This window comes from Lycorma delicatula, chromosome 12 (assembly GCF_047948215.1).
Source record: "Lycorma delicatula isolate Av1 chromosome 12, ASM4794821v1, whole genome shotgun sequence".
In the NCBI taxonomy this organism is placed as follows: domain Eukaryota; kingdom Metazoa; phylum Arthropoda; class Insecta; order Hemiptera; family Fulgoridae; genus Lycorma; species Lycorma delicatula.
The window spans coordinates 21,007,770-21,110,056 of NC_134466.1; the positions used below are offsets into that span (position 1 = coordinate 21,007,770).

The 102,287-nt window shown below is 31.9% G+C and overlaps 1 protein-coding gene across 5 annotated transcripts; it reads left to right on the top strand.

The window, feature by feature from the left end:
* The first annotated feature begins 10,506 nt into the window (after positions 1 to 10,506).
* Positions 10,507 to 70,762, top strand: LOC142333236 (uncharacterized). 5 transcript variants are annotated; one of them, XR_012758562.1, is made up of 6 exons: positions 10,507 to 11,027; positions 20,214 to 20,282; positions 23,389 to 23,478; positions 25,177 to 25,320; positions 33,720 to 33,888; positions 36,604 to 36,747. XR_012758562.1 is itself a non-coding variant. In XM_075380221.1 (6 exons), the coding sequence occupies exons 4-5, from the start codon at positions 25,226 to 25,228 to the stop codon at positions 65,846 to 65,848; spliced, it is 468 nt and encodes a 155-aa protein (XP_075236336.1). In that variant the 5' UTR covers positions 10,507 to 11,263; positions 20,214 to 20,282; positions 23,678 to 23,899; positions 25,177 to 25,225; the 3' UTR covers positions 65,849 to 66,247; positions 70,690 to 70,762. The 5 variants fall into 5 exon arrangements, 3 of the variants coding, with proteins under 3 accessions (XP_075236336.1, XP_075236337.1, XP_075236335.1); XM_075380221.1 differs by lacking the exons at positions 23,389 to 23,478; positions 33,720 to 33,888; positions 36,604 to 36,747 and adding exons at positions 23,678 to 23,899; positions 65,476 to 66,247; positions 70,690 to 70,762 and having other exon boundaries at positions 10,507 to 11,263; XR_012758563.1 differs by lacking the exon at positions 33,720 to 33,888.
* The last annotated feature ends 31,525 nt before the right edge of the window (positions 70,763 to 102,287 follow it).

Sequence of the window (102,287 nt, forward strand, 5' to 3'; positions counted from 1 at the left end):
ATAAAAAACCCTGTTTTTTAGAGCATTTGACGAAAAATAACTTCGTTAAATGGATAATAAAAACAAAATTTACAGAGCGTTTAATTCTGCACAATTTTATGTAAGGTAAGTTGAATAAAACAAAGAAAAGTTTAAAAAAATCGAATTTTATTACACCTGCATAACTACAGTTGTCAGAAGAGTACTTATTTTATGTAAACAAAAACCAAATTGTAGAACCTTCAGTACCCTGCCCGGAAGACCAAAAAATAAATCGAATAATATCCACGTTGGTATAGTACCTTAGTTAGAAGTAATTATTCTTGTGTATAAATCTCTGGTTCAATATGCTAAAAAAATAGACATTGTTCGCTTTATATTTATATATGATCCTTTAATGTTTGAATGAATGATAGAAAAGATTATGTGTCGGTATACTTGACTATATAAGTGCTTAATTTGTCTATTAAATTGTTATGAAATATATATAATTTATTGTATGTATATATTAACATAATGAAGTGTGAAACTTGACTAGGGATATCTCTAAAGTAAAGACTGCTGGAAAATTTCTCTCCTTAAGGTTGGCGAACCTTAAGAAGATGATAGATATAAAGTGGAAGAAAATGTTAAAACCAAAGAAAGAATAAAAAGATTAAGAGAAGATGATAAAAATAAAGAGGAAGAAAACATTAGCAAGACCAAGGAAAGAATAAATTTTTTTTTTTTTTTTTTGTCTTCAGTCATTTGACTGGTTTGATGCAGCTCTCCAAGATTCCCTATCTAGTGCTAGTCGTTTCATTTCAGTATACCCTCTACATCCTACATCCCCAACAATTTGTTTTACATACTCCAAACGTGGCCTGCCTACACAATTTTTCCCTTCTACCTGTCCTTCCAATATTAAAGCGACTATTCCAGGATGCCTTAGTATGTGGCCTATAAGTCTGTCTCTTCTTTTAACTATATTCTTCCAAATGCTTCTTTCTTCATCTATTTGCCGCAATACCTCTTCATTTGTCACTTTATCCACCCATCTGATTTTTAACATTCTCCTATAGCACCACATTTCAAAAGCTTCTAATCTTTTCTTCTCAGATACTCCGATTGTCCAAGTTTCACTTCCATATAAAGCGACACTCCAAACATACACTTTCAAAAATCTTTTCCTGACATTTAAATTCATTTTTGATGTAAACAAATTATATTTCTTACTGAAGGCTCGTTTAGCTTGTGCTATTCGGCATTTTATATCGCTCCTGCTTCGTCCATCTTTAGTAATTTTACTTCCCAAATAACAAAATTCTTCTACCTCCATAATCTTTTCTCCTCCTATTTTCACATTCAGGGGTCCATCTTTGTTATTTCTACTACATTTCATTACTTTTGTTTTGTTCTTGTTTATTTTCATGCGATAGTTCTTGCGTAGGACTTCATCTATGCCATTCATTGTTTCTTCTAAATCCTTTTTACTCTCGGCTAGAATTACTATATCATCAGCAAATCGTAGCATCTTTATCTTTTCACCTTGTACTGTTACTCCGAATCTAAATTGTTCTTTAATATCATTAACTGCTAGTTCCATGTAAAGATTAAAAAGTAACGGAGATAGGGAACATCCTTGTCGGACTCCCTTTCTTATTAGGGCTTCTTTCTTATGTTCTTCAATTGTTATTGTTGCTGTTTGGTTCCTGTACATGTTAGCAATTGTTCTTCTATCTCTGTATTTGAACCCTAATTTTTTTAAAATGCTGAACATTTTATTCCAATCTACGTTATCGAAAGCCTTTTCTAGGTCTATAAACGCCAAGTATGTTGGTTTGTTTTTCTTTAATCTTCCTTCTACTATTAATCTGAGGCCTAAAATTGCTTCCCTTGTCCCTATACTTTTCCTGAAACCAAATTGGTCTTCTCCTAACACTTCTTCCACTCTCCTCTCAATTCTTCTGTATAAAATTCTAGTTAAGATTTTTGATGCATGACTAGTTAAACTAATTGTTCTGTATTCTTCACATTTATCTGCCCCTGCTTTCTTTGGTATCATAACTATAACACTTTTTTTGAAGTCTGACGGAAATTCCCCTTTTTCATAAATATTACACACCAGTTTGTATAATCTATCAATCGCTTCCTCACCTGCACTGCGCAGTAATTCTACAGGTATTCCGTCTATTCCAGGAGCCTTTCTGCCATTTAAATCTTTTAATGCTCTCTTAAATTCAGATCTCAGTATTGTTTCTCCCATTTCATCCTCCTCAACTTCCTCTTCTTCCTCTATAACACCATTTTCTAATTCATTTCCTCCGTATAACTCTTCAATATATTCCACCCATCTATCGACTTTAAATTTCGTATTATATATTGGTGTACCATCTTTGTTTAACACATTATTAGATTTTAATTTATGTACCCCAAAATTTTCCTTAACTTTCCTGTATGCTCCGTCAATTTTACCAATGTTCATTTCTCTTTCCACTTCTGAACACTTTTCTTTAATCCACTCTTCTTTCGCCAGTTTGCATTTCCTATTTATAGCATTTCTTAATTGCCGATAGTTCCTTTTACTTTCTTCATCATTAGCATTCTTATATTTTCTACATTCATCCATCAGCTGCAATATATCGTCTGAAACCCAAGGTTTTCTACCAGTTCTCTTTATTCCGCCTAAGTTTGCTTCAGCTGATTTAAGAATTTCCTTTTTAACATTCTCCCATTCTTCTTCTACATTTTCTACCATATCTTTTTTACTCAGACCTCTTGCGATGTCCTCCTCAAAAATCTTCTTTACCTCCTCTTCCTCAAGCTTCTCTAAATTCCACCGATTCATCTGACAACTTTTCTTCAGGTTTTTAAACCCCAATCTACATTTCATTATCACCAAATTATGGTCGCTATCAATGTCTGCTCCAGGGTAAGTTTTGCAGTCAACGAGTTGATTTCTAAATCTTTGCTTAACCATGATATAATCTATCTGATACCTTCCAGTATCGCCTGGCTTTTTCCAAGTGTATATTCTTCTATTATGATTTTTAAATTGGGTGTTGGCAATTACTAAATTATACTTCGTGCAAAATTCTATAAGTCGGTCCCCTCTTTCATTCCTTTTGCCCAGCCCATATTCACCCACTATATTTCCTTCCTTGCCTTTTCCAATGCTTGCATTCCAATCTCCAACTATTATTAAATTTTCATCTCCCTTTACGTGTTTAATTGCTTCATCAATCTCTTCGTATACACACTCTACCTCATCATCATCATGGGCGCTTGTAGGCATATAAACGTTAACAATCGTTGTCGGTTTAGGTTTTGATTTTATCCTTATTACAATGATTCTATCGCTATGCGTTTTGAAATACTCCACTCTCCTCCCTATCTTCTTGTTCATCACGAAACCTACTCCTGCCTGCCCATTATTTGACGCTGAGTTAATTACTCTAAAATCACCTGACCAAAAGTCGCCTTCCTCTTCCCACCGAACCTCACTAATTCCTACTATATCCACATTCACCCTATCCATTTCCCTTTTTAAATTTTCTAGCCTACCAACCTTTTTTAAGCTTCTAACATTCCACGCTCCGACTCGTAGAATGTTATTTTTTAATTTTCTGGTGACCCCTTCCTTAGTAGTCCCCACCCGGAGATCCGAACGGGGGACTATTTTACCTCCGGAATATTTTACCAAGGAAGGCGCCTCCATTGTTGCTATGTGAAAATGCAGAGAGCCACATTTTCTTGGAAAAAAAGCAGCTGTAGTTTTCCATTGCTTTCAGCTGCGCAGTACTCAGAGGACTGAGTGATGTTGATACGGCCGTTTAAGTCATTGTGACTCACGCCCCTAACAACTACTGAAAGAGCTGCTGCCCTCTTTCAGGAATCATTCCTTAGTCTGGCTCTCAACAGATACCTCTCCGATATGGTTGCACCTTCGGTCCAGCTACTCTGTATCCCTGAGCACTCAAGCCCCCTCACCAACGGCAAGGTCTCATGATTCATAGAGGAGGGAAAGAATAAAAAGACCAGGATATTTGTAATTGTAGATAATTTGCATAATGTGGATGTATGTGGTGCTTCCAATGCACGGTGAAGTATTCTCGTTGGTGATCGACACTAAATCTCAAACCAAAGGGTTAGGTGATAAATGGCGTTGCTGCAAATAGGTTGCATGATATTTTGAAGTAGCTGCAAACAGCCTAAGCAGTTAATTGAAATTTTTTTTTTGTAACTGGATTCACGTAAAGACATGAATGGATATATAATAAAACAGTGTCCTAGTGATAATGATTCTGAATTAGAAGTTGATATAAATTATGAATTATATTTTTGTCACAATGGAAATTGAAACCATTGTGAGAAAACACTTGAGCAGTTATACACTTTACCTATTATGAATCTTTTAAAGGTTGCGATAAATGACTGCAGTCAAGTCAGATACTAAATCCATATGAATAGTGTTGGTAGAAGACATATAAAGAGTGAGAGCCTTACTCAAGGTTTTAGATCTCTGCCTTTCTTTCTTTCTTTTCCTGTGTAGCCTCCGGTAACTACCGTTTAGATAATTCTTCAGAGGATGAATGAGGATGATATGTATGAGTGTAAATGAACTGTAGTCTTGTACATTCTCAGTTCAACCGTTCCTGAGATGTGTGGTTAATTGAAACCCAACCACCAAAGAACACCGGTATCCACGATCTAGTATTCAAATCCGTGTAAAAATAAATGGCTTTACTAGGACTTGAACGCTGTAACTCTCGACTTCCAAATCAGCTGATTTGGGAAGACGCGTTAACCACTAGACCAACCCGGTGGGTTTTTAGATCTCTGCCTGCCTTGATGAATCATAATTAAGCTGTCATGGTCTACTGCACACGAAGAGAATGTTCGGTAAGGGAATCACTATAAAAGGTGGTAGCTGACCAAGTTGTTGAACCTGGGTTCTAGACCTCTGCCTGCCATGAATAATTACAATTGGACAGATTTAATTATGCTTCTAGTTATGAATGAAAAATAATCGACAGTCTCATTATTGTCAATACCTAGTAAACTTTCCAGAATCACTAAAATACCAACCATTCAGTTTAATTTCAAACACAACAGAATCATGTTGCAATTTATAGTGAAGTATAATAATATTTATAAAAACAGATTATAGTAACAGTTTTATTATAAAACATACTATCTCTGGACCGTTAAAGATTCTTTGTTTCTTTTTGGCAATTTAATTGTTTACCACCAATCGCTAACTCTAATCTAAAGTCTACAATTATCTAACGTCTTATTAATATAGTCAACGAATCTTTAACATGATCACTATCATTCTTGTTTTTGTATTTTTTGATGTTGTATAAGTTTTAGAAGCACTGAAAGAATTGATAGTCAGGTAGTTGATGAAAATTGGGAAAGCTATTAGGGGATTATCAATTTGTAGACAAGTCTAGACTGAACTGTAAAGACGTATAATGTGATGCTATTTGAAAAAATAATCCTTTTTTTATGTTATTTACAGATGTCAATGACATTTTAATGAACAAACAAACAACTGGTGCAAGCTTTCTTGAATATTTCTAATAATCCTGAATTATTATAAAACAGTATTGTCTTGTAATAAATGATACAATTATATTAAGAAATCCTTTGATAACATTTATTGCAATAGGATGGCTTTCAACGTATCATAATTGCCAATAACAGTAAGTATTATAGCATTAAGAAATTGTTTATGTTCATTAGACTGCAACTGGACATCATCAGTTATATAAATGATAACTTTCATTCAAATCACAAATAGATTTTATTACCAGATCAGCATTATAATTATTCAGACCCATTTCTAGTTTTAATGATTTTTTATCATTAATTGTTCACCTTATTGTTAATTCATTTTAACTGTTTTCCTTTGCTTATATTGAAGCTCCAAAAAATGTTTTTCCTTTATTGTTATCTAAAAAAATAAGCAGACCTATATTGATTCTCTTGCTTTTCATATCATTCATAAATATTTCATAGTCAGAAATTTTAACTAAAATTTAAAGCAGATAAAAAATTATTTTCTTTAATGTTTATATTGTTCTTCATAATCGGTTGAAAATTATGTGGATTCAAACAAAATGGTAAATCCATAAAAGACCTTACATTATTGCAAAATATATAAGATAATATTTTATCAGAAAAAAGTTTTGTAAATTTAATAAAATAGATTTTTGTTTTGTGTTCTCAACAAAAAAAAATGTAATTTATATTTTCTTGTTAATGGATAGAAAACATTTAAAATCTCCTTAATTCTTTAAACCAATGGAATTTGATAAAGTCATTTCAGCCACCTTTGCCATGTTCTGATAATATCAAATAAATGATTGTGCTCAGTGCCCAAATTAGACTATTTACTGTGCATATATACAAATCAATGAATCAACATTAACATATTTAGACATCTTTGTAAATCTTGATCAAAATGTTTAAATTCTAAACTATTCTCTTTATTTAAACCATATTTTTAATTCTGAAATAGGCGTAGGATAATAATATGAAATATTTGAAGGAAATAAACTTGTCTGAAGAAAACTTATTTCCAAATAATATCTGATTATTAGGTATTAAGTCTCTTCTCAATATCCTGGTTTTAGTTTAATGCGATCTCTTTTCTGTTTCATGTAATAAGTTACTATTTGTTTGTTTTGAGTCACTCTTCAGTTTGATTATAACAAGAAATATCTGTTTCTGGATTACAATGTCTGACATGATAATAAATATGATGGCATAAATTACTACTGTAGAAAGGACAATTAATTAAAAATATCCCTTTGATGGCCCTCTATTGTTATAAACTAGTTTATTAATATTATTTCCACAATACCTGAAAAACATGTGGATAAAATAGTTGAAATAATGTTAAGTTTTACAGTATCCTTCTTCACTTATTTCACAATTAAGTTAAAGTTAATAGAAAGTACTTCTCTATATAGCAATTGTTCTTTAATGATAATAATATTAATAAAGATAAATTAAATATACTTAAAATGATATAATAATATGAATTGTTGCAAACCCAATTCCAGTGTTGAATAATGTCGGTATCTCTGTATTTCCAATAATTCCTTTCTCTGTTATTAATCATAAATTAAATTACTGGATTCTAGTACCTTCAACATCTGTGGTCGAAGGACCAAAAATATGTCGAATGAAAACCATCTTGGTGCCATATCTTGGTTAGGTATATTTATACTGTGCATTAATTTTGCCGGTTCATATTTTGTAGTAAATAAAGTACATTGTTCAGTTATGTTTATAGGATATATTTTCATAAGTGATAATGATCATTATATATTAACATATTTATGATTTAATTTGTTTTAGTATTACAATGTTGCAAAAATATATACTCGTATAATTTACTGTATATACCTGTTTACTTTATGAATACTTAATTTTGACTGAAAAGTATTAGAATTAGATATATTGTAACACACACAAATGAGTCTTTGAATGATGGGTAGAGATTGCCAGAATCTAGTGTGGAGCCGGCTTGTATAATGTATATGGAGCCGAGTGAATCGCCAGGAGCTGTGTGAATCATAAGGAGCCGAGGGAATTGTCAGGAGCTGTGTGAATGGTACGGAGTTGCGTCTGAACAACTATCTTTTATTTTTGACATCTTCATCGTTTTCAGTTTAATGTTATTTTTGTATAGATTAAATTCTCTACAAAATTTTATATAATTATTTATTAACTGGCAATTTAATCAAGCTATTTTATGTAAAATAAAGTTTTTGTTTTACATTATAGGAAAGGATCACATTTACTCCTTAATTTAAGTTCAAATGGTTTCATTTTACCCTTTAATCTGAAATCAAGGTGAAATTTTTATACCACGAAAACGAAGTGGTCTCGGAACTATATATATATATATTATGTTTTTCCTATATTTTCACTTTTAGAACGTGCCTTGCAAAATTATTTTTTTCGTGTAATACAAATACTTTTTAATTTTATTTATTTGTATAAAAACAACGAGTTAAAACTAATTAGATAGTTAAACGTGTTAGTACAATTTTGTTTTTACGTAAACGTTTGGTGGAAAACATTTAAGATATGTTTTCTTCTTTTTTTTTGTATTTCAAAAATGCTTAAGTCATCGTAAACAACTTATTTTACATTGTAGAATAAATTAGATTACTTTACCAAACAAAATATTTAAAAGAATATTCTTTTAAATTTTAAACTGTCAGAAAATAATTTTAATTTCAAATAAGACAAGTATTTTTCATATTAATGAAATAAAAATTACGCTTAGTTTAAAAACGCATTTAAAAATAATAAAATGGATAATGTTTATTACCTTTATTTTAATAAATAATAAATCAATTTCTCAAACATGGTTATCGCTGATATCTTCTTATATAAATAAAATGTAAATTTTCCTTTGTTCAAAATCTTAAATATCCGAACGTTCTTTACCGATTGCTTTGAAATTTTGACACGACGTTGTATTCAAATATACACGTGTTTTTATATGCCTACCATTTATATAACTAAAATGTCACACCTGTGATAGGTAAAAACATTCTTTTTTTGAAAAACAGGGCTATCTGTTGGACGTAAAAGCAACACACGCTACACTAAATATTTAACGATTCCATTTCAATGTTTCCGATATGTGTGTCCGCTATAGACTAAAAAATTACTGGACCGATTTAGGTGCGGGGATAAAGGTAGAAGGGGAAAAACGGAAAAGGGAAAGAGGGAAGAAGGGGGAAAATGGAAAAAAGAAAAAAGGGAAAAAAAGAAATGGAAAGGGGACAGGGAAATAAGGAAAAGAGAAATGGGAGAAGGAAAGGAAAATGAGGAGGAAAGTGGGAAAATGGAAACGGAATATGGTAAAATGAAAATGGGGAAAATGGAGAAAGGATAAAACCGAAAAAGGGAAAGGTTAAATTTTGTGTTCCGTAATGTTCATTTTGTTATTGTTTTATCAAACGTTCAATTGTGTTCATTTTTATATTCATATATATATATATATATATATATATATATATATATATATATAAACTCAAATTTAGCAATAGTGAAGCATTGCCGGGTCTGCTAGTATTTAATAAATTACTAAAAATTATTAAAAAATGAAAATTATAAATATTTTAACGTTTTAATATTTTATTTGCGCACGGAATTAAGGATAATTTTCTGTATATTTTTACTAATCCAAAAGTTGGTTAATAATTTAGGTAAATGTTTAAATTTGAAATCTTTTTCGTAGTTGTGTTTTACGTTTTCTGATATACATTTCAGTTTACTTTTATTTTATTTATATTTTAGAAAAGGATTTGTGAACTAAGAAAATACAATCAATTTCTAGTGACAGATTTCTGAAAAAGCTATAACCAAAATGCATTTATATATTTAAAAAAAAAATGAAATACTGAATATTTAAGCCGTACAAGATAATCAAACTAGTATTGGTTTTTGAATTAATGAAGTTGAGCGTAGTAAATTATGTAGTACATCTTTTTATCGGAAAATCTATTATAATTAATGAACACAATAATTACTTATTACGTATAAGAAAACTTGGGTGTTTCTTTAAAGACTGCCCAAAAAGGAGTGTAATGTATTTAGGGTGTATGTATATACGATTATTTTATCGTAGCAGCTTAACGGCCGAACCAATTTAGTTGTATAACCCCGCGTTGGAATTCTTACGTTACGGGAGTGTTATAGGCTACATAAATATGTACATTTAATGTAACTAAAAGGTCACAAAAAATCACGTATACGATTCTAAATGGATAATCGATAGTACTTTCAGTATCGATTTATTTGTGTCGAAAATAGTTGTGTTTTAAGATCTGCTACGACGTTCGATGAATGAATTACGGTACTAAAATTTATTAATTTATCTAATAATTATTATTACTATTGTTATTTATTATTTATAAACATTTAAGAAAAAAATAAGTCAAATGATTTTTAAAGGGCAGTATTTCCATCAAGTAAGCTAAATATTAACTAATATTCTCCTTTTATTAATAAAATTAATAAATATTAATATGTAAATAAAAATACAAATATAAAATATAAATGAAAATAATCTACGCTTAGAAATTAAATAAAATAATCTGTAAATTAATTGATAATGGAATGCTTCTAGCGGGAGAGATAATAATGTCTCAAACAAAATCAGGAAAGATAACCATTTATTTTCATATATATATATATTTTACTTGTACACGCGAGTGGTAATGATTTCTCATTTGTAAGCTCTAACGCATGTTTATGAATAAATTGTTTAATATTCGCTAGAAAAAAGTATTAATTGTTCTAAAATATACATCTTTTCTAATACTAGAAAATAGCTGTTATAATATTAATTTAATTTATAATTAACACATTAAAAAAGGTCTGTTAAAATTAATGAATGTAGATTCATAATTAAATCTGCATTTTAAAGAATAAGATATATAGGAATAGCATTAACAAATTCACTATATATCTAAATAATTCTATATATGTACACAATTATGTTGTAGTATATTATTCAGTTGTATTGTACATTTCAAATAATTAAATATAATTTCATTAGCCACACATATCCGAACTTGTACTTTAAGTTGAAGTTTTGCTGGTTAGAAGAGGCTTGTAATTGCTTTTGAATCTTTGAATTGGCAGAAATGCAAACTACATGAGAATTCTCATCTTAGAAGTATATAAATATGATTTCTTCGGTATTGTGATCTGTTCAAATATATTAAGTTTATAAAACACACACATACACACACACGCGCACGCACACACACACACAATAAGCAGAATTTCAAGATTATTGATTGATTTTTAAAATTCCATATTAATTCCAAATTAATTTTCTTTACCCTTTATATATTCATCTACTGATGAAATCAATTTATATTTGGATTATTTAAATATATGATAGTGTCCGATATGTTCGTGTGTTAACTACGTATCCAGACTATCTAAGATGTGAATTAAGTCTAAACTCAGACAGTGTTAAAAACCATCTTCTGGAATTTTGTTTAAAATCAGACGACAAATGCCAGGTAAAAATCATCTTACAGTATTTAGAAAAATACCGCTTAGCTTACGCTCAGCTCACTAAAGTTTCTCATTTAATATGTACGGTTTTTATTTTACACACACAGTAAATTTTACAATAAATATTTCGATTGCAATATTTGGTTTTCAGAATAATATTCTGAACATTATTTTTATTTTCTGGTCGAGTATTTTTATAGTAATTACGATGCTTTTCGTACTACAAAAACTGGTTACTAGTGTAAGTATATAATTTATTTCTATATCTATTTTTCCCTAATCTCTACTTATATTTAATATATAATGAATCGCTGTCAAAATACTGAATTTTATGTAACGTAGGACCTTTTAAAATTCACTTTACACGTTGCCGATTATTATTAAATCACCATATCTAAGACGTTAAGATGAATATAGTTTTGTTTTTTTATAATGTGTGGTGTTAATAAATTTTATAATTTTAAAAAAAAATCTATTACTTTAGAGATTTTATAACGTTTTTAATACTTCGCTATCGGTTTATTTATATTCACACTCAATTATTTAAACGAAATTATTTATACTAAACCTATTTGTTTAACAAGTGCGTTTAACTAAATGAATGATAATATATATTAAGGCAGCTGTAGAAATAAACAATTTTTAATATTATTTAATTCAAACGTACTTCCCTACCGAGCGGAAAGTTTTACAAGTGGTTATGATACAGAAATCGGGTAAATCTCTTCAGTATGTATCCTTATGCAGGTCAATAAACCTGTTGCCTAGTTTGTCGAAGGTTATTTCTTCAGAGGATGTGGCCTATTTTGGAGCAGAGTCACGTTATTCAAGATCACACGTTCAGTTTCCGTAGTGGGCGCTTCACTATTGAGCAAACGCACAGACTTGTTAACGTCATCAGCAGAAGCTTAGAGGAAAAGAAATTCGGCAGCCTTCTTAAATGTCCAGCGGGCCTTTGCCAAGGTCTGGCTGCCTGGACTTTTATACAAGTTGTAAAAAAAATTCCTTAAACTTATTATCTTGTTCTTCGCAGCTAGCTGATTGACGTATCTCCAAAGTAAAATATTTTGACACTAAGTTGGGGGTTCCGCAGGCTCACGTTTGAGAGCTGTCTATACTGTGTCTTCACTGCCGATCTTCCGGTTGAGAATGGAATCACTGTCGCTTTTTTTACCGATGATGCAGCTATTCTGGCTGTCGATGACAACCCAACTGTGGCCTCAACTAATCAACAATCCGAATTAAATCTAATTAACCGTGGCTGGGTACATGGAAGATAAGGGTTAATCAAGGTATGTCTATCCATGTGACGTTCACAATGAGAAGAGGAGACTGCCCACGGGTCCACCTTTATGGCATTTTAATTCCGCATAGTATAAGTGTAAGGTAGCTGGGTCTTTACCTGGACGTCGTTTGACGTGGAAGGTTCATTTGAGTGAGAAGAGAAAGCTACTTAACATGAATTTCAAGGAAATATACTGATTTCTGGGCAGGAGGTCTGAGTTATCTTCGTCTAATTATCTACTTTTATACTCAGGAATTTTGAAACTAATATGTAAATATGGCGTCCACCTATGGGGTACGGCAAGCTAATCAAATGTTGCAATCGTTCAGCGGTTTCAAAACAAAATTAGCGAAGTGAATAGCTGAGGCGCCGTGGTTTGCTAAAAACAGTGAAAGCCTTAAATATTTGGGTGTACGGTACGTCAAGTAAGAAATACAACGTTTCAGTCTGAAAAAGAACTTCGGCTAAATGACCCCTTTAATCACTTGTCCGTAAACCTCCTAGAAAACGGTGAGAATTTGAGGGCTAAAAGAACCTTATTAAGTCTATCACTCTCCATAAAAAAGGATGGTGCATGGATTTATTGTTATGTGCTCGTTTTTCTATTTTAGCTGCTATTAACGCAGAGCGGACCAATGATGGTCGAGCGCTTCTACGCTAGATCGCAGCACATTTAGTCTTATTAAAAGTACGTTTTACGAAAGCTTTTTATAAAATATTACTATTTTAAATATTAAGCTAATTATTTTGAATTTTTTGTCTGTATTATTGCTATAATTTTAAAAATAATGTTTATTACACATTACAATATATTTCAAAATAATTAGCTTAATATTTGATGTATATTTAAATGGAACTGTATTTTCTATGAAAGCATTAGTTTTAGTACATTAGATTTAATAGTGCATAACAGAAAGAAAAGACTGAAGATATAACTAAAAACCCCGTTTTTTGTCCGTAACGTTCGTATCAAGAAGCATAATGCGTTAGTTTGTTTGTTGTACGTGCTCACTTTTTTATTTTGAATGAAGCGCTTCTTGGCAAAATGCAGCAATGTAACGTATTGCATTTACTATTTTCTTGCTACGTTAGTACGCTAAATTTTATTTTATATAAGCAGTACGTTGTTTAGATTAACTTCTTCTTTTTTTTTTTTGTCTTCAGTCATTTGACTGGTTTGATGCAGCTCTCCAAGATTCCCTATCTAGTGCTAGTCGTTTCATTTCAGTATACCCTCTACATCCTACATCCCCAACAATTTGTTTTACATACTCCAAACGTGGCCTGCCTACACAATTTTTCCCTTCTACCTGTCCTTCCAATATTAAAGCGACTATTCCAGGATGCCTTAGTATGTGGCCTATAAGTCTGTCTCTTCTTTTAACTATATTTTTCCAAATGCTTCTTTCTTCATCTATTTGCCGCAATACCTCTTCATTTGTCACTTTATCCACCCATCTGATTTTTAACATTCTCCTATAGCACCACATTTCAAAAGCTTCTAATCTTTTCTTCTCAGATACTCCGATCGTCCAAGTTTCACTTCCATATAAAGCGACACTCCAAACATACACTTTCAAAAATCTTTTCCTGACGTTTAAATTAATTTTTGATGTAAACAAATTATATTTCTTACTGAAGGCTCGTTTAGCTTGTGCTATTCGGCATTTTATATCGCTCCTGCTTCGACCATCTTTAGTAATTTTACTTCCCAAATAACAAAATTCTTCTAGATTAACTTATTATTTCATTACATTTTGTTGAAAAAAGTTCATTGTATACATGAGTTTTTTGAAATTTTATAAAAATTAATAGTATAAAATAAATGTTGATGTAAATAACGTTCTGCTTATAGTACACAATACATTTTATTACACAACTGTTAGTTCAGTTTTTCCTCATTATTTTGCTTCAATTTGATTTTTTTATTATTTAATAAAAACATTATTTACGAACCATATAAAATGAAAGGTACTGCGCCAGCATTTGCCTAAATGCATCAAGACAAACCGTGATAAAACCTTGAGAAGAACAGCACTATAAAATACTTAATCCTTCCTATATTATAAAATGGTAAGAAAAAATGCTGAAAACATGAAAACTGCAATAATTCGAGACCTAATTGATCTACTGGGACAGGCAATGACTTAAAACACTAGGATAATCAAGTCATACCTAATGAGGTCTCACCCAAAATTTTTCCTCAACTCTGAGTTGATATGTGAGCGAACATTGGTTCTCCCTTTATGCTAAGAAAAACGCTGAAATACTCCCAAAGAACATTTTGTTTATAAAATGCTTCATTGGTTTATTGGAAAAAATGAATTTGAAATTTATTTGTAGTCCAGGTCGTATATGTTTTAAAATGGTCATATTTGGACTTTTTCTATTAATGCCTGCGGATTATCATCAGAAATGATTATTTCGTTATGCGCCAGTTGAAAAGATGTGCTTAAATTTTTATTAAACAAAATTTTTTAAATTGGAAAAATATCCATTCTTTTTCTCCTATTTCCCTGGATAACTTAATAACTGTTCATTTTAAAGAAAAGATCGTGAGAAGAAAAAGTTTTGTTTTACATTTTACAGAAATATCAACGACTGCAAATCGAAAAATACGTTGTTATTATTAATGCAAAAATAGCAAAAAAAATAATGCAATAACAAACGTAAATGTGGTCATATATACCACAAATTCTTTATCGCAGAATATGACTATTAAATATAGTTTTCATTGTTCAGAACATAGCAAGTTCATCAGAAAAAGGATTTTTATATTTTTTGTTAATATTTAAAATTGTTACGTATGATTTTCTAGTTATCGAACTCGGTATATTTTATTGGAATGCCTTTATTTTTTCTAATGACCTTATATTTTCGTTTTTCAGACAATGTCAGCCTTTAATTCTCTTTTTATGTACTTTCTTTAAAAGATTTTCACATTAAAATATGTTTCGTTTATTCGAAAATAAAGGGAAATCATATTTCTAACAGGTCTTGAATAAATTAAAATCTCTGAGAATAGTAGAGTTCGTGTTTTTCTCGTTCGTTGTTTTCCAATCGTTTTCTTTTATTATTATGAAATAAGTACGTAACCGGAAATTATCAACAAACGTAAAACTTTTTAATAGATCTTAAAAGTACAATTAATTTCTTAATAATAAAAAAAATACTTTTAAAAGAGTTTATTATAATTTTCATTAATGAATTCCGAAACGCATACAGATCACATTAAACCAGACGCAAGACCTGCCGAATTAAAAGTTGATTGATTAAATTTTGTAATTCAATATCATTACAAGTCGTTTTAATATTTATATCCTAACGAAAAGTCTTTTAATTTTCTTTTTATTTTTCTAGTTTTTTTAATTACAAATCGATACTAATGTTTATAACGTTTATTCTATCATTTTATATTGAAGAAAATAAATTGTAAGGGATATTTTCAAAGAGAAAAGTAGGATTTTGTTTAAGAAATTGGATATGATAGATTTATTTATTTATTGGACAAAATTAAAAACAAAAATATAAAAATGGATATAAAAAGGTAGTACAAAAATCTGACAGATTTAATATACGTAGAAGACAGACTTATGACCTTCTGTGATGATATACTGTCAAACGTATTTAATTCATTTATAATTTTATTCGGATTTTAACTCCTGTATACTGGTTACAACTGGCCGACTGTAAATATGTTTTGGCAATTTTTATAGACATAGAGGCAGCATTTCCTTCCTTGTGTTGGAGTTCTGTCCTCTATGAGTTGGAACGCCGCAATGTTTCCGTAGCCCTGCAGGCCGTAGTACGTGACAACTTGTCTTATCGCTCGGCTCTGTTTAAGGATGCGCACATAGTTCTGGAAAAGTACATCACCAGGGGAAGCCCGCACGGCTCCGTTCTCGGTCCCTTGCTGTGGAACCTGGTATTCGACGGATTTTTGGGACTGACATTCCCGGAAGGGATCACGGCCCAGGCTTTCGCCGATAACTGTCTCCTTTTAGTTTGTGGTAATTCACGACCGCAACTAGAAGACCGGGCGCAAGCGGCCTTGTCAACCGCAGAGGGCTGGATGGACATTCAAAATTTAAAGATTTCTGTGCTCAAGACGAAGTTTATGCTTCTCAAGGATGCAGACAAATTATCATACAGTCGTAACCCGGTATTAAGTATAAAGACTGTGTAATCAGCCGAGTTCGAGTTCATAAGTGCCTAGGTGTTTTGTTTGATGAGAAGTTGCTGTTTAGCAACCACATTAAGCAAATAGCGGCGGACGCCGTCTCTGTGTTGCACAAGCTTAGATGTTCGAAAGGATTACGGGCTGTCAGGCCGTCATTTGTACATGCTGTACCGAGGTGTCTTCGAAAGTATGACCTCTTACGCGGCATCCGTTTGGGCGCATAGGTCGGAAAGAAATCGAGCACTTATTCAAAATTTAAGGAGTGCATAGGCTTAGTTGTATACACTGGTGTTATTAAAACAATCTCCTACGAAGCTACCACTGTATTGGGAAAGGCTCTCCCAATCGATTTAGTGGTGAAAGTTCGAGTGGCCATGTGGAAATTGCGAAGAGGCAGGAAGGCCGAGGTATTTGGGATGCGGTTTCAAGCCGGGCCTGTACAGAAGTGGAACAGTGATGTCAATGCACCAGTTCTAAATTGCGAATAGTTACCCATCTCCCGCCTGCGGAGAAGGCTTTAAAGCCTTGTGATGGAAGCGTGGCAGCAACAATAGCACGCCACGACTAAGGGAAGGTCCTAGTATAGATTTATACAGAATCTGGGGGGATGGTATGCCTCGCCTTCGTTTTTAAGGGCAACGGGATCTCGAGTGCTCTCCAATCATGTAAATTTAAACCAATATTTGTTTCGGTTCTACCTGGCAGTTGATGAGCTGTGCGTCTGCGGGGAGGTCCAGTCGAACGAACACATGATGTTCGACTGCCCAGCTCTTGGAGGAGCCAGAACTCAGGCCACCCTGGGAACTTAGAAGTCAAGGGAAAAACTGGCCACTCACAAGCGGAGAGTCAATGTGGCAAGAGCCGCATTGTCGGACCGTGTGGGAGTTCCTTGATGCGGTTGCTTTGTTCGACCGACATCAGTAGTTTGCTTAAGGTAAAAGACTCCTACTGCGCTGCTGTAGGAAGCTAACCGAGAAATATGGCTGGCTACCAGCCAGATTAAGGCTCCAAGCGCTTTAATGGTGGACAAGTACTTGCTGGCATTCAGCGGCCTAGACGTGCCAGCTAATTGCTGTATTTGACGAGATAAATTTAATTATTGATAATCATATACGTTTTAGTAGTTGACGGGGTTCGCCTACTCATTTTAGTGATATATGACAATTGGGCGGTGGGACAAGCAAGCGAGTGGTATATGGTACCACGCTTATTCCGCTGACGCTTTTAGGTTAGCTCTAGGAGCTATTTAGGACACTGGTCGCTAAACTGTTTCGAGGCTTAGTAGCCGTTTGTGGCACAGATATTCGGTCTTATGCTTTAGGGCGACCGAATCGGGTGGTTGCTAGAGAAATGCCAAGCAAACCAAATACTAGTTACAAATGTAAATTTCGACCTTGGGTTGCAAAATATTAAATTTTTATTATTGAATTATTTGGTGAATAATCAAAAATTAAAAAGAAACAATCATACGCGAAAAACAAAGATAAAAGGAAATTAAACTAAAAAAATCCAAAAATAATACGATTCTAAATACAGTTTTCAATTAATATTAAATATTCATATGTTTCAGCAAATCTATTACACATACACATATGTAATAATGCCCTTTTAAGTTACATATACACATTTTTAAAAGTACATAACATTTTATTTCACTTATTACTTCGGAATTTTTTTGTTAATTTTTTTTTTGTTATTATTTAATAATTATTTATTGTAATTTTTTTTTTACAATCAGGGGTTCATAATTATTAATAAATCACCATATTTTAATTTTAAAAAAAGTTTAAAAAAAAGGAGACGAAGTCTGATTCGAGGGGATGTGCCTCTCCCGTGTCTTTTTTTTTGTCCTCAGTCATTTGACTGGTTTGATGCAGCTCTCCAAGATTCCCTATCTAGTGCTAGTCGTTTCATTTCAGTATACCCTCTACATCCTACATCCCTAAACATTTGTTTTACATATTCCAAACGTGGCCTGCCTACACAATTTTTTCCTTCTACCTGTCCTTCCAATATTAAAGCGACTATTCCAGGATGGCTTAATATGTGGCCTATAAGTCTGTCTCTTCTTTTAACTATATTTTTCCAAATGCTTCTTTCTTCATCTATTTGTCGCAATACCTCTTCCTTTGTCACTTTATCCACCCGTCTGATTTTTAACATTCTCCTATAGCACCGCATTTCAAAAGCTTCTAATCTTTTCTTCTCAGATACTCCGATCGTCCAAGTTTCACTTCCATATAAAGCGAGACTCCAAACATACACTTTCAAAAATCTTTTCCTGACATTTAAATTAATTTTTGATGTAAACAAATTATATTTCTTACTGAAGGCTCGTTTCGCTTGTGCTATTCGGCATTTTATATCGCTCCTGCTTCGTCCATCTTTAGTAATTCTACTTCCCAAATAACAAAATTCTTCTACCTCCATAATCTTTTCTCCTCCTATTTTCACATTCAGTGGTCCATCTTTGTTATTTCTACTACATTTCATTACTTTTGTTTTCTTCTTGTTTATTTTCATGCGATAGTTCTTGCGTAGGACTTCATCTATGCCGTTCATTGTTTCTTCTAAATCCTTTTTACTCTCGGCTAGAATTACTATATCATCAGCAAATCGTAGCATCTTTATCTTTTCACCTTGTACTGTTACTCCGAATCTAAATTGTTCTTTAACATCATTAACTGCTAGATCCATGTAAAGATTAAAAAGTAACGGTGATAGGGAACATCCTTGTCAGACTCCCTTTCTTATTACGGCTTCTTTCTTATGTTCTTCAATTATTACTGTTGCTGTTTGGTTCCTGTACATGTTAGCAATTGTTCTTCTATCTCTGTATTTGAACCCTAACTTTCTTAAAATGCTGAACATTTTATTCCAGTCTACGTTATCGAATGCCTTTTCTAGGTCTATAAACGCCAAGTATGTCGGTTTGTTTTTCTTTAATCTTCCTTCTACTATTAATCTGAGGCCTAAAATTGCTTCCCTTGTCCCTATACTTTTCCTGAAACCAAATCGGTCTTCTCCTAACACTTCTTCCACTCTCCTCTCAATTCTTCTGTATAGAATTCTAGTTAAGATTTTTGATGCATGACTACTTATACTAATTCTTCTGTATTCTTCATATTTATCTGCCCCTGCTTTCTTTGGTATCATGACTATAACACTCTTTTTGAAGTCTCCCGTGCCTAAGATCCAAATATTTCATCAAAATTTAATTTGGTTATAACTCTGGAACCAATGAAAATAAGTACCACTTATATAGTTGAAAAGCTTTCAATGAGGGCTTATTACTGCAGTTAAGAATAAGTGCAAAATCCAATTTTTTTTTGGATTTTGGGCTTTTTTGGGCACTTTTGATTCAGTCGATTACAATCAAAAGGGAAGGTGCACAACTAGATGTTACAACAGTCCTAAAACCAAAATTTCAACGTACAACGACAATTCATTTTTGAGTTATGCAAGATACATACGTACGTACAGACATCACGCCGAAACTAGTCAAAATAGATTCAGGGATGGTCAATGAGGAAATAATTGTATGGTCGTGCTTTAGTTACTTATAATTATTGCACCCTATCCTAGAATTTTTTAAAACTCAATTGCAGTTCTACTAATGACTATATATATATTACTATTTATAGACGCAGAGATTACTTCTTGCTGACCATGATTAAAAAATACCGGATTAGAGCTATCAAATTAACTGAATTTCTTTCGTTTCAGAACAAGTTAATACTGGAAACATTGTTTGAATTTTCTGAAAGAGATTTGGACACCAGCTTATAATATCAGGTAACTGAAAAATACGTCTGTAACAATTTTTTAAATAATTTTTTACATTAGAAAAAAGTTATTATTAATACATTTTTTATTTTAATTTATAGCTGCATCAATTAAATTCATTAGCGACTTATCAGTGAAATGTAACTGTACCGGTAAATGTGTAATCTCGAACAACATTAGGCCGACAATTCTGGAGACGTGTGGTTAATTGAAACCTAACCACCAAAAATACCGGTATCCACGATGTAGTATTCAAATCCGAATAAAAGCAACTTCCTTTATGGGAAGAATAGTATGAAACAGTCAACTGTTTTAAGAATAGGGGTTTGAGGGAGACCCTCATTGTTGCTTATTTGATCTACCATTGGCATTTGGCATAAGAAATAAAAGTTGTTTTCAATCACAGCTAAACATTAGCAAAAATGGACTGTGATGAAGCTTTTTTGTTATCGGGTGATTAGCCGTATTATTGAATATAAATTCCAGTTGAGATGCAGTTAATAATCTGGAAAAGTCTCAGAAAAACCCATCAAAAGAAATGAAAAACTGAGTAGTTTAAAGGAGAATAAGAAGAAGTAAAGAAGGGGCATTTCTTATCTCCAAAATTGTTTAATCTTCAAGTGCATGATCAAATTGCTCTACAAGTAGATAGTAAAATTAACAAAACAGGAAAAAAGTACAAGTTTCCATACTTCATAGTGCTTTTAAGAAATTAAGTCCAGGTTATTTAATGAATAATTACAAAATTAGATATTAACAGAATGCAGCCTGAAAACAAATATTACAAAAATAAAGTTAATGAGAAGAAGCTGTAATAAGACAATTAATGACTGCAGATAAAAAAAGAAAAATTAAGTAAGTAAAACAGTACAAATATTTATTTTTTACACATTCAAAATATTCTAGATGAATCTAAATTTAAAAACAAAATAAAAACAAGAATATCAATGGTTAAAGAAGTATTTAGTTCAGAGAAATATATGATTTCACAGAAATATGTTTATCAATAAATTGGAGAAAGAAAAATTATTACTTGAAGTTAAGTGTAGTTAGACTTGATAAAGTATAATAATGAGTTCTGTTTTTGGAGTGAAATTTTGTTCATATGTATAGAAACATAAACATATATATATATATATATATATATATACGCGCCGCGCGCGTTTGTAAACCACAAGATGGTAGCAATGTTTGTTTGTTCTCCACTGTGTATTAGATTTCAGCTACCACTTGTATAATGAAGATGAACAGTAAGGCAAAGAAAAGTAAGAATGTTGGATGTATTATAATGTTAAATAAAGGAGATTAATTAAAATTAATGGGGTAAACAAATTAAAATTTGGAAAAGGTCTATTTCTTCAGAAGATAATAAAAGACTTAAAAATGAGTACAATATGAATAAATGTGAATGAATGAAATGAGTATAAATTACAAAATGAGAATTACAATATTATAGTAGTTTAGAGTATTATTACACTTAATTTAATATGTATATGTATATATATTAAGACTATAATAATATTAAGGCTATATATAATATATATTATAGTTTAACCTTTGGTTGACCGATGGTACTTCCAAGTACGTTCATATTATACTATAAAATATTTATATTATGTTGGCAGTATCAGTTTTAAAATTACAGTTGAGAAGTAGCGCGTAGTTAACCTTTATTTACTATTGTGGTTTTTGTTCGAGTATTATACGATAACTTTTGAAAATGTGCTTGTAACTCTTGTTTACTTTATTCAAAAAGATATTAATAATCTTTACAGATACAACCAGTTATTATTACTCAAGTAGTATTTATTAATTTTTTTTAAACCTGTTGTGGACTCAGAAGTACCGTCGATCAGTCGAGAGGCTAAGTTGCACTTTATTGTTGGTTGGTTATAGGTTAGACGGTTGTAAGTTAGTACTATTGTATTTGTGACTAAATTTGTGTGATTTCATTTACTTTTTCAATATGTGCGATTATTCTAATATTATTTAAAATGATAGTGAATTAATTGATACGATGAACACCAGTTTTCCTCTGGACAACGAACAGTTTACCAATATTGGAGATTATGATTAAGATTATATTGATACTAACAGCGTAAACTAACATATTTGTGAAGGTAGGCCTAGTGTTTCTGTTTTTGATATAGTTTAGAGCGACTGCAAGTTATGAAGATGAAAATTTAATTTCTAATGATAACCTATAGTCTAGCCATTGTTTTGCTTGGCATTTCTCCCGCCACCACCCCATTCGGTCGCCCTAAGATATAAGACCTAATGTCTGTGCCACAAACGGCAACTAAGCCTCGAATAGTTTAGCGACCAATATTCTAACATATCTCCAAGAGCTTACCTAACAGCATGAGTGGATTAAGCATGGTGCCATACACCATTTGCTTACATGTCCCAAACGCTCACTTGTCATGTATTTGCTAAAATGGGTAAGTGTACCCCGTCAGCTACTTAAAATATATATGATATCCATAATAAAATTTATTTTGTCTAGGCAGGAATTCGCAGCCATGCCTAGGTCGCTGAATGCCAGCAAATACTTGTCCACCATTTTATAGCACTTGGAGCCATAGTAATTGGCTGGTGATCAGCCATACCCAGGGTAAGCTTCCCATGGCAATACGAGTCTTTCCCTTAAGCAAACTATGGATGCCGGTTGAACAAAGCAACTGCATCTAGGAACTCCTACATGGTCCCACAATGCGGCATGCGGCTCTCACCGCTTATGAGTGACCAATTTTCCCCTTGTCCTCTAAGTTTCAGGGTAGCCTGATCTCTGGTCGCTGCAAGAGCAGGGCAGTCGAACATCAGGTGTTCATTTGACCGCCACATAGACGCACAGCTCATCAGCTGCCAGGAGGAACCGAAACAGATATTGGTTCTTAACCATCTTCTAGCCATAGACAAAATGATGAAAATCGACCTAATAACTTTACTGAGACTTATAAAAAAACTATTGAAGGATGAGTTCCATATCAGCACCTCAAAAAATTAGATTGTAACAAAGAGGTGGTACATTTATGTTAGCCACATAAATGTCATCTAGTTAAAACGATTTTCTACTATTAATTAAAAGAATCATTTTTATATTAATTCTTTACAGGTAGAGATCATTTTATCCATCAGATATTCATTAATCCACCAGTATTCAAGGCTGATGGATTCTTTGCAATTGGGAAAGCCTGATATACCAGTAAGTAAAAAACATTTTCACAAAGAGAATGTTTTGTTGACCTGGCTTGTTTGTATGGATCATATTAAATGGGCTCATGAATAGGATCCTTTATGTTTTATTTTTGCTAGAGATATTTTAAACCAAAATATGTATTAATTAATGTATAAATTAGACACTTTCTGAGTAAAAATAAATTAATAGTATTCATTGTTTCCAGCAGAAAAGGATACACTAATAAATTGTTTTGAACTACCTATCCGTCTTTCTTCTGATTAAGATATTCACATCAACAGATCTTATTGTTACTGGTGATATTTTTTCTGAGATGTTCAGTTTAAAGCTAGATAAATCTTTGATGAACAAAAAACTTATGAATGTATGGCCGAATACCAGCTGCATTTTTGAGGACTTGGTATATTATTTGCAATGGCATATTTGGGTCAGTAAAGAATGAAATTGGAAACCACTTTCTTGGTAATCTTGCCATGGTATGCTTGTTATTATTAAAAATAGTTAAGTTACTGCCATGAGTAACTTGTGACTAATGTCCAATTGCATCCAACTATATGTTTATGACACCTTAAAAACTATGGTATAAATTGTTGTACAATATCACTTTTCAAAAGGAAAAGTGTTCTCTTTTACAATTATTTTCTATCAGTATAATATGCTTCTTACTTTTCTCAAAAATTTTTGGACATCAGATTTCATCGCTATGGAACACATGAAATCATAGTTGTATCAATAGTAGTTGATCACTTGAAAATATCTTAATGGTGACCCAAATTTATTCTATTATATTAATATTTGGAGAACTTACTGTTCAATTCAGTTGAACAAATTTCATCAACTATGATAAACTTCAGAAGCAAATGCCCATTACATGGCTGTAGAATATTGTTTAAATAAAATCCACATGTTAAAATCTGAGAAATAAATACAATGAATTCGATGTACTCCCCTAAGAATATTCCATCTTCTAATGTGAAAGTGGTCTCTATCAAAATAGTTTTCTACAAACTACATCACGTTGCTTTTAATTGGGTCATCTAGATTCTTGAATTCTTCAATCTGAATAATGAAGGGTAAATTTTATACCATTTGTGAAAATTCATCATATAGATAGCAGATTTATTTTTATGATGCTTCCTGTGTATTGTCTTCTGAGATCATCCTTTATTTTTGTTTATTTAAATAATATCTGGAAATTTTACAGGTTAGTATTACTTTACTATATCATCTTTTACGTATTTTTTTATGCAAAGATGTAACTAAGAGGTGTTAATTTTTTGTGTATTAATGACATAAATACATGTCATAAAACATAAATACATGAGATAAATTAAAAATCTGATCATCTGTAAGATTAAAGTTATAAAAATAATAAAAAAATACTTAAAATTTTACAGATGCTATTTGGTTGCCTGCAGTTGAAAACCAAGTACATAGTGACAGTGACAGCTTAGTTAAGCAATAATGCCCTTTAGGTAATATATGTTTATATTTACTTCCTGTTGTTTGTAGTGTTGATGAACTATCCTGAATAACAAAGCACAAGATCCGAAATTGTCAAGTTGAAGTGAAAGAGTTTTTGTTGAAGTAAATTAGATATTAAAGTTTTATAAACATTTTTTATTGTTTTAATTACTTGCTAGTTTATTGATTCTGAATTCCTACTACTTTTAATTTTTTTGTTCCTTTTCCATTTTGTTACAGTGCTTGGATAACATAGTTACATATATTCTGCTTGCAATTCAGATAGACAATGCATTCACCTAATTATTTTTTATGCACAAATCTATTGTGTTTTGATGTCAATTACATTTTAAATGATTCTACTACTAATGAGATTAGTTTACTGTAAGTAAATGATGATATTGTGTTAAATTTATAACATACAACTTTTAATTATTCTTGATTTCACTGAATGTGTATAGTATCAACTTAGACCATTTGTTGGTGTTTTCTTTTGATTTATTCATTATTAAGATGCTACTGGTTAATCAAGAGCGAATTATGAAAGTACTGACTTAACTATTTTAAAAATAAGTAATAATAATGAAATTAAAATTTATTTCAGTTGATAAAAATTTATTGTAATATATTTAATAATAAATTTATTAAAATAACAGAAGGATCATTTTTAGAACCAAAGAACTTTGCTCAGAAAAACGATTTGTCCAAATTTATCTGTTTAGTGAACAGTAAACAGCAATCCATGTTTTTGTATATACATTAAAGAAATCCAAACAGGTAGAAGAAAGAGGTCAATTGAAGTATCCTTCCTTTTTATTAATTAGAACAACTTGTTTTTCAGTAAAATTGGGTAAAAAAGGATATTTTAAAGACAACATGAGAAAGAAATAATGATTTTTAAAATTTCTTCCAACATGATTTTGGTGAGGTGAAATTTCATAGGAAAAGTGACTGAAACCTAATAATCTTTGGAAGTTTTTCTTATTAAAATAGAAAACCGTTGGATTATTTTATTAAAATAGAATAAATTTTTTTATTAAAACTTTATATACCTTTTTTGTTTTATAAATTTATAAACCGTATGTTTATGTTCGTACAAATAATTTTTTAAGGAACAAAATGTAAAATAGTATATGATGAGACTAACCAGAATTTTTTTTTTAATATGACAATTCTGTTTTGTTAGATCCTTTATATGTATAAAAAAAGATGTAGGCATCAAAAAATGGTCCTTAGAAGTGAAAAAATTAATTTAGGTTTTATTATGCTATTATTTTTCAGTAATTATATACATATATTTTACTAGAACAAAAGTAAAGCAATTAATGTTGAATGTTTAAATTATTTTATTTTTTTGTACAAATTAGAGTTGGTATTTGTACTAACTGTACAAATACTAATTTATGACTGGTCTAGCCAAAGTACATGGACTTGTTTGCCAGATTTTGCAGATGAGACCACACCACATCCCATTTGGATTTTTGCAGTAACTCCTTTGTCACATGAGCTGAATTAGGAGTAGTGTTGTCGTGAAGAAAAACGACCCCATCGTTCAATCTTCCGGGTGTTCGAACTTTAATGGCTTCACACAATTTTTTTAAACTCTCACAATAAGATTTGACATGGCTTGTTGTTCCTTGGGGCATAAATTCACTGTAAACAACTCCCTCAGAATCAAAAAGACTGTCAGCATAACCTTATGAACACATGGGGATGTTTTCACTTCTTGTGGCAAATTTTTGTCTCCATTTATGTGATGCTCGTTGTCTCAGGAGTGTAATGAAGCTCTTATTCCCTATGGTGATTTGTTTCAAAAACTCGACCAGTCCTGGAATAACATTGAAGAAAAGAAAGAGCAGACGCAAAACGTTGATGTTTGTGGTTGTCTGTCTACAGATGTGGCACCCATTGTGCACACATATTATGATAACCAAGCTGATCGTGAATAATCACAAACACACTACCATAACTGATGTTAAGTACACTCGCAATCTCTCTATCTCTCTAATTTTAATATGCCGATTACACAAGATCAAATCATTCATGCATTACTCGTCATGTTTACAGTTGAAGGACACTTAGCACACAGGATGTCACTCATTCGTTCTTCCGTTTCTGAACATTTGGCACCATTTTGTGATCATGGAGCGAGACATTGTATTCTCACCGTATACCTCAACAGTTTGGCGATGAATTTCGCAACAAATGTAATTTTTTGCCCACAAAAATCTACTGAACGCACTTTTATGCCGAACAAAACCTCTAGAGAAGACACCATATTGACGACACTACACACATACTGAATGTCGTACAGAATTGCTGCTGAGGGAGCATGAAGACATGCTCCCTCAGCAAAACAACCAATGCTGTCATCACAAGACATTAATATATCCCTTTCAGTTCAAGAACACGGCAAGAGCGTAACTTATTTTTTGATCCACCTCTTGTAGATTATAAATGAAAGCCCATACAGAATTACAATGATTTTTATGAGTTTCTTTGAGATACATGGATGAAATTTTTGCTGTTTTTTATTCTCATCATAAGTTATTTCATTAAATACTTTCATTAAAAGATAAAGATGCTACGATTTGCTGATGATATAGTAATTCTAGCTGAGAGTAAAAAGGATTTAGAAGAAACAATGAACGGCATAGATGAAGTCCTACGAAAGAACTATCGCATGAAAATAAACAAGAACAAAACAAAAGTAATGAAATGTAGTAGAAATAACAAAGATGGACCACTGAATGTGAAAATAGGAGGAGAAAAGATTATGGAGGTAGAAGAATTTTGTTATTTGGGAAGTAAAATTACTAAAGATGGACGAAGCAGGAGCGATATAAAATGCCGAATAGCACAAGATAAACGAGCCTTCAGTAAGAAATATAATTTGTTTACATCAAAAATTAATTTAAATCTCAGGAAAAGATTTTTGAAAGTGTATGTTTGGAGTGTCGCTTTATATGGAAGTGAAACTTGGACAATCGGAGTATCTGAGAAGAAAAGATTAGAAGCTTTTGAAATGTGGTGCTATAGGAGAATGTTAAAAATCAGATGGGTGGATAAAGTGACAAATGAAGAGGTATTGCGGCAAATAGATGAAGAAAGAAGCATTTGGAAAAATATAGTTAAAAGAAGAGACAGACTTATAGGCCACATACTAAGGCATCCTGGAATAGTCGCTTTAATATTGGAAGGACAGGTAGAAGGGAAAAATTGTGTAGGCAGGCCACGTTTGGAGTATGTAAAACAAATTGTTGGGGATGTAGGATGTAGAGGGTATACTGAAATGAAACGACTAGCACTAGATAGGGAATCTTGGAGAGCTGCATCAAACCAGTCAAATGACTGAAGACAAAAAAAAAAATACTTTCTCTCAATAAAAAAAAGGACATTACATTTACCTATTAATCTGAGTGTAGACATATTTTGCATATAAAAATTAAGAATCACCAAGCATTTTTTCATCCTATACAACACAAGATGGATGATTTACAGAGTAATTCGATATCCATGTGGTTTGTGTTCATCACGGACAAAAAATTTGTATTAAAGATACAACTGGATTTATTTATTTTTTTTGTCAGAAGCATGATTGATGCATAACTGTCACAGAAGATTATTGAAATTGATGTAGAACTTCATAACCTAAAAATTGCTTATGATATTAATTTGATAGAAATAATGGTTTAGGTATGTTTGAGCTTTAAATTTGTCAAAATTCTTATTAAGATTTTCAGACACAATAACACCCAACTATAAACAACTTTAAATTTATTTACGTTTCCATTTATCATTGATTTGCTTAAGGTTCGTAATATCTTTATCTTTTTTGAAATAAGTTTTATAGAGTCTACATTTTTATAACGGTTTATCTTATAAATTTAAACATAAGCCATTATTAAAGAATATTTACTAAGTAAATAAAACATACATAATAATGTATGATGCAGCATATGTATATTTTTGATGTAGTGGCGATAAGAAAACTTTAAGATTAATATATATATTTGTTTTTTGTAGGGCGGCTTTTATAGACATTGACTAATAATTGCAGACTTGTTATAATAAATGTGAAATGAATATGTGTGTTTTTTTGTGCGCTCATACAGACGAACTATATTTCAAGTATTAGGTAATAATAAAAATTGTTAACTTTAACAAAAAATCTACTATATACATAATCCCTCTTAAGTTTCTTTTTTGTCTCTTGTGAGGACAGCTATGTCAACCTTCATCTCATTCTAAGTTCCTGATTTTAAGACTAATACAAACTTCAGAAATGAATTTTCTGAGAGTGACGGCTGGTCTAAATCGACAGAGGAATGAGCAAATTTGGTGAGAATTACAAGTGATCCCGTTACTTGCTAATATAAAATTGTACAAGTCTTAACTGGTGTAGACATATGGAAAGAATGTCAGAGGAGCGACTATAAAACTATAGACCACATGGTTGAGGTAGACAACTATGTAGATTGGTGATGGAACTGGCTTTATAGTCTAACTGTGTTACTTATATATTCATAATATTAATATAGATAGTTAAATAAATAACAATTTATTATACTTCATTAATTATAGTAAGCATGAATTGTTTTTATTACTTTTTTCCACAACTTTTATTCCGGTTGTGCGTATTACATATGAGAAACTATCACCTAGAATTTTCAAATGAAATTATACTTTAATATAGAAAAAAGAAAAGTCTTTTTAAAGTTATATCATTCTTAGCGTATTTTATTTGGATAATTATTTATTCCTTAAATTGTTATTGATCTATTTGAAAGATTATTATTAATTTTTAATAGTAAACACGGAAGGTTTTTATCCGACTCTTTAAATCTATTGATGATAGAACTTTCCAGAATTTTGTTAAAAAAATGGTTTAGTATACTTTATTACCACTAGAGTAATGATATGCTGTATAATTGACAGTTTCTATAAAATGAATTGCTGAATGGAAGATTAAGAGAAAGTAGAAATTGTGTATAAAAAAATGAACTTCTTTTACAATTTTTCGTAAATAATTTAATATTTTTAATTGTGCAATAGTAAACAATTTATATCTGAATATAAAAGAGTTTATTATTACTAAGTTATTAAGTAAATTAAGTTACTAAATAATTAAGTTGTATTATGGGTATTACATGTTATTACAGTAATGTAATAAAATACTGTAATTTTTTTTCACATTCATATTCATGGTGTCTTGAATTTCGTTTGTATAACTTAAGGGACTGAATAAGGACATCAAAGTAAATGAAACATTTCACACTAACACACTATCTTGATTCATTTTCTAGTCGTCCATTTCTCAATCTGACAATTTTGTATCTGTTTTCTCTTTATCGAATAATTGAATTAAATTCTATCAATAAAAATAGAATAGATACAAAATTGTCAGACCGCATATCTCTTGCAATCTTTTCAGCCATATCTCACCTGGTTTATCAACAAATTCGAACAAAGGATAAGGTGTATTTTTGTTCACATTAAAAGAAAGACAAATTATTTAATGGGAAATTATTTGATAAACCTACTAATGACTGAGCTATTGCTGGTTAAAAAAATTTAATCGCTGCTATTTTGTAATTTCAAAAGGTAAAATTTTTAAAGTATAAAATTTTGCAAAATCATTTGTTGGGCAACACAAAAATTTATTAAAATTAGGTGTAGTAGGATAGGTCAAATAGTAGATATACTTTTACTTGGGACTGGTAACTGTGTCAAGTTTTTATCTTATGTTTGCAATTCTATATTTGAGAGGATAAATTCTGCATGTATATAGATATTCATTGTTTGAGTAAAAGCTGGAATCTCATTAACACCAACGATTTATATGCCAGACGTGATGGTGAAGGCAATATCATAAATCTTTATAAAGGTACATTCATGGCGATTTTAATCTGACTACTTTGAGATTTACAAGCAAAGCAATCAACCTATTTATTTATGTGTTTCAATTGATACAATGAAAAAAAAAGCCAACTAGAAGGATTTTACCACAGAAATATTTCAATAATTTATGCATTTTAGTTGTAATCTAAAGTTTTCGCTATTGTATTTCAAGTATAAAATTTTCTTTGAATAGAATCTAAAATTATGTGGCTAGTAGACCCTCAGGAATGTAGTAGAAAAAATGTCAGTAAACTAATTAAATTAAAGATGCGTAGAGAATATAATATGGTTTAAAAAATTGAAATAAAAAAACCTTAAATAAATTGCATAAAGAACATTAGATTACTGAATTAAAATCTTAGAAAATGTAAGGTAATTTTATGTTAATGAAAATCCAGTTTTAACAAATTTATGTTTAAAGCGTTATTGGTGACAAATATTAACCTGGGATCACTTGCGTATCTGAAAATCACATGGTTACTCGCACATTAGATTTTATCTGACATTTGTGTATACCTGAATAAAACTAGATTTTTTTCTCAAAACACAATTTTAAAAATGGGAACAAATTTTTTGTTTTAAAAAATGATAAATTGGCTATATCTTACAGTACTTGTATTTATAAATATAAATGAAATAGAATACTAAAAAATTTTCTAAATTTCAAACTTCAAAGACCATTTCAAAATAATGTAATTTTTTTTTATAATCTAAAAAACAAAAGTATACTAACATTTTATGGCATCTAAAAACTATAAATATAGTAAAATACATAATTATTGTATATTTAAATCTTTAGTTTATTGACCGAATCAATATTGTAACATATTATGAATTTAGCATTTAATCGATAGTGGCATATTCACTTCTTCATGTTTTTGAACAAACTGTTCAAAAAGCTGCCTAATTGGGGTTAAGTTATCAATAAGTTTTCTAGCAGCTCTGGTATGTTTTTCATCAAACCGTACAGCTTGAACCAATGTTTGAAATCATCTCTTTGACAGTACAACCGAAAAATTTGTGGACATTTTCCATCGTTGTTCCATAACTCGTCAACATTGAGATGACTAGCCTTTTTAACACCAGCTAAATAAAGATCGCCCAAGAAAGCCTTCAATTTAGTTACATCGGTTTACGGTTCATCCCTGATGCCACATGTACATGAGTGGCTTATTAGCAGTGACTGTTGGTTCATACAGTGAACCAACGATCATATATCTTCAATTATATCATCTGGAAAATAAAAAATCCAGCAATCCATAATTGTATTTTTTCCTTTAGCTACATTTTTTACGCCTGGCAATCTAGTAATTATACTTTCTCTAGCAGTTCGGCTAGGTCTTGGCGATGCTGGGTTGTGTGCATACCAATTACTTATGTCATCCATACCATGGTAGATTGGACTGAAGGCGCCACTATTCACTCTCGATTTGAGCGTGCTTCTGCTGTTTGTTGATGTAACAAGATGCCGAGCTGCAGATCATTTTCTTCATCTGACTGTTCTGAATCTGTGTTTTCTTCCTGATGTTCAGGCTCAGCATTCGTATCAGAAAAACTTCTGCTTGTAACTCAACAGCAACTTCTGCTTCCTCATCATTCTCAACTTGTGTGAACTCGTCCTCTTCCAACCATGCCAGAATACGAAACCAATTATTCTACATGAAAGCCAAATCATCAGATTCCAAAATACTGAATAAAATAAAAAATAAATATAAATAAATAAAAAATACTCAATAAAACTATGTCACAAATTATAAAAGTCATTAGATAACTTGTACGTAATCACTCGCGTGTTAGATATTTTCTAACAACTATACTGACGCGATCACTCGTGCATTAGATTCCAACTACCAGACCATGCACACCCCACTCCTGACCTTCAGGATTCACCCAAAGGTCTCTTACCTCAGTGTCCAACATCGCGTAAAAATATCCTCCTGAGACAATGATGAAGTTTCAGGATCATACGTAATGTAATAAAGTTTTTATTAAAGAAAGTTTCCAAAATGTTAGATTTTATCTAACATGTGAGTGATCCCGCATTAAATGATAAGGCCAAATATAATATTGGATTTAAAAAAAAAATCAAAAGTGATGTTTTGAAATTGATTTCTCTGAAATATGTTCTTTATTATTTTAATAATTATTAGCATATACTTCGATGACGGGTGAAAGCAAACAATTTTGTTTGATAAAGAGTCAACTTAAGCTTAGAATACCACAGACTTTATACTTGCTTGTACAAGTTCTGTATTCGTACATTTCAATTCTGTGAAGAAATTTTACAGTTTTTTTCAAATTGTAAAATTCATTTATGAAGTTGGCAAAGATTCACTGGAATTTTTTTATCTTAATATTTGAAATAATGATATTACATGCGTAACTTAATACTGTTTTGTAACTTACGATTCAAACCAAAATAACTATTTCATATTTATTTAACCGCTATTTTGAAATAAATAATTATAGAAAAAGTAAAATAATTTTCTCTAAATAAGTATTAAGTTATACAAAAGTGGCATAAAAATCAGTTTATTTTTTCAAAATACATCTAGAATTTTTTTTTAACGTACTATTTCTTTCACTACAGTTTGCACATATAATTTAAACAATCAATTATAAAGTTAATAAAAAATACTTTATACATTTTACACGTATATTTTATCTCTGCTTATAAATTATATATTAGAATCAAATAAATTATTTTTATCAGATATGACAATCAGAAAAATTATTTCATTGTTTTAAGAGCACAACAGAAGTACATAATTAACAAACTTGCAGAAGTAGGACTCATACACTCGTATTTAATATTAAAAAAACCCTTTAGATTCCTACAAATAAATAGATTATTGATATATTTTTTTTGCTTTGTCTTCCAGATGAGTTCAGCCATATACTTCATCCCAGAAAATAAAGTATGTCATTATCAGGTTTATAAACTGTAAAGAAAAGAAATATGAATCATTAGCATTTTTAAGTATAGAAAAACATTTTAATTTGCTTACATGTGAGAGATGTTACATGAATAAATGCCATTAGTTTACAAATGTAATTAATATACATCTTTTTATCAAAAGTAATATTTTAAAACTTTATTATTTTAAATTTATTATTTTTTTTAAAATTATTTTAAAAAATTATTTCATGTATATTAAAAATGTCTTATTATTCAAATAATACTTAAAATAAGAAAAATTAAAAAAAAAATTATAAATATATTAAATTACCTCTCCTACAAGAAATTAGAGTATGCATCTCCTGTTTATTTGTTTGGAAGATATCTATCAGGGTTCTTTCTATATGTGTATCTCCTACTATTCCTGAGAAATATTTTTGACATCTGTAATTTTAGCAGTTGATTGTCATAAGCCCATCATAAATATTCTAAAAATTAAAAATCTCATCTCTTGTAAACCGTGGTTCATCAATAAACAGCATTTTTGAAAAATATGGCATATAAACAATTTACTGAAAAACAGACAACTATAGGAAAAATCATTTCACAAAAAGTCAGAACCCTTTCAAGATGATATGGATATACTGTTGCTTGTAAAAAATATCCTAAACAGACATTTTATAAATTTGTTTGTGCAATACATAAATCCTTCACCCTACTGCCTGATTCCCTTATACTTGCTTCCATTAATCTCTACCAAATCTGCTTCAACATTCAAAGCCCTTCATCTGTGTGAACGGTAATAGAGATCTTCCTACTTGAGCGTTTCGGTAGGGGAAGGATGTTGTGTACAACCGTTAAGTTTCACAAGAATTTCTACTTTCTAAACAACAAATAAATTGCTTACAAACGGTTCTTCATTTGAAAACTTGTGTGTTAAATGTTGATTTATTTTTCACAAAGTTTTTCTGTAGTAATAAATAGAGGTGCATAATATTTGAAAGATGTTTTCCAATATAACTGTTATTTATATGGTATTAATAAAAATTTTTAAGAAATATGGTATTAATAAAAATTTTTAAGAAATATGGTAATAATTGTAACGATAAACAAAATTTGAAAAATCATGTAATTATTGAAAAATTAAAAAGTAAAATGTTTGAATTTCTGACATTTTTAAATTAACAATTTTCCAATGTTTTTTTACTGTACATAATATATCTGTTTAAACATATACTCAAGATTTGGTTCAAATATGTAAATAATTTTTTAAGATATGAATTTAAAAAATACCCTCAAAATATCAGACAGCTGGAAAACAAAATGAGATATCAGATTCTTCTAAAATGTTTTAATGTAAAATATTTGTTTATACTTTCTTTTCAATTATTTTGGTTATTTTGCGGTATTGAACTACTCTTCAATGTTTCCCACTCTATTTATGGAACATTCTGTATAATACACATCTTTACTGAAAATAATAAAATTAAGCTTTCATAATTTATTATTTTATGTATCTGTGTAACTAATCCATGTAGCATTTTTTGTTTACCATAATTCTTTAATTTTTTAAAGGTACAAACTGATAAATATGATAGCACACCACCATTAACATTTTTTAATGAATAATAAAAATTAAAGAAAAACACCATATGAACCTCTCTGTAATTTTTTGATAAAAATTGAAAGATATATCCTAAAATTCAACGAACGATATTTGATACCATTTGTGGAAAACTAAGAAACAACCAAAATATTTTGATATAAACCTGGGTAAGAAGTAACAGATTAAAAAAATTACTCAAAATGGTCTCATTAAAAAAATGAAATTTTGTTTTAATAAATCATTCCAAGGTGCTGTTACATAAGAAATTTGTTATAAAGTTATTTTTCTCCAGGCGATGAATAAAAAGCTCAAAAAATATTTTAAATTTGACACAATTTTACTCTCGGGAAATCGTTAGCAGATCGAATTTATGTGATACTGTATTGACCATCATTTGAATCGCACGGTAAGATTTAATCAGTTCAGTTGCGCTGGTTACAAAGCTCTCCTTTGAAGGTTTATACTTAAGTAAAATGTGAAAAAATCAAGCTACAATAAACTGAGAAGAGGATAACGGACCACAAAGTTTATTTTTTGTCATGTAGAAAAATATGCCCCACGTCTTTGTGAAGCTTGTTTGGAGTATAGTTTTCGGGAGTATGTCATACCATGTTGTATGTTCTTTGTACAGGTTAAACCAAGTTATAGCATTAAAAAAAATTTAATCAACTGTAGAGAGGGAGTTTTGAATGTTAGCCACAGTTATTTAAGTCACAAACTGAAATGAGAATGAAATAAAAAGGCACAATCATAGTCTATTACGTAATGAAGAGTTCACAAATCGATAAAAATATTTTTGTGTACTACAACAGAAAATTAAAAAAAGTAATGTATGAAACTGAAGATTTATCTACCTCCATTTAAGAGGAAAAATGAACTTTCCTTCTCATCTCTTTATCAGTTCTCATTTGAATTTTCTCATATGAACTGCAATCTCATATACTTCCATTTGGTTCATTTTTAATTATTGCTAATTGTACAGTTTACTTGAGATTAAAATAATATTGAATTTAAAGTTATCGCCTGTCAAAAAAACGCTTAATTATAACTTGATAAAAGTAAAAAGCTTAATTGTTGAAGAGGGACGATAAGACCCTATAGATCTTTAATTTTTTTATTAATCTTTTTTTAGTTTATTTTTACATTTTTTTATAAATTAAATTTTGTTGGGTGACAGGTAAAATTTTAATCTTTTTTTTTTTTTACATTTATTTATGAATTTATGATCCTTTATTTTGATTTTAACATTTGGATACCATAGGGATGGATAACAGCGTTATAAATCTGGAGAGTTCTTATTGATAGATTTGTTTGTGACATCAATATTGGATTAAAAATTTCTGTGGGATAGGATTTACAGTTTGAGGTCTGTTCGACCTTTAAAATTTTACATGATCTGAGTTCAAGCTGGCGTGAGCCAGGTTGGTTTCTATCTTTTAATTTATTCTAATTGGTACGAAAGGATTTTTGGTTATGTAACAGTTTATTTACTAATTTAGCAGATTTAAGTGCTTTAAATTTAGAATTTAATTATGTATTTTTACAGTCGGTAAATGTTTATTTTTAGTTCCTTTTTTTATTTATTTTTATTCTTTTGGGGGTTGATTTTTTTACTTTGAGTGCAGGATTTTTGGTTATGTTCACTTTCAAAAGGGTCCTAATAAGGTGGGTGTGTTTGGTTTATTACAGCCTTTTATAGATGCTTTGAAGATGTTTAGAAAGGAGTATTATTTTCTTACTTTTGGTAAATTATTTAATTTATTTTTTGTTCCTATTTTAGGTTTGTCAGTTTCTTTATTATTTTGATTATTGTTTCTCTTTTCATTTAATTTTGTTAGATTTATTTATAGTTTATTTATTTACTTTTTTGTTCTGGTTGGGTGTTTATTATAATTGCTTGTTGATCTTCTAATTTTGTTTATTCTTTATTAGGTTGTATGTGTAGAATTTCTCAAAGTATTTCTTTTGAGGTTGTTTTTTTTTTAATTATTTTTTTGTTTTGTTTCGTATTGTGAGTCTTTTAATTTAATTGATTTTTTTATTTTCAGTTGGATGTTTGATTTTTTCTTTTCCTTTATTTATAATTTTTCTTTCTTGTATTTTAGCTGAAACTAATCGTTCTCCATTTGATTTTTCTGAGGGTGAGTCTGAGTTGGTTTCTGCATTTAATGTTGAGTATAGATCTTTTAGTTTTTCTTTATTATTTTTGTCTGAATATAGAAATATAATATTTATAAGATTTTTGTCCTGTTTAATTTTTTTTTGTGGTGTATAAATTTTTTTTTTAGGGTTATTTTTATTATTTATTTTTTTGTCTGGGTTTGTGGATCTTTTCTTCGCTATCGTTATGATAAGTTAATATATTTATGTTGAAGGAGTTATTTACCTGTTGTTTGAAATTATATTTTGTTTTTTTTATTTTTTCATGGTTTTTATATTTTTCATTATTTTAAGGGATTTGTTTAAGTTAATAGTAGATTTTACTTTTATATAATTTCAAGTTATATTGCTTAATGATTATTAACTTATATCTCATAGTTTAATTGTTAATGGATTAACAATGAAGAATGAGAAGTAAATTGTTAAGATTTGTCCTGTTAAAATGTAAGGTTCTTCAACTGGTCGTGCTCCAATTCATGTAAGTAGGATGAATGTGTTTGTTAAGGTTCAAAATATTATTTTATTTATTGGATAAAATGAGCTTGTTTGGAACTTTGCTTTTATTGAGAATGGTAATGATATAATAATTATGATTGTTGTAATTAATGCTACTACTCCTCTTAATTTTCTGGGAATGGAACGAAGAATTGTATATGCAAGTAGGAAATATCATTCAGGTTGAATGTGTGGAGGAGTTTTGAGAGGGTTGGCAGATGTAAAATTTTCTGGGTCTATTGTCAAAATGGATTTCTGTTAATTATTATTATGAATAATGTTGTTATTGATATTCCTATAATGTCCTTAGTTGTGAATTAAGAGTGGAGTGGAATTTTATCAATGTTATTTTTTATTCGTAAGGGGTTTGAAGATCCTGATTCATGAAGAAAAATTAGGTGTATAATTACTATTATTGATAGGATGAATGGTATGATGAAGTGAAATGTAAAGAATCAATTTAAGGTAGGATTATCTACTGCAAATCCTTCTCAGATTCATTGTACAATTATTTCCCCTATATAGGGGATAGCTGCTGAAATTAAGTTTGTGATTACTGTTGCCCCTCAGAATCATATTTGTCCCCGAGGTAGGACATAGCCTATGAATGCTGTAGCCATTAATGTTAATATAATTATTGATCCTGATATTCATGTTTTTTTTAATTTAAATGATTGTAGTATATTCCTCCCATGTATGTATAAAGATTAAAATGAAGAATATTGATGCGCCATTTGCGTGAATATTTTGAATTATTCATCCGTAGTTTACTTCTCGTGTAATATGTACAATTCTTTTAAATGCTATGTTGATTCTTGGAGAATAATGTATCGCTAACTATAATCCTCAAATAATTTGAATTAATAAGCACATTCCTAAAAGTGAACCGAAATTTCATCATAATGAACTGTTAGACGGTCGTGGTAGGTCAATTAAGAATGAATTTAATGGGTTTAATTTTCATATTGGTTTAAACATTAGTTTTTTTTTAATGGTCCTTCAAATGTTCTTGCGATATTGGGTACTGAGATTATTGTGATAATTAAAATTATTATTATTGTAATTGTAATATTTGTTTTATATATTCTAAAGAATTTGCTTGTTAATTTTTCTTCTACTAGTTCAGTAACAATATTTTTTATTTCTTTTATCTTTAATGTTGTTTCTATTGTTGGGTCAATTTTATTAAAAAAAAAATATGGTTATCATGAAAGTTACTCATATTATTAATTTTATATTTGATTTAAATTTTTCGTTTGATGCAATTCTTGGTATGTATATGAATATAAATTATCAATCCTCCTACTATTGTTAAAAATATAATATAAAGGTATCATGATGATGATATTAGTGTTGATTGGTTTCTACATATCAAAGTGGTTTGAAAGATTATTATTGATCCTATTGATGTAAGGTGTTTTAATTTAGGTGATAAAATAATATTTACTATAATTATGTATTTTGTTAAAATTCATTTTAACAAGTACTTTAATATTAAAATATTAGTTTTGGATACTAAAGGATAATTTTTTCTTTACTGATTATTTGCTTAGATAACATTTTTTAAATTATGATTTACAAGATCATTGTTTTTTTAAACTACCTTAAACATATTTACTTATGATAATTATTTATTTTTTTAGATTAGTTATATTTTTGTTCGTAAGCATTTCTTGTGTCGTCTTGGTTTTAGAATATTTATTATTGTATTTGTTTTTTTAATTATTATTTTGATGGGTTATTTTATTTATGATTATTATTTTTTAGTTGTTTGTTTGGTTTTTGGTGTATGTGATGGCGTGTGTTGGGTATATCTTTACTTGTTTTTTTTTAATTCGTAATTCTAGAAGAGATTATTTAGATAGTTTATCTTTATGTTAAAGTTTATTTTATTTAATCCTTTTGTGTGTCTTAAATAATTGATTTATTTATTTAGTAAGTTTATTTACTTATATTTTTCATCTTTTGATTTTTTTGTATTTATTTGTTATTTTTTTATAGTTGTTTAAGAATTTGAATTTTTATTGTTTTAATTTCTGTATATTTTCATTATTATTTTGATTTTTTGTCTAAGATTTATATTTTTTGTTTTCATTTTTTACTATTTTTTTTTTTTTATTCTAAATTTTATTGTTATTGATTTTTTTTTTTAGAGTGTAGATTAATTTCTTTATTTTTACTTATTTTTGGCTGGGGTTATCAGCCTGAGTGTTTGAGAGCAGGTTTTTTTTTAATTTTTTATACTCTTTTTGGTTCTTTTCCCCTCTTATTTAGAATTTTTTATTTGAATAGTTTTTATGGTTATTTTAATTATTTTTTATTTTTATTTTCTTGTTAATAATTATTTAATATTTATTATTTTATTTTCTTTTTTAATTAGGTTTCCACTGTTTGGATTTCATTTGTGGTTACCCAGGGCTCATGTAGAAGGCTTCTACTTCGGGTTCTATAATGTTAGCTGGTATTATGTTGAAATTAGGGGGTTATGGATTAATTCGTTGTTTAGGTTATATTTATTATTTTTTAGTGAATTACGGTTATTTTTTTGTTCAAATTTTTTTGGTTGTTTTTATGTTAGAATATTTTGTATGAATCAGAGAGATTTAAAGGTTCTTGTTCTATTCTTCTGTCCGTCATATAAGTTTATTTACAATGACTGACTTAGGATTAATTGGGCTTTATCTTTTATGATTGCTCATGGATTTGTTTCTTCTGGTCCTTTTTTTTTTAATTGGTATTTTATTTATGATCAGTTGGTTAGACAAAGATTTTTTGTTGTTAAAGGTCTTTTGAATTATTTACTTTCATTTAGTTTGTTTATTTTTATTTATTTATTTTGTGTTATAAATATGTCTTGTCCTCCTAGATTAAATTTGTTTTCTGAAATTTGTTTAATTATTTCTATTTTAAGAGATTTTTTCTATTTTTTTTTCTGTTTGTTATAGAATTATAATTTTTTCTCTTACTAAGCATGGTTTATTTTCATGTGATTTGGTTTTAATTAGTTCTTGTTGTGTTCTTGAATTTTATGTATTGCTTCTTCATTGTTTTCCCATTTTTTATATGATATTTGATTTATTTTTCTTCTTTGTTTTGCTTATTTATTTTAATTAAAAATTTTGATTTGTGATGTCAAAGATCTTTTTGAGTTATAAACTTTTTTTGTATGTTTTTTTTTTTCTATAAGTGATTTTTTTTCTGATTGAATTTCTTGTTTTTTAATATCTTTTGTGTTTTTAATTAGAGGCTTTGTTTTATTTTATAGTCTTGGATATATATATATATATAGTGGTGATTTAGGTTTAGTTCGATTTTTAATTTGGTTTTTTTAGTTTTAGTTTTATTTGCAGCTTTTACTGAAAGTGCTCAGTTTCCCTTTTCAGTTTGATTAACTTCTGCTATGGCTGCTCCTACTCCAGTTAATTCTATAGTGCATTCTTCTACTTTAGTTACTTCTGGTGTTTATTTAATTATGTTATTTATTTTTGTGATACTTATTTTATAATGTTTTTTTCTTTAATTACTATTACTATTACTTTTTTCAACTTTAAGACTTCATTTATTAATTCATGCTGTTTTTAAATCTTTACTTTTTTGTGGTTTTTTTAGGTATAAAAAACAATGGTTTAGGTAGGTTGTTTTTTTAAGTTTTTTCAGGATATTCGTTTTATAGGTGGTATTATTAAGCAATGTCCTTATGTAAGTGTGATATTTTTTGTTTCTTTAATTTGTTTGTGTGGTTTTCCTTTTTTTTATGGGTTTTATTTTGGAGGTTTTTTATGTTTAATCATAGTTTTTTCTTGTGTAGGTCTTACTTTTTTTTATAGTTTACGTGTTTATTATTTATTTTTTTCTGATTCTTTTTTTCCTTACATTAATTTTTTTATACTTTTTATATGAATATTTCTTGTTTTTTGTTTATTGGTTCTTTTATATTTTGGTTATTTGAGGATGATTTTTTTTTTTATTTTGTCTTGATTTTAAATTTATTCCTTTATTTTTTTTTTTTTTTGTTTTTTTTTATGTTTTAAGTTATTTATATTTTTATTTAGGATTAATATATTTTTATTTTTTTAGTTCAATGTGACTTTTAAATTTTTATTCTTCAGGTTTTTTTTTGAATCGATTTTTTGGGTTTTGTTATTTTAATTATAGTTTGTTAGATAGTGGTTGATTAGAATTTGGTTTCTGGAGGTTTATTGGGATTTTTTTTTATAGGTATACTTTAAATGTTCTTGTTTTTTTTTTGTTCAGGTAGCTTAATTTTTAAAGCTTAACGTTGAAAGTGTTATTATGATTTATTTTCTCCGGACATTTATAAAATTTTCTTTTATTGATACATTGAAAATGTATTGTTTTTTTTTAAACTATATAAATAAGAATAAAGTTTAAAGATTTTCACTTAAAAGGTAGTTAGCGGCTCATTTTTTATTCTTTTAACTGGATTTTATAATTTTTTTCATTAACAGTGAAGATTTTCTATTTTAGCTTCGGTTAATTTGAGTTTGAGGATTATCCTTAAAATTAAGTCAAAATTAATTGTATTGTTACTTCTTTACTCTAAGAGGAATTGATTATTCAGTATTTTTTATTTGCAAAATAAATGTTATATTGAACTATCCTCCTTTATTTACTTCATTCTAGTATTCCTATTTTTCAATCATGGTATTAGTCCTACAATTAAGATTATAATTGTTGTTGTGGATGATATTAATCATTCATCTATGTTAATTATTTTTGTTGAGAATATTGGTATAATTATTGAGATTTCAATGTCAGAGATTAAAAAGATTGTTGCAATTTGAAAGAAGTGTGTAGAAAAATATTTGTGAGATATTTTAGAGAATCCATATTCAAAAGGTGAATCTTGTATTATTTTGTTTATTTTTTTTTTGAGATTGTTATTGTAATTATTATTATTATTGATGTGAGTGTTATTATTGGTAGAGTAATTTTAATTATCTTTTTAATTTTAGTTAATCTATTGGAGGCTAATTATCCTTTTTGTACTAAAAAGATTTTATTTTATTCTCCTCATCAGTAGATTGTAAGGAATAGTCAAATTCGTCTACGAAGTATCAGTATCAGGTAGCTGCTTCTAATCCAAAGTGGAGATTTCTGGAGAAACGTATGTTTATACATCATATTATAAACTAATAGGAAAAGTGTTCTGATAATTACATGGATTTCGTGGAATCCCGTTGATAAGAAGAATTATGATCCATAAATTGAGTCTGCAATTGTAAATCTTGATCGGTGGTACTCTCATTTTTGTAAGATTGTAAAATAAATTGTTAATATTAGTGATTTATTTGATATTGATAATTTATTTGATAAAATTCTGTGATGGGCTCATGTTACTGTAATTCCTGAGGAAATTAGGATAATTGCATTTATCTTAATCTCTCTTTTATATTAATGTGATTATTAATGTTTTGGTTGATGTGTTTCCTAATAGCGTTATTAGTAAATGGCCTGCAATTATATTTGCTGTTAATCGTACTGATAATGAGATAGGTCGAATAATGTTTCCTTTTGTTTCAATTAAAATTATTATTCGTGAAATAATTGAGGATGTTCCTTTTGGTAGGAGATGTTTAAATATTTCATTTGTAAATTTTACTCATCCATATAATGTAATTATGAATCATCTTGGTAAAACAATTGACATCGAAATTGATAAATGTCTTGTTGATATAAATACATATGGGATTAATCCTATTATATTTCTGTTTAAAATAAATGTGAATATTGATGTTATTATAATTAGGATTTCTTTTTGATGAGTTATTAATTTAAATTCATTTATTAATTTTTTACTGCTATTTTTACGATTAGGTTTAGTAGAGATTTTTTTGTTCAAAATCATTTTGGTAAAATTACCATTGTTATAATAATTATTCAATTTCCTTGAGAGAATTTTGTAGTTGGATCAAAGGTTGAAAATAGTATTATCATTTTCAATTTAATTTTATTTTTTTATTTTTTCATTAATATTCATTTATTATTTTTTTTATGTTTGTTATAAAAAATTTTCTTATAGTTATTATGATTGTTATTGTTGTTAAGCTTCATATTGCTGATGATATTTGTGATATCAAGATGCACATTTTATTTATTTTTTATTTGACAATTAAATTTTTTTTTAAACTAGATTCTTTCATTAAGAGGATTCAATATTTGCTATTTTTTGGTTTAAGAAACCAATTCTTTCCTTTCAGTCACTTAATTTTTAATTTTTTTTTTATGATTTTATTCATTTAATAAATGATTTCTTGTCAACTCTTTCTATTGTAATTGGTATAAATGTATGATTTATACTGCACATTTCATTAACCAAAAAAAAGTCCTGTTTTTTTTTTGTTATTATACTAATTTGATTTAGTTGTCCTGAGATTGTGTCTATTTTTACTCCTATCAATGGAATTGTTCATGAGTGAATAACGTCTGATGAAGACACAATTACTCGTATTGTTATGAATGGTACTGTTATTCGATTGTCTACTTCAATTAGTCGGAATGAGTTTAAATTTTCAGGGGTTTTTATACATGAATCAGATTCTAATTTTTTGGAATCTGATTATTCATAAGATCAGTATCACTGATGTCCAATTGTTTTAATGGTAATTCATAGTTTAATTATTTCTTCTATTAAATATAAATTTTAATTGATGGAATTGCAATAAATACTAAAATGATTGCTGGTATTGTGGTTCAAATTTTTTCTATAGCTTGTCTTTCTGTTAATAAGTTATTTGATGTACTGTTTTTTAATATTGTTAGTAGGATTATTATTGTGTGGTCGTCGAAGTTTATAAGTTGTTCTATAATTGGTCTTGCTCTGTTTATTATATTAAATTTTATTTGTGATGCTATTTCTAAGGAAATTAATATTTAATTTATAAATGAATTTTAAGTTCATGGCAAATTTTTGCCACTCTTAGAATTTTGATATTATTGGTAGTTCATAATATGAATGTTTGGGTGTTGGTGTAATTGAAAATCACTCAATTGATGATGATTTGTTGTTTTTAAAAATTGTGACTCGTTTAAATATTAATGATTCTCATATGATAAATATAAATATTATAATTCTAATTATTGAAATCAGTGATCCCATGGATGATGCTATATTTCATGTTATGTAGTTGTCCGGATAATCTGAATATCTTGATATTCCTGCTAGTCCTAAAAAGTTTTGTGGGAAAAAGTTTAAGTTTACTCCTACGAATATCACAGAGAATTGAATTTTTAGTCATTTTTTATTTATTCTTATTCCTATTATTAATGGGAATCAGTGAATAATTCTTGCTATAATATCAAAAACTGCTCCTATTGATAAAACGTAATGGAAGTGGGCCACAACATAATATTTGCCATATAGAACTACATCAATTGATGAATTTGCTAAAATTACTTGGGTTCATCCTCCGATTGTGAATAAAAATACAAATCCTACTAACAGATTATTTGAGGTGATTTTTTGTTGTTCATCTAAAAATTTTAATTCCTGTTGGTACTGCGATAACTATTGTTGCTGAGGTAAAGTATGCTAGTGTATCAATATCTATTCCTACAGTGAATATGTGGTGAGCTCATACAATAAATCCTAGAGTACCAATTGCTAATACTGCATAAATTATTCCCAGATGTCCAAATGTTATTATTTTATATCTTTCGTTTGTAATAATGTGTGAAATTAATCCAAACCCTGGTAGAATTAAGATATACATTTCTGGGTGACCAAAACATCAAAATACGTGTTGATATAGGATTGGGTCACCTCCTCCTGTTGGATCAAAGAATGATGTATTGAAGTTTCGGTCTGTTAGAAGTTTAGTAATTGGTCCTGCTAGTACTGGTAATGAAATAAGTAGTAAAATTGCTGTGATTAATACTGATCAACAGAAAAGTGGTATTTTTTATGGTTATTCCTTTTGGATGTATATTAATTATTGTTGAGATAAAATTGAGGGTCCTATAGTTGATCTTAATCCTGCAATATGTAGAGAAAAAATAGTTAGGTCTACAGATGGCCCTGAGTGGGCGATTTGTGCTGAGTGGAGGATACACTGTTCATCCTGTTCCTGATCCTAGTACGGAAATAGGAGTACGGCGTCACAAGTGCCTAGCCCTCCCGCGGGAAGTGCTAATGTCGCGTCCGCCATGTTGGTGGAGCGAAATAAGTTGTATATAAGTTGACGACAACAGCGGCGGGCGGTGGTTCAACCGCCATCTTGTGACGTCACACCTGGCGCGCAATACGGTAGTCTATTTGTTTTTTAATCTTAGATGATGGATATTAGTAAGTCTGCAAACAAAAAAAAAAATATTAGTTTGAAAATAATGATAATATTATTGTTGCATTTCCACACCACCCAAGAGGTAGCAACTACAGCGCGTTGAGTTTTTTTTTATTAGAGTGAAATCTCTCCCCGGTAGGCCTACAAAACACTCGTACAAAAAAAAGCAAATTATTTAAAATAGAAGCTAAAAATTAAGTTGGATACTTTAAAAATTACTCCGAATAAAAATAAAGAGAAACTTGTATTCTGTGTATAAGAAAAAATGGTTGCATTTCCACACCACCCAAGAGGTAGCAACCGCGGTGCGTTGAGATTTTTTTTTAGAGTGATATCTCTCCCCAGTAGGCCTACAAAACACTCATCTACAAAAAGTATCTTCATGATATGTCTTGGTCTTGTAAAGAAATACCATGAAGTAACAGGAAAAAAATGTTTCGCATACATAAGTTGTATAAATAAAAAAAAATATTTAAACACTCCTCACCATTTGCAACACAATCCGATAGTAGATAAATCTATTACCACATCATGTCGCGTGCCTTGGAACCACTGCATTCAATAAACGTAACTAAATATCGTTTTTTTTCTTGTTTTCTTTAAAAAAAAACATTAAAAAAACAATAGTTAGTTACATTTTTGTTATTGAATGGGGGTTTAAAGTGTTTTTTGTTTTGTGCTTTAGTGTAACTTTTTTTATGTTGTTTGTGTAATGTGTTGTAGTCCTTAAAAGGACTTTTTTTTAAAAAATCGGTTAAATTAAAAAATTCTTCTTGATGAATGACTGTTGTTTTCTTCTTCGTTGTCATTTTCATTGCGTTTTTTAGTCTTGTATAAAATAAAATAAAGAGAAGCGATATGACGTCCTCTCAGATATCGGTTGATTTTAACGTAATCGAATTTTGAATTTTCATCCGTGTCGTACGCGACCATCGGCGGTTGGGTATCATCGTCACAACCATCGGCAGAACAATCTACCTCATCGTGCGTCTTGAAGAAAAGTCCACAGTCCGACGCCACATTAGCGGCTACTCGTCGTTTTTCGTACGTGACATAAATGTTTACAGCGAGTACGTTGTTTTTGTGATGCGACGTATTGAGATCTTTTAACACCGATGCTGACAATTTCATATTCGACGATTGATTTAACTTGAACGCCTTTACGTTCCCGTCGTCACCGTAGAATCCGGAGAATAGAACCTCTTTACTGTCAATAAGTCCAATCGCTTTATCACCGCATTCAAATTCGCAATAATACTTTTGACCACACGCGAAATCATCTTTGAAAATTATCCTTACGGATAAGTTATCACCGTTTTTATCGAAATAGTGTTCAGATAAATCGACAACGTATGCAAAACTGTGTTTTAACTTAAAACACATAGGTGCCAGACGTTGGTTCCCGACACGTACGCGTATATCTTCTTCACTAACCGGAATCATGATGATGTTTACACTTCGTGCGGTTCTCAAAGAATAAACTAATTCGCGCGTTTACACTATATTTGTAAGTCAATCCCCACCACATCAGCCACACCCTATTCTCTACTATTTGATTCGTCAAATTCTCCCCTACACCCCCCCCCCCCCCACCGAACAACGTGGGGAAAAAAACAATGTGATATAAAATATCCTAACTGCATTTTGTATGATTGAAATTACAACCTTTTTTTTTTAAAATGTTAACGTTCTAAACCCGAATTTGTTAAACACACTCCTCACCATTTGCAACATAATCCGATAGTAGATAAATCTATTACCACATCATGTCGCGGGCCTTGGAACCACTAAATATCTTTTTTTTCTTGTTTTCTTCAAAAGAAAACATTTTTAAAAAAACAACGTTTAAAAACATTTTTAAAAAAACTTTTTAAAAAAGTTACAGTTTTTTATTGAATGGGGGTTTAAAGTGTTTTTTGTTTTGTGTATAAATGTGTAAGATTGTGTTGAATGTGTAATGTTGTTGTAGTCCTGAAAAGGACTATTTTTTTTAATACCTCCAAGTCTAGTCGAATATTACATCGTACGCATTGCCGACTCGACCCTTAAATACGAGTGTTAGTTTCTCTTCTATTATCGACTGGAACTCACCCTCTTCAATAGTCGATGAGAACCGCTTCGGTAGGAATACATTCAACGGTTCCTCTTCGCTGCTACCTTTTACAGTACACACAATACTTTTCCCATATTTTGTGTCTACGGTCTTCAACGCTAATATTTCATACGGTTTACCAACCGTCATCGCAGCCACAGTTTTAGTTTCGGTTAGACGAACGGTTTTTGTATTTAACCGTTCAACGAAAGCTTTTCTTGTCGATGTACCGTCTGTCATGATGTATCAGTAGTCAGCGTTAGAATGATCCTTATGCTGTTTAGGAACCGCTATTTATACTCACTAGATGACAAACGTTCCCCCTCTTCAACCAACCGCAAACGAACAAGTCTGAACCTGTTTATCATCATCCTCCATCCGGTGTTCCACGAAACAACGCAATAAATAATTATGTTTTTTTACCACATCTGCTATTGTGTAAACAGATGCAATAAATAACGGTTTTTCCGTTAAACCGCAAACGAACAAGTATGAACCTGCTTATCAACAACTCGCATCCGGTCTTCCAAGAAACAACGCAATAATTAATTATTTTTTATCAATTACCACATCGGCTATTCTAACAGATGCAATTAATAACGGTTTTTTCCGTTAAACCGCAAACGAACAAGTCTGAACCTGCTTATCAACAACTCACATCCGGTCTTCCAAGAAAACGCAATAAATAATTATGTTTTTTTTTTTTTTTACCACATCTATTCTGTGAACTGATGTAATAAATAACCGTTGAACAGGAAACGAACAAGTTTGAACCTGCATTCAACTGACACGATGTAAAAAAAAGCTATTACACCAGATCATAGTTACAAAAATATTTTTGTTTTGTAATTGAGTTGCATTTCCACACCACCCAGGAGGTAGCAACTGCGGCGCGTTGAGATTTTTTTTTCGAGTGAAATCTCTCCCCGTTAGGCCTACAAAACACTCAACTGTAAGATGTTACAAACTTACTTTTAAGTCTTCAGTCAAACCATCGTCTTTCTCTCCGTAATATGTTAACTTCATCGAATGTTGTCTTACAACAGACATCTCATCATCGGTAAATCTGTTTGTATATCTGGTCGGTAAATATATTTGAAAGCAACCCAATTCGTTTGCAACGGTGTCGTATAATATGGCACAAATACGATACTTAAAGATGTAAATACCTTTCTCATATCCAATATTACGTAGTCTACACCGGTGCGAAGATCAGTCAGTCGTTTCCACGGTAGTTTCTTGAGAAAACAAACTTCATCGTTGAAAGCGGTAACAAACGATATGGCATCCATCCTCACACTCGCAGAGTTTACACTCGACTGATCGGTTGACGACGATGACGGTACCGTATACATACTTTTGTCATCTGCATTACTCTTGTCGGCAATTTTACAAAATAACCGATATAGACCGCTATCATCCATGACTGAACAAGCGAATTGATTCTTCCATAACAGCTCATATTCATTATCGTGTACCATAGTGTACATCCTTTTTGCGTTTTCAATAATCATTTCACAGGAGCAAAGGTATTTCGGTAGTCCACGTCCGCTGTAACCAAATTTCTTACAATCGACGGTATGTATTATTTCACCGCAACAGTGAACAGAGTGAACGACAAGCATCATAAAACTATATTTACAAATATGCGATGCAATAAATCGCAATTCGTTAACCGAATCGGTAAACGTTTTCATCGTTGCAATAGTGAATATAATATTGTCTAAATATTCCTGTAATCCGTTGTGAAGTTCAGCGTATGTGGCTGCGTAACTGCGTAACTGTGTGTGCGTAATGCACTCTAACCGTATTGAATCGATCAACGTCCACACTTATACTTGTAGCGTGCGGAAACGCTGTAGATGTAAGTTTCGTCAAATGACGCAACGATCTTACACGATGACGTGGAAAAAATCTAACCACCCAAACCGATGCGGATATATCTACATCCATCGTTGAACTGTTAATGGAATTAAGTATTAGTTCCCTTTTAAACTCTCTATACATCTACCGCATTGTCTTCGTCGGTTACATTACCACACCACCCAGGAGGTAGTAACCGCGGCGCGTTGAGATTTTTTTTTTTTACACGAGTGAAATCTCTCCACGATAGGCCTACTATAAAACACTCGATTTTTTTTTTTTTATGTAGTTTCTGTCACAAACATTACGACAGATTGTTCTTTCTTCGTGGAACAATAGATTCGAACGAAAGAGGAACGTTTTCTTTTATGCAGTTTCGACATTGCACCAAGTGTTGAGACGAGTCAATCGTTTCGTTGCACCAACAACATTTGATGTGCATGTCATCGAAACAGTAGTAATAACCGTTTTTAGCCAGCTCGTCTATTTTTAGCGTCTGTATATTCAAAAGTACGCAGACGATCGGCTTCTCTCGCCAGATCCAACGACTTATTCGAGTACTTCAATCACTGCATGTATAAACAACCCGTATGCAACGCACATTTTCCACCAGCATGGAGGTTGTGGTACGAACAATTTACTATGTAACTATGTTTAGGTTTTGGTGCGTTTTCCGGTATCTCACGTACGTCGGAGTGAAATCGACGTAAGAAATCTGCTTTCTCCAGTCCTTTAGTGTATATTGTACCGAATTGTGAACAAAACGCCTTCATGATATCATCACTGTATACTGCCTCACCATAATCCCAATTGATTTTGTGAAAATTTCTCTCCAACCATCCAGCCATCCGTTTGTACTTAGATGGTAACTCAGACTTTGGATACGGTGATCGAAAGTGAAGAAGCATATAGCATTCTCCGACAACAGCGAGTTCTTTGATTATAAACTCTCCGCGTTTACCAAGAAAGCCGTGATACTCGATAACTCCTTCCATGACGACAACTCACTTGCGTATGAGGACTGACGAATGTTCTTTAGACGTTTATTAAGGTGTACTTACAATTGTAGTGGGGATACACCCCCCCACCATAAACGCACCAAATATTTACTGTGTGCGATCGTATAAAGATTCGTATACGTCATCAAAGGAACAGTAAATACCGTGTTTGGCTAATTCGTCCTTATTTAAGACCAATGGTGGTTCGCACAACCTCTTGTCTTCTTGTTTTTCGTCACTCCTCTCTGACAGTATCGTCTTCTGACTGCTAGGTTTTTTTTTGACCTTTTAGTGTTTTCACTCGTTGACGATCGTTCGTGCGGCTTATTACGCGGTTTCTTTTTCTTCTGTTCACCGCTGTTCTTTTTTGACGGCTTCGTAGATGTTTTCTTTTTTTTCTTATTAACTAATGAAGACTGATCTTCAATATCGTTATGTAATGTCTCTTCAACGATCGGTAACAACTGGTGATCGTCTGATGAACTCTACACTCCTCCTCCCTCCATGACTGACTCTCAACTGACGTTCTGCATCGTCTATCGTAACCGTCTTTTTTTTCTATGTCAGTGTGGAAGTGGAGGGGGTTACCCCCACCACCTCGTCTTCTTCATCCTCTTTTAGAGGACCATCATAGTCATCATCATCATCATCATCATCATGTGCATGTAACGTTATGTTAGGTAATGAGATTTTGGTAGCGATTACCTTCGGTAACACTGTTGTCCTCGCTGAAGGTAATGATGTCGTTACATTCACTATGGTTTTCTTCTTCAGTGTGGTTTTGTTGATGTTTACCTTTGGTAATACTGTTGTCTTCGCTGAAGGTGACAATGTAGTGATGTTGCTAACTATGTCTGCAGACAGGTTTTTCGAAGATGGTGGTGGTGATACGGTAGCGTTGTAAAAAATGGACAACACCTCCACAGTCGATGAACTACACCATACTAACGGTATGTTAACCGGCGATTGTGTAGAAAAAGTGACTACACCGTATCGGTTTCATCGTTGTACAAGATTCATGTGAAAAGTCATCCAATAATAGTGTTACAATTATACCAACTGCTATACCTGTTTTAAATACACTCAATGTTATCAACCATTTCGTAAACCGTCGCCACGTAGCTAATATTTGCTTTTTACCTTCCTTTCCCAGTCCATCCCCTCCGTCTAATTCATCGATTTTAAATACCTCCCGCATTACATAAGCTTCTTCACTATTTCAGTGAGTGGAGTGTATGTGACGATGCTATCATGTATAATGAGACAGTAGGCAGTCGTATTGGCTGGTATATTGTTTTTGGTATCGAAATCGATACGTACATCTACAGTTCCCTTTTTAAGCGATTCGTTCTGACGGGAACAGTCGATAACTATTAACGGTACACTGGTCTTGAAATCCGCCAAACTGTAAGCGGGACATTCGTCCTCCGGTTTGTTATAATAAGCGGACCGAAAGCTGGCGAACATTTCATACATCATATTCACATCTCCCTGTAGATTGTCGTACGGATAGTACTGCAAATTCAAATACAGACGAATGTTTACCAACTCGCACATATCGAAGAGTGTCAATGATTTTGTAGCTTTATCCTTTCTGTCCGTCTGTAAACCGAATATCACGTATCTCGGTTTCTCCGTTTGCGCACATGTTTTTACAGTCCATGAATGTATGTTTGTTTGTGGTAGAGCCGGATATTCGTGGATTTGCCATGTACGAAAAGCAATCGCTAACGGTCTATCTCGTTCTACAACCTTCAACAATTGCAATCGCATCGTATCGGCAACGTGAACATACGGAATTTTCCACGCTATCTTAGTCACTTTTAACTTGGAATCAGGTGCCTCTTTGGAAGACACTAATGCGTTCACGTCGCTGGAAGATCTAAGCAAGACCAATTCTTGTTTGACGTTCAATATTATGTGTTTGTAGTCTTCAGCGAAACCCATCAGCATACGCAGCGGTACGTAGAAGCAAAACCTTCCCGTGTTTTCTTCCAAATCGAACTTATGCAATGCTTTGAACTTCCCCCCGAAATTCTCCAAAATATTTTCTTCGCTTTTACGTAACGAAAGTATATTCTTTATCGTTGTCGTTATTCCTAACTTTTGTACGCGACACATTTCTGTGCCGTTTATCTCGTATCGTATCTCCTCGAAGAGAAACGGTATCGCGTTGTTTGTTTGTTGGTGTATCGGAATCCGGATTTCATCGTTGTTGTTGTTGTAAGTCGACGAAGCGTACGGTAGATGGGTATGATATTCGTACTGTGTGATCGTGTTGTCGAACGAAACACTTTCACCGACGTCCAACATATTCGCTCCTGCCATTACGATTCACCAAAACTGTGAAACCAAGTTTTCGAAGAAACAACACTTTACGCGATGTTAACGCTTTGGTGTTTGCTCGTCGACTGATCGGTTTGCGTGTCGTTTCGATACTAGTACCACCGCTATTGTATATTAACCCCATTTATTGATTTTCCTTTGTAGATGCAATCTCACCGTAATTATTTCACCGCGGAAATTTATCGGTTTTCCGTCTTGATCGGTAAACTTTATAACGATCTCGTCTAAGCTCTTCGTATTCACCGGTAGATAGATTATATTCTTCGGTGATTCGATTATTTTGAAACCAGGCGGTACGCTTAGCGTGAATTCGTGCAATACGTGTCCCTCTGATCCGTTCGTATAGGAGCCTCGTATAAGGTTGCATTCGACCCGTACGGTGTTCACGTTGTTAATGGCGACCGGCTTTGATGACTCGTGCCATATATTCGCCGACAGTTTAGTTCTCTCGAACCCCAACAGCGGTGCCAAACTATCCGTCGAGGTCAGATCGATCGCAGCACTGTATTTAAGTTCGCATTTTAACGTATTGTTATTCGGACGCATAAGTAAATCTATTTTGCTTTTGTGTTTTAGTTCATCGCTCAAGCGTTTAGCGATATCATCCACTTCATAAGATGCTGTCGCTAGTGTCAACATAATCGGTCTTTGAGGTCTCTCTGATTCGACAGTAAATGTGTTGTTGATTCCCTCTTCGACATTTGGAATTGAGTTGTATGTGGTTAAATTTATCAACGCCAATTCCCAATCGCCATCAGACAAATCCAATGGCGGAAAGAATGTAGCGTGTAATAACGTCGTATTTCCACTTATGCAGAACATGTTTACCTGTAGGCCGACGGACCACGACTGAGAAATTCAAGACATAAGTGTCCACAGATAACCGTGTTTATATTCTGTGTAGCGTTATAATTGAAATTTATAGTCGAATCGAGTGGAAAATAACGCATCAATTCGTTAGGTGGTCGCAAATTACCGAAACTATCGAAATAGTCCACCACCCGTCCACGTTTTATATAACATACCCAATGTGTTCCATGACCGGTACTGCGATCAAGATTAACTATCGCAGATTCGTTGTTAGAGTTCTTAACAGTCCACCGCCTCGTTTAAGACTGGCTATTCGTTTAGATCTTCTCACCTTACCCTTTCGAACACGAGACGAACGTTTTGACCTCCTCACTCTTGTCATGTCGGGCAGTCAATGAGCTTGTTAACTACATTCCACCATCTTACATTGGATCCGTGTTCGGCAATCGTACCATATTTTTATTCACATCATCCGAGACCGGGGGACGTATCATATTTTTATTAACATCCTCATTCTTCAATGTCTTATCAGTGATCGATGGACGCACCATATTTTTTGTCACATCCTCGTTCTCCATTGTATCTTTACTACTTAGAACTGTGTTTGCAGAATCGCTTTGGTGATGATTGTCAGCGGTTAGTACACTCATAAGCGTTTGTTGATTTAAGTTTCTGTTAGCGTTGTCGTTAATGTTTAATAGAAATTTGTAGAACCTAAATAGTGTGTCATCGATATATCCCTTAGTCGCAGTAAGCAATTTTTGTATATGTAATTCTATATCGTCCACGTAGGACTTTGTTGCGACGTCCGTCTTTTCGACAGGATCACCGACTCTACATATTCGCTTATTTTGATAATTGATTGCGTTGTCATCATCTTTAAATTTCTTCGCTAAAAATACACGATTTAGATCGCTATGCATTACGTACTCTTCCACCATCTTTTTCTTCAATTGACCCCTCATTATATCGACATATCCTTTAGTCGCGAGTTCAGTCAACTGAACAGGTGCCTTGGCGTTTGTTATAACACTTTTTTGGATATCCACAACACTTTCTTTACTCGTTAAAATCCTATTTGTCACTTTGTCTACGTATGACTTTGTAGTGAGATCCGTGCTATTAATTGGTGCACCAGCATTTGCGATAACGCACCCTCTCGCGTTAATTGTCTCATTTGTACCGAAAAGGTTTTTCCGTAAATAGTCGACAGTTACGGCGTCTGTTTTTACAATTGGATCGGCGATATCGCACAATCGCCTCTTTGAAAAATAGAGTGCGTTGTTGTCCATCGGTGAAACCGCTCGGTAAGTATTTATTATTCAATTCGGTTTGCTTTACGAACATTTTCTTAACGTGACCGATTGTTGCACCATCATCATCTTCAACAGGCGGTCCGACGTTGCACAAACGTCTTTTTTTGATATCGAAATCTCTATCGGCGGTTTTGTCAAACGTTTCGACAATCAGAGTTAATGTTGGTTGGGCGGTTGCACTCCCGACGCGAGAACGACCGAACTTGTCGATACGCATCTTCAAACTGTTTAAAATAAAAAGTTCCCTGTACTACCCTCCTTTATGTATCCGCCTTCTTGTTGTTCTTCTATGATCGAAACTATTTCGTTATTATGACCGGTATGACCCGCACGTTTCGAAGCCAATAAAAGTCGCAGTCTATCGCACAGTTCATTCGGATCGTCCCAGTAAACGTAATCAGGTCTAACCGTTTTCTTCAGTAGTTTCTAATATTTTCCCAGTTATTTAAATCTTTGGTTGTATAATCTACAGGCTCATTCAAAAAAATCAATTGATATAAACCTTTGGAACCGCTATACGTCTTGTTGTCGATAACTATTTTATTTCCTTTGAACTTGAGTGGTTTTGTTCCGATCATCCATTGATCGTCAATGTTTTTAACTCCGTAGACGTTGTCTATTTTTTTACCTTTATCTGTTACGGTAAGGTCCAAGAAATGTTTTGCACGAAAACCCATCGTTTTCGGTGTCGACGGGTCTACAGGTTTCACGAACTGCTTTTCCGACGTCGGTGTTTTAAAGAGTCTTCTCATAACCGTCGGTGTCTCTTCCACCACCTCCTCCTTTTCACCCACTCCATTTGCATTCTCTTCTTGTTCTTTTTTAACATCGTACTTTTGTTTAAACGATTGATTAAGTTCTCGGAGCGGTTCGACAATAGGCTTAAATTGCTTTTCCATAGCCTGTTCCGATTCCGTTATTCCTTGCGTAATAGCGCGATGTTTTAGTTAATGGAATCTCGTATTCTATCGATTTCCATTACCAACTTCGCAGACGTCGACGACGATGACATATCGACCTCGTTCTTGTTCGACATCGTGGTTACGAATGATCGGAAACCAGTCGACACATCACCATCCTAGTTCCACCAATCTAAAGAACACTGCATGTTTTTTGGTTCTGCGTAGAAAACGTATAACATCGATTAACGAAACATTCATTCTTGTCGGACGACGATTGGTATTGCACAATTCGCGGTAATATTGCGTCACACCCTGATCGATAGACGGTATCATGAGTTTCGTGCTTGTGTCTTTAAAGATCAGCTCTCTTTACATTTCCAACCCACAGTGGGATATCCACAACTGTTGAGTGATCGCGTTGTGGGACCTTTGTCAGGTACCGTGTGGAAAGTCGTCAGATCGGATAACGGTCACCTTCCGAATGTAAATGCAACAGATAGCTATTAAACAGCCAAAATTCGTCTGGTTTCGCTCCTGCATAATCGCACCATTTTCGCAACAGATCTTCGTTTTGGACTTCAAACAGTTCGCGTCGTTCGTTGTACCTCAATTCGAACACATTGGCGTATAATCGCAAAGTAGGTATCGCTTCGTTTAGAAATTCACCGGAAAAGAGCGCCTGCGCTCTGTTGTTCACGATGTCGAACGGTAATCCTCCTCGTCTTACCCGTAATGTCTCCGGTACTTCATCGGTAAATTGTACTCCGTAAGCCGTGTCCACAAAACATTTTCTACCGTATGATAACGCTAAGCGGTACAACGTTTTGGGTGACCTGATCGGAATAGTTCGTTCCGTGATCACTATACAACATCTCACTCCTTCTAGACGACTACCGTATTCCAACATGTGCATGTAAACGTTTGTGTAGTCCATAGATGCATGACGGTTCCGAAGTTCCAATAAAGGCTTTTTGTACATGAGCGGAGAGGGTCTAAATCTTGAAATAAAGTTCCATCCGTGTCGAACTGTGGTGTTGAACATATTTTTATCGTCCCCGACGGGGAGTCTTACTCTTTAAGACTTTGGGGGTTGGCGTCCCCACGGGCCTAGCCTCTGCAGCTATTCTTCCCACTATACAGTGAGCTGCAGAACACTTTACATTATACACATATACTACACCAAGAACACTACATAAATTACAACATACACACATACACAATTACACAACAACAACCTACACTGATATTTCTTCCATTTACACTCGGTGGTGTTGCGACATCTTACGAAACGCAACCGTAACCCAAGGTGGGAACAAATCGTGCCGATGGGTGAATGGCTCTACGTAATGAGTCTCGAACGATGTCCTCTGGGCACCAGGGCGAACCCAGTTGTATTTAGCTCTAGCTCCAGTACGCGTGCGCTCTGCTGGAGTGGTCCATTTTTCGCCGGTACTCGTGGGACCAAAATTTCAGTTCCAATAATAAACACTATGATGGTTGGTGGTCCATCTGAAAAAAACACCAATTTAAGTCTTGCGAAGAGACCTCGATCAGCTTCGTCTGACGAGGATAAAAGTCCTACTGAACAGAATTTCTTAAAATCAAAATATAAAAATATCAGATTCATTGTACTCAGAAATAGTCAGGAAGGTGGCTCCCTTCAAAAGGTCTCACCGTTTTTAATAAACAAAACCATAACAGGTGCAAGTGGCTCCCCGAAGAATATCAGGAAATTACGCGACGGATCGATTCTGGTTGAAACATTCAACGATGAGCAGAGTCGATCTATCTTACGTCTCCGTAATATGGGTGGCATAAATATAAGCGCAGAATGCCACAAAACGCTAAATACGAGCCGGGGTGTAATTTTTTGTAGAGACCTTCTGGATATAGATATCTCTGAAATAGTTGACGAGCTGTGCCACCAAGATGTTGTTGAGGTGAAACGTATAATGAAACGGCAGAACGGAACAGAAGAACCGACACCGTCTCTTATATTAACATTCAGTCTCCCTGTTCCACCAGAAAAGATCAAAGTGGGTTACCTCTCGGTTCGGGTACGACCATTCATACCCAACCCACGGCGATGTTTCAGATGCCAAGGTTTTGGTCATACTACAACATCTTGCACGAAAACTGAGATCTGTGCTCGATGTGGTAAAGAAGGTCACAACGACACTAACTGCGAAGAAAGTGAAAAATGTGCAAACTGCAGTGGTCCACATACAGCCCGCTCCCGAGATTGCCCAACTTTTAAAGAAGAAAAGGCAATTCTCAAAATCTGTACGGAGCAAAAACTATCTTTTCCGGCTGCACGTAGAGAATATAAAAAGATAAACAACTCACGGAACCTGGTTAAACCAGACGTATCTTTTGCCACCGCTACAACTAAACAAATTCCTACAAATGCTAATAATCAGCAGTGCGGATCCTGCAATGAGCTTAAAAAACTTGTTCAGATGCTATCTGATCAAGTAGCTTCACTTACAGCCACTATCTCAGAGCTGACAAAAATGAATAAAAAGTCCTCCATCGCAGCTAGTGAATCAAACAGTATGATACATACGAAAGTTCCTATTCCCAAAATCGTACCGCCACGAATAGCGACTATCACAGCTGGCAGTAAGCCACCTAATAAGCTCCCCATAAAGGGAACCCACGTAACTATCTCTTCTGGGATGTCAACTACAGCATCCCATTCAAATAAATCTCCTCCACCATCTCCTCATATACTGGAGGATATGGTTGAAGAACCACCCGACCCTAGGGCATCGGAGTTCTTTAAAATAAAAAATTCAAAAAAGAAAAACCGAATCACGTACAACTAATTTTTATATAGTTTCCGAAATTTATTTTTTTATTTGCTTTTTACACTTATGAACATTATTCAGTGGAATGTTAGAGGTATTCGGTCCCGCATTGAAGATATTAGAGTACTGGCGCACACACATGATCCACTAATCATGTGTTTCCAGGAAACTCACCTCCTACAACATGACCGAATTACATTTAGAGGATACTTCTGCGAGAGATACGACTGCCTAGTAGACAGTAGGGAGAGTGGTGGAGTAGCGATTTTCATGAAGAATGGGGTGTCAGCTACAAGAATTCAACTAACCACTGTCATTCCTGCTATTGCAGTAAAGGTCACTATTCCCTTCAAATTGCATATCGGCAATCTGTATCTCTCACCGAACACTGTGTTCAGTGCTTTAGATGTCTCAAATCTCCTTACACAAATACCATCTCCATCGTTAATAGTAGGAGACTTCAATGCCCATCATATTTCCTGGGGCTCAACCTTCTGCTCCACTCGAGGAAATATGATAAACAGATTGAGACAAGATTTTGACCTTTGCCTACTGAATAATGGATCACACACATTTATGTCCTTATCAACTGGTGCTGTATCTAACCTTGATCTTTCCATATGCTCACCGAATGTACTCCCTCATTTTAATTGGTCGATTTGTGATGACTATCACGGCAGTGATCATAGACCAATTATTATTAGTTTCGGTTTAGACTGCGAGATTAAAAGAATGCCACGGAGATGGATTGTTGAAAAGGCAGATTGGAACGGATACTGTAAAGCATTCCAATCTCAGTATGACGATGGAGCGAACATCCTCGACCAATATTCTTCTTTTACGTCCATGATACTTAAGAATGCCAACAGATATATCCCACAAACATCGGGTAATCCTAGACGTCCTTTCGTTCCATGGTGGAACGATGAATGCAAAATTGCTATTAGGAATCGACGGCAGGCACTACGTAAATTTAATCGTAGGCCCACAACAGAACATCTAAATTTATACCGCAGGGCTAGAGCGGTGTGCCGTCGAGTATTCTTGGACGCTAAGAGGAATTCATGGACGAAATACGTGAGCACAATCTCGCGCACTACTTCCACGTCTACTGTATGGAAGAAAATTCGTGCAATCTTCGGATCACCGAAACAATCTATTCTTGGTCTTATTGATGAAGGAGAACTCCTTTCATCATCCTCGGAAGTGGCAAATAGTCTAGCAAAATCTTTCCGCTCGGTGTCTCTCACCTCATCATATAATTACGATTTTCAACGGTACAAGATACAAATGGAGGTGTTGTCGTTAAACATTGGTGATTCGGTTGGTGAATTAAACACTCCATTCGTATTTAAAGAATTGTTACATGCACTTAAAAATTCACGGGACACTTCCCCTGGACCGGACAACATTCGCCTTTCCATGCTTTCACACCTTCCTAATTCGGCACTACAACAACTTTTGAATATTTTCAACGGTATATTCTCCGAACAAGTCTTCCCACCTGGCTGGTCAGAAGCATTTATTATACCAGTACTAAAACCTGGTAAAGACCAAACGAACCCCTCAAGCTATCGCCCTATTTCATTAACAAGCGTGTTGTGTAAAATAATGGAGAGAATGGTAAACCGCAGACTTACATGGTACTTGGAGAAACATGGCTTTCTATCTCCAGAACAGTGTGGTTTTCGACAAGGACGATCTTCCATTGACCATTTAGTGTCACTAGAAACAGCCATACAAAACGCTTTCCTCAATCGGCAACACCTCGTCGCTATCTTCTTTGATATAAAAAAGGCGTATGATACAGCCTGGCGACGTGGTATTCTTAACACTCTCCAAAAATGGGGAATCAAGGGCAATATGCTTGCTTTTATCCGGGGATTCATAAATCACCGAACGGCTCGTGTTCGTGTAGATGATTCGCTCTCAGATAGTGTCATCTTGGAGAATGGAGTGCCCCAAGGTAGTGTATTAAGTGCCACCTTATTTTCTGTAGCCATAAATGATATTACCAAATGTGTTCAGGCTCCTGTCTCATGCTCTCTATTCGCTGACGACTTTGCTATCTACATTGCAAGCCGTTCGGCACCTACAGCAGAGAGACTACTGCAGAACACTATATATCACCTTGAAGCTTGGTCCAGGATTACTGGTTTCACATTTTCAACCGAAAAAACAAAATGTGTAGTTTTTTCTCGGCTACGAAACCCTTCTATTCCGCAAATTTTTCTGAACGGTGAGACTATTACTATCTCTAATTACGTTAAGTTTTTAGGTTTAATTTTTGATAGTCGTCTTACTTGGGTCAAACATTTAAAAGAATTGAAAATAAAATGTTCCAAAATTTTAGATATGATGCGAGTCCTTACTAACACCAAGTGGGGAGCCGATAGATCATGTATGATACATTTTTACTATTCCTTTGTTCGCTCCCGTTTAGATTACGGTTGTGTGGCCTACTCATCAGCTCGTCAAACCGTGCTTAAAATGCTGGATAGTGTACATCATGCTTTCCTTCGGATTGCTACAGGCGCGTTTAGATCAAGTCCTGTCGCAAGCTTACTTGTAGACTGTGGTGAACCATCACTTTGGGATAGACGAGACCAGCTCTTATTATCTTATTTTGCTCGTCTCAGAGGACAGCCAAATCACCCGGTTCTTGAGTCAGTCCTTAAAAATCCTAATCTAGGAAAGTATGAGGATCATCCACGTCGTACTGCACCTGTAGGTATCCGTACCTGGCGTCTGCTGCAGCATATAAATGTTGACACACCGTCACTCTTTCCTATGTACCCTTGCTCATATCCTCCATGGGGAATAAACCTCATAAATTTTAATTTTGACCTGACTACATGTAATAAACAATCAACACCATCTATCGTCTTTCAGCAGATGTTTCAGTGTGTTCTCTCCAAGACGAAACCAGACGCGGTTGTATACACTGATGGATCGAAACAAAACGATACGGTTGGGTGTGCTTTTGTTGTCAATGAGAGAACTTATATGTTTGGTCTCCCCAGTATTACGAGTGTGTTTACCGCTGAACTATATGCTATAAATAAGGCTCTAAACATCATTAACCCTAAATATAGAAAAATTCTTATTTGCAGTGACTCGTGTAGTGCTCTCCAAGCCTTAAAGAACTTTTATTCCAAACATCCTATCGTCATTGAAATTTACAACGCAATCGCTGAGTTGAATAATCGCAACACAGAATTAAGTTTTTGCTGGGTCCCTAGCCACGTAGGGATTCCAGGTAATGAACATGCAGATTCCGCTGCCAAAGAAGCATGTAACCAGCCTCCTTTCACCACCCGAGTTGCTACTTCTGATTTCATTAACTATGTAAAACAATTATTAAGAACAAGGTGGCAAGGTGATTGGACAGCTACTGTCGATAATAAACTCCGTCAGATTAAAGATTCTGTGTTACCATGGAACTCCTCATACAGAAAACCCCGGCGTGAGGAAGTAGTACTCTGTCGATTGCGGATAGGACACACGAGAGTCACACACGAGTACCTGTTTACAAGAGGACAACCACCTCTATGCGCAAGATGCAACTGCCGCGTGACTGTGCGCCACATACTCGTGGACTGCATATGTTATGCGGCATTGCGTCGTAAATTTAAAATTCCTAGTAACATCCGTGGTATCTTGCGTGACGATAAGGAGGTTTTAAACCGCATGTTTATATTTTTACGTAGTATAGGATTAATGCAAAAAATTTAATAAGTATGTATTCTTTAGTAATTGTATGTATTGTCCTATGTATTGTTTTGTTATCCGAGTAGGGAGCCTTTTACACTCCCTATCGGATTTTTTTGTATTTTTTGTATGTTTTTTAAATTCGTCTGTGATATTAGTTATAAGATTTTTGTGATATTAGTTTTAAGTTTTATCTCCTTTTTTAGTTTTAAGTTTTATTTATTTTTAATGATAGTTTTTAACGTAGTTTTAAGTTTTATTTATTTTTAATGTGATAGTTTTTAACATAGCTTTAAGTTTTATTTATTTTTAATGTGATAGTTTTTAACAGCGTTTTAAGTTACATATTAGTGTTTTTGTTATCCGAGAATGGGCCTTTTACACCCATTCCGGATTTTGTTTCTGTGATAGTAGTTTTAAGTTTTAATTTTATCTAAAAACCTAAAATTATTTTTATTTATTTATTTATTTATCTATTTATTTATTTTCCGGGCGATGATAACGTTCAACCGTTTTTCGCCCTTAAAAAAAAAAAAAAAAAAAAAAAAATATATTTTTATCGTAGATCACCAGTTCGATAGGCATCTCGTACTTGTCACATTCTTCTAAAAATTTTAACCATATACGCTTATTGAAAATCTTGCCTTCGCTAGTAATCATCAGCAGAACGACTAACTATAGCCACGATTCATTCTTTTTACATGTCGCCAGCATCGTCGGTCTTTATTTTCACAATAGTTCACTTTACGACAGACATAGTTACCGCAAAACTTCTGACGGTCGCTAAAATATTTGGAACACAAGTTGTTTTGCGGTTTTTGTCTAAAACGTATGGCGTTAGCGTACGGTGTTACGTCCTCGTAGGCGTGTATGCTTGCCATTGTTACCGACTATCAACTGATCTCTTTTACAAAAACATCGAAGCCTACTCTATATCGTCCACCATCGATATCGCTCTCCTTATCCACAACGAAAAATCCATGAGGTTTTCTCCATGCAACACCACACAGACTTTTAAACCGATCGAATTTCATATCGGTATTTACATGATCTTGATATATGTGACGTAAGTTGAGATCGTCTTGTTTGAATATAAGAAGGAGATTTGCGTTGTCCCGTACAAGGTGCTTCCCGGCACTGGAATATGTCTGAGTCAAATAAAAGCTATCGATGTTGTTGTGTCGCCCCATCGCAAAGTACTTGCGAATATTATGTTGCTTTTCGCAAGCTACATCGTCGAAAATCATTATCGAGTTCGGTTCCGCTTCGTCGGGTGCCATCACATGATCGTTTTCTGAGTGCAAAAAAGCCGATCTCCGGGACACCAGTCATGACTTGTTCTAGAAACTTATATTTCGGTTGGTACAGCGATTTAGAAAACACGTAAATATTTCTGAATCGTATACCGTCCGGTGAGAACAGCAAGTTGAATAGGACATTTGTTTTTCCGCAATTAGACGGTCCGCAGATAATACATCTGATTGTATTCGGTAGAAGAGGTCCATGACGAGACCTTTTTCCCTCTCCACACCCGGCTCCTGTATAATCGTCGAAGTTTTCTAGCGTCGAAGTTTATATTACCGACCTGTTGACGTTCCAACTTCATGTTTATGACTGATCGATTCACTACACCAATCCGCCTTATGTATCCAACTGTTGTGTTTTCCATCGAACCCTTGCCACTTTACAAATAGCCTATCGCCTTTTCTTCGTAAGACTTTCTCGACTAAATACACATTATTTGTAACGTTAGTTTTAGTGAGCTCTTCAGCGTAAAATTTACCGCTCACCACCTCACCGTGAACATCGATCAACGTGTAAGTACACGGACGCGTATTATCATGTACCTTATGTACGATAAATATTTCATTCGTCCAATTCGGTAGATATCCTTTGGCGAATTAATTGTATGTAAAAGAAAAAGATAGACTATTTATTTGCTGTCTCTTTTCTTTTGCAAATAAATAAACTTGACTTCCTTTTTTTACTTAATTAAAATTATATATAACTAATGTATTATGTGTGTGTGTGTGTATACTATTTTATTTGCGATTAACAAAGACAAAAGAAGTTTACATACACAAAACATTTTCTATCTTCTTCTAGCCATTTATTTATATATTAGCTGTGCGCAACATTGTTTTACATTAGTCTTGCGCTTCATTTGATAGTTAAAGAATTTCATTTTATTTTATTTTATTTTATATATTCACTTTATTATTCATTTTATTTATTTTATTTTATTTTATTATTCACTTTATTTTATATATTCACTTTATTATTCATTTTATTTTGTTTAATTAACTTGTATTTAATATTTCTGGTAGCGATGACCAAGATGTAAGAGAGATCCTCGACGGGGTCGCGAATCTTCGGAGGTGTGGTGTACGGTTGCAACGCAACCGCGATCATCAGGTCGAGGCGTTTTACAGCGTTGTGGATTTGGTCTACTGTCTGCACCCTCTGAAAAGGCGGTGCATAGTGTATATACGGGCCAATGAGAGCTTGGTGGAGGCCCAACAACTAGCGGAGGCAGTAACATCACCGCCTCCAGCGCCTCTACCACCTCCAGCGGCTACGCCTCCACCACCACCACCACCACCACCACCTGCAGCGGCTACGCCTCCACCACCACCACCTGCAGCTGCTACGCCTCCACCACCACCACCTGCAGCATCGCCACCACCTACAACACATTAACCGGTCGCCACAGCGGAAGCGCCGACATCACCGATGGCGACGCCACTTGAATATACGCCTGCGTCTCCGCCACCATCTTCACGACGACGTAGGCATGGTGATGTGACGTCGCGGTTGAGGGCGCTGTTGACGGCGCGTGGGAGAGGTGTTGCGCCACCACGTGAGGGTCACGACCACGTCCGTCAACGGATGGTCGCTCGCCGACTCTCCCTTCACAGGGACGGTGATTATGTAGGTGAGGAGGATACCTGCCCTATTTGTTTGTCAACTAGGGTGGTTGTTTCTTTGACACCTTGTGGTCACAAATTTTGTGAAGTGTGTGCAGTAAGAGTGCTTAGCGATTATGGTCGTTGTGCACTGTCGGCGAGCGTCAATCTCGTACATTCAGCTGCATACCAGGTATGTAAATGTATATTCCATTTTCATATTTTTATTTTTATACTTCATGTTTTGTATTTATTTGCAGTTAGTGATTAAAAAGTACGATGACATGGGTGACAAAGTGTTATGTTACGTGGTGGGTGGGGGTTATTCAGTTACATATATATAGTACACACAAAAGTAAGACATTATTCCATTGTTACTAAATCGTCATGCCGGCTCCGTCGTTAGCATATCTTTCATGGGTGACGATTATAACAAATTATTTACGATCGCCACCTAGGACAACGTGGGAGGAAGATGAAATGAAAGATATGCTTAGACATATCTTTCGAACATCTTTTATAAAGGACGATGCGGGACCAGAGTTGTGGGCGACGGAGCAGGTGTGGTATGACCACGGGTTCTGGGGTTTATATTTAACACCAGAATCCATATACGTAATCCGGTCTTTTTTTAATGTCAGAAGAGTAGGCGATACGTTGGTTCTGTTGACCAAATCACCTCCAGACGGTTTTCGTATACGTGTACCGTATTACAAGGTACGTCCACCATGCCACTATGAGGGCTATTTGGTCGTCAGGATCAAATACGTTTTAGTACTGGACTGTGGGAATTATCCGGTACTACTAAACGCCGTCGTATGCACTCATCGACATTCATAAAAAATCGGTGGAAGAGACCGAAACGATTGGGGTCTAGTGAGTAAGTAGATTATTTTTTGTATTTATAATTCATTTTTTTTGTATTTATAATTTGTTTTTTGTATTATTTATAATTAATGTTTTATATATGGTATTAGTTTGTAGCTAGTGATTAGAGGTTAGCAGGAGTGGGGTGACAAAGTGATATGGTGGGAGGGGGGGTATTCAGTCACGTATTGCATATATATAGTACACCCAAAAAGGGATACATCATTCACTTGTTATCACATCACCATGCCGGCTCCGTCGTTAGCGTACCTTTCATGGGTGGCGATCATAACTAATTATTTACGATCGCCACCCGAGAAGAAGCGGGATGAGGACGAGATGAAGGATATGCTACGACATATCTTTCGAACGTCCTTCATTAGGGACGATGCGGGGCCGGTGATGTTTAAGATGGTGGAGGTGCCTGTCAACAGATATGGTCCCTCATGGTCATGGGAGTTGCGTTCATACCCAGCGACCATCAGAGACATAATAGATTCTTTTTTATTTATGGAAATGAGATGTTCACGGACGATGATTATGATTACAAAATCGCGTCCCGAAGGTGACTGTATACATATACCATAATATTATGTACGTTCACCGTGGAATCGATTTTGTAGTAACCGTCGAATACGTCTTAGTTATTGGACTAAAGATCTGTTTTACCACTCTTCGGTAAATATAAAGAATCTATGGAAGAAACGTCCGTGGAGAGGTGATAGTGACAGTGCCAGTGAGTAAGTAATGGGTTTTTTTTTAAAAATACACAATTAATTTAAGAAAATTTTTATTTTTTTTTCTTATGTTATATACTTAATAAAATACACTTATATATTAATAAATTTACATATTTTTTATACAATATATATTAAATAATTTACAAGTAAAAAGATACACTTTTTTATTAAATAAGTTTTAGTTTGTTTTTTTTAAACTTTTTATTGTAAATAGAGGAGGCAATAATTAATGTAAGTAGTCGTGACCGTGGGATATGAGAACATCGTGATCGATTCTTGGTCTCTTTTGGTGGTTTGGGTTATCGGTGGTTTCGGACGGTCGACGTTTAGTTTTATTTACACTGTAGTGACCATATGGAACTGTGTTTATTCTGTTTTGTAAAATGAACCGTTTGTCGTCGTACGGTGATAGTGACTTTTTAGACTGATTAATGGAATAGATATTGTGCAAATTGCTTCTGATTCCATACGCACTTGTGTATGTAACTTGTTCTTTAAAAAGACTTTGTTTGTACAGATCGTGTCTAAGATCATTTGCAATGGATACTCTAGGAATACCCTTTGCAACATTCTTCTCCTTGTCGAATTCGAGAATGCTATACATCTTAGCACGAAGACCGACAAACTCACGAATAGCCCTTCCATTCATCTCGTCCTTAAACTTACCAAGACGTTTCTTATTGGTATTACTATAACACATGGGATCTCGGGGGTAGTCTGAAGTATCGAATCGATCTATATCGTGAAGGATATCGTCGTAAACGTTATCCGTCACTATATGGTACATCAGACTATCAGTATTAGTCATTAGAAGCTTTATGTCATTACCGTACTTTTCCACCATGTAACCATAGTGGAATTCGTACATGATCGCTTTACTAATGTCCAATACGGTAAATCCGATGTATATGGGACGATTGAGGAATATTTCCGTTTTCTTCAAACTTACCCCCACAACGTCTTTGTTATAGATGTACCAAGCTTTAACTCCCGGTTTCGCTATTACTTTATCCAGTTTACGCTCGTTAGTGATGAGTTGGAAGTCTATTCGGTTACGAACGTTTTCCAATGACTTACCGTACACCGCGTTATTCATTAACTTAAAGAAGTCTTTATCAAAACTGTTTCGCGCTTGTGCACGCTTTTCGGTATTGAAATCGATGTACGGTTTCAACCAAGGCGATTGGGAGAATTCTAGAACTCTATAAACGTGTTTCACGTTTAAACCGAGGCGGGTGTATAGTTTTAGATTTCTGTTGTGTAAGACATAATGTTCTTTGTCGAACAATGTTGTCATTAGTTTTTTTATGGGACATCTTTGTACATCCTTCAAATAGGGGGACAACATTTCGTCAGTTGGTACTAGTCGTTCGGGCGCAAGGGGGTAATCCTTATGGCGATCGTGTAGGTGTTGCGGATACTCGAGATCCACTTCCAATACATAGCCCTTTTCTCCACGATCGTCAACATTGTTGATGTTGAGAATGTTAATTTCTTCACTACTCAACCACCTAAAATTTGCATATGGTAGGGGTTCAACCATGGCTGTACCGTAAAGGTTGTTGCAATCATAGTATTGAACCCAGGATGTGGGTTCGGATGGGTCATATTAATCTGGAATGTTTGGATTGTTCGCCTTGGCGTACCTGTTTGAGATCATAGCTACACCACCTCGTGTACCTTTTTCAACAAACAGATGCATATCTATGTCGGTCAACAGTTCCAATTTTTGTCGGGTAAATTTTAACATGGCGTTCCACGTGAAATGGGGGGTGGAGTAAAGGTGGCAGGGGTCCAAACCGTAATATTGCATAGACGTATTCCGAAAGTTTTCAAACACATCTGCCAACAATAGTACGTCGCTAAGAAGGTACAGATCGTGTTAATCACCTAACGTATTGCAGTCAAACGTTTCCCACACGTTTTGGGCATGGGTGTAATCATCGTCTGTTATGTTTTCTCTTCTTAGCGTGCTGTAGAACGCCGTCTGCGGTGGAAGTTGGGTTTCGGAAAACTTGTTTAAATGAGTCATGTATTCGTATGGGTAGACACCTTTTCAGATTAAGAAATCCCTTTTTTCTGGTAGCGGGAAGCAGGCGGTGAGTGTTTTAAAAACAACGTCTTTGTTCTGACAATCTTTTACTAAATTTTCTACAAGTTTTTCGAGGGATGACGGAAGGAATTGTAAAGAGTCCAAGAATCTCAATGGTCCGATGGACAGTGACTGTAATCGCTCGGACGTGTTGGCGATACAGTTTATTTTGTGTTGGTCTTTGTGTCAGACCAGAGAAAACATTTCTGGTCATGTGGATTCTTTACGTTAATTATTGCCTCTCTTTTTAATATTTTCTTTGGAGTACGTATAAAGGAGGAAGAAACACCCTATAGCGGACGGTAACGAATAACGTTTAAATCTATATAAATTATTTTATGCATTCCCCATCCGCTACCGTTGTTGATGAAGTTCACCATCGTCTCAACGATTTTTTACGGACTCCGCCCACTGTTCATCAACAACGTTGGTGTTCTCCATATTTATAATGGTTTTCTTCCGTCCGTGCAAATAAACGTTGGTATATGTCGTCTCTACTCCGCCTTCGAGGGTCGTCTGCTTTTTTAGTTCGACATTTACCGCAACGTACCTATACAAAAAAAATACAGAAGTATTAGTATCTTTACAGTTGTAAAATAAAAACATATTGTTAATATAACAAACAGTAATTGATGATTTTAAATAGTTACACAATTACCATTTTACGTTGCCGTCGAAGCGTCTACCTTCTTCCTTCAAACGGTTTAGGATATGAGTCTTGTATCGTTGAAGTGTTGACTGAAGGTACATCTCATCGAACTCAGTTAGGTCCCAACGAAGGCGGATGACATTATCATTAATTGCACGAACCGCGGCTGGATTAACTTGCATTTTTTGATGATACCTAATAAACAAAGAAAATATTTATAGTAACATATGTTTTTCTTTTAGACAAACTTAATAGTAATTATTTTTTTGTTTGTTTGTGTGTTTCAGTGATGATGACGAATGGTGATGTGATAATGTATATAGATTATTTTTTTTATTCAATTTATTTATGTATTCTTTTATAATTTATTCATTTTTTTTTTTTTTTTATTATTGTTTTAATAGTTTTTTTTTAATTATATTTATTTTAATCGTTTTATTTTATATTTTATTCATTTTTTTTAATTTATATATTATTCATTTTATTCTTTTATATTTTATTGTTTTATTTTATATTTTATTCATTTTATTTATAATTGTTTTATATGTTATTAATTAGTCTTTTATATTATTAAATATTTACTTTCTTTTAATTTGTTTAACATTTTTTTATATCATATCATAATGTCATATTTAAAGTAAATTAAACAAGAGTTATTACGTAGTTAGACTTACCTAAATGCAAATAACACTGTAAAATATAGTTTTTTTACAACTGATGTTCACTCTTCTAAATATCGCTCTTGCAAATAATATTTTTTTACAATCGAAGTTCGCTCTTCAAAATACCGCTTTCACTAGCAAATAATACTTTTTTACACACGATGTTGACTATTCAACAGTTAGTGAAAAAATGACTAAATGTTGCGAATGCTTTATATATACACGCGAAAGGAACTGATTAAAAATAAAATGTAACCGTTTTCTTTAATTATCCATTTTAATCCGACTCGGTCGGTTGTTCACCAGTGTGAACTGGTTTGATGCAGTTGTATACATCACAGGTCGAGGATGTGGGTACTGGGTTTCAGACATTGTGATTGGTGGACAGCGCGGTAGGTGAAAAGAAATAATACTCCACCTAAACTAAAATCATTTCGTTAATTATTTAGTTGAGCGTTGGATCGTGCACGGTAAAGATGTCTGTCTACGTGGACGCACGCACGCGCAGTCATCGCACTCTATGACAATATGGTGAGTATCTTAAAACACGTTTATTTTACAAACACACACACACACACACTTACCGTATTGCGCGCCAGGTGTGACGTCACAAGATGGCGGTTGAACCACCGCCCGCTGCTGTTGTCGTCGACTTATATACAACTTATTTCGCTCTCCGACCAGGGGAGCCGCTGCAGCCGAATGGTCTAAGGCGTCAGTCAGTCAGTCGCGTCCCGCCGTGTCTAGGTTCAATCCCTAGCCGACCTGGTTTTTTTTTCACTTTAAATATTACTTATTTATTTATTTAATTCAAACATAACGCTGCACAACAGCTGAACCACAGCGGTACCAACCTTTGAATTAAATAATTAAATAATATTCAAACTGAATTAACATTACCAAAGTTGGCTACCCTCTCGAATTTCAAACTTCCCGCTCAGGGAAATGGAAAATTCCCACAGGGAGAAAAGGGAAAAACCAACATGGCGGACGCAACACTAGCACTCCCCGCGGGAGGGCTAGGCACTTGTGACGCCGTACTCCTATTTCCGTACTACTGATGCTCCGATTATTATTGGAACTAATCAATTTTCAAATCCTTCGATTATGATTGGTGTTACTATGAAGAAGATTATAATGAATGCGTGAGATGTCACAATTGTATTGTGTAGAATTGATCATTTTTAATTATTGATCCAGGTTGTATTAATTCTATTGGAATGATTATTCTTCGTATTGTTCCTAATATTCTTACTCATAATCCAAAGATGAAGTAAAGTGTTCTAATGTCCTTATGGTTTGTTGAGAGTATTCATTTATTCATAATTTAATGGGATGGCTGATTTAGGTGATGGGTTGTAAATTTATTTAGGGTTGATAACCTCTCATTAGTTGCCTTATATTCAATTATGATTCTATATTGCAAATATAGTGGTGCGCTAACTTGCTAAGGCTTATTTATGAGAATAATTTTAACTTTGAAGGTTAATAGTTTTTCTTAATTTAAATCCTTTCAGTATTAATTTACTTTAAGTATTATCATTCATAGTCCTATTAAGTTAATTACAATTGTAATTATTGATTCTTTTTATTTAAATTTGCTTGATTTAGTCGTTATTGGAATTATTATGTTTAGATATATAAATGTTGATAGAATTGATGATGTTAGTATACTTATGGATATAGTTATTGTTATGTTTATTGTGGATTTCAAAATTATTCATTTTATTAAAAATCCTATTGTGGGGGGTATTTCTCTTATGGATATTGATGAAACTGTTAATGATATTTTGATTATATTTGTTTCGTCTATTTATTTATTTATGAAGTTGATGTTATTTTTTAAGGTGTTTATTATGGTAATATTGATTATTGAGTACATAATAACAGGGTGAATTGTTGTTTAGAGATTATTAAGGATACAATTATTATTGGTGAATTTGTGATTGATGACTATGCTATTATTTTCTTTAAAGGTGTTTGCTTTATTTCTGAGATTGGTCCTATAATTATTGATATTATTATTGGAATCATTATTAATTTTATTCTGGTTAATTGAGTTGAAATAACTGTGGGGATAATTTTTTGCACGGTTATTATTATTATTATTATGCATATATTTCATCCTTTTTTTTTTGTCTTCAGTCATTTGACTGGTTTGATGCAGATCTCAAAGATTCCTTATGTATTACTAGTCGTTTCATTTCAGTATACCCCCTACTACATCCTACATCCCTAACAATTTGTGTTACATATTCCAAATGTTGCCTGCTTACACAATTTTTTCCTTCTACCTGTCTCTCCAGTATTAAAGCGACTACTCCAGGATGCCTTAATATGTGGCCTATAAGTCTGTCTCTTCATTCAGCTATATTTTTCCAAATAATTCTTTCTTCATCTATTTGCCGCAACACCTCTTCATTTGTCACTTTATCCACCGATCTGATTTTTAACATTCTCCTATAGCACCACATTTCAAAAGCTTCTAATCTTTTCTTCTCAGATACTCCGATCGTCCAAGTTTCACTTCCATATAAAGCGACCACTCCAAACATACACTTTCAAAAATCTTTTCCTGACATTTAAATTAATTTTCGATCAAAACATATTATATTTCTGACTGAAGGCTCGTTTTGCCTGTGCTATTCTGCATTTTATATCGCTCCTGCTTCATCCATCTTTAGTAATTCTACTTCCCAAACAAAATTATTCTACCTCCATAATCTTTTCTCCTCCTATTTTCACATTCAGTGGTCCATCTTTGTTATTTCTACTACATTTCATTACTTTTGTTTTGTTCTTGTTTATTTTCACGCGATAGTTCTTGCGTAGGACTTCATCTATGCCGTTCATTGTTTCTTCTAAGTCCTTTTTACTCTCGGCTAGAATTACTATATCATCAGCAAATCATAGCATCTTCATCTTTTCACCTTGTTCTGTTAGTCCGAATCTAAATTCTTCTTTAACATCATTAACTGCTAGTTCCATGTAAAGATTAAAAAGTAACGGGGATAGGTAACATCCTTGTTGGACTCCCTTTCTTATTACGTCTTCTTTCTTATGTTCAACAATTACTGTTGCTGTTTGGTTCCTGTAAATGTTAGCAATTGTTCTTCCATCTCTGTATTTGAACCCTAATTTTTTTTAAAATGCTGAACATTTTATTCAAGTCTACATTATCGAATGCCTTTTCTAGGTCTATAAATGCCAAGTATGTCAGTTTGTTTTTCTACTATTAATCTTCCTTCTACTATTAATCTGAGGCCTAAAATTGCTTCCCTTGTCCCTATATGTTTCCTGAAACCAAATTTGTCTTCTCCTAACACTTCTTCCACTCTCCTCTCAATTCTTTTGTAATTTCATCTTATTATTGTATTATTCTTAGTAATCAATGGGGAATTGAGGGGTTATACCTAATTTTATTAAAATTCTCATTATTATTAAAATTCTTTCATTAACGGGGCAATTAATGACAATAATTATTGAGATTATTATAATTGAAGATGACATTCTTTGAATAATTAGGTTGATTGTTCATTTATTTTTTTTTAAAAGGGGTAGAAAAGAAATTAAGTTGACTTCTACTGATATTCATGTGAATATTGATAATGATATGACTACTCTTATGGTTGTTACTAAGAAAAATATAATTTTTGATAAATTTATTTTAATTAAAAAGAGAATTTATTCATTGACGGGTTATGAACCCATTAGCTTATCTTTTTTGTAAAAGGATGTGTGATGCATAAAGAATTTTGATTTCTTTGGTTTCAGTTTAAGTTTGGATTTTACAAGATTTAGGATGAGTGAAATTTCACTTAATTTACTTCATCTAAGTAATCAGGCATCTTGCTTAAGTATAAAAATCCATTACTTTTTCATATTTTTTTTTTTAAGGTACTTTGTTTTTTTTTTTTTTTTTAGTTTTTTTTGCAATTTTTATTTTTAGTTTAGTTTTCTAACAAAAAAATGTTGGTTATAATAAGATATTAATTGATTAATTATCATATTACCAGATAGAAAAAAGATAGGTATATTAATATATATATATTATATATAACATAATTATTATAATTATTTTTCCCTGTAACATAATATTTTATTATATGTTAAAGTTTAATTTATAGGATGTGTAAAAGTTAAAAAAATTATTATATAACATATATATGTCTTATTATTAAAACAAGAATGCAATATATATAAATTTTTTTATTAAATATAAAGTAGGTTTTGTAAAGATAAACATATAAAATAAATTATTTAATAAAATGCATCAGTAAAATAATTATAATAAATTAAAATCTAGTTTAAATTAAATAATTATTATATAATGAATTAATTTAAAAACAAATTTAATTAAATTAAATAGTACTTAATTTAAAACAAGGGTATATTATAAAATAATTCTTATCAATTAAAAAACCTAAAAAAGATAATTATATAATCATGTTTATTTAAGAATACATAATTATTAAAAAAAAACCTCATGGTCTAAATTTTATTTTAAAATTCAACTTATCAAAATAATAGATATGTTAAGTTATTGTTTAATTATTTAATTGTTAAAAACAAATTTATTATTATAAATCCTAGTTAGTTATTTTCTTATATATTTTTAATTTATTTAGGTTCAGTTGAATCCTTTTCTAAGTGGTTGTTATTTAATTTACAGTTAGGTTTTTGCATTTGAGCACCTTTATAAATAGTTTTATTTAAAATTTGATCTTTGTTTTTTTTATTTGGGTTTAAGTTTACAATGCATGTAAATTTTTATTAGGTATTTTATTCTCAAGGATTCTATATTTATTTTCAGTGTTAAGGTAATGTTGTGCCAGCATATTGCGGTTGTACATCAGGCTCAAGTTAATTTTTTTTTAGAATTTAGTTTTATTACATTTTTTATATTTTGTATTAGGTGAAATTTATATAATTTTTTTAAATTTATATATAAACCAGAATTAGATACCCTTTATTCTAAATTATGTTTTATTTCTAAGGTAGTATATTTTATTAATTGAAATTTAATAGATCTGGCGTTTTTAAATCTTTTTAGAGGAACCTGTAATCTAAATGATAGTCCACGATTTTTCGTACATTTTTTCTTGTATATTGCCGTCATTGAATGTAATGAAAATTTATTTTATTTTTATTTTTTTAGATTTATGTTAGGTTAAGATGCAGTTATAGGAAGGTTATTATGGGTTAAATTAATTTTTGTTTTTTTATTTTTATTAATTTTGGATTTAATAGTAATTTTTTTAATTAATTATTTTAATTTTGCTCTTAATTATGTACGTATTGCCCGTCACTCTCATAAATTGATATAATTCGTAACAAAGTACATGTACTGGAAAGTGTATCTAGAAACGGATTTTGGTTTCTATTTATTTATATAAATATTTTTAACTGTTCAATTCAGTTAGATCTGATAGGGTTTTTTTATGTCTCCTTTTTTTTATTTGATTTTTTTTTAATTTAGTTAATTGTACTGTAAGGGATAATTAAAATTTAGTTTAGAATAATAATTTTTTTCGTACCTTTTATATCAGGGTTAATTAATTACTAAGATTTTTTTTCCCCCGAATAATGAAGATTTACTTTAGACTGTATTTTATTGTTGAATAACTATTTATGAGTTTAAGGTCGTTTTAAAATGAAATTCGCTTTTTTTTATCTGGTTAGCTGGTAGTTTGATTTAATCAAGAATTTATTTTTATTTATTTTTTTTTCATTTAGAAATTTAAAATTAAGGTGGATAAGCTCTTATTTTTCTTATAATTTTTTTTTTTTTTGTTGGATTATAATGTCTTATCATTTGAAATTCATTGTAGATTTTTTTTTTTTCTAGTAATTTATTTTTTTACTGGATTTTAGTTAATTATTTTATTTTTATTTATGATTAAATTAGTATATTTAAAAATTTTTAATATGAATCAGGCAAAAAATAATTTCGGCTGTTTATCAAAAACATGTCCTTTAGTGGTTTATTAAAGGTTTGGCCTGCTCAATGATTTTAAATAGCTGCAATATTTTGACTGTGCCAAGGTAGCATAATAATTAGTCTTTTAATTTAGGTCTGGAATGAATGGTTTGACGAGATTTATACTTTATTTTTTTAATTTAATTTGAACTTTATTTTTAAGTTATAAAAGTAAGTTTTTAAGTTTATAAAGTTGGTATTTAATTTTCAAAAAAATTCCTTCACTTCTTATGCTATGATTTTTTTTTTTTAATTTGACTTAAATAAATACACTTACCCCAAATATAGTTTTTTTGCTTAAAGTAAAGAAATCGTAAGCATTAATTTAGTGTTTTGTATCTCATACTTGTTCTATAAACAAGATAATCTGAAAATAAATATAATATAATAAGATTCTAACCATTATTTGTAATGTAATTGATGGTAAAAAAGAATAAATTGAAGAAAAAATATTTTCTTGATCACTTAATGAGTTTAGTTTTTCAATAGATTTAAATAAGCATAAAATTAACTATTATATTTTAGTAAATGATAATATTAAATATAAAGAATTTAAAAAAACACCTGGGTTATAATATCCTCGCAATGCTGTTGGCTAATGGTGATAAACAAGAACGACCTTGGATAAAATAGTACTACCGATTCTACTTACACATCGCTCTTGACTAAGTTATATGATTTGATTGATTACAATTTTATTCTATTCTTAATGAAATATTTTCAATTTTATTAATAATAATAATAAACAACTATACATTAAAAAATGAAATCTTGTTTGTAATAAATATATTAAATTGATCATTCCAAAATGACATTAGAAAAGAAATTTGTTATAAAGTTATTCTTCTCCTAGTATTGAAGAAAAACTTGAAAAATATTTCCATTTTTACATAATTTTACCCTTTTGAAATTGTTGGTCAGATAGAAAAACTGTTAGGGAGGCAGATACCCAAAAAAAGTAAGTAAAAAAATAAACTGTTACAAAATTGATACTAGAAAATCTTTTTTTTATTAATTATCATAAATTTGAATGAAAATGGATTATTTTAAGATAATGTATCAATCAGATTAAAAAGGTTTTCAGTATGAAGTTAGATATTCTACCACAAATACTTCTATAAATACTTCTATAACTAAAAGCATTTTTATAAACTAGTTACACGTAAGCGATGCCAGTTCTAATATAATGAACATAAACACAAATAATTTTGTTAAAAATTAAATTTTCTTTAATTCTAGTTAGTTGTACATGTAGGTGCAAACCTAATAGAACAAATGCTTACCCACCATTGCAGAAGGAAAGATTATAAGTTGATTACGTTTGGTAATTGTAATCCAATCCAAGTTACAGCTTGAAACTTTGAAGATCAAGGGGATGAGGCTGTAGAGCAAGGTCCCGCTGTATCTTGATATTTTGCCTAATTTAGAACGTAATTTTCTTAGGCTTATTTGTAAAAAAATAAAAATAAAATATCTGTAATAAAAATTTTGCAACTCAGATTTTTGCAATGCTATGTTGTGATGTCACAGGTGAGAGATAGAATTAAATAAATGAGTAATATTTAAAATGTAAATAAGTAACTGTATATATATATATATATATACAGGGTCATTCACGGGAACCGGATGTTTTTAAAATAATCATAAAAAATTGAATATTTACTTAAAAAAAAAAGAAAGTTTTATTACTAATGAAACTCTTGTTAAATCAAAGCATTTGTTACTTACTCATGAACGAAAAATTATGTCCGGCAAGTGATATCCGTTTTGGGCAATACATTGTTGTAGCCTTTTACAGTAACTGGCCTCAATTCTTTGCAGCATGTCTACATCGATCTGGGTGACGTGATGACGTATTGCGATCTTTAGGTCCTCCAGTGTACGCGGTTTATTGCCGTACACACGCGATTTCAGAAACCCCCACAGAAAAAAATCACAACTACTCAAGTCGGGGAACTGAGGGGGCCAAGGAATGTCGCCGAATTTGGAAACGATCCGTCCCGGAGAACAGCCATCGTTGCCCTCGCTGTGTGCGCTGTAGCTCCATACTGCTGGAATAACACATTTTGAAAATCGATTCCCCGGTTTCGTAACTCAGGGATGAAAAACGTATTCAACATCGCAATGTAACGATCGGCTGTTACAGTTACGGCAGCGTCATTTTCTTCAAAAAAATATGATCCAATAACACCGACCTTTCCTATTGCACACCTTTTCACCTTTGGGCTATGAAGTGGTCTCTCGAGAAGCTGATGTGGGTTTCTTTCTGCCCGATACCGACAATTCTGTTTGTTGACGAAGCCATTCGGATGAAAATGGGCTTCATCACTCATTAACAATAACAAATTTTCATTTTCCCAAAAATGGTAAGCATTTGTCGACAAAATTGTAATCGCTGCGTGAAATCTTGCTCGTTTAACTGCTGCACGACGGCTATCTTGTAAGGATGGTAATGCAGGTCTGTATGCAGAATTCGTCTTACTGTACTTGTGCTCATTTGAAGTGCCGCTGAATAAAGCGACGTGGGCTTCTGACAATGGCTTCCCTTACGTTCGATGTTCTCCGGAGTGCTAGCGGTTCGTCGGGGACCCGGTGGTTTTTTTCTTCAATATTGAACTGCTTGTTCGAAGGTTGTTTACCCGTCGCGATATTGTGTTACGAGAAGGGACACTTGCATTACGATGGATATTAAACTGACGGCGGAAATCTCGCTGAACAGCGGTTACGGATTCGTCATTTCGCACAAAACTGTCATACGCGTAGAGGCGTTGGTCTAGCGTTTACGGCTCCATCTCAACGACTAAAATGTAAATGTTATGAATAAAGGAAACGTCAGACACCAGCCACGTGCCCCTACCACCACGAACGCCCGAGTACAACCCACTTCAAAAACATCCGGTTCCCGTGAATGACCTGTATATATACATATACAGGTCATATATATATATATATATATATATATATACAGTTACATAAATGAAAAACTATGGTGTGGACACCACATGACTTCCTTCTACTCCTATTAAATTATATATACACATTTTTTTTTAATGAAAAGTACATAAAATTTTATTTCATTAATAACTTATGATTTTTTTTTATTGTTATTATTGAATTTTACGTAATTTTTTTTTACGATCAGAGGTTAATAGTTAATAATACATCAATAGTTAAAAACAAAGGAGATGAAGTCTGATTAGAACCGATTAGCCTTCCTGTTAGATCTAAATATTGCATTAATTAAAATTTCATTTGACTACAAAACTGGAACCAATGAAAATAAGTACCACTTTTGATTCATCGTTGAAAAGCTCTGAATGAAGACTTATTACGGCAGTTAAGAAAAAGTTCAAAATCTAAATTTTGTAGATTTTTGGCTTTTTTGTACACTTTTGGTTCAGTCGATTGCAGCCAAAAGGGAAGGTGCACGAATAGATCTTACAACAGTCCTAAATCCAAAATTTCAACATTCTTCATCTAATAATTTTTGAGTTATGCGAAATAAATAGAAGTATACTTCTTTAAGAAGTTTTCTTCGTATAAAGAAGTAACAAAAAAAACAATGGACAGGCATTAAGAAAAAACAAATGGAAGTAACTACTGTACTTACGCATCAGTCCGTCGACCAACAAACTGCAAAATTTATGTTATTATTAATATCTAAATAAATACACGATCTAATAAATAGATAAATAATCTAATAAATAAATGTAATCTTAAAAGAAACATCTTGTTTCCTTTTATTTTTTCAAGTCCTTTTAGAAAGGGTGCATTTGCTGATTACTTTTATTTTAACATATATAAATGTTGGATTCATCAGAGAGAAAAGTTTAAGACTAAAAAGGAAAACAAAATAAGACTGTTAAATTGTATGTGTTATATATAATTTATGTATTTTTAAACAAATTCAGGTTTTGCAGGAAGAATGTCCTATTTTATTGTAACTGGGGTACAACAGATTGACAGTACAATTTTTTATACGAGCAATTTAGAAGGGAACCATTCGAATGCGAAAACGTTTACAAAAATATTTTATTTTGTATTTAGTTTAATTCAACATTGAGTTACTGAAACTATTATATACTGAATCCTAATTCTTACATTTTCTTCTGGTGGTAGTTCCTCCAACAAGCCCATCCGTGGCATCGTCAGCCTAAATTAGCCGTCAAGACAAGACAGCACAAGATTTCTGTGGCTCGCATCAGACTTTACCGCTACCCGATTTTCAAATCAGAAGGGAACTCACAGTATCCATTCACAACCAGTCTCCTACAAGGTAACAAAGAAAAAATTAAGAAAATCATAACAGAAATAGATTTTTTATTATCAGATTACCCGGATGATAAGTGAATATCGAGTAAGAAAACAATAACATAGTAAAATAAAAAATCATGAACTGCATTTCAGTTCACCCTAGTCGGAATTTGCAAAGAAAATGGCTCGGCACAGGCGTTGGTTCATGAACCCACACATGTATTCAAACATTTGAAACAATTGCAGCATCATTTTTTGGAGAAGAATTTTCCATATAAAACAAATATACAGAGTGTTTCAAAAATGGTGGGCTGGCTGTACATTTTCGAATTCTAATTTTAAAAAAATAAACAAAAAATATCCTTAAGAAATATGGCAATTTCTCCTTCGTTTTTCTGCTGTTTGGCATTATGTTATATTTATATAAAAATTTATATCTCAAATTTGGATAGTCGAATCACATTAATATTTGGTAAGCGTCTCGGGAATAACGTTTTAAAATTAGCGAAAAATCATTACTTATATACCTTCGATAATTACAAAATTGCGGCATGATTTATTTATTTCTCAATCCGTTACATCACCATTAATAAAATTTTATCATAATGTAAGTTATTTGGTAAACTAGTAAGCCTTTTATTTTACACAAAATGACATTTATTTTTTTAAATCGGTTAACAAATAGTAGAGTTATGGCAGAAAATGATGTAATTTTGTGACATAATTGTTAGGTCTATTATTGTGAGAAAATTATTATTAATTTGATACTAATTTACAATACTACAATTAACAACAAATAAAAACAATTAATATTTAATCGAATTGAATGTAATGTGGTATACATGAAAACAGACACAAAATTACATCAATTTTCTGCCCTAACTCGGCTATTTGTTAACCCATTTAAAAAAATGTAATTTTATTCAAAAAATACGTTTTGATAAAACTAATATTTATGGAGATGTAATGGATTGAAAATTAAAAATGGCCACCGTTTTGTAATTTACGAAGATATTTAAGTCTTGATTTTTTACTAATTTAAAAAATTTATTACCAACACGCTTACAAATATTAATGTGATTCGTCCATCCGAACTACAAATATAAATTTTTATATAAAAATAAAAAAATGGCGGTCAGGGGGAGAATGAAGCAGAAATTGCCATTTTTCGTAAAGATGATTTTTGTTTAGTTTTACAAGTAGAATCCGAAAAGTATAGACAGCCCACCATTTTATAAATACTCTGTAGACTTTTTTTTTTTGCTGTTTCCTTTACTGAGTAGACGCAAAGTGTACAATACACTATATCTTGGTAGGAGTACTTTTTAATTGCTGCTTTTCAATACCGATTGCAATCTTTCTTATGGCTGTGACGCATGTAAACAGTCTGAGTTATTATTAGAAACGCTATTAGAGTTATTCATTTAAAAATACTGATGTTTACACGCAGCCAGCCTCTGTGGAGAAAAGAATGCAGTTGACGATTATAGGACTGCTTATTTTCTGCATTTTGGTAGGCTAAGCATGGCATAACGAAGTACAGCATTAAGTTCGGCCGAATGAAGAAGACAACGGGAAAACCATTTTCTTCCCACTTTTCATAGTGCTACAGGACATTTTTAGAATTGATTTTTATCTGATGTCAGGTATCTAACATGTTTTGCACGTCGGTTCAAAATACACGAGATTCAATTATCACGTAAGTAGAGAGAGAAGACATAATTTTTCTATAATGAAGAACGAATCGTTTTTGGGATTCCCATCGATAAAATTTTTTATGTGTGTTACATCCTCAAATTGTTCATAATCTAGATGATATTTATATAAATTGGCATATTAGATTAATCAAATGTCTTTGTCAATTTCGAAAAGTATTGTATAATTTTTTTTAAAATGTTTTGAACGTTAAAAGATTCAACATATGTTGTCTTTAAATTTTTTCATAATTATTAAAACCTGTTTTTATTCTAATACATGTTCCGAAAGATATAGAAATAAAAACCGTATTTTGCGTTTGAGTTGTTTGTGATGGATAAGATGATGTAGTGAGTATAATAATAAAGAGTCGCGTAGAATTCAAATCTTCTCATTAATATTACTTATTCACTATTGTTTTCTTTTCTTTTTTTAAATTTAATCTTACATTACTAAGATTTTTCAATATTATTCTTCATGTTATACAGTTTGCAGCAATTTAAATAGGCGTGTAAATTATAATTCTTTATTACCAGAAAGAAATAATAAATTTTATATCTATAAAATTAACTTTCAATATATATATATAATAAACAAAGTGTTTCTAAAATGGTGGGTTGGCTATACTTTTTCGAATTCTACTTATAAAATTAAACAAAAATAAGAAAAATGGCAATTTCTCCTTCGTTCCCCCCTGTCCGCCATTTTGTTATTTTTATGTAAAAATTTATATTTGTAGTTTGGATAGAAGAATCAGATTAATATTTGGTATGCGTCTCGGTAATAAATTTTAAAAATAAACAAACAATCAGGACTTAAATACCTTCGCTGATTACAAAATGGCGGCCATGTTTATTTTTCAATCCGTTGTATCTCCATAAATATTACTTTTATCAAAATGTATGTTATTTGCTAAAATAAAACATACCAAGTATTAAACATACACCCTTCGCGGCCTATCCATTTTTCATGGAAAGTTTCTTGCAGGAAATCTAATACCAACTGACTGAAACTTGCTGGAGCTTCATCGTGGTGGAATCACATATTTTCTCTTAATTGTAGAAGTAGGTCTTCCAACAAATTTGGAAGATTTTGGTCAAATGAGCAAGATAATTTTCTCCATTTAAACGATTTGGTAGAATGACAAGACCGAAAAGATAGTCTTTAAAAATACCTGCCCGTATGTTTAGGGAAAACCTTTGCTGTTGGCTACTTTGGAAGGTACCACGAGGATTCTCATCGCTCCAGATATGCTGGTTGTGATAGTTTTGAACACTATTCCTGTTGAAAGAAACTTCATGTATGAACAGAAACCTTGCCGAAAATAAACAGTCTTCAATTAATGTTCTTCGAAACCAGTTACAGAATTCCAAAAAATGTAGAAAATCATCGTGGAAAACCATACTACAATAAATAAAAAATAATAATATTTAATCGAATTGAAGGTGGAGGTCATGAAAACAGACACAAAATTACATCAATTTTATCCATTTATTAACCTATTTTTAAAAAATAAAAATCATCTGAATTAAAATAAAGGGCTTAATATTTTAGCAACTGACATACATTTTGATAAAATAATATTTATGTTGATACAACGGATTGAAAAATAAACATGGCCCCCCATTTTGTAATTTGCGGAGGTATTTAAGTATCGATTTTTTGCTAATTTTAACACTTTATTACCAAGACGTTTACCAAATATTAATCTGATTCCTCTATTTGAACTTGAGATATAAATTTTTACACAAAAATAAAAAGGAGGGCAGTGGGAGAACGAAGGAAAAATCGCCATTTTTCCTAAGGATATTTTGTGTTTAGTTTTGCAAGGATAATCCGAAAAAGTATAGATGGTAAAATTTAACGTTATATTTATTTTACGTGTGAATTTAATATTAGAACTTATTTCCTTTTTTCAGTTGCCTGAAAGATATTTTATGTTCAACTGAAAACTGGTAATACATTAGCATCTAATTAACAGTATTACAAGTTTTACATTCCTGAAACTTGTGACAGTTAAATACTTGCAATACGCAAAATTGTAAGGGAAACTTATCAAGATCAGAGGAAATGTATTTTTAAGCGGAATATATAACATCAGAATCTCTGTAAGGACTTATAATTTTTTCTGATATACGCTGATTATTTTCTGGTTTATTGAAGCCAAGTAGTTTTTCCTAGGCATTGAAAGAGCTGATATAACATTTAAAGAAGCCTGTACTCCGTTAACGTTTAACGATTATGTTATCTATTTAAATATCTTTTGTGGAAAACTCATGCTGGAAGTTCAGGACCGGTGGGAACACTGGCCTTTCTGCCTGCAAAGCTTGGCGGCTAGAGCTGTTTTGCTGGTCGATATAGAAATTTCTCGATGAAGTTGCGTTGTTCAAATACAGTAAAGTTGAAAAAATTTCGGCTCTTGCAGAACCGTTAGTAAATTTTTATTCAAATTACTTCTAACGGTATTAATTCTGTAAACGTTCGTATACCTGAAAGATGGATCGGTAATTGAAAATCGGCCGAGCCATCTAACGAAGGGATTTCGCCCCCGTGCAATTTTAATTTTATAACTTTTTACTTTTGTTACTATACGCTTAATTTATTAGTTGATGTAAGATTGAGTGTAGGGGATGCACTCTTGATTAGTATTGAGAAAGACATATACAGTCTCTAACTTATTTTATTTTCTAATCTCAGTTAAATTTAAATTAAATAGGCAATAATTAATTTTCATTTGGTAAGGGTTCCTAACATTCCGAGTCAGAGCTCTAAAGTGACCCGGAGAGTGGTTGGCGGGGAGAAATTTCAATTATTCGGTTACCGATTACTAAACCGATTGGCCAAGCCTTTCAGAACCGTTGATAATCCAGCAAAATAAATTTTTGATATCTTTTAGATTTAAAGAATTCACAAATTCATTAAGGGCGCTTTTAGTTATAATTTAATAAATAAATCTAAGGTCGACCATTTCTGAGATGTGTGGTTAATTGAAACCTAATCAAGAAAAGAACATCGACATCCACGATCTAATATTGAAATCTGTATAAAAGTAACTGCCTTTACTAAGATTTGAACGCTGGAACTCTCAACTTTGAAATCAGCTGATTTCCGAAGACGCATTCACCACTAGACCAACACGGTGGGTTTGTAGAAGCCTATCTAGTTTTGAAAATGTTTTATTTATTTTTTTAATTTAAAGGTCGGGGACGAGGCAGCTAGAAAAATTGGAGAGTAATGAATGTATTTGTAACCACCATAAAATTTTTACTTTTCCATTTATTTAAAACACGTATTGAAAAATAAAATTAATATGCATGAAGTAGCGTGGGAGTATCCTATTTTGTATACTTGCCTAGTGTATCTGTACTGTTCATAAGCGTCATATTTAATCCTATGACGTCAAAGTCTGAGAATATGTATAAGCATTAACACTGTATCAACTGAACATATAATATTCGATTTAGCAGTAGCTACCCATCTTGTATTCTGAATAGATCAGGTTATAAAATTTATACAATCATTCATATTCTACGAAAAACTTTTAAAAAGTTTAACACATGTGAATCTTACTCTATGTTATGAGCTTTTTTATCTTCATTGGTAAATGTTAAATACTTTATAGTTCTGTGTGTAAATTGAACTTCAGAGCAATTTAGGAAAGAGGGATTGGTAAATCGAGATAACAAATACTTTATTAGAAGTCGATTGGGACTAGAACATACTCTACCTGGTGATTTATGTTACAGTAATGTTAACATAATGTTATGATTATGTAAAAAGCAAATTACTAATTGTATTATTATTTTAATAATATGTTAATGTTGTTATTGTCCATATATACAACTAAACTTTTCGTTATTCGTTCAAATAATCAGAAGCATCATTATTTTGTACTTGAGCTGTTGAATAAGTAAGGATTTATATTCTAGATTTTAGAAGTTCAGGTACCTCAGACTGGTTTTGTTTGCAACCTTCTAGAAAAGAAACATAGTCCCTAGACACTATCACAGTGAACTTCAGAGCAATTTAGGAAAGAGGGATTGGTAAATCAAGATAAATACTTTATTAGAAGTCGATTGGGACTACAACATACTCTGCCTGGTGATTTATGTTACAGTAATGTTAACTTAATGTTATGAAATAAATATTCTACACTACATAATTATTTATCCAAGAATCTGTGAATGACCTACTAATTAAATATATATATATATAACAGTTTAACAGTTAGGTAAATAAAAACAGTAAATTAACATTGATAAATATGACAATAAATGTTTATTGATAAATAGTCAATAAAAAGAATAACAGATATCTATCTAATCTATATTAACTAATTTGATGGAATTAAATTGTTATGTTTTCTATAATATATTCAATAACAAATTTCAAACCCACAATACAAACTAAGTTAAATAATTTGATAGTTCTACTGATTGGTTTCTGCGAATAATGAAATGATGCTATTTTGCACTGTTGTTCTCTACTAAAAGTAAGTAATGACATGTAGTTAATTTCTTAATGGTACATAATATTAATGTGAGGTTTTGAACTCGTTTTACATTAATTATTTACTGTTGTATTGTATGATAATAACAACAATAATCTAAACTGTGATTGTGAATAAATAATGTAAGTATTGTATTTTAATTTAATCAATCTTCTTTATTAGCTTTTCATAAGTCCCAGAATAATATAGTTTTTTAATAGATTTTTAGAAAAACGCATCAAAAATGTCGGCAGTTTAAGATTGTTTTCTACTTCTCTTAAGCAACGAGAGAATGCATTAAATACACACGTGTTGTGGTTGTATACTGTCGTCGGTGGTGTCCCTTCTAATCGTACCGTTAACTGCTATTATTCAATTTAACGATTTAGATTAATTAATTTGTTAGTTCATATAATCCTACCTGAATGCTTGTAAGAGAAATAATTTGATAACTGTACTGACTGGTTTTTGCGAATAATGAAATATTATTTTGCGCCGTGGTCCTTTACTACAAATAAGTAATGACATATATAATTTTCTTAATTGTACAAATGTGAATGTGATTTTTTGAACCCCATTACTTATTTACAGCTGTAATTCATACTAATTGTGTTATCTAAATAATATAAAACTGTAAGTAAGTTTTAAGACGTTATGTTTTGTAGTTAATTTAGATCTTATCTTTTTCGTGTATATTTTATCTGAAAATTTTTTACTGTTTTAATATTTTTTATGCTCGTAAACAAAGAGTTACGTTTCGTTATTCGTGCTTGTTGTTCTAATTTCCATGTCAATTATTATTTTTAATATTAAGGCATACTGGTTGTTGCCGCTAAGTAAGTATCTAATGATTATCCAACCTAGCTACATGGGTAGTGGTTAATATTGTGCTTAAAGAAATGAGTGAGCATTTACTTCCTCACACAAATGATATAAATCTAAGCCTCAAAGGTTTTGTTTAGAAACTCAAATTTGTAATGCTATTGTGAAATGCATAGGGAATTTATTCATTGAACAGCATGACAAAACTTATTTATTAATAATTGAGTTTCAAATTAATATAATTTTTCTTCCAAGTCATGTGTAGCTAATTATTGGCTACTTCCTGGAGTAAATAGGAATGAAATAGTAATTAGCTGCATAAGGATTCTACTTTTATTATTGGAATCTGTTATATAAAATTTGTAGCTTGATTTTGTTTGCACATTTTTCTAATTCTTGAATTTTTATTCTCTCTATGTAAAGTCTTTTACCAAAATCACCAGATCATCAGCTAATGGTAAAACATTTACATTTAAACATTTAAATGTTTTGCCCCCTTTTTTATTAAGTATTTGTATTTTCATATTCTGTTCTTCAATAATTTTTCCAGAGTCCAATTGAACAGTATTGTGACACCATCCATTACCTTGTCTGCTGTAGTTTTTATTTGAAAGTGTTTGGGAATGCTACCTTAAATTTTAACTTTTGAGTATGTTTATCTTATAATGTTTTAGTGTTATTGACATAAATTTTTTCAATGTTTTAACCAGAGATTCTCTATTTAATCATATGCCTTTTAGAATTTTAGAAAAATAAATATTAATTCCAGATCTCTAATTTTTTGGTACGATATTATTATCTGACAATTAATTTTTTTTTGCAAATACAAAGAAACTTTTTCAGATTTTTATGTTATTTATTTTCAAACTATCTATAGTGGGAATATGTGAATGTTTTAAAGCTCAGCTCTGTCTCTGAATATAATATAACATTTTGTTCTATTTGTTTTTATTTATTGTTAAGTTTTAATTTTTCAGAGTGAATTGTTGGATCAACAAAGATTAAAATAATGCCCAGGTATGCAAAGGATTTAAATAATTAATGTTGATGAAAAAAATCAGTATCTGAATTAATATTCAACGTAAGAACACTATTAATTTCATAAGTGAAATTCGCTAAGTGATTCTTAGTTTTATTCAATAAAATTCTTTGATTTTTTTTGGTTCTCAGAGTCGAGGTGGGAGTTGGGCGTAGAAGTTGAGGTTAGAAACTTGGGTATTGTTTAGTTGATGTATGGAAAATTGTCTAATCAACTTGATCTTTCGAAGAATCATAAAAAAATTATTAAGTAATCGTGTAAACCACATGAATATCACCGAAAGAAAAAAAAAACAGTTGTAAAAGGGATTGTAGAGAGAGTCCTATAAAAAGCAGAACATTATTCTTGCCATGTCCACAATGTTTGTTATACCTGTCACAAACTCATAGCATGTCTAATCCAATTGCCTGCGTAACATTACAATTAATTCTTTGATGTAAATCTGCCTTTGGATTAGGTTTACAATATAAAATAAGTCTACTGCTTGCTAAGAAGTCAAGAATGCTTACTAATATTACTAATGTCTTTCAACTTTTTAACAATTCAGTTGCAGCAGCAAGAGTCACAAATATACTACAAAACTAGTTAAGTTAGTATTCACCACCATTATTATCAGCTGTCTTTGAACATCGATCAGATTACGATCACCATTAATCATTGATAACCGATCAGGTCATAAATCACCGTTCATTGTGCACTTGATCTCTGTTCAATGAGCACCGGTTAGATCAGGTCACCGTCAATGAGTACCGATTGGGTCACGATCAGTTCATTGTTCAGCGATCATCAACCATCATCATCTTCAACAATAAAACCGTTACCAAAATGAATTACAAATCTTGTTATTCCTACAATCCGGTAGTATATTATTAATACTAAACTTAATTAAAAATATTTAGATATAATGTTTTTTTTTATTTAATTCAATCATCCTAACTAAAGCGCACACACATACTGTATTTCATTGGTGTGGGTGTTGGGGTACTAGCGGCAACTTTATATATTTATTTATTTAATTCTAACATTGCAACATACCAAAACGACTACAGCAGCCGTACATCAGAGCTACACTAGTGCTCCTTGTTGTAACAGTGGGTACCAACAAGTCACTATACACACTTAGCCATTAGTTTAGTTATAGAAGTAATCTGGCCAAGTGTGGTCAAAATTTGTTGAGCAATTTTGGAGATATAGTGTGATTTAGGGTGCAAACATGAACACAAACACACGTACATCTGAATATCTGTAAAATTTACATCTGGTTTTGTGGTGTCAAAACGTAAACAAAACTATTTTAGTTTGATTTGTGGGGGTCATCAAACCCATTATGTGAACTTCCCTAACATAATTTAAGTTTTTTCTTTTTATTTTGGAGGCAGATTATATTTTGGGAAAACAAAGTTTTAACAGTGCAATACTATGATTTTTATTGATTAAGGAGGGAGGCTATATACTTGTAGGGGGCAAGAAGGGATTTGAATCACCCTGTACTAGATGGTATTTTTATTCTTCTGCCAATAAAATCCATTTTGAGAAGAATTTTGCTGAATCTCAATTTTTACATGACTGCCCAAAAAAAGTGTAATGTACTTAGGGTATATGTATGTTTGTTGCACTGTAGCAGCTTAACGGCTTGAGTCATTAAGTGATTTAGATGTACTAGACCCTTACGTTACCAGGGATGTCATAGACTATATATACAAAATTGTCATCGGCACACTCTACACTTTATTAAAGAGCAATGGTTTTTTTACCAGTCGTGTTATTTAATATTTTAGATACTGAAAATAGTCAAGTTTATCCTTGGAGTAGATTTAAAACATAAAATAAAATTAGTATACTGCTTAAAAAGAATCATTTTTTCTTCCACTTCAAGTAAATTTTCACGTAAAACCTAAATTACAGGTATGGGATTACAGTTTGTGAATTTTTGTCCCTGGAAAGATTATCTTGCATGTATTTTTGCATTTATCTCAGAATAATTAACAATTTCGTAATTTTTAATACTGGCAGTCATCATAAGGGTATATATGTTAAAAAGATTTTTTTGGCTTTATTGGTAGAATTGTTAAAGTTTCAATTAAGCACTGGGTGTGAATGTCTATAAATAGTTAAGTCGTTCGTTATTTATTTTGCTTTTGTTAACTACAAAAAAATAGCATCGAAAATATAAATATATAGTTTAAAAACTGCAGTTCGCCAAGGAAGATGTTACAAGAAGAAAGAGGTAATGTAGAACTAAGTACTAGTTTAGATTTAAGTTCAGGTGACTTTAGCCCACTGTTTTTGATATAAATGTAGTTGCATGTGAAAGTATTTTACCTACAAAGCAAATGCTTGACCATAGGTAGGAGTACCAAATCAACAATTATAAACTTTTTACACTCGCCTAGTTTTCTTCAATTATCTCTCTCTCACACATTTACACACACAATACAAATTGAAACCAACCACGTCTGTTAACATAACATTTAAATTTAAGTTGATTACTCTTTCGTTAAGACGGAAGCACTGTATTCAACGATGATTTAGTCTTAATGAAAGAGTAATCAACTTAAATCTCATCAGTTGTAAAGTAGAAAATCCACTCTTTTAAGTTAAATTTAAATTAACATTCTTACACTACCCAGCAGGCAGTTAAAGAACGTAGGTGTAGAAAAAGAAAAGTTTTTGAAACCATGACAATGGCTTTGGAACAGTAACACTTTCTATAAAAGTCTGCTTGGTTATATAATAGCTTTCACCCTTAGTTATCGCCACCCTCATATTACGTAAAATTAGATATTTCATTTTTAAATCATTATGAGCTAATTTATTGTCAAAACTATAAGCTTAAATAATCCAAATCACGCTGCATTACAATTTGTAACCTAGCAAGATCAAGATTCTTATGAATATAATAGAGCAGATAGCTGTAGTCTGAAAAAAATGTAGCTTTACCATAAAATTTATACAAAAGTAGGACATTCATAGAATAAATCCAAGAACCATATCAGAAACAGCATTTACATGTATTTTTGATATTTTTTATTTAATAGTAGGCATAGAAGTAAACTGTTTTTTTAATTCTCCACTGATTCTTTGAAGGTAATTCCCTGATATTTTTAAAATGTTGTTTTTTAGTTGCCATAATCCACACATCTATCTTTAAGAAAAAGATAAACTTAATGATTCAGTCTTAAATTTTATGGTTGAGAGAATTTTTATGCCATATGTTATACTACACATCTCTCTGAGAAATGGTAATGCACAGCCCAACTTTATCCATGGCTTAAAATAAGTAACATATTATGATTGATTGATTAATATAATATGTAAAACGTTATTAAACTCAAAATTAGTATCATCATTATCAAGATTTCCCTTCAATCATATTCATATAAATATGATCTTAATTTACCTTAATCCAGTACCTCTTTAAAATCCTTTATGAATTACTTTGAGTTTTGTCTTCAGAAATAGCTACGACATAAACTCTATGATGATTAAAATATGTCAGAATGACAGCACTAGAAACATTGTGTTTATATAAAATTGATTTTTAGAAAATCTGATCAATACAATGGCCTGTCATCCTCGGTATCTCTAATACCAACATTAACTAAGGAGTTGCGCTCATTCATACCATGTATTTTTAGATATGTTTACCAATACTATTCTTCTAAAATATCTTGGAATCGTAGGATGGTCTTCAAGGCCTTCCAAAATGAAATATTTTGCTTATTCCATCTACAGACATACAAGAGAATGTAAAATGCTGTTTTAACCAATTTTTATCTTTTCCCTATCCTATCCCAGCCAGATAGCTTTCTGATTAAGCTTCTATTCTTTTAAAATCTTATTATTATCTCTTAACTTTTCAGTTCATCAATTTAATCTCCAGTCTCCTTCTTACAGTAAGCCTTTTTTTCCTTGTTCCTCTAGTTTACACGTTTCATATGCATATGAAAGTACGCAAGCCACACTTCATCAATACCTTACTACGTAATAGTTATTTCTTTCTGTTAAATGTTTCCTTGCCTGTTGCTATAATTGTTTTTATTTAATATTCACCTTTGCAATCTTTTGTTGACAGCAAATTAAGTATCAGTATTGTTGTACTTCTTCAACTGTTCTTTATTTTAGTGCAGATATTCATGGGCTTATTTTCTCTTAACCTCATTAGTTTTGTTTTTTTTAACATTCATTTCACTCTCTTTTGCAATAATGTATTCTAATTTTTAATGTCATTGGCTTCATTTCAAAAATGAAATTGTATAATCACTGTAAAAATTTTACAATTTATATTCCATTTTAGTTTTATTCTTTCATTTTCTATACCATTTTTGATCATATCTTCAACTACATATTAAATAAAGGTAGCGTCTTTGCATATTTGTCTTCCTAGGTTAAACTTAATTTCAGCATCCCTTATTTTAATAACCAATTTGCAATTCTTAATTAATCTTGTATATTTGGATTGTGTATGTATTCTTTGTCTTTTAATTATTTATATTAGTTTTTCTGTTTGACATGGTGTACTTATCCTTTATCTTTTTCTATACCTATTACTAATATTTTTGATTAGCCTAATCGCATCTGTAATACCTCTATTCCTTGTAAATCTACTTTGTTTTATATATATAATCTTGTGTTTAATTTTTTTTTTTTTTTACTGTTTCCGTTTAAGAGAAGTTTAAAACTTAACAACACCAAGCTTCTTGGGAAATGGAATCATAGTTTTAAAAAAATCTGACTATGTCCCACTGTTGTAGATTCTATTATGTAATTTTGTTATCTCCTGAATTCCTACTTTTAGACTGAATCAGTTCTGTTGATGTTGATAAAACTTCCAATTTAGTTTTGCTGGTTGTACTTCAAGTTTTCATTTTATTCCATCCAGCCTTTATAAGATCATTTGGCTTCCTTTTGAGCAGTGTTGTTCCTTTATGTTCTTATTCCACCTTTCAAATATCTTTCCCTCTTCCTATAACACTTTACCATTTTTACTGGCAATTTCTTAAGTTTGTGTGCCATTCCTATATTTATACCTGTTAGTGTTTTTACGTTTTATCACATTAGTTCATACCGTTCTGAATTTTCTACGTATGAGCGATCTTAAAAAGCTTATTCTTCTTTGCTTTTAGTCATTTTTGCTCTATTTAACTCAATATTCAAGTTTTCTCCATGGTCTCATGTCTATATCATATTTCTTATAAGACGAAGAAAAAGGTAAGAGGCCAGTTGTATAATTTTCTTTGCAAAGACTACTGCATTTGAAAAAGAGACTTTGCATTGCTTCCAATGTTAAACACGGTGAGACAAATCGTACAATGTTAAACATTGGAGTCAATGTTTGGAGCGTATTTGAGACCAATGTTGGACACATTGTATGGTAGTCCTTTGATCATGACATGGATTCTAAATCCCAGAGCTATATACAATTGCATTTTACATACAGAGGGTTTGTTATAAAAGTATACTAATATAAACTCCCTTATAAAAAAGAACCCTATCCTTGTGTTGAAGTCTGGACATCTGTAAATAAATCCAAAATCTCTTGCATTATCAACATGAGTTAGAACAATGTTATTTTGTTGCACAACTATGGTAAGGAGGATTCCTTTTACTGAGTGAAGAAAAGAATAATATTCTTCTTCAGAAAAAAAAGTAATATTACATATTATGTAGTCATTCAGTTAAAAAATGTGAATATCATTCACAAACATTAAATAACTTGAATTCTTGATAACTGTTGACAAGTATTTGGAATTAATAAAAACAATAGAGTAATAATTTATTGCGACATTGTTTTCAATCAGGTAACTATGACAGAATCTCTTGTTGCAGAATTTATACGCAAAGACATTGATTTAGCTTCAATTAATGATGTGGTAGCTGTACTAACTGGAATCCTTTTACAAACTGATGTACTTTGTGTCATATTAACAAAATTATGAGGTGGCAGTGTACATATCTCATGAACAAAGTCGAGATCCTAAATTTTCTTGAATGAATCCCACCACTCTTTTTACCTTCAGTTGCCTACCTCAACAAATCATCAATTACCATCAGAAATATTTAAAATGATAGGACTCTGTGCAATCTGACGTCTTTATTTACCCTTAATCTCTTGGTCAACTTTCCTGGGTGAATGACTTCTTTCATGATTTTCCAGATATAGTTTTCTTAAATTAAACATTTAACCAAGATTTTCCTAACATCTGCACATTCATTAAGCCTGTGTCGTATATCACATCAGCCAACTCTGACTTTCTCACCTTCTTCCAACTTTTTATCTCCTAACACTTGTTTATCCTGTATGTGTCACTTTTTCATCAGACAAAAACCAATATTATCTTGACCACCATGGGTTTCTCCGGCATAGTGATAGTGTGTGGCTTGATAGTCTTGATCAGGCATGCCAGTTTCCACATTCTACAAAATTCATTACATCCATCATAGTGATTATCTTATATTAGGCCAGGACCTGGTGCTTCTTTTTACTGATCACAGTAGTTTTTATTTTTTTTAAGTTAATTATTGAGATTGAAATTCAGTTACAATAACCACAGTCTACAGAACACGATCTTTAAAATTAACAGAAAAATGTGTAACTGGTATTGTGACTTTGTTTTTTAAATGCACTCCAGTTAACAGAATAAATTTAATCAGTGAACTACTCGATTCCGCGGCCAGATTTGTTTGTAATATTTAATATTATTCTGTTAAAGAGTAACGATTGATTCACTTACTGAAACCTTTTTTTCATTCTGGAGTCCTTTATACACAAATAACAAGAAAAAGAGGTAGAAAAAAGCAAATCCTTAAAGAGAGACAAGCCTAGAAATTTTTTTAAATAGCTCAAAATTGAAAAATATATGATCTTCCCTATTGCTAAACTTTGAAGGCCATTGAATTATATTTTTAATAATTGGAAAAAATTTTTTTTTTGTCTTTTATCACTTAATTTACTTCATTAATTCCGTAACTTACAGATCGCATTCGTTGTTACGCTTCCTCGGTCGTTGTGTGGTTCATTTGGAATGATTCTTTTGGTTTCTTCTACACTCTGCCGGATCTTTTTGAAACTATCGAGTCTAAACTAAATAAATGGTTTGTTTTTCTGCTTGGGGTTAGAGTTGTTTGTGTAAGAAAAAATAATAATTATTGGTGTATATTTTAGTGCCTGGTTATATAGTTTTCTGTCCAAATATTGTACACGTTCCCAAAACATTCTACCTAATTCGTGTAAATTTATATGAATCATATTTTTGTGACGATACGGACCCTGAACCAACGCGTTTTTTTAACCCTTTTGGTCTGAGAGTACCCAGCGTGCTTTTTTCAAAGAGTAAATTTGACAGTTGAAGGGGTATGTGGATTTAGAGGCAAGATAAGATTTCGTGTTTATGGCGTAAAAACATATTGTTTGTGGTTCGTCAACTGCATATGTGCTTCAATTTGAAATTTACACGGTTAAAAATAAAATAAAATAATTTCCAAAGACATTCTTTATGATTATCTTGACAAGGGACATACAATGTTTACAGACCGGTTGTATAGGTCAGTGACTGTTTTAGATTTTTTTGTGGCAGCTTCATACTAAAGCTGGATGTGCTATCGGAAAGAGTTACCAAAAGTAAATGTAGTTAAAAAAAAAAAAACGAGTCACACTAGAGATGGATTAGACTTATCTTCAATTCACAGAATGACTAAAAGTGAAGTGAATTTTAATATACTTTATTTTGTTCTCTTTCTAAACACGTTCATATCATGCATCTTTCACAAGCACAAAATTCAAACAGAAGTTTTTTAAAACACTCGAAAAGCCCCAGGTTACAGGGACCTTTCTTCATCTGCTTAGCCTCTGGAACCACCATAAGGTATTACTTTAGAGGGTGATATGTATTAATATAATTGAGTGTAGACTTGTATAGTCTCAGGTCAACCATTCCTGAGATGTGTGGTTAATTGCCCAAATAACACCAATATCCACAATCTAGAATTCAAATCTGTAATAAAAGTAACTACATTTACTAGGATTTGAAACCTAGAACTCTTGATTTTGAAATCACCTGATTTACGATGAGTTAACCACTAGACCAGCCTGATGGGCTAGGATAAAGAGACGTGCATATCACAAAGTCTAGGATACAAAATGTAGGGGTCTGATACCACCAGGTGTCAAATGGGCAGAGTCCCGTCTGTCAAGCTAAGAGGATACAAAATGTTAATCGTAAATAAACCATGAATTTGCATGATGACACGCAACAGCTTTAGTAACAACCTTTTGTATTTTAGCTTGCTTTTTAGCATTTACTTAGCCTTGTAGCAGATTTTTTAACTGAAATCTCTGTTTTAGTAACTTAATGGTGTTACTTTCAGTACATCTTCCCTTTCTTACATATTTTATCTCCTGTAATTTTAACTAAATATATACTTTCTGATCTTAATTTACATTGGTGTAAATCATTTGTAGTAAATACTTAAGATGGTAACAAGTTTGTGTCGTCGTGCCTTCCTTATTCATATTCCTAACAATTTTTTTTTCCAAGATTGTTTTTATTTTCTGTTTAAGATTCCCTTCAAGTCCTGTATGGGTTGCATTGTTTTTGTATATTTAATTACTGTACATGGTGTATTTTTTGTACACCATAATTTTTGTTGGTTCATAATTTATACTTATCCAACAAATTTAATTTCTGATTTCTGTGGTAATTTTTAGTTTGCATTTATTATAACTTTATTTATAGTTATCTCTGTGGTCACCTGATGCAGTCCCTCTTACAATATTATTAACGATGAAAAATTGTGTTTGCAAGCTTTAAAATAAGTTTGTTTTTAACGGGATTTAGACTTAAGTTAACGAGGACTTTTAAAATTTAAAGAACATAGGCTTCTTTCAGATGCACCTGGCTCTAGATGATTCAGTTGCTCCATACAGTTCACACAGCTCCTTTGTGATGCATTCGGCTCCTGTTGGCATCACTCGGCTCTTTACAGGTAACACAGCTCCTTTCGGATACACTCAGCTCCTGACGATTTAGCGGCTCTGTACACAGTATATAAGCAATCTCTCATTCATTTAGTCCTATTCCAGTGTTCTAAGAGACTGTTACAAGTCTTTAAGGACTCATCAAGTCTTATTTCACCCATTACATTTATTAATACATCTCCACTTTTCGACATACACTGTTATTGGTCCTCCGACTCCGGGTATATATAAATCTACAATTTCAGTGATTCACAGTGCCTAATTCTACTACATCATTTATGTAAAATTTTTCATAATTTACTTTACATTTAATTTATGTTGTATCAACATTATTGTAATATCATTTAATTTATTTCATATTTAATTTACATTATCAATAATTTATATTAATTTAAATCACTATTATGGGAAAGGAACAATTAATTAAACAAAGAGGGTCAATAAAGGCCTCTATAACTAGAATTGCCACAGTTACTGAAAAATTTGATCCATCACAAGGTGATTGTCACTCCTTGCAAATTAAGTTAAGGAATCTTCTTAAAACAAATTAGATTTTGATGATGTTTTATCATTGGATCGTGAACAAGTCAAGGAAAACTTGTGTACTGTAGAATGCAGATTGCAACATTTAATAAATAATACTAATCAAAAATAATCTAATCAAGTAGTTAGTACAAATACATCATTTAAACAAACTCAATTACAACCTATAAATATACAAATAATTAAAGGTAATGTCTTAGAATAACAGTATTATTTTAATATATCTTGTACTTATTGATTTATTACGCAATAGAGATGATTTAACTAACATTAAAAAATTACACTATTTACATTCTTCTTTAGAGAATCAAGCTCTAGCTACTATTAAAGATCTTCCAATAAATGAAAATTATCTTGTTGCTGTATAATTATTAAATGTGCGGTTTGACAATAAATGTATAATTGCTTTTCACAATGCTGAACGCATTTCAAAATCAGATTCTGTAAAAAAAGAAGGTACTTACATAAAGCCAACGCAGGTACAGCTTTATTTAAAAACAAAGTAGTCAATCGGATTTCGGTAGAAAATGGGCTGATATAGAGTTTAACATAGATTCAGAACAGTCTCTTTATTAATTTTAATAAATATTTATTTATTTTATAAATATAATTTAACAATACTTAACCTACACTTGCTTCGCTTGCTAACCTTGACTAATTAACACCGTAATTTTTTGAGTATTTAAGTTTGGTTAAATTATATTGACTTCTTTGTTTTTAAACAAAGCTGTAGCTGTGGTGGCGTTTATACGTAAGTACCAAAAAGAATTTGTAGATACTTTCTTCAATTTTATTAATGAAATATCTTCAAATGTGAACTCGCTTAAAGTGAGTTAATTTTGTGTTAATACATATGAATTTATTCTGGTCCAATTTCTAACATCTAAAATGGATCATAACACCTCAAGATTATGGAAAGAAAGGCTGTCAAATGAGAGGTTTCCCACCTTTACAGAGTTCATTGAATTTTTTAATTCTAGACAATTTTTAGAAAATATTAATACAAACACCCAAGTGAATACAGATACCAAGGAACAACATCATAAAATACAACCAGATCTTTAATCAAATGTTTTAATTTAAATTCTAATAAACAATACAAAAGACATAGTTAGTTATTATGCAAAATCCAATTTGTATTAATGTTCATTTTGTAAATCTAATCAAATTATTACTTATATTAATGTAAGGAATTTTAAAATTTGTCCCTAGATAATTGTAAAACCTTTTTGGTGAATAACTGTTGTTTATTGTTTTTGTAAAGGCCATTGTATTATTCACTGTTCAAAGAGTCTATGTAAGATTTGCAGTAAGAAACACAATACACTTGTTCATATGGACAAAATTAATCATTCTAGGTAGATGGCAAGAAACATGAAAGTATAACCTATTGATTGTTTAAAAAATCGGTCAAATAAAAATATAATTCTGCAACAGCTATATGTAATACTACTGATATACATGGTAATATGTATTCATCTTAAATTACTGTTAGATTCTGGTTCACAAGCAAATTTTTGTACATTTAGTTTGCCTGCAAATCAGGCCTTAAACTCAATAAAAATAATCTACCCGTTTCAGGCATAAATAACTCATTATTTCAATCCAAATACAGTGTAACACTGTATGTTGTTTTACCAGATATTACCAACAGTCTCCCTTCATCTGCATTTGACATTTCTCTTTTTAAATTGCCTCATAATATATTTCTGGCCGATCCCAATTTCAAAATACCAAATAACATTGACGTACTAATTGGAGCTCAATTCTATGGCTTAGGTAAACTGCTGCTCTTGGCGGAAATATATTAATATTACCTTTAATAACTGTAATATAACTGCTGAATGTCTAATAGAAAAACGCAAGCATATTGTATCATCATTTGTATCTACTGTTGTCTTCGATTACACAGAACGATTTTCATTGCTACATACTTTAATTCACACTTTTAGTTTTTGCTTCAGATTTATTTATAATGCCAAATCAAGACAATCCAAACTAATTTGTGATCCTTTAATTACTCAGGAACTAAACCACACTCTTACCTTTTTTATTCGACAATCACAACACATACATTTTAGTGATGAATTAAATAACCTTAAAAACAGTGAAACTAAAACAAAGCAAACTTATTTCATGTGATCCATTTCTGGATAATTCAGGCTTACTACGTGTAGGTGTCAGACTGCAACACTCTCTGTTACATTATCAAGCGGAACATCCTATTGCTTTACATCCTAATATTGACATCACAAAAGTAATCATTAATGCTGAACACTTGCAACTCTAGCATGTGTTGAACTTATTCATCATTCTTTACGACAGAAATGTTGTATAATAAATGGCAAGAAAAGCTGTTTCCTCCATCATTCGTAAATGTATGATATGCTTTCAATATAATGCAAAAACCTACGTACAACAGCTTGATCAGCTGTCATATTCCAGAGTTATTTCTTCCCAACCATTTTCTACTTGTGCAGTTTACTATGGTGGTCCAATTATGATTCATCTTGGCGGGCAGAGGTCTAAAACATTCAGCAATTCTTATACAGCACTTTTTATGACTGGTTTTGTTTGACCTTTTAGAAAAGAAACATAGTCCCTAGATACTATCACAGGTAATTTCAGAGAACAGTTATCTATCTAATCTCTATAACTAATTTGATGGAAATAAAATGTGTTGTTCTCTATAATATATTCAATAACAAATTTCAAACCCACAATACAAACTAAGTTAAATAATTTGATAGTTCTACTGATTGGTTTCGGCGAATAATGAAATGATGCTATTTTGCACTGTTGTTCTCTACTAAAAGTAAGTAATGACACTTAGTTAATTTCTTAATGGTACATAATATTAATGTGTATTTTGAACCCGTTTTACATTAATTATTTACTGTTGTATTGTATGATAATAACAACAATAATCTAAACTGTGATTGTGAATAAATAATGTAAGTATTGTATTTTAGTTTAATCTATCTTCTTTATTAGGTTTTCATAAGTCCCAGAATAATATTATTTTTTAATAGATTTTTAAAAATGTCGGCAGTTTAAGATTGTTTTCTACTTCTCTTAAGCAACGAGAGAATGCGTTAAATACACAGGTAACGTGGTTGTATACTGTCGGCGGCATCCCTTCTAATTGTACCGTTAACTGCTATTATTCAATTTAAACAACAAAATCTTCTAGCCTCAATCAGAACCATTTGTTTCACATTAATCGTATTCTGTACATAGTCATAGCCTGTTAGATTTGATCTTTCATAAGTTTCTTTGTGTTTTTTCCACTTATTCCAACAGTACACTTTATTAGAATTGAAAATAAAGACACAGTAGAAGGTTTTGAAACCCATAAACTCATATTTAGGTTAAGAATATTTTTTACGAACGAAAAAAATATTTTAATGATTATCAAAACGCT

Bases quoted from the DNA above. Each gene is read 5' to 3' on its own strand.
- LOC142333236 (XM_075380221.1), top strand. From the start codon at position 25,226: ATGCATTCACCTAATTATTTTTTATGCACAAATCTATTGTGTTTTGAT. The intron at 25,321-65,475 runs GTAAGTAAATGA...TATTTCTGGTAG, and splicing joins ACTAATGAGATTAGTTTACT to CGATGACCAAGATGTAAGAG.